The 144,179-nt window shown below is 37.8% G+C and overlaps 3 protein-coding genes across 3 annotated transcripts; 1 reads left to right on the plus strand and 2 right to left on the minus strand.

The window, feature by feature from the left end:
- Positions 1–38,967: 38,967 nt before the first annotated feature.
- tmeff1b (transmembrane protein with EGF-like and two follistatin-like domains 1b) lies at positions 38,968–105,132 on the minus strand. The gene is made up of 10 exons (XM_026947170.3): positions 104,453–105,132; positions 79,642–79,751; positions 79,249–79,378; positions 70,783–70,809; positions 51,926–52,025; positions 41,012–41,160; positions 40,368–40,418; positions 40,048–40,162; positions 39,767–39,928; positions 38,968–39,606 (listed from the first exon to the last, which is right to left on the minus strand). The coding sequence occupies exons 1-10, from the start codon at positions 104,610–104,612 to the stop codon at positions 39,522–39,524; spliced, it is 1,089 nt and encodes a 362-aa protein (XP_026802971.1). The 5' UTR covers positions 104,613–105,132; the 3' UTR covers positions 38,968–39,521.
- Positions 105,133–111,504: 6,372 nt separating this feature from the next.
- Positions 111,505–113,311, minus strand: LOC117595920 (uncharacterized). Its single transcript, XM_034299096.2, has 2 exons — positions 111,952–113,311; positions 111,505–111,702 (listed from the first exon to the last, which is right to left on the minus strand). The coding sequence occupies exon 1, from the start codon at positions 113,301–113,303 to the stop codon at positions 112,356–112,358; it is 948 nt and encodes a 315-aa protein (XP_034154987.1). The 5' UTR covers positions 113,304–113,311; the 3' UTR covers positions 111,505–111,702; positions 111,952–112,355.
- Positions 113,312–130,432: 17,121 nt separating this feature from the next.
- On the plus strand, positions 130,433–135,028 carry cavin4b (caveolae associated protein 4b). The gene is made up of 2 exons (XM_026947153.3): positions 130,433–131,094; positions 133,994–135,028. Exons 1-2 carry the CDS (start codon positions 130,729–130,731, stop codon positions 134,579–134,581), a joined length of 954 nt encoding a protein of 317 aa, XP_026802954.1. The 5' UTR covers positions 130,433–130,728; the 3' UTR covers positions 134,582–135,028.
- The last annotated feature ends 9,151 nt before the right edge of the window (positions 135,029–144,179 follow it).

Below are 144,179 nucleotides of genomic sequence, written 5' to 3' on the forward strand. Positions count from 1 at the left end.
CTATAATACCTACTGCATATAGATACGTGAGCATGAAATAAGGCTTTCCTGAAGCCCTATCGCTTTGAAATTCGCTCAAACGCAATTTTCAGCGCCTAAGCCATTCACTTGTCTAAGCTCTTAGTCTCTTGTTAATAATACAGAGTGGTCAAGCACATATGAAATAAAATAAATTTCTACATATGTACATTTCACCTTTTTCTTTTATTATCAATTCTTTATCAAAATATGATTTTAGTATAAACCACAATGTTTAATATCATTTTAAGACATTCACGTGTTTAAAAAACTATGATACCTACTGCATATAGATACGTGAGCAGGAAAAACGGCTTTCCTGATGCCCTATCGACATGAAACTCTCTCAAACGCATTTTCAGCGCCTAAGCCATTCACTTGTCTAGGCTCTTAGTCAATTGTTAATAATGCTATGTGTTCATGCACATATGACAAATATACATTTCTACACATGTACATTTCACCTTTTTCATTTATTATCAATTCTTTATCAAAATATGATTTTAGTATAAACAACAATGTTTAATATCATTTTATGTCATTGACATATTTAAAAACTATGATACCTACCTCATATAGATACGTGAGCAGGAAAAACGGCTTTCCTGATGCCCTATCGCCTTGAAACTCTCAAACGCATTTTTAGCGCCTAAGCCATTCACTTGTCTAGGCTCTTAGTCAATTGTTAATAATGCTGTTTGTTCATCCATATTTGACATAAAATACATTTCTACACATCTACATTTCACCTTTATATTTTTTATCAATTCATTATCAAAATAAACTCTTAGTATAAACAACAATGTTTCATATCATTTTATGTCATTGTCATGTTTAAAAAACTATAATACCTACTGCATATAGATACGTGAGCATGAAATAAGGCTTTCCTGAAGCCCTATCGCTTTGAAATTCGCTCAAACGCAATTTTCAGCGCCTAAGCCATTCACTTGTCTAAGCTCTTAGTCTCTTGTTAATAATACAGAGTGGTCAAGCACATATGAAATAAAATAAATTTCTACATATGTACATTTCACCTTTTTCTTTTATTATCAATTCTTTATCAAAATATGATTTTAGTATAAACCACAATGTTTAATATCATTTTAAGACATTCACGTGTTTAAAAAACTATGATACCTACTGCATATAGATACGTGAGCAGGAAAAACGGCTTTCCTGATGCCCTATCGACATGAAACTCTCTCAAACGCATTTTCAGCGCCTAAGCCATTCACTTGTCTAGGCTCTTAGTCAATTGTTAATAATGCTGTGTGTTCATGCACATATGACAAATATACATTTCTACACATGTACATTTCACCTTTTTCATTTATTATCAATTCTTTATCAAATTAATATTTTAGTATAAACAACAATGATTCAAATCATTTTATGTCATTATCATGCTTTAAATCTATGATACTGCATATAGATTCGGTAGCACGAATAACGGCTTTCCTGAAGCCCTATCGCCTTGAAACTCTCTCAAACGCATTTTCAGCGCCTAAGCCATTCACTTGTCTAGGCTCTTAGTCAATTGTTAATAATGCTGTGTGTTCATGCACATATGAAATAAAATACTTTTCTACACATGTACATTTCACCTTTTTCATTTATTATCAATTCTTTATCAAATTAATATTTTAGTATAAACAAAAATGATTCAAATCATTTTATGTCATTATCATGTTTTAAATCTATGATACTGCATATAGATACGGGAGCATGAAAAACGGCTTTCCTGAAACCCTATCGCTTTGAAATTCGCTCAAACGCATTTTCAGCGCCTAAGGCATTCGCTTGTCTAAGTTCTTAGTCTCTTGTTAATAATACAGAGTGATTAAGCACATATGAAATAACATAAATTTCTACATATGTACATTTCACCTTTTTCTTTTTCATATCAATTCTTTATCAAAATATGATTTTAGTATAAACAACAATGTTTAATATCATTTTAAGAAATTGACATATTTAAAAACTATTATACCTACTGCATATAGATACGGGAGCATGAAAAACGGCTTTCCTGAAGCCCTATCGCCTTGAAACTCTCTCAAACGCATTTTCAGCGCCTAAGCCATTCACTTGTCTAGGCTCTTAGTCAATTGTTAATAATGCTGTGGGTTGATGCATGTTTGACATAAAATACATTTCTACACATCTACATTTCACCTTTGTCATTTATTATCAATTCTTAATCAAAATAATATTTTAGTATAAACAACAATGATTCAAATCATTTTATGTCATTATCATATTTTAAATCTGATACTGCATATAGATTCGGTAGCACGAATAACGGCTTTCCTAAAGCCCTATCGCCGTGAAACTCTCTCAAACGCATTTTCAGCGCCTAAGCCATTCTTATTCTAGGCTCTTATTCAATTGTTAATAATGCTGTGTGTTCTTGCACATATGACATAAAATACATTTCTACACATGTACATTTCACCTTTTTCATTTATTATCAATTCTTTATCAAAATAAACTCTTAGTATAAACAACAATGATTCAAATCATTTTTTGTGATTATCATGTTTTAAATCTTTGGTTCTGCATTTAGATTCGGGAGCAGGAATAACGGCTTCCCTGAAGCCCTATCGCCTTGAAACTCTCTCAAACGCATTTTCAGCGCCTAAGCCATTCACTTGTCTAGGCTCTTAGTCAGTTGTTAATAATGCTGTGGGTTCATGCATATATGACATAAAATACATTTCTACACATCTACATTTCACCTTTATATTTATTATCAATTCATTATCAAAATAAACTATTAGTCATAAACAACAATGTTTCATATCATTTTATGTCATTGTCATGTTTAAAAAACTATAATACCTACTGCATATAGATACGGGAGCATGAAAATCGGCTTTCCTGATGCCCTATCGACTTGAAACTCTCTCAAACGCATTTTCAGCGCCTAAGCCATTCACTTGTCTAGGCTCTTAGTCAATTGTTAATAATGCTGTGTGTTGATGCACATATGACATAAAATACATTTCTACATATGTACATTTCACCTTTTTCTTTTATTATCAATTCTTTATCAAAATATGATTTTAGTATAAACAACAATGTTTAATATCATTTTATGTCATTGACATATTTAAAAACTATGATACCTACCTCATATAGATACGTGAGCAGGAAAAACGGCTTTCCTGATGCCCTATCGCCTTGAAACTCTCAAACGCATTTTTAGCGCCTAAGCCATTCACTTGTCTAGGCTCTTAGTCAATTGTTAATAATGCTGTTTGTTCATCCATATTTGACATAAAATACATTTCTACAGCTGTATATTTCACCTTTATATTTTTGATCATTTCATTATCAAAATAAACTCTTAGTATAAACAACAATGTTTCATATCATTTTATGTCATTGTCATGTTTAAAAAACTATAATACCTACTGCATATAGATACGGGAGCATGAAATAAGGCTTTCCTGAAGCCCTATCGCTTTGAAATTCGCTCAAACGCATTTTCAGCGCCTAAGGCATTCGCTTGTCTAAGCTCTTAGTCTCTTGTTAATAATACAGAGTGGTCAAGCAAATATGACATAGAATACATTTCTACATATGTACATTTCGCCTTTTTCTTTTATTATCAATTCTTTATCAAAATATGATTTTAGTATAAACAACAATGTTTAATATCATTTTAAGTCATTGACATATTTAAAAACTATGATACCTACTGCATATACATACGTGAGCAGGAAAAACGGCTTTCCTGATGCCCTATCGACTTGAAACTCTCTCAAACGCATTTTCAGCGCCTAAGCCATTCACTTGTCTAGGCTCTTAGTCAATTGTTAATAATGCTGTGTGTTGATGCACATATGACATAAAATACATTTCTACACATCTACATTTGACCCTTTTTTCATTTATTATCAATTCTTTATCAAAATAAACTCTTAGTATAAACAACAATGATTCAAATCATTTCATGTCATTATCATGTTTTAAATGTATGATACTGCATATAGATTCGGTAGCACGAATAACGGCTTTCCTGAAGCCCTATCGCTTTGAAATTCGCTCAAACGCATTTTCAGCGCCTAAGGCATTCACTTGTCTAAGCTCTTAGTCAATTGTTAATAATACAGAGTGGTCAAGCACATATGAAATAAAATACATTTCTACATATGTACATTTCACCTTTTTCTTTTATTATCAATTCTTTATCAAAAGATGATTTTAGTATAAACAACAATGTTTAATATCATTTTAAGTCATTGACATATTTAAAAACTATGATACCTACTGCATATACATACGTGAGCAGGAAAAACGGCTTTCCTGATGCCCTATCGACATGAAACTCTCTCAAACGCATTTTCAGCGCCTAAGCCATTCACTTGTCTAGGCTCTTAGTCAATTGTTAATAATGCTGTGGGTTCATGCATATATGACATAAAATACATTTCTACACATCTACATTTCACCTTTATATTTATTATCAATTCATTATCAAAATAAAATACTAGTTATAAACAACAATGTTTCATATCATTTTATGTCATTGTCATGTATAAAAAACTATAATACGTACTGCATATAGATACGGGAGCATGAAAAACGGCTTTCCTGAAGCCCTATCGCTTTGAAATTCGCTCAAACGCATTTTCAGCGCCTAAGCCATTCACTTGTCTAAGCTCTTAGTCTCTTGTTTATAATACACAATGGTCAAGCAAATATGAAATAAAATACATTTCTACATATGTAGATTTCACCTTTTTCTATTATTATCAATTCTTTATCAAAATATGATTTTAGTATAAACCACAATGTTTAATATCATTTTAAGTCATTGACATATTTAAAAACTATGATACCTACTGCATATAGATACGTGAGCAGGAAAAACGGCTTTCCTGATGCCCTATCGCCTTGAAACTCTCTCAAACGCATTTTCAGCGCCTAGGCCATTCACTTTTCTAGGCTCTTAGTCAATTGTTAATAATGCTGTGTGTTCATGCACATATGACATAAAATACATTTCTACACATGTACATTTCACCTTTTTCATTTATTATCAATTCTTTATCAAATTAATATTTTAGTATAAACAACAATGATTCAAATCATTTTATGTCATTATCATGTTTTAAATCTATGATACTGCATATAGATACGGGAGCATGAAAAACGGCTTTCCTGAAACCCTATCGCTTTGAAATTCGCTCAAACGCAATTTTCAGCGCCTAAGCCATTCACTTGTCTAAGCTCTTAGTCTCTTGTTAATAATACAGAGTGGTCAAGCACATATGAAATAAAATAAATTTCTACATATGTACATTTCGCCTTTTTCTTTTATTATCAATTCTTTATCAAATTAATATTTTAGTATAAACAACAATGATTCAAATCATTTTATGTCATTATCATGCTTTAAATCTATGATACTGCATATAGATTCGGTAGCACGAATAACGGCTTTCCTGAAGCCCTATCGCCTTGAAACTCTCTCAAACGCATTTTCAGCGCCTAAGCCATTCACTTGTCTAGGCTCTTAGTCAATTGTTAATAATGCTGTGTGTTCATGCACATATGAAATAAAATACTTTTCTACACATGTACATTTCATCTTTTTCATTTATTATCAATTCTTTATCAAATTAATATTTTAGTATAAACAAAAATGATTCAAATCATTTTATGTCATTATCATGTTTTAAATCTATGATACTGCATATAGATACGGGAGCATGAAAAACGGCTTTCCTGAAACCCTATCGCTTTGAAATTCGCTCAAACGCATTTTCAGCGCCTAAGGCATTCGCTTGTCTAAGTTCTTAGTCTCTTGTTAATAATACAGAGTGATTAAGCACATATGAAATAACATAAATTTCTACATATGTACATTTCACCTTTTTCTTTTTCATATCAATTCTTTATCAAAATATGATTTTAGTATAAACAACAATGTTTAATATCATTTTAAGAAATTGACATATTTAAAAACTATTATACCTACTGCATATAGATACGGGAGCATGAAAAACGGCTTTCCTGAAGCCCTATCGCCTTGAAACTCTCTCAAACGCATTTTCAGCGCCTAAGCCATTCACTTGTCTAGGCTCTTAGTCAATTGTTAATAATGCTGTGGGTTGATGCATGTTTGACATAAAATACATTTCTACACATCTACATTTCACCTTTGTCATTTATTATCAATTCTTAATCAAAATAATATTTTAGTATAAACAACAATGATTCAAATCATTTTATGTCATTATCATATTTTAAATCTGATACTGCATATAGATTCGGTAGCACGAATAACGGCTTTCCTAAAGCCCTATCGCCGTGAAACTCTCTCAAACGCATTTTCAGCGCCTAAGCCATTCTTATTCTAGGCTCTTATTCAATTGTTAATAATGCTGTGTGTTCTTGCACATATGACATAAAATACATTTCTACACATGTACATTTCACCTTTTTCATTTATTATCAATTCTTTATCAAAATAAACTCTTAGTATAAACAACAATGATTCAAATCATTTTTTGTGATTATCATGTTTTAAATCTTTGGTTCTGCATTTAGATTCGGGAGCAGGAATAACGGCTTCCCTGAAGCCCTATCGCCTTGAAACTCTCTCAAACGCATTTTCAGCGCCTAAGCCATTCACTTGTCTAGGCTCTTAGTCAGTTGTTAATAATGCTGTGGGTTCATGCATATATGACATAAAATACATTTCTACACATCTACATTTCACCTTTATATTTATTATCAATTCATTATCAAAATAAACTATTAGTCATAAACAACAATGTTTCATATCATTTTATGTCATTGTCATGTTTAAAAAACTATAATACGTACTGCATATAGATACGGGAGCATGAAAAACGGCTTTCCTGATGCCCTATCGACTTGAAACTCTCTCAAACGCATTTTCAGCGCCTAAGCCATTCACTTGTCTAGGCTCTTAGTCAATTGTTAATAATGCTGTGTGTTGATGCACATATGACATAAAATACATTTCTACATATGTACATTTCACCTTTTTCTTTTATTATCAATTCTTTATCAAAATATGGTTTTAGTATAAACAACAATGTTTAATATCATTTTAAGACATTCACATGTTTAAAAAACTATGATACCTACTGCATATAGATACGTGAGCAGGAATAACGGCTTTCCTGAAGCCCTATCGCCTTGAAACTCTCTTAAACGCATTTTCAGCTCCTAAGCCATTCACTTGTCTAGGCTCTTAGTCAATTGTTAATAATACAGAGTGGTCAAGCAAATATGACATAAAATACATTTCTACAGCTGTATATTTCACCTTTTTCTTTTATTATCAATTCTTTATCAAAATATGATTTTAGTATAAACAACAATGTTTAATATCATTTTATGTCATTGACATATTTAAAAACTATGATACCTACCTCATATAGATACGTGAGCAGGAAAAACGGCTTTCCTGATGCCCTATCGCCTTGAAACTCTCAAACGCATTTTTAGCGCCTAAGCCATTCACTTGTCTAGGCTCTTAGTCAATTGTTAATAATGCTGTTTGTTCATCCATATTTGACATAAAATACATTTCTACACATCTACATTTCACCTTTATATTTTTTATCATTTCATTATCAAAATAAACTCTTAGTATAAACAACAATGTTTCATATCATTTTATGTCATTGTCATGTTTAAAAAACTATAATACCTACTGCATATAGATACGGGAGCATGAAATAAGGCTTTCCTGAAGCCCTATCGCTTTGAAATTCGCTCAAACGCATTTTCAGCGCCTAAGGCATTCGCTTGTCTAAGCTCTTAGTCTCTTGTTAATAATACAGAGTGGTCAAGCAAATATGACATAAAATACATTTCTACATATGTACATTTCGCCTTTTTCTTTTATTATCAATTCTTTATCAAAATATGATTTTAGTATAAACAACAATGTTTAATATCATTTTAAGTCATTGACATATTTAAAAACTATGATACCTACTGCATATACATACGTGAGCAGGAAAAACGGCTTTCCTGATGCCCTATCGACTTGAAACTCTCTCAAACGCATTTTCAGCGCCTAAGCCATTCACTTGTCTAGGCTCTTAGTCAATTGTTAATAATGCTGTGTGTTGATGCACATATGACATAAAATACATTTCTACACATCTACATTTGACCCTTTTTTCATTTATTATCAATTCTTTATCAAAATAAACTCTTAGTATAAACAACAATGATTCAAATCATTTCATGTCATTATCATGTTTTAAATGTATGATACTGCATATAGATTCGGTAGCACGAATAACGGCTTTCCTGAAGCCCTATCGCTTTGAAATTCGCTCAAACGCATTTTCAGCGCCTAAGGCATTCACTTGTCTAAGCTCTTAGTCAATTGTTAATAATACAGAGTTGTCAAGCACATATGAAATAAAATACATTTCTACATATGTACATTTCACCTTTTTCTTTTATTATCAATTCTTTTTCAAAATATGATTTTAGTATAAACAACAATGTTTAATATCATTTTAAGTCATTGACATATTTAAAAACTATGATACCTACTGCATATACATACGTGAGCAGGAAAAACGGCTTTCCTGATGCCCTATCGACATGAAACTCTCTCAAACGCATTTTCAGCGCCTAAGCCATTCACTTGTCTAGGCTCTTAGTCAATTGTTCATAATGCTGTGGGTTCATGCATATATGACATAAAATACATTTCTACACATCTACATTTCACCTTTATATTTATTATCAATTCATTATCAAAATAAACTATTAGTTATAAACAACAATGTTTCATATCATTTTATGTCATTGTCATGTTTAAAAACTATAATACCTACTGCATATAGATTCGGTAGCACGAAAAACGGCTTTCCTGAAGCCTTATCGCCTTGAAACTCTCTCAAACGCATTTTCAGCTTCTAAGCGTCTGTGTTGATGCATATATGACATAAAATACATTTCTACACATGTACATTTCACAACTTGTCTAGGCTCTTAGTCTATTGTTAATAATACTGTCAGTTAATGAACATATGACATAAAATACATTTCTACACATCTACATTTCACCTTTTTCTTTTATTATCAATTCTTTATCAAAATATGATTTAAGTCTAAACAACAATGTTTCATAACATTTTATGTCATTTTCATGTTTAAAAACTGTGATACCTACTGCATATAGATACGTGAGCAAGAAAAACAGCTTTCCTGACGCCCTATTGCCTTGAACCTCGCTAAAACGCACTTTCATCGCCTAAGGCATTCGCTTGTCTAAGCTCTTCCCCCTCTCTTTCCTTTGTACTTCTCTGATTGTCTATCATCATTTTTCAATCCATAGCAGTCCATATTTCAAGTCACTACAGTCTTACTAAATGTCACTCCTTCTACTGCTCATTAAATTAAACAAATATGTATACAGTGCTCTGAACTATGCCCACATTGCATATATAAACTGCGAACTAAACAATTTTGCTATGTCTAAGAAGCATATAAAAAAACACCAAGGAATATTTGATTTAACGTTAACACTTATCCAGTAAGCTAACACATTTAACCATAAAATATATCCAAGTCAAAAATGCAATTGTATGTACTGCCCAGCCCTTTCAGTGCTTCCTCACAGCGTGCCCAGTCTCACACTTACTCTCTTTCGCTCCTCCACAACTAATTCATATCATAGAACCAAGCTCATAAGAAAACATTGTTTTCTCTCTCATTTTTTTTCTTTTCTTTTTTTAACTGTCACAAACTCACAGACACAGCTCGTTGGCCTGTCTAATTTACACACACACACACACACACACACACACACACACACACACACACACACACACACACACACACACACACGCTGGCATACCCTCCTTTTTCTGATTGGTTCCTACATTCACACAGTCTCCAACTTAACTTTGGAGCTCATCATTCATAACCTGTCTCCTTATCTATGGAGCTCATCATTCACTCCCTCTAGTCAGCGTCATATAGTCACGTCTGTCTCCACCTAGTCACACTTAAGTGACGGTCCAGGAGAGGTACATGTCTAATAATCCAGCCAAACACAGAGTTTATTTTTTCATGCACACACAAACTTGTATACACACGTAGGGTCACGTAGAAAAATAACAGGATGTGTCTTCTGACACACACACACACACACACAGACACACACACACACCCTAGTCACTTGCTGCAGCGAGCAATATACAAACAAAAAACACTCAAAAGGAAGACAGACAGACAATCACCCACAGAAACCCAAAAAAGGGGATAGCATATACAATGCCAACGAGAGACAGAGAGAAACCAGAGCAAGAAGAGCTTTTTGACAACCCAAACCTTATTTTCAGTATTATACAGCTATATACCTCTCTCGAGAGACTTGCAGACCACCCCTTCTGCTTCTCACCCCAGAAGCGGTACCTGCAAGATTTAAACAGAAACCCTCGGCTATTCACTTCCCCAACACGACCGAGATTTTTACACTTACAGAGCTATTTACCTGGCCACACTCATCGATTCACTTATTTACATGTTTTACTGCTATCTATCAAAGCCCACTTAACAGAAAAAAAACAATACTTATTTACATGCTTTACTGCTATCTATCAAAGCCCACTTAACAGAAAAGACAAGCACATGGCATCTGCATGACGCCAAAACCCCTCTCTCCATGTGGATAGCCGGGTTCATGTGCATCACCAGAATGCACTATGGGAAGAAAGCATGCTGGCGGAGGCAGTTTGATGCTCTGGGCAATGTTCTGCTGGGAAACTTTGGGTCTTGGCATGCATGTAGATGTTACTTTGACACACACCACTGACCTAAACATTTTTGCAGACCAAGTACACCCCTTCATGGCAACGGGATTCCCTAATGGCAGTGGCCTCTTTCAGCAGGCTAATGTGAAAAAATGCTTTCGAAATGGTTTGAGGAACTTAAAGGATCTGAAGCTAATGTCTTCACAAGAAGCTAATGTCATACCACAGTACACCTTCAGAGGTCTTGTGGAGTCCAGGCCACGATGGGTCCGAGCTGTTTTGGTGGGACAAGAGAGACCTACACAATATTAGGCAGGCTGTTTTATTGTTATGGATGATTGTTATTGGTGTATGACGAAATACCTTCTCTTTCTGCTCTGATGGGCAATGTGCCCCTGGAGTTCTACATGGCTGGAAACAGTGAGGATTACCTCGACTTGAACAACTCTTGTTTTGCATCTAGCCTGTAAAATTGTGAAACCTGATGGTTCTAACATAGGTAAAGACACAAAGGTGGGGGTTGTTAACGATCCTACAGTTTTTCACAAGTGGATGTCAGGCTCGAGGATATCCTTATTTCTCAGTCTAGCAGTACATACCCATAATGTGCTACCTTTGAATGCCTTCTCAACTTTGGAAAAGATACTCTGGAAACACCATTTTGCACTGGGCTGTTCTACAGTGACACGGCAGGGTATATGGATGCCACTGATCCAGAAGGCCGAAATGAAGGTCTTAAACAAAGGGCTAGATTCAGTGCTGAAAGTAACACCATTGACCTGATTGGACACACTCATTCAGATATCGTTTTCAGGATAAACTTTTAGCGAATGGCATCGATTTGAGGATTAGAATGGTTCACAATAAAGAAGAATTTTGCTTGATGAAGGAAGGAAATGCAAGTTTCGTTCTGAAAATACTCAACACTTCCCTTTTTTTTTAAAAAAAAGTAACCGGTCATGCACAAGCACTCCTTACGCTAAGTACCCTATCGAAAGAGTCTGCATGAAGACCTTCAGTCTAGCTGCAGGGAGCTGCAATGGTTCACAGGAGAATCTTTTCCTCAGAGCTTTGCCTAAAACCATTATCTTTGGGATTGTAGACAACCATGCCTTCATACAACAAAAACCCTATTAATTTTAAACATTACAATACACTCTACATAGATGAGACTCAATATCCTGCAAAACCATTTCAACCTGTTTTTCAGTCTGATAATGTCTGTCTGTGAATTCCATTCTTTAATTTTAGCACCAGGAAAGCACTTCAGAGAACAGAGAATAATTTCGACATTATTCACGAAATAAACAATCAAAGAAATATGCTCACCAGTAACCAGTAACACATTGATGTATTAAATTAATTCACTATTATTATTTCATGAAGCAACTTCACCAGATTTAAATTTTTTTTTTCATAATGTGCTAAGCATTTTTTTTTGTTCTTCAGAAATTTTAGCAAGCATCTCTTGTATGTAAATCATCTTTGGGAGGTTATGGACCTTCGATCACTGTTCCTTCTGTTTTGCTATATGGTATTTTAGGTAGAGAAAGGGTCAGATGAGCAGGTTGTTCATCTCCTAATTTAATCAAGTTTTAAAAAAAGAGTTTTGCCTGCTCATAATCATTCAGGGGTGCGGGTTTGGGTGTGTATGTCCATACAGAAAAAAACAACAGCTAACTAACTTTGGTAGTATAGTAGTCCAAGGTTCTTTCTTTTTCTTTCTATTTCTTTCATTTTTTTTTCTTTAGCTATTACCATCCTTGAATTCTTTCAGCAAAATTAAAAACTTCTCAGAGTCTTGGGGTCTTGATATCAAAAAAGATCAACTTTATTGCAGAAAACAGCAAAGCCGAGTCAGTCTGCAGAGTAACTGATGAATATGATCTCAACACAGCCTTTAATACATTTTCAAATGCAATATCTGTCTAGGTGGGAGTTTTCTCTTTACACAAACAACAGCATCTGTTGGCTGTCTGCCACCATTATTTCTCAGTCTAAGATCTAGAATTTCACGCAGAGCAGTTGGCAGCAAAGTCTTGTAGCTCCTCAAAATTTTTTCTTCTTTTGACATATTTTTGACAACTACTGTTATATTTGCTTACTGACCTATGGATATTGCTATGGGAAGAAGAATCTACACAAGGAATGACCTCCTTTTACTACAACGGAGTAAATCTGGAGTGCATCACCCTATTTCAGCTGAGGTGAAGAGGTCTCACCGTGGATGTCGAGCTGGTGCTAAAGTAAAGGCTAGGATAGAGATACAAACCTTTCCTACCATCCATGGGGAATGTCAACTCTATAGTGAACAAAAGCAAGGAGCTGGAAGCACTGGTTAGGACCCAGAGAGAATTTCGTGAGAGTAGTCTGATGTGTTTTACTGAGACCTGGTTGGATCAAAACATTGAAGACTCCTGTGTGAATGTGTCTAACTTCACCCTGGTACGTGCAGACAGATGCTCAGGCAAATGGCAAGACAAAGGGTGGAGGACTTGCTTTATTTGTAAACAAGAGATGATGTAACCCTGGTCAAGGAGAGGATATGCTGTCAGGACATTGAGCTTTTGGTAGTTGGTCTCAGACCATATTATATTCCCAGGGTCAGTCATATCATCACAATACTTGTTTACATTCAACCAAGAGCAAATGCTAATGCCTCTTGGGAAGTCATCCATGAGACTGTTGCCAGGATACAAATTCAACATTCCGAGGCCCTCATTATAATATCAGGAGATTTTAACTATGTGACTCTCACCTCACACCTGACTGGATTTTACCAGTTTGTCATCTGTCCTACCAGAGAAGGTAAAACACTGGATTTACTATATGCAAGTGTCAAGGAGGCCTATACCTCTACTGCCTTACCACCACTTGGCAGGTCAGATCACAGCCTGGGTCTTACCGCAGACCTGTTATAAACCCTGTGTACTGAAGCAACCTGCAACAGCCATCTCATTCAGGAAACGGACACCGGAGGCTGTTGAGTCTCTAAGGGACTGCTTTGAATGTGCAGACTGGAACGTATTGCTGGGAGTAGAAGGGAACAGCATGGACACTGACAGACAGGTTGACTGCTTCACTGATTACATCAACTTCTGTAGAGACACTATTTTATCTACAAAGTCTGTGCAATGTTTCCCAAATAACTAACCCTGAATCACTGGTGACATCAAGGCTATCCTTAACCAGAAAAAGGAGACATTTAAAGATGGGGACAAAGAAAGGCTCAAACATGTCCAATATGAGCTGAAGAGGAAATTGAAGCAGGCTAAGGAGGACTACAAAAACAAAATAGAGAAAGACCTACAGCAGAATAACATCAGAGAAGTGTGGAGGGGAATTAACAATTTCACTGGCTACAAAAAAAAGAACAACCAGGCACCAGTGGGTGATGTGGACAGAGCCAGTGAACTCAACAAGTTCTTCAACAGGTTTGACACTGTTACAAATGCAGCCTGTACATGCACAACCCCTCATTCTTCTATTCTTCTATGGCTCCTCTTCCATCTACTCCACCTCCTTTGCGTACACCTGTGTGCGTCTCCACCCCTGCAGCTTTGCCCCCTCCTTCACATGAGCATGCTCCACCATCTGTCACAGTAACAGGGGTGAGGCTGCAGTTACAAAGACTGTGCCGTGGGAAGGCAGCTGGCCCAGATGGTGTTTGTCCTAGACTGCTTATGGACTGTGCTGCTCAACTGTGTGAGCCTCTGCAGAGGATCTTCAACCTGAGTCTAAAATTGGGGAGGGTCCCGGCACTGTGGAAAACATCTTGTATAGTTCCAGTACCTAAAGTAAAGTGTCCAGCCCAAAAACCGCCGGTGGCTCTCACATCCCACATTATAAAGGTTCTGGAGAGGATGATTCTGCGCCTACTAACACTCGAGGTTAAATATGCAATGGATCCCCTGCAGTTTGCTTACAGAGAACACATTGGTGTGGATGATGCTGTCCTCTACATGTGTCACCGTGTTTTGTCTCATCTAGAAGAACCCGCAAGTTACGTGAGGATTATGTTCTTTTATTTTTCGAGTGCATTTAATACCATCCAACCATTCATCCTTAGAGACAAACTGAAAGGGTTGGGGGTTGACCTCTCATTTGTTTCCTGAATCACTGATTACCTGACAGAAAGGCCACAGTTTGTCAGGCTGGGGAACTGCATTTCTAGTACAGTTCTAAGCAGCCCAGGGGCTCCACGGGGGACTGGTTTGGCTCCATTCCTGTTCATACTGTACACAGCAGACTTCACCTACAATTCTCACCTACATTCAGAAGGATTCTGATGATTCTGTGATTGTTGCATGTATCAGGAATGGTCAGGAAGAGGAGTACAGAGCCCTGATAAAATCCTTCAGTGACTGGAGTCCCAAAAACTGCCTCCTAGTAAACACCTCTAAAACCAATTTACTGTTATTTTCAGCATCTGCATCCATCACAGAACACCACTGTTGCAACATTCTTGTATCCAGCTGCAAAGCTGACATTTTGTTAGGCATCAGCTGGTAGAATGCAACTGTAATATATCTACGATGGTAATGTCACAACTGTATCTTTGTCACATGGAACTGTTAACAGTACAGCCAATACTACATAGCTATAGCTTGTCATTCCTCTGGTACATGTACAAGGCACAAATGACATGAATACACAGCTTTTAATCACACTAAGGGTGTGTGTGTCAGTGACTGACAGTCATTTATGTTCATGTTTTTTAACATCTGAGATTCAATCCACATTTAGATTTTTTAACACATTTAGTATTTCAGTAGGATCCTAGCATCATTAACCTCTCATTTAAACATAAAATTCTTGATGACCTTTGACTTACACCTTTCAAAAGACTTTTTTTTAATGGTTTTTACAGTTTTTTCTGTTTTATTTATTCATTGATTCATTCGTTCATTTATTTATTTATTATTACAAATAAGCACCTACACGTTTTTTTTTTACCATTTTAATTTTTTTTTTTTTACCACTTTAACATCCAATTATAAAATTTAATGTAAAGAATCATGTTGAATTTCAATTCAATTCATTTTTATTTGTATAGCGCTTTTTACAAAGGTCATTGTCTCAAAGCAGCTTTACACAAACAAAAGTAAAGTGAAGTGTGTGTGTGTGCCGTCTCTGATGAGCAAGCAGGGCGACGGTGGCAAGGAAAAACTCCCTGAGATGGTGATAGGAAGAAACCTTGAGAGGAACCAGGCTCAACAGAGAACCCATCCTCATATGGGTTTACACTGTAGTGTGCGTGTGTGTGAGTACAATGTGTGTTGGTGTAGTCCACGGAAAACAGCTGAAGCGTTTTCGTGGCAGTATGAAGCATTGCCGGTGGACAGGTCCAGAGTGAAGGGGGGGGGGGGGGGGGGGGGGGGGTCTGGATCACCGGCAGCTCAGGAGTGTAGCTCGGCAGAAGGAGAAGGAAAGTGGTTAGGTACACTCACAGTCACCGTGTGGAGATAAAACTCAACATCCACGAGTCCCCCAGATCTACTCCTTTGATAAAAACACTAGTCGCTAAATCTTACTGGGGGCCAGTGTAATGTAGATAAGAGTGGCGTGATATGCTCATACTTCCTAGTCCTAGTAAGGACCCTCGCTGCTGCGTTCTGAACTATCTGAAGCTTATTTATGCATCTAGACGAACATCCAGATAGTAAAGCATTACAGTAATCTAATCTGGACGTGATAAATGCATGGACTAGTTTTTCAGCATCACTTAGCGAAAGTATATTTCTAATCTTAGCGATATTTCTGAGGTGGAAAAATGCTAACCTGCTTACATTATCTACATGCGCCTCAAATGAGAGATTAGAGTCTATAATCACACCGAGATCTTTTACTGTTAGACTACTTGAAACAGAGAGACCATCTAAAGTAACAGTGTGATCTTTAAACTTACTTCTAGCGGCTTGTGGTCCCAGTACCAGAACCTCTGTTTTTTCTGGTTGCTTAGCATCCAGTCTCTTATGTCTATCGCACATGCCTCAACTTTCTTTAACTGGCTATTCTCATCTGGCCTAGCTGAGACGTATAACTGTGTGTCATCAGCATAACAATGGAAGCTAATGTTATGTTTACGGATTATGTTACCTAAAGGGAGCATGTATAACGTGAAAAGCAGTGGGCCTAAGACTGAACCCTGCGGAACGCCATATTCTACTCGATAACGTGCTGAGTGGTCACCGTTTACATCTACAAACTGATAACGATCAGTTAAATAAGATCTAAACCAGTCGAGGGCTGAGCCCTTAATTCCTACGACCTTTTCCAGTCTGTGAAGGAGGATATTATGGTCGATAGTGTCGAATGCTGCGCTAAGGTCGAGTAAAATTAATAGACTAATGCAACCCCGATCAGAGGCTAATAGCAAGTCATTGACTACTTTAACTAATGCTGTCTCTGTGCTGTGGTGGGGCCTGAAACCTGACTGATAAAGTTCATAGATATTATTACTTTGTAGATATGAAATTATTTTGAATCATTTTTGATTATAACAATAAATCTCTGTTAAAAGTATGACTTCCACTTGAATGTATGAGTTTGCACAAAAAACGGCTTTCCTGATGCTGCATCGCCTTAAAACTCACTAAAACGCATTTTCAGCACCTAATGCACGCACTTCTAAATCACACAGGCATTTGTTGAGAAAACAGTGGTTTAGTGCATGTTTGATCAAAAGTGCCTTTCCACACATCATTTCATGTCTTTTTTTTATTTTAATACTTTTTAGCACGTTATTATCAAATATTAATTTTAATACAAACAATCATATTTCCATCATAATAATGCGAAAAACCTCAACTGAAAGTATGAAACCTACGTGCATGTATGAGTTTGCACAAAAATGGCTTTCCTGAAGCCCTAATACATTGAAACTCGCTAAAATGCATTTTCTGCGCCTATAATACAAGTAATTGGATAATCACTTAAACATTTGTTGGCAAAACAGTGTGCTCGTGCATATTTGGTAAAGAATAAATTTTTTCCATGCTTTTCCCCGTTCTTGAATTTTAGCACTTAAAAAAAAATATGGCTTTTACTATCAATTATCATATGTAATTTTATTTTCTATTGTATTAATATGAAAAACTACTGTTAAAAGTATGAAGCAAAATGGCTTTCTGGGCGTTGTAGAAGTTTCCAACTCGCTAAAAAGGCATTTTTCAGCGTCTAATCCATGCACTTGGTTAAGCACAAAAGCATTTGTTGAGAAAACTGTGTTTTAGTTCATATTTGATTAGAAATGTTATTTCATGAATGTTATTTCATGTCTTTTTTTTTTTTTTTTTACGTTCCAGAGTTCTTGGAGCAGTGGCACATTGAAATTCTATTAAACGCATTTTCAGCGCTTTTTTTTTTTTTTTTTTTTTAATAAAAACTACATTTAAATTCTTTTTTATGTTTTTAACTTATTATTTTATAATAAAAATATTAATTTTAATATAAACAATCATATTTCTTACCATTTTAAATCGTAATTAAATGAAAAATATCTCTTGACAGAATGTGTGTGTTTTCATTTTCTTAATGGTTTTTCACATTATTAGCATGCAAAATGATCTGAACCAAAATAATATTTATTAAAATTAGATTTTGATAAAGTGTAATTAAAAAGTCAAAAAATATGAAAAAGATAGGAGTAATAATAGAATAGTAGTAATATAGAATGATATATGATAGATAATAGATAGGAGTAATAATAGAAATAATTTTATAGAATGCGCGAACACACGTTTTTCTCAACAAGTGGCTAAGTACTAGCCATCTTTTATATTATCATGAGTTGAAAAACTCAATAAAAACCATGAATCCTAGTGCTTATTTGTTTTCATTTGAAATGAAAAACGCTTTCATTGAACACGCAGGGCCTTAAAATTCGCTAAAACGCATTTTCAGCGCCTACTGCACGCACTAGCACATAGCCATTTGTTGAGACCACGATGTGTTCATGCATATTTGATAAAACGATATCTAATATGATTGCTTATATTAAAATTTATTTTTTTCTCTTTATATCCTAATAATCTGAAAAATCTTTTCTCCTACGTTCCTGTCTGTTTGCAGAACGTTGAAACTCGCTAAAATGCATTTTCACCGCCTAAGGCACTCACTTAGCTAGGCACTATGTTTATTGTTAATAATACTGTGTGTTCATGCATACTTGACAAAAAATACATTTCTACAAATGTAAATTGCACCGTTTTTATTTTTTAATAAAAACGGTGGGTTAGATACTGAAAATGCGTTTTAGCGAGTTTCAACGTTCTGCAAACAGACAGGAACGTAGGAGAAAAGATTTTTCAGATTATTAGGATATAAAGAGAAAAAAATTAATTTTAATATAAGCAATCATATTACAAATCATTTTATCAAATATGCATGAACACAGCTTTTACACATTATTATGATGTAAAATGGTATGAAACAGGATTGCATACATTAAAATCATATTTAGATTTTGTTTCAAGGCGATAGGGATTCAGGAAAGCAATTTTTCGTGCACACTTATAAATGCAGTAGGTGTCCAAGTTAGTAAATATACAGGAACGCACTGTGAACAAGTGAGTGCCTTAGGCGCTGAAAACGCGTTTTAGCGAGTTTCAAGTTGTTGCGATAGGGGTTCAGGAAAACCGTTTTTCGTGCACACCCTTATATGTCATGGTTTCAATGAAGGTTTTTCAAGTTATAATAATATAAAATGGTATAAAACATGATTGTTTATATTAAAATCATATTTTGGTAATGAATGGTTAAAAAATGTAAAAGTATACATTTGTAGAAATGTATTTTTTGTCAAACATGCATGAACATGTTTGTTATTAACAATAACATTATTAATAATAAACAAAGTGCCTACCTAAGTGAGTGCCTTTTTTCGTGCACATTCATTAATGCAGTAGTTAGTAAATATACAGGAACGCACTGTAGTATTAACAATAGACTAAGTGCGTAAACTGGTGAGTGCCTTAGGCGCTGAAAATGCGTTTTAGCGAGTTTCAAGGCTTCAGGAAAGCCATTTGTCGGGCACACTCTTATATGCACTAGGCGTCATGGTTTTTAAAAAGTTTTTTTTTTTTTTTTTAACTCATACTGATATAAAATTATATAAAACGTGATTGTTTATATTAAAATCATATTTTGATAATGAATTGTTAAAAAATAAAAACGGTGCAATTTAACGGTGAAATGTATTTTTTGTCAAGTATGCATGAACACACAGTATTATTAACAATAAACAAAGTGCCTAGCTAAGTGAGTGCCTTAGGCGCTGAAAATGCATTTTAGCAAGTTTCAAGGCGATAGGGCTTCAGGAAAACCGTTTTTTTCGTGCACACACAAATAAGCACTAGGATTCATGGTTTTTATTGAGTTTATCAAATCATGATAATATAAAACATGTTCATATTAAAATCTTATTTTATTTAAAGTGCATACACAAGCCGTAGGGGGCAAAAATGCGCAAAAATGCCCAAAGTGTCATGGTTTTTAAACATGATAATGATATAAAATAATATAAAACATTATGTGCTTGACCACTCTGTATTATTAACAATAGACTAAGAGCTTAGACAAGTGAAGGCGCTGAAAATGCGTTTGAGCGAGTTTCAAGGCGATAGGGCATCAGGAAAGCCGTTTTTCGTGCTTACGTAGGTATCAGTGCAGTAGGTATCATAGTTTTTAAACATGATAATGACATAAAATATGAAAAATTATTGCTTATACTAAGATCATGTATATTGTATTGTATGTTATGTATATTCCACCTTTTTGACTTTTGAACAATTCATCATCAAAATATGATTTTAGTATAAACAACCATGTTTCATATCATAAAAATACATAAAAGTATATTTCACCTTTTTGAGGTTTAAACAATTCATAAAAATATATAGGTATGTTTCACCTTTTTTGACTTTGGAACATTTCATTATCAAAATATGATTTTAGCATAAATAATCATGTTTTATATCATAAAAATGTGAAAAACAGTTATTAAACTTGGACACCTAGTGCACATATGAGTGTGCACGAAAAAGGCTTTCCTGAACACCTATCGCCTTGAAACTCTTAGTTTTTTCTTAAGATAACAGTGTGTTCGTGCATATTTGACAAAAACTACATTTCTGCACATGTATATTTCACCTTTTTGCCTATTTGACACCGTATTTTCAGATAGGATTATCAGCCAAACAATCATGTTTCATATCATTATAACGTTTACAAACTTAATGAAAACTATGACACCTACTGCATATACAAGTGTGCAGAAAACTTAACAAAACTTAAAAAAAAAACAAAAACAAAAAAAAAACCATGAAACCTAGTGCCTATTTGTGTGCGCACGAAAGACGGTTTTCCTGAACCCCTATAGCATTGAAACTCGCTAAAACGCATTTTCAGCGCCTAAGGCACTCACTTAGGTAGGCACTTTGTTTATTATTAATAATGTTATTGTTAATAACACACATGCATGTGTGTTCATGCATGTTTGACAAAAAATACATTTCTACAAACGTATACTTTTACATTTTTTAACCATTCATTACCAAAATATGATTTTAAATAATAAACAATCATGTTTTTATACCATTTTATATCATTAAAACTTGAAAAACCTTCACTGAAACCATGACACACAAGGGGTGTGCACGAAAAAACGGTTTTCCTGAACCCCTATCGCAACAACTTGAAACTCGCTAAAACGCGTTTTCAGCGCCTAAGGCACTCACTTGTTCACAGTGCGTTCCTGTACATTTACTAACTTGGACACCTACTGCATTTATAAGTGTGCACGAAAAATTGCTTTCCTGAACCCCTATCGCCATGAAACAAAATCTAAATATGATTTTATATATATATATATTCATGTATCATACCATTTTACATCATAATAATGTGTAAAACCTTGATTAAAACTAGGACACCTATTGCATGAATTTGTCTGAAATGAAAAACGCTTTCATGAACACGCAGGGTCTTTAAAATTCGCTAAAACGCATTTTCAGCGCCTACTGCACGCACTAGCACATAGCCATTTGTTGAGACCACGCTGTGTTCATGCATATTTGATAAAATGATTTGTAATATGATTGCTTATATTAAAATTAACTTTTTTCTCTTTATATCCTAATAATCTGGAAAATCTTTTTCTCCTACGTTCCTGTCTGCTTGCAGAACGCTGAAACTCGCTAAAACGCATTTCAGCGCCTAATACACCCACTAGAGTAAGTACTTAGCCACTTGTCGAGAAAAACGTGTGTTCGCGCATATTCTATAAAATGTACCTTATTACTCCTATCTTTTTATTTTTATTTATTTTTATATTTTTATTATAAAATAATAAGTTAAAAACTGAAAAAAGCATTTAAATGTAGTTTTTAATAATAATAAAAGCGCTGAAACACACTTTTTTGCCAACAAATGTTTAAGTGATTATCCAATTACTTGTATTATAGGCGCAGGAAAATGCATTTTAGCGAGTTTCAATGTATTAGGGCTTCAGGAAAGCCGTTTTTTGCGCAAACTCATACATGCATGTAGGTTTCATACTTTTCAGTTTACGTTTTTCGCATTATTATGATGGAAAACCATATGAAATATGATTGTTTATATTAAAATTAATATTTGATAATAACGTGCTAAAAAGTATTAAAATATAAAAAAGACATGAAATGACGTGTGGAAAGGCACTTTTGATCAAATATGCACTGTTTTCTCAGCAAATGTGTCCGCAAATGTGCATTAGGTGCTGAAAATGCGTTTTAAGGCGATGCAGCTTCAGGAAAGCCGTTTTTTGTGCAAACTCATACAATTCAAGTGGGAGTCATACATTTAAGAGAGATTTATTGTTATACTCAAAAATGATTCAACCTGATTCTTTACATTAAATTTTATAATTGGATGTTAAAGTGGTAAAAAAAATCAAAAACGTAAAAAAACGTGTTGGTGCTTATTTGTAATAATAAATAAATAAATGAATAAATGAATAAAACAGAAAAACTGTAAAAACCATAAAAAAGTCCTGTTGAAAGGTCATCAAGAATTTTATGTTTATGTGAGAGGTTAATGATGCTAGAATCCTACTGAAATACTAAATTGTGTTAAAAATCTAAACGTGATTTGAAACTCAAATGTTAAAAAACATGAACATATAAAGGAATGACAAGCTATAGCTATGTAGTATTGGCTGTAATTTTAACAGTTCCATGTGACAAAGATACAGTTGTGACATTACCATCGTAGATATATTACAGTTGCATTCTACCAGCTGATGCCTAACAAAATGTCAGCTTTGCAGCTGGATACAAGAATGTCGCAACAGTGGTGTTCTGTGTTGGATGCAGATGCTGAAAATAACAGTAAATAATATGGAACATAGTATTAGATTTGTAATTATAAGTATACAATATTATATTCATAGATAAGGTCATCTAAAGTTCAATAACTAACTGTGCAAAGTACAGGAGGGTATCAAAGTGTAGAGGTTCTCAGTGTCAGAAAAACATGGGGTGAAAGGATGTACCAAAGCTATGGAGATTATGAAAGAATATGCGGATATATACAAAAAAAAAAAAAAAAAAAAAAAAAAAAAAAAAAACGGAAACTTTATTGAAACCAATAAAATCAACTGAGGGGAATGAAACAAGATAGATATTAGACGGAGAAATAATGGTGACGGACAGCCAACAGATGCTGCTGTTTGTGTAAAGAGAAAACTCCTGCCTAGACAGACATTTGATTAAAGGCTGTGTTGAGACTATATTCATCAGTTACTCTGCAGACTGACTTGGCTTTGCTGGTTTTTTAGGAAGAAAGAAAGAACCAAGTACTACTATACTACCAAAGTAAGTTGGCTGTTGTTTTTTTTCTGTATGGACACACACACCCAAACACCCACAGAACCAAACACCAACAGACCCACACACACACTCTTCAAAACAGTCTAAAAACACCACATAGATTCTTGACACACACACACACACAATCATATATGTTTTATTGTGTCAAGAATCTATGTGGTGTTTTTAGACTGTTTTGAAGAGTGTGCATGCGGGCTCGAGTGCAATGGCAAACTAGTGACGTACAGTAAAAATCCCAGTAAACTAAACAGGCCAGCAGCTATGGGATATCTGTAAATAAAGCAATTCCATGGAAAAAAATCATAGGCTCTATTATGTTGTTACATTCCTGTTGAGACAGTTGCTTACTGAGCAATCATGTACATGGGGTAAGCACTACCACTCACACAGTACATCTAAGCAGGTATTTTGTGTATTCAGCAATGGCTTTCCAGTGTCAATTTGGTGATTTTGATATTCAATGTAAGTGGAAGTTACACTCCACCCCTTGTTGTTCGTCATTAGGAAAGCTCTACGTTCTTCAACCAGCGTGGTTCAAAAGAAGGATCTGCGACTCAGATATCACTATTTCAGGAAACAGTTGTGACTAGTTAGTTGGTTTCTCCAACCATGCATCGTACTATGGTGGTTAAGCAGCAAACTATGTTGTTGTATGGGAACGTATGTTGTATGTTGTATGTTGTACCGCTGAATGATTATGAGCAGGCAAAACTCTATGCATCATCCCTGAAAATTTTTTAAACTTGATTAAATTAGGAGATGAAGAACCCGCTCATCTGACCCTTTATCTACCTAAAATACCATATAGCAAAACAGAAGGAACAGTGATCGAAGGTCCATAACGTCCCAAAGACGAAATACATACAAGAGTTGCTTGCTAAAATTTCTGTGAGGAAAAAAAAAATCGCTTTGCACATTATGAAAAAAAAAAATTTTAAATCTGGTGACGTTGCTTCATGAAATGATAATGGTGAATTAATTTTTAAAGGAAAAACTATCAAAGGAACTCACAAGGTGGATTTGTTTAAGAATCTCACAGCCCCTCATAAAGCGGTAGCGTGTGTGTACTGCTAGACTGAGAAATAAGGATATCAAGAGCCTGACATCCACTTGTGAAAAAAACGATACTATAGGATCGTTAACAACCCCCACCTTTGTGTCGTTACCTATGTTAGAACCATCAGGGTTCACAATTTTTCAGGCTAGATGCAAAACAAGAGCTGTTCAAGTCGAGGTAATCCACACTGTTTCCAGCCATGTAGAACTTCAGGGGCACATTGCCCATCAGAGCAGAAAGAGAAGGTATTTCGACATACACCAATCAGCCATAACAATAAAACAGCCTGCCTAATATTGTGTAGGTCTCCCTTGTGCCACAAAAACAGCTCGGACCCATGGTCCACATTCCTGGACTCCACAGCACTTTGAAGGTGTGCTGTGGCATCCGGCACCAAGACGTTAGCTTCAGATCCTTTAAGTACTGTTAGATGCGAAGTGGGCTCTCCATGAATCAGACTTGTTTGTCCAGCACATCCCACAGATGCTCAACTGGATTGAGATTTCGGGAATTTGGAGGCCAACTCAACACCTTGAACTCTTTGTCATGTTCCTCAAACCATTCCTAAAACATTTTTGCAGTGCGGCAGGGCACATTATCCTGCTGAAGGAGGCCACTGCCATTAGGGAATCCCGTTGCTATGAACGGGTGTACTTGGTCTGCAAAAATGTTTAGGTAGGTGGTGTGTGTCAAAGTAACATCTACATGAATGCCAAGACCCAAAGTTTCCCAGGAGAACATTACCCAGGGCATCAAACTGCCTCCGCCAGCATGCCTTCTTCCCATAGTGCATTATTGTACCATCTCTTCCCCAGGTAAGTGATGCACATGAACCCAGCCATCCACATGATGTAGAAGAAAATGTAATTCATCAGACCAGGGTACCTTCTTTGCTCCATTGTGCCATGGTCCAGTTCTGATGCTCACATACCCATTGTAGGCATTTTGGTGAATATAAATGGCAAGCATGCATGCATTTTCTTCTGACATTACTTTTTCATTCTAGTCAATTAGTGTATCCAGTACAAAATGTAGTGGTAAAATACACAAAATGACTGTAAGGACATTTTTAACTTTTAAAAATTAATTTTTATTTTAAGTTTTCACAGAGGACAATTTAAACAATTTAAACGTGTACTCAAACCGTTTTATGGCATGTAGCTTTCCTGCCAAAAGATTTAAATTTGTTCATTCTTGTTCAAAACAGTTCATTCTTTGATATGGGTATGCAGCTCTACATTTTTTGTATTCGGGGAAAGCTAAGTAGTGACACCAGAATTGGCAAAATAGGGCCTCATTCCCGGTACATCAACAGCTTTCAGTCCCTTGTGGAAATGTAGTAGTCCTGATGTAGTAAATATTTTTGCTTCCTATATATTTTGTAAATTTGCATTTTAACTTCTTTGGAATTTCTGTGACCTTTTCAGATTATGGATGCTGCATTTCACCTCTCCAGCATGGTAATAGATTGCCATCTACCAATTTCTATCAATTGTATTTACTTTATAGATCCCTTAATTTGTAATTTACAAACTATCATTTGTAATTTAGAGGAGACCAGGTGTATTAGCAATCAATAGCCACACTTTAAAGCATATTCTCGATGGGAGAGTGAGGACATCAGTACATAGTTTTGTCAAGGTAAGTATAACCTGACCAAATTATCTTTATGTGTTGAGTTTAATTCGGTGTAGTACTTCTTGGTGAAAAAAATAAGAAATACAGAGCAAATAAATGCATGGGGTTTATCACTGTACATAATAAATGGAAGTTTACATTTATGTTATCCATTTTCACGTAGCTTTTGCTTCCCCTTGCAGAGAAACATTCTTGAAAATACAACTGAAGTTTGTTATTTACTTAGAGGGCGGAAATCACTGGACTAGTTACTCTAGTTCTAGTTGAAGATCTTGTTGATGTTTAATGTTGTCAAAAAGAAGTACTGCTGTGATAAGTAGAAATGTGCAATGCATAATATACTAACTTATTGACTAATTGTGAAACCCAAAAATTATCTTGCAAAGTTTGATACAACTTATCTTTTTCCTGCTGTTCCCATTTCCTATTTATCACTGCAACATTGCGGGAAGAACATTAACATACCTAAATTCACTGGTGAGCACAAGGAGCACTGTCAAAAAACAGCTGAGAATTGGGACTATGTGCAATATTTTTCTATTTCACATATAAACTGTCTATCTTTACATGTAGTAATGTTACATGTATAAGATGTAATGATATTTGCCACTGCAAAGGGTTGCCAAGGACCATTAGAAATGTGCACAAGAGAGCATGCCATTCATGCCATTTCTTGTGGTATCTTTACAGCTGTGGTAAAACACTAAATTCCATTTTATTTTTAAAAGTTGAAATGTAATTCATTCAGATCATGCAAAAATGTTGTGCCTTTTTGTGTGCAAACGCTGGCCAGCTAATATAACCTGATCTACCAGCCTTTACTAGGCTTTCTCAACAGTTGAATTATCACTGTACATTAAGACAATATATAGTAAATGCACTTACCTTCGCATAAATGTGTTTTCAACAATTTCTTAATGAAGTGTCCCAAGTACTTGCTCCAATTTTTGGACGTCTATGATCCCGCCTCCTCTGTGATTGATATCGCCCCCTCTGTGATTGATCCTGCTTCCTCTGTGATTTCATTGGTCGTCTCCCTAAACCAATCATTTTCCTTTCTGCCCTCAGAACAATTTTGAGTAAGTGAAACTCCCACCTGTTCAGGAAACGTATTTTATTTTTCATAGGCTTATATCCATTTCGATATCCAGTTTTTTTTCATTGCTTTGTTGATTTCACTAGTTTTTCAATACTTTTATAATATCTTGAGTGGTTTGACAGAGTCTGTTCTGTTTACTCCATCCATCACTTGATATAGACATTCATGCTGTGTTAATGAGTACCAACAATGCAAATATTGTACCTCTGAAAGGAAAATTTCCCATTCTCCTTTCAAATCAATTGGTTTGGCAAATTTCCTAGTATAGTGCACGATCTAAAATGCTGTGAATGTAAACAATATGACAGCATTCGGCAGATAAGCCTATATATCGAGCAGTTGTTGGGGTAGCAGCCAGGTAGAGAGTATAGTCATGACATAATGACAAGAAATTATATACAATATTTTTCTGAATACAGTAGGAGCAAAAAAAAATGTAGGTAGTAAATACAGAAATGTGAAAAATTGCAAAGGGAGTGGGATGGTGTTCAGTGTGTGTGTGTATGTGTGTGTGTGTATGTGTGTGTGTGTGATGTCAGTCCTCTATTAAGAAAAGCATTAAGAAGCATTAAGATGCAGCGTGTGATCTCAGATGATGAGAAGAGAGACCCCAATGATCTTCTCAGCTGTCCTCACAGGGTCTTGTGACCTGAGAAGGTGCAATTTCCAAACCAGGCAGTGATGCAGCTGCTCAGGATGCTCTCGGTAGTCCCTCTGTAGAATATGGTGAGGATGGGGGTTGGGAGATGAGATTTCCTCAGCCTTCGCAGAAAGTAGTGATGCTGCTGGGCTTTCTTGGTAATGTAGCTGGTGCTGAGGGCCTAGGTGAGGTTCTCCGCCGGGTGAACCCCATGGAATTTGGTGCTCTTGATGATCTCCACAGAGAAGCCTTCATGGTTCAGCAAAGAATAGCCACTCTGTGCTCTCCTGAACTCAACAACCAACTCTTTAGTTTTGTCGACATTCACAGCCAGGTTGTTGGCTCTGCACCAGTCCGTTAGCCGCTCCATCTCCTCTGTGTATACTGACTCATCGTTTTTACTGATGAGACCCACCACGTTCGTGTCATCTGCGAACTTGAAGTGGTTCGAGATGTGTATTGCTACACAGTCGTGAGTCAGCAGAGAGAACAGCAGTGGACTGAGCACACAGCCCTGGGTGGCCATTGTGCTCAGTGTGGTGGTGTTGGAGATGCTGCTCCTGAACTGGACTGACTGAGATTCAGCTTTCAAATCAGGTGCAGAGGAATGTATTGTGTGTTAATGTGTTAATGTATTGAATGCTGAACTGAATTCTAAGAATAGCATTCGAATGTATGTGTCCTTTTGTCCAGGTGGGTGAGAGCCAGATGGAGGCTGGTGGTGATAACGTTATTTGTTGCACAGCTGGGGCAGCAGAGTCTTGATGTGCTTCTCGAAGCACTGTGTTCAAGAAATGTTGCAACATTGGTCCTCTGTGATGGATGTAGATGCTGCAAATAACAGCAAATAACAGTTAAAAAATGAAAGAAAGAAAAAGAAAGAAAGGACCAGGGTTAGCTAGCTAACAAGTTAGCTGTTGTAGCTGTTGTTTTTTTCTGTGTTCCTTAAATGTTTAAGAGTTACCGGTACAGGGCAAAAAGAATCGTTGTGTGAAAGGTTCAACAGAACGCTAAAGACCAGGCATGCGTTTCCCAAAAGCATTGTAATGATTTGGTGTTTCAAGAAACCACAGTTCCAATGAACATTTACAAACTGCATCGCAAACTTGAGTGGTTGGAAATACAGCTCTCCACCTGTGGTTAACAGCATAGTTCCTTGTTAGTTTGTGGTGTTGATGGCATTGATTACCTGGCATCTGGGGTGTGAAGACTTCCACCATACATTTTGAGAGATTTTTTGGGCTTTAAAATGATGCTGAGATTTTACGTAATTCACTTTTAAAGTTATTTTTAATACAAATTCAGTTTGAAATGATCTTCCAGCATGACTACCACAATTGTCCTCCCTTCCAAGTGCCCTCCGAAAGTATTGTTTGTACCATTTGGAGCACAGCCAGTTTGTGAGAAGAAAGGTGAGTTATTTAAAAATTTACAAGTGAAAATCTTTGTTACAACATTTCCAAAGAGAAATTTCTCATGTAGCAGTGTATTTCAATCACATGTTAATGGTTTCCTCTTATATGAAAAGTTCTTTATGAGATTACATGATTACAAACATATTTTAAATAAATCCAAACTTGTTAAAAGCTCTGAAATATCTTCACATCCTGGGGTGCGTTTACCATACAAAGATGTAGCTTGCTGCTTAACCACGCATAGTAAGATGCATTGTTGGAGAAACCAGTCATGACTATCTATCTATCTATCTATCTATATATATATATATATATATATATATATATATATATATATATATATATATATATATATATATATATATATATACACGCTTTATAGTGGAGAGGTCTGTAGGAGTGTGGTAACTATGTTTTCACTGCATCAGCAAGTCCTTTGGTGGCCTGAAGCTGAACCTGTCCAAAAGTTATTTTGTTATTGTGGTTACTGCAATTCTCCACAACATTGCAGTCAGGGAAAATGTCCAGCTTCTTGAGGAGGAAGAGGGGAGTCATGCTGGTGCTGCTGATGATGAAGATGCTATTTCTAATGAAGATTAGAATGAAGATTTTTAAAAAAAATACTGTTTGGATATTGTATTTTCTATTATTTGCTCCATTTAATCAGTCATAACTTCTGTTAATAAGCTACCAAGTATTTGACTACCTTGGTCTATTTTTTCCTCTGCATACATTAATTGAAACACTTTTGTAAAAAAGAAGCATATATTTGTTTTCTATTACAAAGCCTATTGAGAATATTCCATGTTCTATTCAACTTCTGTGAATATGACATGAAACCACTTACACGAAACAGTGTTAGATATTCTCTCTTATAATTATTATTTGTAAATTTTATTATTATGTGTCTTGCCATCTTATTGGTATGTGTGTTCTGGAAGCTTCATACCAACTCAAATTCCTTGTGTGTGTGTGAGCATACTTGGCAATAAAAGCTTATTCTGATTCTATATGTATGACATGTATGCGTTTCACTTGGTTCTGTAAATATTTATAGAAATAACCTTCTTTTTATTCCACAGTTACCTGGGCAACCTGGCAGAAACTGGAAGCATCAAAGGGTCCAGCACTGAAGAATCCTCTAATGCTACACAGTCAATGACTGAGAAAGGACTTGAGAAATGTTGCACTTTTTAGTGAACACTTTAGAAGCAGCATTACTACATGACATTTTTAATACAACTTTATTTTTTGTTTTACTTGCATAAACAAGTTTGTAGAATTTGTACAAGTACATGTAATTAATGCACTGTACATGTACTTGTATTACAGTTATTGTATTGTCTTGTGCTGTTTGCACATTCTGTAGGTATCATCTGGTAGATACAACTGTAATATATCCATGATGGTAATGTTACAATTCTATCTTTGTCACATGGATTGGAAAAAAAGTGGAGTGAATACTTGGGACACTTCATTAAGAATTTGCTGAAAACACATTTATGCATTTACTATATATTGCCTTAATGTACTGTGATAATTCAACTGTTGAGAAAGTAAGTGGTAGATCAGGTTATATTAGCAGGTAATATTTAGCTAACTACGAAAATACACAGCACTTAGATTCTCCGTCCAAATATTCCATCGTGTGCATTTATGAAACGTTTATCCATGCACAGTACTAAAACTGAAACTGTTTTATCAGTAGACAGCACTACGGTTGCTCATAGGGGTAATAGAGTCAAACAGGCTTTCTGTCATTTAAAAGTTAATGGCTCCTGTATGCTGCTCTCAGGGCAGAAGTATTTAATTATTATTAAATATAATTTACACTATATAAAAATATAGTGTACTGTATGCTGCTCTCAGGGCAGAAGTGTACTATATAGGTGTACTGTATGCTGCTCTCAGGGCAGAAGTGTACTATATAGGTTCATATTAATGTATTACTATTAGTGCACTGTATGCTATTCTCAGGGCAGAATTGTACTCTATAGGTTCATATTAGTGTATTATTATTAGTGTAGTGTATGCGGCTCTCAGGGCAGAAGTGTACTGTATAGGTTCATATTATTATTATTATTATTATTATTATTATTACTATTATTACTATTGTTGTTGTTGTTGTTGTTGTTGTACTACATGACATTTTTAATACAACTTTATTTTTAAATAAACTCTCAGGGCAGAAGTGTACTGTGTAGGTTCATATTAGTCTATTTTTATTAGTGTACTGTATAGGTTCATTTTACACAGAGTGCACTGTAAGCTGCTCTCAGGGCAGAAGTGTACTGTATAGGTTCATATTAGTGTTGTATTAGTGTACGCTATAGGTTCATATTAGCATATTATTATTATCATTATTATTATTATTATTTTTATATGTGGCAGAAGTGTACTGGGCAGAAGTGTACTGTGTATTCATATTACATAGAGTGTACTGTAAGCTGCTCTCAGGACAGAAGTGTACTGTATAGGTATTAGTAATAATACTACTACTAATATTATTATTATTATTATTATTATTATTATTATTATTATTATTATTATTATTGTTATTATTATTATTATTATTATTAGTATACTGTAAGCTGCTCTCAGGGCAGAAGTGTACTTGATAGGTCCATATTCGTGTTGTATTATTAGTGCACATCCCCTGAGCTGTCCAAAGTTTAGTAGGCCTGCTCTAGGTATAGTATAGTTCTAGGTATACTTGGTTAGTACACCTAACTATGTGCTGTATACATTATTGAGGATATACCTGTATATATTTGTATATGTGTTTCATTTGGTTCTTTAAATATTTATAGAAATAAACTTATTTTTAATCCACAGTTACCTGGGCAACCTGGCAGAAACTGGAAGCATCAAAGGATCCAGCATTGAAGAATCCTCTAATGCTACACAGTCAATGATTGAGAAAGGACTGGATGAATAAAAAACAAATGTACTCTTTAGTGAACATTTTTACTGAACAACTTTTTATTGAACAATGTTCTAATAAAATGTAATTCAAATATAATTCAGACTTTTCTCCTTTTGTATTTATGAATAATATAAAATAAATCATACAGATTTTGAATCAACAGGTAGTTAATATACCCCTGGCCCCCACTCAGGAAGGTCTCGGCAAACTTATAAAAAGGTGATAAAAGTTTTTTAGAAGCAGCATTACTACATGACATTTTTAATACAACTTAATTTTTTTGTTTTACTTGCATAAACAAGTTTTTAGAATTTGTACAAGTACATGTAATTAATGCGCTGTATATGTATAAAAAGAATGAATTCACTAAAATTTTGCATGATCTGGACAAAGATTAATTACATTTCAAATTTTAAAAATAAAATGGAATTTAGTGTTTTACCACAGCTGTAAAGATACCACAAGAAAGGCATGAATGGCATGCTCTCTTGTGCACATTTCTCATGGTCCCTGGCAACCTTTTGCAGTGGCAAACATCCTGACAGTTTAATAAACATTACTACATACTACATTACTACATACTACATACATGTAAAGATAGATTAAATTAAATACAGTTCATATGTGAAATAGAAAAATGTTGTACGTAGTCCCAATTCTCAGCTGTTTTTTGACAGTGCTCCTTGTGCTCACCAGTGAATATTGTTCTATTGTACAGGGAATATTGTACTTTCCACAATGTTGCAGTGATAAACAGGAAATGGGAACTGCAGAAAAAAGATAAGTTGTGTCAAACTTTGCAAGATAATTTTTGGGTTTCACAATTAGTCGGTAAGCTAGTATATTATGTTTTGCTCATTTCTGCTTATCACAGCACTACTTCTTTTTGACAACATTAAACATCAACAAGATCTTCAACTAGAACTAGAGTAACTTACAAAAAAAGTCCAGTGATTTCCGCCCTCTAAGTAAATAACAAACTTCAGTTGTATTTTCAAGAATGTTTCTCTGCAAGGGGAAGCAAAAGCTACGTGAAAATGGATAACATAAATGTAAACTTCCATTTATTATGTACAGTGATAAACCCCATGCATTTATTTGCTCTGTATTTCTTATTTTTTTCACCAAGAAGTACTACACCGAATTAAACTGAACACATAAAGATAATTTGGTCAGGTTATTCTTGATGGGAGGGTGAGGACATCAATACATAGTTTTGTCAAGGTAAGTACCTTGACAAAACTATGTATTGATGTCCTCACCCTCCCATCGAGAATATGCTTTAAAGTGTGGCTATTGATTGCTAATACACCTGGGGCCCGTTTCAGAAAGGAGGTTAAGTGAAAACTCTGAGTATGTTAACCCTGAAATGTGGGAAACTCTGGGTTTTCCATTTCAGAAACGGAGGTATCGTCTCCTCTAAATTACAAATCTTTATAGATCCCTTAATTTGTAAATTACAAATTAAGGGATCTATAAAGTATATACAATTGGTAGAAATTGGTGGATGGCAATCTATTTCTATGCTGGAGAGGTGAAATAGAGCATCCATAATCTGAAAAGGTCACAGAAATTCCAAAGAAGTTAAAATGCAAATACAAATATTCACAATGTGGCAAATTTACAAAATATATAGGAAGCAAAAATATTTACTACATCAGGAACTTCCTTGTTTTCCACAAGGGACTGAAAGCTGTTGATGTACAGGGAATGTGGCCCTATTTTGCCAATTCTGATGTCATTACTTAGCTTTCCCAAACACAAAAAATGTAGAGCTGCATAGGTAAAGAACATTAATGAACTGTTCAAATTTAAATCTTTTGACAGGAAAGCTACATGCCATAAAATGGTTTGAGTACACGTTTAAATTTAGTTATGCCCTCTGTGAAAACTTAAAATAAAAATTTATTTTTAAAAGTTAAAAATGCCCTTACAGTCTTTTTGTATATTTTACCACTACATTTTGTACTGGATACACTAATTGACTAGAATGAAAAAGTAATGTGAGAAGAAAATGCATGCATGCTTATATTCATGTTGCCTGCCACTGAATGATTCCTTGTTAAAGAAAAAAAAAAAAAGATTTTCAAATTATTCTATGTCAAAAGTGATTTTTACTTACTTATTTTAATGGTGAGTCTTTATGGTGCCAGCAGCTGTAGCAAGCTGATAATATGAATATTATAATTGTAAAATTATATTGTGATACTGATACTGTAGCAAGCTGATAATATGAATATTATAATTGTAAAATTATACTGTGATATTCTTCTAACTCACTGATACGAACCTTTTTTTTTTTTTTTTAACAATGAATCATTCAGTGGCAGGCAACAGGAACATGCTTCTGCCCTGAGAGCAGCATACAGTAAACTAATAATAATACACTAATACGAACCTTTACAGCACAATTCTGCCCTGAGAGCAGCATACAGGAGCCGCTGACTTTTAAATGACAGAAAGCCTGTTTGACTCTATTACCCCTATGACCGACTGTAGTGCTGTCCACTGATAAGACCGTGTCAGGAATAAATGTTTCATAAATGCACACACGATGGAATATTTGGACGGAGAATCTAAGTGCTGTGCATTTATGTAGTTAGCCAATTGTCTCGTTAGCTAAACGCTGTCCAGCTAATACAGCCTGATCTACCACTCACTAGGCTTTCTCAACAGTTGAATTATGTAAGTCAATATATAGTAGATGCACTTAACTTCCCATAAATGTGTTTTCAACAAATTCTTAATGAAGTGTCCAAAGTATTCCCTTCAATTTTTTAAAGTCTCTGATCCCGCCTCCTCTGTGATTTCACTGGTCTTCTCCGTAAACCAATCATTTTCCTTTCTGCTCTCAGAACAATTTTGAGTAAGTAAAATGCACCCCCGTATGTCTCTTATTATGTAGGGCCGGCCCTGCTGTTATGTTTCGGTCCACCACTCACTGGCTGTCAGCGCAACTTATCGGGAAGCCGAAACACTCCCACTCATCAGATCTCAAAGTCTTTGGGGACTCTTCCCACTAACGGTTGCTGCCGAACCTAAGATCTATTATGCTGGTATGCTAATGTATTTACTCGTGGATAAACACCGTGTTTAGGAGAAACATGTTTGTTTTTTTTAAATCCCTTGTATCCCCATTAAGAGGAAGGCACTTTTTCGGCGAAGTGAATGTGGGCTTGATTAAGGTTAAAGGTTTCTCACATCTCACGCAATATAAACAGTATTTTATGACGAATATATTAGGAAATGCGTTGTTGTTATTGTGCAGCGTTTAATGCATTGTTTGATGTGAACACAGAGTTGCAGACTGTGGAAATTTATGATTTGATGAAGAACAGAGGTAGCCTACTCTTTACTACTATTACTACTTTTGCGTAGGAACTCAGCGCGTTAAAGGAGAAATAGTAAAATAAAAAACTTCCAAATAATGGGGAGAATGGCTGAAAAAAAAACTTTTGCATAACTACAAATGTTCTTCACTCTGGACTTCAGGAACAAACAAAAATAAAGACATTAATGCAGTAACACCAGGATAAACAGCTGGCAGAGCTTTTCCAAGATGGAGTATTTTAATTACTGATGGAGGAATCTTGGCATGTCAAGAAGTGTTGCTGTTGTATGTATGTCTCCCCTATGGATGGAGACTTTTGGGACAGCCTGAACTGTGTGCTTGGTAATATGTGAAGCATGGCTAAAGTTGCTTGTATAGAGAAAGTTCCACTATTCTGCAGTGCCTACTGATTAAAGGTAAAGTTTGAACACGTCTGATCTACACCGGTAAATAAACGCTACGGTATCCAGACCTTTATTTAGTGATTTTGCTGTTTTATGAAACACATACTACTGTGAACTTTTATTAAACCCATATTTTTACGTTGCTGCTATATAATTAACATCTAGATAAATATACACACAGGCTCAACAGTTTACAGTGTCACAGATGCGTTTAAATCTTGTTCATCTGAGCAAAAGAGAAATTCTTAGTGTCTGCTCACACCGGTAGTAACTTCTTATCTCATGTCACTCTGCTCTGGCCACTTGTACTAATCCTTATGATAGTTGAACCTGGTAACTCTTGCTGAACTTTACAGGGTGTCCTCAAAGTCCACCTTAGGTCCTGGGGATGGAGCTATGTGAACACGGGTGGGCTCATGGAGTAAAAAAAAAATCATTCAAATGTTGAACCCTCCCACTCAACGTCAGAGACTTAATCTTGAAAAAAAGAACAAGCTTACCTAATGCCCCTTTTAACATCGGAATATGCTATTAATGCTATTTATTTATTTATTTATGATCAATGAATGAATGAATAAATAAATAAATAAATAAATAAGAAATGATCCACCTCCTTCCCCCATCTCACTCAACATTAACTCAACATTATTCCTCTTGGGGTTGACAGGCCTGCTGTATTGTAATATTGTCATCCAATATTGTCACAATGATCACAATGCTGTTTTACGAAACACATAGGCCTACTACTGTACATTTTTATTAAACCCATATTTTTACGTTGTCGCTATATAATTAATGTTTAGATAAATATAGATAAATATATACACACAGTAGGCTCAACAGTTTACAGTGTCACAGATGCTTTTAAATCTTATTCATCTGAGCAAAAGAAAAATTCTTAGTGTCTGCTTACACCAGTAGTAATTTCTCGTCACTCCAGTTGCTTTTTAAATATCTGGTCACTGTCTTTAGTTTACTGGCACTTGCCATGGTTTCAGTGGTAGTGTCAGGCTAGTGCATTATCACAAATAACAACACAAGCTAGCTACAGAACTTACATAAACCAACTGATTACAAAGCAAACTAAAATCAGTATAATGGAGGGAAACGCTTGCATGTAATCCATGCATCCATGCAGTGCCTCAGTACCTCAGTGTATGTGGTAATTTACAAGTCGTCATTTCCTGGCACGGTCATGTTGATCTGATGTCTCTCTATCAATGGGAAAGGTAATGGTAATAACTTGGGGTAGAGAAGACTTCAAGTTGGCAAGTCGAAATTTCAAGTTGAGGGAGCATTTTTTGTGGCTTTTACTGGTTGGAGGTTGGGAATTACAAGTTGCAACCTCGCCTCGAACGCAGCAATAGCACACTATCCCTTCATCTCTTGTGACTAACTTTGTCACTTTACTCATCTTGCCCACTTCATGTCCACGTTGCATGTTGCAGCCATTGTGAGAGCAGGGTTACAGGTAGATCATTAGAAGAGACATATACAATATGTTAATTTAAACACACACGCACTCAACACTTTACGCATGAATAGTTTTTTTTTTAACCAAGTATTTCTGATAAAATCACTGTAAGCTAGGGTTGTTATTTTAAACAAAACACACACACTCACTCACTCTATGCATAAATAGTTTACTAAAATTACCAAATTTTTCTGAATAAAAATCCTTTAAAATTCGGAATCGGATTATTACTTTAAATTTAGTATTATTTACTCTATAATTTTACACTGCACTAAACAGACTGAATATTAGTAGTGCAAGCAACATTGCGGTTGGTGTTGTGCAGTGGGAATCAATCTAAACTACCCACAGTGTAATTATTATTGCCACTTCTGTTTACATTATTTTGCTATGTGAAGCATCTTCGTAACACTTCTGTTACTCATAAAGCAAGCCATGCTCTAGAATACTATTTAGACTGGCATACTGAGCAGTCAAAGGAATCAAAGAACCACCAACTGGTTTCGCAAACAGGGGTGAACCCCTAGGGGTGTGTAGTGGCATTGCAGGGGGTTCCTGCAACTGTGATGGAAATGAAATTAATTAAAACTACTAAAACTGTAACATTTTACTGTAACATCAGAAGTAAAAAGAGATAGAATTTGATTAACTTATTCATGGTTCATGTCATAAGATCATGTTCTTAGCATGTGAGAGTACAAACATAAATTACTGTAAGCAAGCCAATCATTTTCTGTGGCAAAATCCCTTTCATTAAAATCACTTAAAATGGACAGACATGTCAGTAAAAGAAAATCACAAGAGTAGGAACATCTAAGCACAAATTAGACAGCAAAAGCTCCAAAGTGGAATGCGTTCTGTAAGTACAGCGAGGAATACATGCATGGACAGTCATAGGCCAAACCCTCTGCCAAGTGTGTCGTATGTTTGAAGCAGCTTTCTAATGAATGTATGAAGCCGGCTTTCTTAAAAAGACATACAGAAGCAAAATATGAAAACCTGGCCGTATAACCAACAAGACAAGGTTGTGCAGATTAAACAGAAGCTGTAAATTATTAAAACAAACTTCTTCAACATGCAAAAGATTTACTTAACGTTAAACTGTTTAACATCTCCAGGGGAGCTTGAAGCAAATAATTTAGGTAGAAAGGGTTCAGCTGAGTTTCGTGTTAACATAATCAGTTTATCACACAGTTGACCTTTTTTTTTAAACAGTTTCTTCTGTATATTACTTAACCAGGTTGGGAACACCTGGTTTAGAGTAATGGTCAGGTAAAATATTGCCCTTCATGCAGATGAGCTGATACAGTTGACACTAGACAAGTCAGAAGACAATTCATTTAATTCTGTGAAATCTACATCACTGGACACAGTTTCATGCGATATGCAGTGTCTAGGATTAAATTAATGATAATTTTATCAAGGACACCACCAATAACATTGCAAATTAAAATCTACACACATTTCAACATTGCAACACTAACTAGCCATCCATCCACACTGCGTTCCATTGTCTGCAATTACCTTTAAAAAAATTGCTGTTGTTTTGTCATACATAACCAACTCCATTTGGTGTTCAGCTGCACTCGCTAAAGTAAACACATTCAGTGAACAAAGTGTACAGCAACTGTACCAAGAACATTTCACAAACATTTACCAAAAATAAGTAACAGAGAAAAGCTGGCTTTCATCATTCAGTTGGCAGTGCTTACACTGTCAACAAGCTCCTTGAAATGTCCAAAAGAAAATGAACAATAAGGCACCATAAATAAACTAAAAATAAACCTATTGTTCACAGATAAACACAGAATAAAACAAAAGGTACTCTTAAATGCAATCCACATGGTACAAAAGGTATAAAAGCAAAAATAAAACAAGCTACATCATCCTGGATGAGGTGTCTGAAGAGAAATGACCCAAGTTTTGCTTTTGTCGACGTCCTCGGTTATTCTTAGGGCATTTCCTGTTAAGAGAAATATTGCAGTGGGAATTGTTTACCATGGAATATTTACAAATGGAATGGAATGTGTTATTATTTTATTTAACATTGAATTTTGCCTTGATTGTTTATAAACCAGCCACATTTTCAACAATGACTTTTGCATATTTCAGAGGTCACTAACCTGGTGATGCACATGACAACAGCCACAATAATGGCTATCTGCACAGCTCCAATAATAGCAGCTATGAGTACATAGTGCAGTTTTTGACCACTGGGCACCACATACAGTATGTTAAAGTCAGCAACTTCCTCACACTGTGGCCCTGTGTATCCAGAATCACACCTGAAATGAAAGAAAGAAATACACAGCATTTACTTCACACATGAGCACTATATATTTTGATGTCACTAGATCACGACATCTAGACAAAGCAAAATCCAAACCCTGAACTCAATACTTACCGACACGAGGAATGTCCATATTTGAATTCACAGTGGCCATGAACACAAAAGTTGTCATCTGTGCAGGGAACTGGCATCCAGCCATATCCTTTCCCTTCTCCTGGATCTGCTGTGTCTAACATTTGAAGAAAGAGTACAGTTTCTTATCCAAAACTGTTAATTTAAATTATGCTGTTCAGTTCATATTTAATTTCAGGCTGTAGAATATAATTAAGAAAATGATTTATTTACTATTTTCTACCAGTTTTTATTTTTATTAAAAGCAATTGTGCATTTAATATCTGACAAAACCTGGAAAAAAAATTATTTAATGTGTTTACCAAAAAGATCAGGCTTGTAGGACAGTCCATCATCATTTTTTTTCCCCTTGTCTAAAACAAGACAAACCAGTGTTTAAGAAATGATAAAAGTATTTCTCATTATTAAAGACAGGAAGCAAATTATAATGTAGTATAAAAATATTCATCGAAAAGGGAATGATATGGGGATGCTGTCTAAAAATACCTGTTTAGGGTATTTGTGCTATGTGTCATGTTCGCACAATCAGTTTATCACACAGTTGACATTTTCGAAACAGTTTTTTCCATATATTACTTAAGTATAATAGTGGTATTAAAGATGGTGCCTGGATTATAAGAGACTTTTCTTCGATTGTTCTAGAAAGATGATCTTCCGCTCTCTTTGTTTTGGACATTTCTTTCATTTCTCTGGGCTCCTTCGAAAATCTACCATCATCATGTCAGTCTTTATGGTATTGGGCATACTGGTAATGACTACACCAGGACACCAGTTGCTCAACTTCCTCTCAGTAGATGGACCTGTTATGAGGCTTAGATTTGAGGTTTGAATCAGACCTAGGATAAAGGCTGCTTCTATGGTTTTAAATGGTTGCTAGACAATATTATACACAATAGACTAAAAAGTGTAGAAAAATAATTATGAAAAAAAAAAATTATGATCCTACCTGGGCATCTCCCTAGATGTTTAACGTCAATTTGCTCCTGTTTCAGACATGAAGCCTCCCGTACAAGGCAGGGGTTGTTGTAGGAGTTTCCATCTGTACCACACACTGGATTCTCATTATGCCCGCTACAGTCAATTTTACACGAACACCTGGCAGACAATAAAAAGTGCAATAATTTGCTTGAAAAAAACAAGAATGAGTATTTCCCTCTAATGTGGAATAAAATCTTGCCAAACATTGAGATGATGTTTGAGATAGCTGACTTAACAGCTCTTGAAATCATCCAATTGTTCTTTATATATAAATATATATATATATAACAACACTTTTATACTCTTATATTTCAAAATAAGCAACATACTGGAAAAGCTCCACCTTGGGTTCCTTTCATTTACATAGGCTACATCTGTGATAATCACATTATGGGTTGCTAATTTTAATTTTAATGTGAGAAGTGTAGTGCAAATAAATTGACAGAGAAAAGGACCAGAAAATGTCAACAAAAGGACACAATTCACCAGTTCACATTTCCAAGAAATTCCAAAATATAGCCTCAGAGAGACCTGACAAAAAGGTACTGGTATTAAGAGTTATCACTAAATGTGATAATATTTATTTATTATCACTAAATGTGATAATAGACACCAATAGCCATAGTATAAAGGTGGCAAGGTAAACAACAGAGAAGAGTGTTGGCTTAAGCTAAGCATAGATTTTCTTAAATTTTCACATTACCACTAATGATTATTTACAGAAACTGGCAATCACCAAATGCAAGTTTGTCCCCGTGTGTGAATTTTGCACAAATTATGCCTTTTACCCCAAATCTCATCTATTGAAGAAAAACATCTTTTTTTGGACAAGTTTTTCTCTTCATTCAACAGAAGAGATCCTGCAGATTATCTTGTCCAGCAATCCCACCACCTGCCTGCTGGATTCCATTCCTTCCACAATGCTCCAGACCATATCACAAGACCTCCTCCCCTTCATCTCTTCTATTATTAATGACTCCATAAAATCTGGTCATATTCCCATTCAAGACACCAAGTGCCATTCCGATCCTGAAGAAACACCCTCAGACACCAGCAACTACTGACCAGTATCACTTCTCTCTTTTCTTTGGAGAATTCTATATATCTATGTGCTATCTACAATTAACTGTTTAACTATCTTACCCAGAATAAATTTCATGCCACTAGATCAGACAAAACATCAGCAGCAGCCTTCGAAACAATCACAAGACTCTCCTGTCCATACTCAGGAGTCTTGGAATTCATTACACAGCATGGCAATGGTTTACATCTTACCTGGAGGTATGGTCATATCAAGTGACATAGAAGGGAGCCACATTTGCTCCATGCAGGTTCTCAACTGGTGTCCCACAAGCCTCAGTGCTGGGTCCTCTTCTGTTCTCAGTCCATACCTGCTCTCTTGGTGAGGTCATACCTGATCTCTTCTCAGTCCCTTCTGTTCTCAGTCCATACCTGCTCTCTTGATGAACCTATACCATGGGTTTTCATACCACTGTTATGCATACCCATGCTCTCCTTTCTTTCCTCTTTCCTCAGGCACTCACGTTTCTCACTGCACATATCTCACCATATGAGGCAGACATTTCATCATGGATGGCAGCTTATTAGCTGAAATTAAATACCAGCAAGACTGAGCAGATGTACATACAAGGTCTAAGGTCAAGGTATTGTGATCTCTCTGGACAACTCTCAGATCTCATCATCTGTCACTGCATGCAAACTTGGGGTAGTCTGCACAATCAACTGTGGCTTGCTTATGCAGGTTTCTCCTTTAGAACATCAGGAATATCTGGTCATTTCTAACCAAAGGCCATCCAGGTGGTTGTTCAGTCCCTTGTCATGATGAGACTGGACTACTGCAACTCACTCCTGACCTCTGCAACTAATCCATAATGCAGCTACAAGACTTATTTTCAACCTCCCCAACTTCTACAAAACACCTTCTTGCTATGCTCTGTCCATTTGGCTCCTGTAGCTGCCCACATCAGATTTAAAACACTGATGCTTGACTACAACGCCAAAAAGCGACAAGTGCCCAAATATTTTAAAGCACATCACATCGGTTCTGCTTTTTTCTCCCTCCAAGTTGCTAGCATTGCTCGATTGGACCCACCATCTCTCAGGGTACAAGGAAGACGTGCATCAAGACTGTTCTATGTCCTGGCACAAAGGTGGTGGAATGAACTTCCCCTGGCTGTTCAAACAGCTGAGTCACTGACTGTCTTCAAACAACCTACATATTCACCAGGCACTTAAAGTAGCACTTTGCTTAAAAAGTCCTTGTCTTTTTTTTTCCTCCATTCTGTAGTCCTAACAGGGTTTTTAGCATGAGGATGTGTTTCTGATAAAGAATACAAAGCACATATGTAAGTCACTCCAGATAAGGGCATCTGCTAAATGCCATAAATGTAAATGTCTCCATTCCTCTTGGGGAGGGGGCACACTGCTTTACAGAAACCTCTCTAATAGTCTTAGTGTTGTTAGACCTTGACTCGCCAACAGGCAGACACGATAACTAAACCATCTACCTGCTAGCTGCCTTGAGACATCACAAATGTTAGAGATAGGATTAGGGACAGGAGCATTGAGAAACATGGAAAAATGTAAACATGAACAATAAACAAAGTGAGTCATCACTGCCTTCTTAACAAGCTTCATTTGAAACTTAGTTCTGTATTGTATCTAAAGGGACCACTGCAAATTTACTTAACTCAAAATAGTTTTAAAGTACTTTGTCTGATGAAATCATGAATTGAACTTATTCCAACACTACAATGCCCCTGTGTACAAAGAAAGGTTCATAAATACATGGTGTACCAAGGATTGTGTGGAAGAACTCCAGCTTCCACAGAATCCTGACCTCAACCCTACCTCAGCTGAACACTTTTGGGATCAATTGGAATGCCCAGTGCCTGACCTCACTAATGCTCGTTTGGCTGAAAGGGCACAAATCTCCACAGACATGCAGCAGTGATGACCCTTTCAGCAAAGGGTGATCTTCAATAAGCATATATTGGTGTCACTGGTCAGGTGCCTACATGCTTTTTAGTATAAATTCTGTTATGGATGTTTATTTTATGATTTTGTATTACTGAGTCAGTACAAAAACATTTTATATTTCTTAATATTACTTATCCAAAAAGATTTTATATTTTACAGAAAAAAGCAACACATTATGTAACAAACTACTTTTCAGACAACAAACATGATGAAGGCTTCTGGGTTTCCTATGCCCAAAAAAAAAAAAAAAAAAAAATAATAATAATAATAACAACAACAATCAAAGTCTCCAGAAGAACTAAGAACTGTAGCAGATTCTCCAAGATGCTCAGTAAAACCTACCACCCAATTTCCTTATGAAACTGCACAAATTGTACATGAGGATTTTACTGAAGTTTTTTAAAGAGTTGTCACACTAAATACTTTGTTTACTGTAATAATGTTTGCAGCTTTTTATAGTGTTGTATATATTTTTATTTAGAAATATTTACTTCCATTATTTTTGACGGCATCTTTGCTTTACAGCATTTCTTTGCCATGTGCCTAAGCTCACTTTGTGGATCATGGCATGGTGTTCTGAGTGGTGTTGCCTGATGTCATTGTGGCTGTACAGGCTATGTGCGACATACCTGTGTAAGACTTCAGTGGGACTATCAGCAGCTATGCCACTGAAATTTTTGTAACTGTAATTTTGTAATTGTTCTGACACCTTTCTATCATAGCCAGCATTAACTTTTTCAGCAATTTGTGCTACAATAGCTCTTCTGTGGGATCAGATCAGTCGGGCTAGCCTTTGCTCCCCATGCGCATCAGTGAGCCTTGGGTGCCCATCACCCTGATGCTGGTTCACTGGTTGTCCTTCCTTGGACCACTTTTGGTAGGTACTAACCACTGCATACCAGGAACACCCCACAAGACCTGCCAGTTTGGAAATGCTCTGACCCTAGCTGTCTGATTATATATATATATATATATATATAGCAGGGCTGAAATTTTATGAACTGACTTGTGGCAAAAGTCCTAGGACAGTGGCATATTTAAAGTCACTTAGCTCTTCAGTACGATCCATTATATGTTTGTCTATGGAGATTGCATGGCTATGTGCTTAATTTTATACACCTTTTAGCAATGGGTGTGGCTGAAACACCTGAATTCAATAATTAGGAGGAGTACGCCACATAGTTTTAGCCACATAGTGGGTATGTGTGTGTGTGTGTGTGTGTGTGTGTGTGTGTATGTGTGTGTGTATACGGTCAGGTCCATAAGTATTTGGACAGGGACACAATTTTCGTAATTTTACCACAATGGATTTGAAATGAAGCAATCAAAACATGATTGAAGTGTAGATTTTGAGTTTTAATTCAAGGGCGGCATGACAAAAAAAAAAATTGCAAGCCATTTTTTGCATAGTCTCTCCATTTTCACAGGCTTAAAAGTAATTGGACAATTGAGTGATCAGCAGTTTCATGGCCAGGTGTGGCCTGTTTCCTTGTTATTTCATGAGGTACGGGTATCATTGTCAAAGTCTATAATCAAGAAAAAAAAAAAAAAAGGCTGACCATTTCTGATGCAAGGTTTACTTGTGCCAGAATGATGGGAAGAGAAGAGTACTGAGAAGGAAAGGAACGGCTCATGATGATTCAAAGCATACCACTTCACCTGTCGAACATGTGGCATGGGCATGTATGTGGCATGGGCATGTATGCATGTGTATATATATATATATATATATATATATATACACTGTTCAAAAATAATTATCATACAAATCATCAATCAAGCTGAATTGATTCAAATTACAAATAAGAACCAACTGTTTTTTTTTTTTGTTTTTTTTTTTACATATTTCTTGACAACATATTCTTTGTTTTATTTGACTGCCGAAGCCATGGTTTGCTAAGAGCTTACAAAGCATGTACGGGATCTCATTGTTGAATGGTAACGATCAGGAGAGGGGTACAAAAGAATTGAACTTTAGATGTACCACAGAACACTGAAGTCAATCATCAACAAGTGGAGAAAATGGGGCACCACAGTGACATTACCAGGAACAGGACGTCCCTCCAAAATTGACCAGAATAAGAAAGAAAAGAAGAAAACTTATCAAGAAGGCTGCCAAAAGACCTAATTAAAGCTAAAAACGTGATTAAACGAGCTGCAAGTAAGTACTGGTGGGACAACAATCTATTGTTTCTTTGCATATGTCTGGGCTGTGGGGTAGATGAAAATCTATTCTCACGAAGACAAAACATCAAACTGCACCTAAATCACCCCAGACCATGTGGCAAAATGTGTTACGGTTTGATGAATTTGTTGTGGTCTGAGATCAAGGTAGAACTTTTTGGGCATAACTCTAAAAGATATGTTTGGTACAAAAACAGGACAGCTTATCACCCAAAGAGCACTATACCAAACACTTTACTCTGCAGTGGCAGCATCATGTGATGGGGCTGCTTTTCTTCAGATGGAACTGGGGCTATAATCAGGGAAGAGTGGATACCTCTAAATACCAGTCTATTTTGGCACAAAACCTGCAGGCCTTTGTTAAACAGCTGAAGAAGAAAAATTTCACCTTCCATCACAATAATGAACCAAAGCACAGATCCAAGTAAAAGGAAAAGCTTTAGAAGATCAGCATTTTGGACTGGCCCAGTCAGAGCCCAGATCAAAATCCTGTTGAGTACAGGAGCTCACCAATTTGATATATCTGGAGCATTTTTGCAAGGAATATTGGAAAAATTGCCAGATCAAAAAACTCCAAAAAAAAAAAAGAGAAGAGTGCTATATTATAACCAGAAAGTGTTTTAGCAAAGAATTAGTTAAATGCTGTGCACACTTGTCTAATTACAGCTTTGATTTGATGGTATTTACATCCAAAACAGGTGAGCTGTCTAGGAATTACAGTACTTTTTATATGTGCCCCCTCCTTTTTTTAAGTGACCAAAAGTAATGAGACAACTGGCTGTAAGTAAGCAGATAAAATATCTAAATCATGACACCACCTCAACCGTGTTTGACCGATGAGCTTGTATGTTTTGGATCAGTTGGCGGTTGTTGTTGGTTTTTGGGTTTTTCTACTGTCTGTATACTATCTCTATACTATCTCTCTACTGTCTCTGGTCTGTATACTGGAATTAGTATGGCAGAGATGAGATCTGAGTATATGTTGTCTTGTCTGCACTGTGTAAAATCCACATACTGGTGGAATTTAGGCAGCACTGACTTTATATTCATGTAGTTGAAGTCCCTGAATAGGATGAAAAAATACGTCAGGGTGCGTAGTTACCAATGGCCCCATAGAGTTCATTTAGCGCTTACCTCACAAAGACTTAAAGTCCCAAAGCACAGTAATGTAAATGGGAATAAAGTTACGAAGTTTGGAGCTTATTCTTCTGTGGTACAACAGAGATGACAGGCTGGGTGACCATATTAATGGTCACAGAGACGCACAGAAACGAGGGGATATTTGCGGTGATGTGTGGGAATCCCTTTGCGTAACAGAATGCTGATTTTAACAAAACAGTTTGCCCAAATGTACAGTCTTACTTTGAGTTGCTCAGTTTGTAGTGTGACAGAAATACGGCTTGAAAGCTTGCTTGTGCACTCTGAACACTCTGAATGAATGCAGATGCAGCCTTTGAAAGAGTTGTGTGTACAGTTTTTTAGATTGATTGGTTGTGATTTTGCTCTAGGCAAATGGCAATGTATCACATTTGAGACTGCCTTAATGTACATGTACAGTTTAAGACAATTATGGATGGTACCACTTAAAAACCATTCGCTCTGGACTGCAATTGATATGAACAATCTTGCTACGATGGCTTAGGACTACATTTGCTATGATAAGGTTTAGGACTGCAATTGCCAGAACAGTTTTGCACTCAAGTCTCCATAAGTGAACAGCTGATAACTTCAACAAAATAGACTTTATGTGAAAACTATAATGAATTTCCTGTTTACACATTTGCACTTTTTGACCACATAGTACACAGTTATAGGAGGGAATTATAGTTAAAATAGTTATAATTCCACTATTTGTCGTCACCCAGATGAGGACTTTCCTGAGTTTATATATTTCCGTAAAGCTGCTTTGTGACCATGGCCATTGTTAAAAGCACTATGTAAATAATATTGAACTGAATTGAACTGAATTGAATTGTATAAATACTCTGACCACTCTGAGAGCACCTGATCTTGGAAGCTAAGCAGGGTTGGGCCTGGTTAGTGCTTGGATGGGAGACCACCTGGGAAGTTCAGGTGCTGCAAGTTGTTTTCAGTTAGGCCTTCGTGTCCTTTAGTTTTTTCTTAATTCTCTCAGGACAGCATCTTATTTGGTGAGGAAAAACTGGCTTCAAGTTTGAAAGGGAACAATAAAAAAAAAAACAAATCTTAATTTTAGTTTAAAGATCAGATAAGACTTTATTCATCGCAGTGGGAAATTTATTGCCAACAGTTGCTCTATATAGGTACATAAACTAAAGAAACAGAAATAATAAACAAAACAGCAGCATGTGAAGAAAATATATTTTTTTTAAATCTGTAAAAGAAAAAAAGCACTATAAATAAAGCAGTATATAAAAGGTAAATAAAAATAAGATAAAGTAAATGAAAAGAAAAAACACTGTGAGAAATAGTGTTATTATCCTAGTCCAAAAGTGACAAGTGCATTCTTTCTCAGCATGTAATGGTAAGGTGTCTGAGTGACTAAATGGATATAAAGATAAAGTAAAAAAATACATCAAAACGATAAATTGTTATAGTGTTATTATCCAAGCCCACTATAAGAAATATAGTGTTATTATCCATGTCCAAAGTCACCAGAGTAACGTGTCTGAGTGACTGAATGTTAACACTTCGGTTCAAGGTTGACAGGTGACAGAGTGTTGTGAGAATAACAACGACCAAGTTACAGTTTACTGGATTATAAGTTTACCTGTTAATGTTTTCTCAGAATGACAGTGGTGAAGAGTGCAGAACAGTGCAGAAGTGTTTGTAGTGCAGCAACACCTTTGCCCAGCCTCAGTACAACAGCTTACTGTGACTGAAGGGGGGCATTGTAGAGTTTGATAGCAAGTGGGAGGAATAACTTTCCGTGGGGCTCTATGGAGTAACTTGGTGAGTATAAGCTCGATGAAGTAAGTAGATAATGGCATCATTCACTCCAACCCTTTTCTGGTAAGCAAACTGCAAGGGGTCCACTGAGGGCATCACCAGGGGTCACAGATGTGCCAGAACAGAACGGCCTCTCCAGGGTCTTCATGACGTGCGAGGTTAACGCCACTGGTCTGTAATCATTAAATGTACTAGGACATCCATTTTTGAGTACAGAAACCAGACAACGCCATGTTCCACAACACCGTTACTCTTTCTAAGTTCAGGCTCAGATTGAATATGTGCTCCAGCTCTGAGGAGCATGTACTCCACAGAGCTGGGAGTACATGCTTTGAGTACTCTAGGCCTGAAACCATCTGGCCCTGACCCCTTACCTGGCATGAGCCTGCTCAGTTCCCTCCTTACCTGCCCTGCATTCACTTGTCTAATATCCAGGCTAGTGAAGTTGTGCTGGAGTCCAATGGATAGCTTGGCCTCACACATCACCTTTGTGGAGTCAGAGGAAGCCCCATGTTACTGTTGTGGGATGCTGTTTTGTTGGGGTTGTCTGAAGGTCCCATGTTTTGAGGAGGGGCCTCTTCATCAGTCTGAATGTCGAATCTATTTAAGGACAAGTTCAACTCATTGGCCCTTTCCAGATTGCACTCTGTCTCAGCATGCCCATCCAATAACACATATTTTGTGTTATTATTCTGCAGGTTCCTTTCCAGTCTCCTCTTGTAGCTGTCTTTCCTTTGCCTGATCTTGATATTCGGTTGTTTCTGGACCCAATTTACCCCCTGAGGAAAGACTTTGTTTTTTGTATTCAAAAGGGCCATAATATCTCTGCTGCCCAGTTTGCAGGTTCATCCATCCATGGATACACTTCTTGATGGAGTTGAGTCGGCTTTATAACTCACGGAGTTCAGGAGTTCATTCGGCTTTATAACCTCACGGAGGCCACACTACATGGCGATCAGCCTTAGAGAGAGGTGAAAGTTCCTCTCTTTCATGGTTCATACAGCGTGAGAGTCAGACCAGAGCAAGTATGAACAAAGGCTGGTGGATCCTTTTTGAGGGGTTTTACCTTAGTGATATATCAAGTTGCATCCTTCTGGTAATAGAATATTAATGAAAGGACACCCCCTATCTGTGGATGCAGGTTACCTACACTATATACAGCCCCATTTGTCAAACCACTAATCAATGCACCACGGTACAGTGACCACATCTACTCTCTCAAGAGACGTACCTAAAATAGAAATATTTAATAGAAAATTCATAAATGGAGATTCAAATCTCATTTTTGGTGAGATTTCTATATCTCTACACACTTTAGCAGGCTTAGAGATGATGACCATAATATCCTAGATTTCAGTTTAGCACAGAGGCTAGACCAGGGGTTATCAAACTAGGGGTCACAACCTCACGTGGGATTGCTTGATTTACAAACAGGGGCCGTAAGAGAAATTAAATTTCCTCTTTTGTTTTATTAATTTATTTTACAAATTATGAGGAGTAACCATCACCTTCATTCTATATTTTTGGCCCTTGTATTAAATTTTGAGGAGCACTAGAGGATAAGTGTATGCCATTGAATACATAAGACCTTCCTGAATTAAGTTTTGGTGAATCAGGGTCTGCATGACTAAGATTGGAATCTATGGTCCTTCAACTGCCTGCTTAGAATTTTGGGATTGTATTCAGACTTGTTTATAGTTCAAATGCTAGCATTTTGTGGTAAGACAAGCAAAATTTTACTGCACATTTGCCATTCACAGTTGCAGTCCCATCCATGGGTTTCCTCAAGCCTGATTTGTGTGACCAATGTGTGCAAAGAACAGAGCAGCTTGCAATAACACTGTTCAATTGTCAATCTCTTTATCACACCGATTTAATTGCTATAAACACTTCAGGGAGTGTTTATATCAATGTCCAACATTCTAGCAATGTCTAAAGGCCTGTCCAACCAAGTTCTTCTGGTGCCAGGGCTGCCAAAAAGAATGAGCAAAATTATCAGGGTCCAGATGCGCAAAGCCCATTCCAAAGTTTCCAACATCTGTAGGCAAATCTCCTCCACCATGCTGTCTTGCTACTATGACTATTTCTTACCAGTAACCTCAGCCATAGAGATGGACTCCAAAACACCTGAGACTTCTGACACTGCCCCTGAAATGAGGGCCACTAGGGAAATGAGTTCCTCAAAGTTTTCTTTCTATGGCTCAACAAAATCCCCATTTGAGGTCAACACTACCCCATGCACTTGATTAGCAGAGCTTGGGTCTCATCTCTCCCTTACGAGGTGCTAGCACGATTTGCCAGAACATCTTTGGGGCCATCCAAATGTACCTTCCATGGCCTCTTCAAACTCCTCAATGCCTGAGCTTTTGCTTCTGCAACTGTTTTTGCTGCAGCCATCATGGTTATCCTATATGTCACATCTGAATCAGGAAAGCACTCTATGAGCATTACTTGGAAGGACAGCTTCCCTCAACACTAGTTAAATCTGCCTTTCACTGAAGCTTCTTCCAGATACTATCAAGTAACCTAGAAGACCTGAAGCTTCTGCCAGATACTATCATGTAACCTAGAAGACCCTACCAGGCTAGTGACAAATCCTACTCACCAACTTATCAAGACATCTTTGCACCTCTTTTACCCATGTGGTATACTGATGAGGATGAGCAACATGGTGTTCAAAGTTTTGGGTAATTTTATATATGGACTTATAAAGGCAAATATTTCACTGAAAAAAGCTACAAAATCCATTATGAATAAATCAGATACTTACGAGTCCTCATCTTCTGAATCCTCATCACATTCAGCACCATATTTGCAGTTGCTACATTTAGTGAGTTTCTTGCTTGTATCTGTACCTGATCCTTCATCATCTACAAGACATTAGGAACCACACATTACATTAAATAGGGTTATCATATAATCAAGCACCTGGTCAGTACAGAGAAAACAATATTAGCTGTTGTAGTAGTGGGTGGTGTGACTTTTGAGTTGAAATAACTTTTTCAAATTCATTTGCCAGGAGATTTCTCTGCTTTGTCTACACAACTTAGAACATGGCAGACCACCCAAATTTTAGGTGAACAAAAGTGTTGGAACAGATGGTCTTTAAAGCAAATTAAAGTAAATAACACATAATATTTGGTTGTACATCTCTTGCTTGCAATAACTGCATTAAGCCGGGGACCCACTGACGTCACCAAACTGCTGCATTCTTATTTTTGTGATGCTTCTGCAACTGCTTCTCATGGCCTTCTGGTTGAAAGGGCACGCTGGCTCGTTTGGCTGCCGCTCCTTTCTCCCATTATCTTATTATTGTTTATTTGTTCTTTAAATGGCTTTAAATCTGCGTGGACTGTCTATGCGGTTTTATTCCAATGTGATGTGGAATCACGTTACACTTGCTGGATTACTTCTTCTATTTCTGCACGTATTCTGTTGGGATTTACTCCCCTGCTACCTGGTCCAGGACTTACACCGCTGTGAGGCTGCTGTTGGTGTGGATTCCCCCTGCATGGCTCTCAGGTACTCCGCTCGCCAGTTGTTGAACCTAAAGGAAAACTTCGTCTTGGCGAATGACATACGTGCTCTTTGCAGTCATGTTGGAATTTTGCGACCTAAGCGTTATATACTTCGCTCGTCAAGGCGTAGTTTTGTATGCTCACCATCTAAACCTGTCGCTTATCCGACATTTCTGCGAAAACCTCAGAGACTGCTGTGTAGACCTGCGGGGATTAATTTTAACAATTTGTCAGCATTCAAGCGCGCGGAGGTTGTTTCGGATTCACCTGCTCCCTCGCGTCTGCTGAAATCGGCACTGTTTAATGCACGCTCTGTCAACAACAAAGCTGCGATTTATCGGACATTATTACAGAACAAAAACTGGATATCGTGTGCTTGACAGAAACATGGCACAAAGACTCTGATGGTCTTCTTTTTAATGAACTGACTCCCGACGGCTATGGATTATTTGATTACCCGCGATCCTCGGGTAGAGGTGGGGGTATCATTGTGTTGCATAATCAACAATACAACATGAGTCCCGTGGCTGTTCCTCAGTTTAATTCATTTGAATGCCTGGTTTTGAGTGTTTCTGCGCCCCCTCTACTGCCATAGCGACAGTTTACAGGCCTCCTAAGACAAATAAAGATTTCTTATCAGAATTTGCAGATATGTTGTCTTTGCTGTGCTTTAAATTTGACAGAATCCTTATTTTGGGGGATTTTAGCATCCACACAAAAGACTCAACAACAACAAGAGACTTTCTGTCTTTACTGGAGTGCTTTGAGTTAAACCAACTCGTGGACTGTCCTACACATGACAAAGGCCACACTTTAGACCTTGTGATTCTCAATGGTTCATTTGTGTCTCAGCTGTCAACCACCGATTTAGGGCTGTCTGATCACCGGGCTATTTTTTTTAATATGGAACTTCCGGACAAAATCTCTTCTTCTTCTCGCATCAGTACATATCGTAAATGGAGATCTATTGTACCCACAGATTTATCTGATTTTATTGCCACTTCCTTAAGCTGTGTGTCTCCATCTGACGCACTGGATGATAGAATTTCTATGCTGAATTCTATCCTCATGTCTGGCCTGGACACGCTCGCTCCTTTGAAATCACGATCTGTGTCTTTTGTACGCTCAGCTCATTGGTATAATGAGGATCTGCGTGTGATGAAGGCAGTGTGTCATAAAATGGAACGTAGATGACGTATGTCAGGTTTAACTGTTCATCACCAGGCTTGGAAAGACAGCTTACTTGAATATAAGGCTGAAATTGTGTCAGCTAGGTCTGTCTATTTTTCACAGTTAATTGTCAGCAATCAGAGTAACCCTAAACAATTGTTTAACTCAATTAACAAACTGCTTAAAAGTCACAGCCCCTCTAAGCACCAAGATTGATAATATACGTAAGCACATTATCACTACTCATACTTCGTCTGCTTCTCCCTTAAACCTTTCTGAATTTTCTGGTACCCGCTTTCTCACATTTTTCAACTCTGGACTCCCAGCCTCTCTGTAATGTAGTTTCAAAAATGAAGGCTACCACTTCCATTGTTGATCCTCTACCAACTTGTCTTTTCCAATCATGTTTTGATTCCTTATCCAATTCCTTATTATTTCCAATCGTCCCTTCTTTGCCAAAATTTTAGAACAAATTGTTGCTTCTCAACTGTTGTCACATCTTACTGACAATGACCTTTTTGAGCCTCTCCAATCTGGTTTCCGTAAACTCCACAGCACTGAAACTGCTTTAGTTAAGGTCACTAATGACCTGTTAATTGCCTCTGACTCTGGCTGTCTATCATTACTAATTCTTCTTGATCTCAGTGCTGCTTTTGACACTATAGATCACTCTATTTTAATCAATCGTTTAGAGACTGTTTTTGGTGTCTCTGATTGTGCATTAAACTGGTTTAAGTCCTATCTTTTAAATCGCAAGCAGTTTGTTTTTATGGATGGTTGCAGGTCTGAGGTTGGTGTGGTCCGGTCTGGTGTTCCCCAGGGAACAGTTTTGGGCCCTTTACTTTTTAGCAGATACATTTTTCCACTTGGTCAACTTCTAAGAACACTTGGTCTTAACTTTCACTTTTATGCAGACGACACTCAGATTTATATACATTCAAAACCTGATGTTAATGCAGCTGTGCCTTTTCTCTCTCAATGTATCTCTGAGATTAAAAAATGGATGTCGGAAAATTTCCTTTGTCTAAACAGTGACAAGACTGAAGTGATTCTTATTGGTTCACCTCACCACTTACGCAAAGCCGAGCCTTTAACCTTAAGTGTGGATGGCTCTGTTTTACAATTTCAAACTAAATTAAAAAACTTGGGGGTGATATTTGATCCTAATTTAACATTTGATCCTCATGTTCGAAACACTGTCAAACTGTCTTTTTTTCATCTCAGAAACATAGCTAGATTACGCCCTATGCTGACATTCTCGGTGGCTGAAAAGTTAATCAATACTTTTGTTTTTACCCGCATTGACTATTGTAATGCTTTGCTGGCTGGAGTGTCAAAAGCTACCGTAAGTAAGTTACAGTTGGTACAAAACTCTGCTGCTAGAATCCTGACTAGGACCAGTGCAAGGGATCACATCACACCTATTCTGGAAGCCTTGCACTGGCTTCCTGTTAGGTTTCGTATTGATTTTAAAATTCTGATGCTTACTTATAAGGCCCTGAATGGTTTGGCTCCTCAATATTCGTCTGAGCTGTAGGGGGTTACCCCTACATACCAGCACGTGATCTCCGCTCTTCCGAAGCTGGTCTTTTAACTGTACCATCAACTCGTCTTAGAACTATGGGTGATAGGGCTTTCTCTTCAACGGCTCCAAAACTGTGGAATTCCCTGCCCTCTGAGATTAGAAGTGCACCATCTCTTAGTGTTTTTAAATCTTCTCTTAAAACATACTTTTTTGGGGTAGCTTTTCCATGTGATTACTTTGCTGTTATTTTATACTGGCTCTGTTAAGAATGATTCTTATTTCTATCTTTGTATTTTATCTCTGTTTGTATTTTATTTTATTGTATCGTTTTAATTTGTATTTCATTGTATTTTAATTTATGTAAAGCACTTTGAGATGTTAATTTAAAAGCGCTATATAAAATAAAGTTTATTATTATTATTATTTTCCAGGCTTGGTCCACAGCGTTTTTTTTTTTTTTTTTTTTGGTCTCCCTTCAGTATTCCCTTCAGGATGTGAAATGCATACTCAATTGGGTGGCTTTTGTTTGAACTCACCCATTTTCAAGTGATCAGAAATATCGGGACATGTGACTGACAGGTGTTTCTTGTTGCCCAGGTGTGCCTTGCCCTTCCAATACTTTTGGAAGGGACTGTGTATAAACACTTAAAAGTTGCAGTGGTGTTCTTATATTGCTTGAGTTCATACAGGAATAAATAAGTAGATTGTGCTTTTTATTACATTTGAATATTTAGCTAGTAGAAAAATCATAGTACATGCCAACGTATGTTCATAACGATAAAATCCAAACATGATGTTAAAAAGTTAATAAAACTCAGTAAATATTTTCTGTGACTGCAGTACCAGGATGAAGATGAGAAGTTTATATGTTAATGTCTATGACATTTTATTTAAGTGGATAAGTCCTAATCTACAATGGATTAATTGGGTTTCTGTGATGTAAAAAAATGAAACCAAGATAAATCATGTCAGAACTTTTTCCACCTTCAATGTGAAATTACAATGTATAAAAACTAAGTGGAAAAACAATCAAACATTTTAGAGAAAAAAAAAAAAAACTGGGGCTTTTACCAAGGTGGATGGAATCATGAATAGGCGCAAATACCAGTTGATTTTACTGCAAAACCTTCAGGTGGCTGCTAGTAAGCTGAAGATGAAAAGGAATTTCATTGTCTCCGGGAGTTTTTCCTTGCCACCGTTGCCTCTGGCTTGCTCATTAGGGATAAATTCACATATTTACAATATATTTTTTGAATCCATTTATTTCTGTGATGACAATGTTGTGACAATGTTAAAAGCGGTATACAAATATAATTGAATTGAATTGAATTTCACCTTTCAGCATGACAATGGCCCAAAGAATACATCCAGATCAGAATATCAATGTTTTTGAATTTGCTAGCCAGACCCCAGACCTGAATCCAAATAAAAATCTTTGGGGTGACCTGAAGTGTGCTGTGCACAGGAGATGCTCTTACTATTTGATGGCTCTAGAATGTTTTTGCAAGAAAGAGTGGGAAAATATTGTCAAGCCAATATGTGCCATGCTGACAGACTCTTACCCAAAAAGACTGAGTGGTATAATAAAATCAAAAGGTGCTTCAACAAAGTATTAGTTTAGGGGTATGCACACTTATGCAACCAAGTTATTGTAACTTTTTATTCATTTCACATGAGGATGAAAAAAAAGTTCTGACATAATTTATCTTGGTTGTTTTTTTTACATTTTAACAGGGTTGTGTAGACTTTCGATATCCATTGTATACAATATGCATCACACTTAGTTAGACGTTAGTCTGTCATACTGCTAGCCATGCTACCCCCTGAGATTTTACCACCATGCTCATTGTTGCAGTGTTCATTCCATCTGGTGCTAATGCACGGTAAGTGCTTAATGAAGTATATGGTGCAATCAGTAATGTACAGACTGCACATCTCAATGGATTTTTCATTGTGCTGGGGACATTATCCACATACATGGGAAGTCAGTGAAGCACATTTATTTTGCAATCCGTGGAGCAAACACCTTAGACCTTGTTTACATCCACATACATGGTGCCTGCAAGGCTGCACCCTCAGTTGCATCACTGTTATTGAAATTCCAGCATACAGACTATAAGGGCCACTTTAAAGAGTACCTTCCTTATGTACTTATAGATTCTTATGTTATGTATTACATGTTTTTGTATACTTGCCATAGTGTAATGTAAAGCGTTGGTAGCTAGTTGGTAGTCAGAAGAGGGCAGTAGCGAGGAAAATTGTATTGGGGCGGCAGGAAGTATGGGTTGTAGAGCAGGGAGCGACACCTTTTCTGACCTCAGTCACAATCCGTTGCAATCAGTCTAAGTTTTATTTTTATATTCTTATTCAAGTTATATTTTTGATGCCTTTTGTTGTTATGGAAGAAGCTGAATGGAAATAATCATTTTTGTTACTTCAAGTGTGGCACGAGTCGGAAAGTATCCAAAATGCTTACAATGTAGTCAGAAAAGTGCTCTACATGGTATTTGACAGGAGTTTCGCTGAAAAGGAAGACAAAACTGTATAGTAAGTTAGAATTCCATCAGGATTGTTAATTGAATTAATCCGCGAAGACGGAGCATTATGACTCAGCTATATCGCATAAGGATATGTGCTTAGCTTAGCAACCCAAGCTAATGGTAGTTTGCGGCATTTTCAAGCTATTTGGATGAACCATAAGAAAGGCATTTGTGTAAAGCATCAGTGCAAGTGTTTTGGCGTTGAATGAGAGCTTTGCAGTAATTCTGCTTAGAAGTTAAAACAGATAAAGAGAATGCACGTGTTCGCCCTAAGAGGACATCTAAGCCAACTGTTAAGGCTCAAGAGGCAAAGCTTAACCAGCTAATAGCAGCTATGAAAGCTAAATATGGAGTCCTTAGCCAAAAGATGAAGGAGTTTGACATTTTGCTGGATGATACTGATAATGCAGATGTAGTGTCTCAGAAATTATCTTCTGAATTCATACAAATTTCTGTTCATTGAATGATGCAGTAAAGGCACATAGGTCTGATAAGGATATGATTCAAGACCAAGCGCATTGGTATGAGTCTAGGTCTAAGGATCTTAAGTGTTTTGTGGACAATGTTGAAACTTGGTTACAAAGTGTTGCAGATCAAGCTAAAGAATCAAGGGCGTGTGATGATGAAGTAAGTCCTGAAGACAGTGCTTCAATGGTTACACTAGCACATATGTCTGGCAATGTTCCTCACAGTAGATCAGCTTCTGTAGTATCCTCTACAACATCATCAGTAAAGTATGAGGCTGAAAGAGCTGCTTTGGTAGCACATGCCAGTGCATTGAAACAGAAGCAAGACACTGACAGAGAAGTGGCAGCGCTGCAAGCAAAGAAGACTCGAACTGAAGACTACTGTTGCTGCTGCAGAGGCTAAGATTCAGTTGCTTAGTTTACATGAGCCCGATGGGCATGACTCCAGAGTTGCTAGGGACACCATGCATTGGTATGCAGAGGCAGCACTTTCTAATGTTGGTGTGGATGATGTGGACATTTCTGCACAACCGAAGGTACAGGAATCTGTTCTGTCTCAATCAGGTGTCTCCATCCAAAGCAATAGAAGACCAGGTGTGTGCAGAGATCTACCACCTCAACATTTGCATGCAGTTAGCAGCCAAGCTGGAGCAGGTCAGCAGGGTGCCATGGATGTCAGAAACTTGCTTAGTATTATGCAGCACCAGAATGACATTACTGAATTGCTTGCAAAACAACACAGGCTGTCTTCTTTGCCGTCAGTGACTATACCTGTGTTCATTGGTGACCCAACTGAGTTCAGGTTTTTCATGAAAGCCTTTGAACATAGAATAGAGGATAGGACTACAAGCAATAAAGATCAGGCAGGCAAGGATAGCTTCTGACCTGCTCTTTGGAAACATTCAAGAGCCAGTGCTTTCAAAGGATAAAGCCCAGGCTAAAAGCATCCAGCAGAGGTCAAAAGGGAAGAAAAATGCCTTTGCAATGTGTGCATCACCTGTGACAGAAACCAAAGAGCCTATAGCAAAGGTAGCCCAAAGTCACTACAGTGATAAGTGTCATTTCTGCCATAAAGAACACTCTCTGGTGACGTGCAAGGCCATTGAGCAGAAATCTCACAAAGAGAGACTTGAGTTTTTGAAGTTTAAAGGTTAATGTTTTGGTTGTCTGACACCTGGACATTTGAGCAAAGGATGTTAGCAAAAACTGATCTGTCAAAAGTGCTCACTGAAGCATCCCATTATCCTGTACATGACAGGCAAGCCTAGTGGTCAAATGGAGAGCAGCAAGATTCAGACCGATATCACGCTGCCTACAATGGAGAAGGAAACGTGTGGTTGCACTGGGGCCGGTGAAGCGGAATGTGCACTTGCAGCTGTTCCAGTGAAGATTAAGTCTGTAAAAGGCAATCATGCATTACAGACATATGCCTTTCTAGATCCAGGCAGTTCAGCCAATTTCTGTTCTGAAGAACTGACGCGTCAATTGAAAGTGAATGGATGAAAAACCACCATCTTGCTTCGCACAATGGGTCAGGAAAAACCTGTAAGCACACGTGGTCAGTGAGTTGGAGATCAGTGGTTTAGACGATGACGTCTATGTGGAACTTCCTCAGGTGTTTTTGCAAAAGGAAATTCCTGTCAAGAAAGATAGTATCCCCAGGAAGATGTGAATAGGTGGCCATACCTGAAGGAGATTAACCTCCGGTAGATTGATGAAGGTATAGGTTTTTAATAGGAACAAATGTACCTAGAGCCATGGAAGGTTATTAATAGTGAAGGTAATGGACTGTATGCTATTAAAACAGTACTTGGATGGGTTATTAATGGCCCTCTCCAGAAAGAAGCCACCATAAAGAAGGCCAATGCATGGCCAGAAGTGGAAGTTGTGTGGAAGTCAGTGCCTGAAGACGAAAGGGCCAAAGAGACGTTGGATTTGGAGAAGGACTCACTTCCACTTGAAAGAGCTTTAGGAGTGGAATGGTGTGTGGAGTCTGATGTTCTAAAGTTCAGAGTAACCATCAAAAGGCAGGTTCTCACAAAATGTGGTATACTGTCTATGGTCAGCTCGATTTATGACCCGCTAGGTTTTCTTTCTCCCATCATTCTTCCTGTGAAAGGAATAATGCAGGAATTGTGTGCAATAAAGCTTGGTTAGGATGAAGATATACCAGAGGCTTTGGTGAAGCAGTGGGAACAATGGGTTGCAGGCTTGCAACAGTTGTCAGGGTTTGAAGTCAATCACTGTATTAAGCCATATAACTTTGGAAGAGTTCCATCAGCCAAACTACACCATTTTGCTGATGCTAGAGAGAAAGGTTATGGCACTTGTAGCTACTTGGTCCTGAAAAATGAGCTACAGCAAGTACATTGTGTTTCATTATGGGAAAGGCAAGAATTGCGACTCTGAATGCAGTCACAATACCGCGACTTGAACTCATGGCTGCTACTGTAGCTGCAAAGATGGACAAGATGTTGAAATCTGGGCTAGATTTGGAGCTTGAAGATTCATTGTTTTGGTCTGATAGCACTACAGTTCTTAAATTTATTAAGAATGAATCAGCGCAGTTTCGTACATTTGTTGCAAACCGAGTTAGTGTGATCAGACAGCGATCAAAAGCAAGTCAATGGAGATACGCTGATAGCAACAACAACCCAGCAGACCATGCCTCTAGGGGTTGTATAGTGGAGGCCTTTCTAAAGCCAAACATTTGAATAACAGGACCGGATTTCTTGCTTAAGCCTGAAAGGGCATGACCTAACATGCCGGACAGTATTTCTGAACCTCTAAGGAAAGATCCTGAAGTTAGAGAAGCTACAGTCTTCACAGTGATTAATCAGAACATAGAGGATGCAGTCTTCAAACTGATACATCACTACTCAAATTGGTATCACCTGAGGAGAGCAGTTGCATGGATGCTCAATCTGAAGCACATGCTCAAGCTTCTAAGTCAGAATCGAAAAAGAATTGGCATTGACTTTAAATGACAAAAGGAAAAAGTCTGAGCTGGAGAAGAAAATGGCTGATTTCAAAGCTTCTCTGCAAGTCAGTTCTCTTTCACTGGATGAGATTTTGGAGGCAGAGTTGGAGGTTGTGCGTATTCTCCAATGAAGTTGCAATGTTAGAACAAGGAAAGTTGGTATCAAAGAACAGCCCCCTCTACAAGTTGTTGCCTTTAACTCTGAATTACTTGCTTTTGATGAAGACCAAGCCATTGATTCCACTGGGCGTTTTCGAGGAAAAGGATATCTACTCCAAACGCAGATGGCGACAAGTCCAATACATGGCGGATTTATTTTGGAAATTTTGGGCAAAGGAATATCTGCCTGACCTTCAGCAAAGACAAAAGTGGTTGCACCCAAGACGTAACATTGCTGTTGGCGACATTGTGCTTGTGATCGACGATTCAGCTCCCAGAAATTCTTGGATTCTGGGGCGAGTCATTGAGACACTCGAGGATAATAAAGGAAGAGTTCGTCAAGCTTGGCTGAAGACTAGCAGTAATATTTTTCTGAGACCTATCACCAAGCTTTGTTTACTGCTTGAAGTTGATGGACAGTGTTATGAGACAGTGGTAAAGACTGATCTCCGATGGGAGTCATGTGCTTGAACCTCTGTCTCCGAAGATTATTCAGGCTTGTTTCATATTGAATAGCAATAAGAAGTAAACTTGAACAGAGACTTTGTTTATCAAAAAAGGAAGAAATTATGGACAATCAAAAGAGTTCCAGTTCCAAATAAGGGGGGCTTGTAAAAACTTGTTGTTAGTTATAATGTTTTTGTATAATATAGCCCACTAGTAAGGTAAATTTTGAAGTACTGAATGTAAGTATGTTTATTATGATAATTGTTTGTTATACAAGACAATTACGGGCCGGAATGTAAGCGCCACTTTAAAGAGTACCTTCCTTATGTACTTATAGATGCTTATGTTATGTATTACATGTTTTTGTATACTTGCCATAGTGTAATGTAAAGCATTGGTAGCTTACAGTCAGAAGAGGGCAGTAGCAAGGAAAATTGTATTAGGGGCGGCGGTCCAGAAAAAACAGGAAGTATGGGTTGTAGAGCAGGGAGCGACATCTTTTCTGACCGCAGTCACAATCAGTGTAAGTTTTATTTTAATATTCTTATTCAAGTTATATTTTTGATGCCTTTTGTTGTTATGGAAGAAGCTGAATGAAAATAATCATTTTTGTTACTTCAAATGCGGCACAAGTCGGAAAGTATCCAAAAGAACCCATGCTTACACAGACCATTTCTCACATGTGCCAAACACTGAACCTTTTCTAAGAATATCTCAAATTAAACCTAACAAACTGAATGGACTACAGGTACTTTTACTGGCCATTTTCACTGACATTGCCACCAACCATCCACAGACTTTTCCTAAAGGCTGTTGGTAAACCAGGTTCAGAAGTTTGTTTACCTGTTGAAAGCCAATGTATGCAAGTGTATATACAGTACATGGAAGAACATATAGACAATGCAATATATGGTGTTGGTGGTTGAACTTATATTGTCACTGAACTAATTAACATAAAATTAGATACTGCTAAACTCACTGCCAGCACCTTTGATCTGACACTAACTAAAGTTGTTATTGTAAATGAAACCATCACTGATCAGGGACTTTTGTCTAAGATACTTGGATTAGACAAAATGAGTATGGACCTTTAAATAAGGCTAGCCCTCCCAGATACAGCTACATACACTGCCATTGTCTATATGCCATCAATACATTAGGAATGGGCAAACCCAGAAATCTGTATACAAATGTTAAAAGATTTCAAATCCTTTACATCAGTTTTAGCACAACCTACATGGCCACAAAACAAAGTTAACTACATTCTTCTAATTAGTAATAAGAATTAGACCATTAGGACAGTACAGGACAGTATTTTGAATTTCTACAGGAATTTGCAGACTTTCTCTCAAATCTAATTTCAAAGCAAAAAAATAACTGCATACATTAAAATTCATTTTGATAATTCACAAAACCTTTGAAATAGCATCTGTGTCTATATTAAGAGTCAGCTGGAGTCATTCAGAATGCTATGACAGACACAAATAAGTAGTTTGTTTTTACTATAAATGACCATTATACTGTAGCCATTCAGCCTATCAGGATGAATACTATGAACTGTGCTGATCAACTTGAACTGTATTAGAGTTGTGCTATGCACACATAGTGAGAAGATAATACTAAAATTTCTCACATTGGTATTCAGACATATCAACAGACTAGAGCGCATTTGTGTGAGATTTGCGTGCGTGGGGTGGAGTTTCCTAAACAAATGTGTGTCTCACCCTGGACTATGCTTGGTCTATTCCTTTACAGGATAGCACAACCAGTTAACAAAAACACTGGCATTATTTTATTCATTCATTCAAAATAGCCCATTAAAATCATAATAAATTAGCCCATGCTCACATGTAATGTATCCCATGCACACATTATGATTTCCTAACCACAATTTAGTATCTCATGGCATACTGGTGTACTCATGGCATAAGCTGTGCACACTGCCACACAATTTCAAAAACAAAAACAAAAAAAAAGTAAATGCAAAAAATAGAATTAAAAAAATAGAACACGCTGCACCAAATGCTGGATCAGATGCTGGATCAGCTGCCAAATAATGAGGGTGGAAGACTTACTTTTAAACCAAATTTACAGTGATTAATGTGATAATTACAGCTAGGACTATTCATGCAACAATACATTTGCAATAAACTAGACTCCTAGATTTATTTCAATGCTTGCCAACTTCTCTTATATATTATTGTATTAGTCTTTTTTATTTTTAATTTTTAAATTGTCTTTTGTTGTCACTTGCACTCGGCTCAAAAATTTTGTGCAGCATACTGTACCTGTCCTCAGTTTAGAGCAGTTCACTCTAAAATTACAACTGCAAAGAGTCCTTAAATTAAAAAAGTCCTTAAGTACTTATATTTATAAGTAATTATTTATAAGTATTTATAAGTCCTTCGGTGTCATTAAAGTATTAAACCTCCTTCATACTCTACCTCACCTTTTTGTATTTATCTGCCAAATTGTTTCAATAGTTCATCATATTACACTGTACACAGCATATCAGATTTTATCCAGCCTATAATTACAAAATCAACAAAACTGCTCTAAACCTGTTTAATAGCAGTGATTTTTGTGTCTTCAAAATATTCAAGATCATGTCCGGAGATTATTTATATGTTGTTTGCTTCTTCACCACGTGAATGGTTGACTGATTGAACATACCATAGGCTTAGTTAATTTGTCCATTCAACAATTGAAAATTAAATAATAATAATAATAATCAATAAACACTAAAAAATTAACAATACTATACAATGGCTGAATATACTACTACGTCCAGCAACTTGCAACCGTTGTTACCATTTTGCGTGATTAATGATGAGAGACTAAGGACATGTATGTTCTTAGTATGCAAGATACTATTATGTGAAAGTTCTTCTTAAATCTCTTTCATACCATTATATATTTTTGGAAATATTTGGAAAAAACATAAAGCATATATAAGCCTATACAGGTATAGCCTATATAAGAGGTTGCAAGACCTTGTTGTCCCAAGTGGTGGAGGGGGAGGAGTGCCCCATGCCTCACAAGATCAAAAGTTTACATATGCTTGATTTATAATACTGTGTTTTTTTACCTGGATGATCAACGACTGTTTTTGTTTTATGATAGTTGTTCATGAGTCCCTTGTTTGTCCTGAGCAGTTAAACAGCCCACTGTTCTTCAGAAAAATCCTCCAGGTCCTGCACATTCTTTGCTTTTCCACCATCTTCTGCATATTTGACCCAACAGTGGCTATATGATTTTGAGATCCATCTTTTTACACTTAGGACACTGAGGGACTTGTACACAACTATTATCAAAGGTGCAAACATTCACTGATGCTCAAGGCAACACACTACATTAAGATCCAGGGGGATAGCAGCTCAAAGAGGCTGATTCAGACTTGTTCAGACGCTACTGAAGTTATAGCTGAACATGGTTTTAAAGCCTCCCAGATGTTGTAGTAGACATTGCATCCTCCATCCATCATTAAGCCAGGATTTTATCCTCACTAAGCTACAATGTGGGCTTGTGAGATATTATTATTGTGTCTTGTGGACTACATGTAAACATCTGTCATGTGAACAGGACAGTACTAAATGCAATACTAAAAAAAGGGTAGTATTAAGGGCAGTACTAAAAAAAAAAAAAAAAAACAAAAGGCAATTTTATGATCCCTCATTTTTTTTTTTTATTATTAACATTTTGCAGATTCTGCAAGGCGTATGTAAACTTATGTCCCCAACTGTACATTCACGTCAGCTACTGCACATAGTTTTATCAATAATCTCCCAGAGTTATCAACTTTGATTGGATCACTGTCTGACCTCAAAGAACTTGATCAGGCAACTGAATGCTTAGAGTCAATATTCCGCTACAATAGATAATGTAGCTCCACTTAAAAGAAAAATAATTAGAGAGAAAAAACTAGCACCCTGGTATAACGATCACACATGCAGCTTAAAAGAGACCACTTGAAAATTAGAATGTAAATGGCATCAAACTAAATTTGCTGTATTCCAAACAGCATGGAAGGAAAGCCTCCAAAGCTATAGAAAAGCTCTTAGAGATCAACATATCTCTTCTCCCTAATAGAAGATAAAAATAATCCTAGATTCTTATTTAATACTGTAGCAAATTTAACTAGGAATAAGACCACCACAGAAGCATGCCCACCATCAATATGTAGTAGCGATGGCTTCATGAATTTTTTTCAATGACATAATAGAAAATAATAGTTTAAATTTTTTGCCTGATAAGTTAAAGCCAGACAATTTGATAACTAACCATGTAGGTGACAATATAACCATATCAGATCAGCGATTAGAATGTTTTACTCCCCTTCGAGACACTGAACTAATTTCCTCATCAAGTATAGTATATTATATAGTATAGTAACTTGTTTACTAGATCCCTTACCTACCTGTTTCAGATACTACCAAACAGATACTACCAGAAGCAATCAAACCTCTTCTAAAAATAATAAATTTGTCCCTTATTACTGGCTATGTACCTAAATCCTTCAAACCCCTGATTAAAAAAACCTGACCTCAACCCCTTTCAGCTGTCCAACTATAGGGCAATAACAAACCTCCCCCTTATCTCCAAGATCCTAGAAAAGGTTTTAGCACAGCAGTTATGCTCATACCTACAAAGGAATAACATTCATGAACTCTGTCAATCAGGATGTAAGCCTCATCATAGCACTGATAAAGCACTTTTTATATAGTAAATGTAAAAGTAGTAAATGACCTATTACTGGCCTCAGGGTTGTGTCTCCTTGCTTGTGTTAATTGACCTTAGTGCAGACCTTTTGACACCATTGATCATATTGGTTAGTTATTCTCCTTGATAGACTAGAAAATGGTGTTGGAGTTAAGGGAACAGCCCTCTCCTGGCTCAGGTCTTATTTGACTGATCGTTATCATTTTGTAGATGCAAATGGGGACTACTCTATGCATACTAAAGTAAAGTTTGGTGTTCCACGAGGTTCTGTCTTAGGCCCATTGCTTTTTTCTCTATATATGCTACCTCTTGGTAAAATTATTCGTAAACATGGTATTAGCTTCCACTGTGTGATGCCACACAAATGTTATGCTCTTATGCTGTTCCACTGTTATGCTGATGCTTTGTTTCCGCAAAGCCAGATGAGAGACACCAGCTTAATAAAGTTAAGATACATGTAAAGGATATTAGACACTGGATGCTTAGTAACTTTTTTCATCTCAGAAATATCGCTAAGATAACCAGTTCACACTTTTGTTACCTCTAGGCTGGATTATTGTAATGCCTTGCCATCTAGATGTTCCAGTAGGTGCATAAAGCAGCAGTCCAGAAGCAGCAAAAGTCCGCAGCAAAAATCCTTACTAGAACCAGAAGATATGACCACATCACGCCTATCTTATCCACACTGCATTGGCTCCCAGTCAAATTTCATATTGATTATAAAATACTACTATAAAGAACTGAATGGTCTCACACCGCAGTAGTTGACCAAACTTCTGGTCTTTTATGATCCGTCACACCTACTTCAATCAAAAGGTGCAGGCTATTTTGTTGGTACCTCGAATAGTGATGGCTAGAGCTGGGGGCAGAGCCCCACAAAGCCCCACAGTTATGGAACAGCCTTCCAATTAGTGTTGTGACTCAAACACAGTCTCAGTTTAAGTCTAGGCTGAAAACTAAACAATTCAAGCCTTTTGTGAAGTTTTTCTTAGGTAAAGGAGCATATCTAGAGGGTTCATGGGCATAGAGTGTTGTGGTGAACTGGGATGTTTGGATGTAATGTTTCTTAACCATTACATGGCAATAAGCATACCTAATAATCTGCGTTTCTCTCTCTCTCTCTGTCTCAAGCTACACATTCTACTCCTGAGATACCAGTGATCCTGACCCCTTCTGAGACTACTATTGATGGTACCACTTAGAAACCATGAAGCTGGCTTTGGACTCCAATTGACACAAACAGCTTTGCTACAAATGCTTAGGACTACAATTTGCCATGACCAGTCAGCCTCCATCAGTTAACAGTTTAATAACTTCAACAAAATACACTTCACGTGAAAACTATGATGAATTTCCTGGTTACACAATTGCACTTTTTGACCATGTAGTACACAGTTATAGAAGATAATTATTTATAGTTGCACTATCTGTTGTCACCCAGATAAGGATGGATTCCCTTTTGAGTCTGGTTCCTCTCAAGGTTTCATATCATCTCAGGGAGTTTTTCCTTGCCACTCTTGCCTCTGGCTTACTCATTAGGGATAAATTTATAAACTTAAAATTTAAATTTAAATTTAATATAAACTTAAGCTTCTTTGTGTCAATGTCCATTGTTAAAAGTGCTATGTGAATAAAATTGAATTGAATTTGGCAGCATATCCGGGGCAGGCAGCCCCCCTCAAGTGAGCCCCAATGTCTCACTTGACAGATTGGGTCAATTAATGCAGGAAAATTTAGTATGTGCACAAGAACATCAATCCTGGCTTTAGGAGTTTGCACCAGGAGATCAAGTGCTTTTATTATTACCCACTTTTTTTGAGTAAAATAAATTACTCACAAAGTGGCAAGAACCATTTGAGGTCACATGTCGAGTTGGAGATGTCACCTATGAGGCTTGGTCTGGTTCTGTGTGGACTTAAGAAAAGTCCACGCATTGCCATGCATTGATGAACTGCTCGATCAGTTAGACGTGGCTTGCTTTTATTCAACACTAGATTTGACAAAGATATATTGTGCGGATCCCCTAGACTCCAATGTTTCATTGGGAAAACAGCCTTTTTCACTCCATTTGGTTTACACCAATTTGTCACCATTTCTTTGTGGTAATTCGTAGCCCCAGCCACTTTCCAACGACTCATGAACAGATTCCTCTGCCCACATGCTGCCTATGCCACTGCTTACCTAGATGAGATTATTATAAAGAGAAATGAGTGCCTGTGGCACATTTAACATGTTAGGGCTGTCCTGAGATCCTCGAGATGGGCGGGACTCATGGCAAGCCCAAAGAATTGGGCAATTGGACAGTTGAAGTACAATATCATGTGGGCTTTCTCACTTGGGTCAAGGCCAGGTGTGTCCCCAAATTATAAAACCACAGCGATTGCGACCTGCCTGAGACCCAAGACCAGAAAGGAGACAGTTTCTGGGGTTGGCAGGCTAATATCATAGGTTTGTGCCTATTCAGATATCACCAGCCCTCTGATTGATCTCACTAAAAAGGAATGCCAGAACTGGTCCAGTGGACAGTGCTGTGCCAATGGGCTTTTATTCAGATAAAAGCTGAATAACCAGTCTTACATTCTTCTGACTTCTTTCTCCCCTTTGTTTTGCAGACTGATGCATCAGACAGGGGGCAGGGAGCCATGTTGTACCCCTGCCCCTTGTCCCATGTTCAGTGATCAGTGGTGAGGAGATAAAGGGGAGACATGAGAGCACGCCAGGGAGAGAGATGAGAGCCACACAGCGAGAGCTGACCTGAACTGTGTGTGTGTGTTCGTGTCTCTGTGTGAGACCACAAGATATGAAGTGCTGAAAAGCACCTGAAAAATAAAAAAAACTGATTGTTAACCCCAAGCCTGCCTCCTGATTCCTCATTTTTGTTCTTGCTACCCATAAACATTCCACAGACACCATAACTTATGATTCATTACAAGCATTTAAAATAAGTCAAATATTTGTCAAATGTTCAGATGTAATGTTTCATTTCAAATGTTTTTAAATATTTAACATGCCAGATACAGAATATAATCTTAAAATACTAAATTTAGCCTGAACCCAGACCATATTATTTAAATTAAAATTAAAATTTAAATTATTGTTGTATTAAATATATTCCTATCTTTTTTTTTTTTAATTTATATGTAAGTGTTATATTTAGTGCCACGGTGCTTACTTAGGGTCATCATTGTAAATACATAAATCCCTATTCATTTAGAGAGATTTAATTATAAATTCATGCAAATGCTATATGTTTAATGTGAATGACAAATGCATGATTATGAACAAATATATAATGTAAAATTAAATAACATATTTGTAAATAATGTATGATGTAGACTTCAGGCTAAATTAAACATTTAGTTTATATCTGAATATTTTCTGAACTGACTGTATAGTAGTGATATTTTTTTCCATGTGAAAATTGAAAACATGAGACAGGAAATTGTGAATTACAACAAGATTAGAGCAACTGGGATTCTTTACCCTAGTCCAACTAGCTGAATTCATTATCAAACCCACCATCAAATTGTTTACTAGAGCCGACATATACTTTGTTCCTCAAGGAAATACTACCAGAGGCAAACGGAAGGAAAAGGGGAAAAAAATTAAATATAGGCCAATATCAAACCTCTGTTTTATCTCCTGAGATCTTGTGTTCAGTCCTGAGCTTAAGTTACCTTCTGTATGGAGTTTTTCCATGTTCTCCCATGTCCATGTGGGATTCCTCCAGGTTGAATGTGTGTGTAATGCACTGCTATGGACTGGCATTCCATCTATGTTTTATCTCTGCTTTCATTTCAGTTTGATGTTATTTGTCCAGTAGGGAACAGCATTTTATCTATTTATTTTTTGGTACAATAAGAAAATATCTTACTGTCTCTAATAATAGGTCCTTGTGAAATTGAATGCACATGATATATATATACTGATACTGTGAGAATTTTAAACTGTACCATAATATAAATTTCTGGCCATACCACCCACTACTATTGCATATTATTCTGGGTATGCCTCTGACAGTTGCTTTGTTCTGAAGTATAAACAAGGAAGCCTTAGCAATGAGACTGGATGTTCCTTGAAAAATTATTTTAATTTTTCTTACCTCCATCCCCAGACCCTGAGCTGCTATCTGCAAACAAAAGAAAACAAATAATCATTAGCACTTTTCTTAATCTGTCAGATGCACAATACAAATGCATAAATAAATAAATATAGATTATGTATTTTAGAGAGACAGAATTATTATGGAGTCCAACAAACAGGAACTCTACTGATCTTTTTTCGGGTTTTATTACATGTAACCAGGAATTTAATTATTTTTTCCATTTCGATAAATATAGTTTATTAATGGTGTACAAAAGAGAGTTTTGCACACATATCAAACACTCCTGTGTATTTTTACAAGCAGAAAACATAGCCTCCCAAACACCCCCCAGTCACCTAACGGGAAGGGTTTTGGTGTTAAGCTTACATTTAACACATTTATGAGCACCTCAAAGATGTCCACCAAGAAATCCTACAGCTCATGGCAAAGAGCAAAATACGAGTGAGAAATGCTTCGTGTTGCCTATATGACATATTGGAGAAATGTTTGAAAAAAAAATTTATGTAGTCTTGTAACCTGTTTGATTTTAATTTGTTTATAAGCAGGGAAATAGTTGCTTTAAAATAGTAACAAAGGTTGTTTGTTAACTACAATCCCAAGACAGTTTCATAGTGTTATCTTAAATGGAACAGCTAACGCCCGAGAACGTTACTAGAAGTGCTGGGCTATTTTCAAGATTAGCTAATTGGTTAAGTCGAATTAACGCCTTAACGTGATTTTCAGAATGCTCTAATCGAGATTGTACATGTTTACATATACATATTTTTTATTAAAAAAAAAAACTATAAATACTACTCGAAATTTTCAACCAAAATGAAGCAAACAAATACACAGCTTTCTTAACTTGATAAACGCATCCTACAACATGCGCTACTCCGAAACTCTGCGCGCACGCAGATAAAAACAAAACAAAACAAAAAATAAAAAACGCCAAGATAAAAAGGCAGCACATTCCTCCATGTTGATCTTTTATTAACAAAATAGCCAGCTAACTGTGATTAGTGATGTATATTTTCCTCCTCAAACAGTGAACTATATAGTCAATGTTTTAGATTTAACAAGCGAATACATTGTCTGTACATTGACGGGATTCACTTTTTTCCAGGGGTTTCAGAACAGCATAATCGAAACTGCGTCATCAGGCAGGCGTGGCCTATTTGAGAATCTGCATAGGTCACCAATCATGCGCGGTTTGGGAAAAGCCATTTACTTCAAATACCTCTTCTGATCGCAGGGGTTTCGTGTCAAATACCTTTTATATACACAGTAACTTCAGATACCTGTCCTGATCGCAGGGGTTTCGTGTCAGATTACATTCATACTGTTATAACTTCAGATACCTGTACTGATCACAGGTGTTTCATGTCAAATACCTTTTATATTGTGATGTATTCTTTTGATGATGTACATATTTTGAAATTTGATGGGAGCCAGTCTGATACAAACAAAGTATATTAATTTGAAGAGGTTTATACTTTTGTCCACACGATCTTTTTATTCTTTATATTCACTCAGTATAATTGTGGAAAGATATTTATTAGAATATACTAATTAATTAATTAATTAAGATTGGGTCAGTACTAAAATTAACCATGGTTTATTATAGTAAAAGTGTGGTAACCATGTGTTTTTTTTTTATTTTTATTTTTTAACCGGATTGATTACCATTTGTATAACCAGTTTTACTACAAATAACACTTTTAAACTATGGTTAGTTTACCAAAACCATTATTATTTTGTGGTTACCATGGAAGTACAAAAACCCTGTTTTTTTTTTTTTGTTGTTGTTGAAAAACCATGGTTAATTTTCGTAAAGAGACTGGCTACAACTTACAGAAAAACGTAATCACGCTATTGACGGTTACTGCACATTTCTTCTGGTTATTTGTTTTCGAAAATCATTTAAATGTAAGATTATAAAACATACATAACATGTATGACTGTTTTGTCCTTCATTACCCATCGCAGATATGCTTTTCTCTGAGCTGATCCTGGGAGTGGAAATGCCCGCACAAAAAAAACACTATTCTGTGCATGATCGGTGACCTCTTATTATTTTTTTTTGGCAAAAAAAATCATTTTCCCAACACCTCCAGAAATGCCCATTTTACGTCGTGGTAATTGAAACCCCTGGAATTTAGAGAATGCCGTACAATTGACTGATCTAAAGCGAACACTTTTAATGCCTGGAGGCTGGGAATTACAAGTTGCCACCTCGAGTTGAATGAAGCATTTTCTAGTGCTGTTCCATACGACCGGAAGAGCCCCGAGGGGAAAGAAATTATTGATGGAGTGGTATTTCATATCGCCAAAGACATGGTGGCTCAAATAGTAAAAGCAACATCTACAGCCGATAGTGCAAACAATAGTTCTTTTAAATAACCTGTATTTAAATATCCTACATTTAAATATCCTTAATTGAAAAGAACCATTTTTGCACTAGTTGCTATAGATGGTGCGGTTACTATTTTTGCACATCTACATTTTAAGTCCAATTTTAATTTAAAAAAATGAAATAAATTTTTATTTTTCAATTGAATTATGTAAGAACTAAAAAAAATTATTTATTTATTTATTTATATATTATAAATAAGATGTTTACTTATTTACTTATTTTTTGCAATATCGCCGAGCCCTGGTTACTACCTATAATAGGCATTAATTCACTTTTTGACCAATTAATTCTGCAACCTTGGAGGCACAGTGGCGCAGTGGGTAGCACTACATTTCTAAGTTTAAGTATGCATATTCTTTATCAGGTGAATTTCTTGAAGAAGATAATAATGCTTTTAAGTGAGTCAAGACTTTGCCTCAGTTAACTGGATTATTTAGACTCTTGGGATGCCAAGACATTAGTGTATGTAACTTGGACTGGAATTCCTCACATCGGAATTCCTGAGAATTTTCCAGATACACAAGTGAACCAAATTGAAATGATGTGCTGATTTTGTTGGCTGGAAAAGTCAAAACATAAACCAATACTACAGTTTAATACTAAGCCCAAAAAACGAACCGACTGAGCAAAAGTTCATTCTCACTTATTACACACTGTTTAGCAACAACAAAATTGCTAGTTTTAAAATGGAATACCTATAACCTATAATCACTGTAGTGTTACTCATCACTGTGGACGCAAACCCAACCATCAACTTGGATAGGGTCTAGCGAATGTAAGTCTCATGGTGTGTGTCACTGGCAGCAACAGTTATTGAATTTTGCAAAATACTCCACCACTCCTGGACATTATGCACATTGTGCACTCTCAACTTGGATAGATTAGGCTGAATTTCACTCATTTTGCTGCGAAGACCTCTTGCCTTGTTGAACATTTCCCTCCATTTTGCCCCATCAGGGGGTTCAGTGTCCACAAGGTGGTTCAGTGTTCACATTTATGCAGAGACCCAGGTTCAGGGTCAACTAAGGGCTTTTCCTCAGTCGAGTTATACTCTAATGCTTGATGACTTGAAAATTATGAGAACTATCATTTTTATAGATTATTTAGGAAAGAGAGAGAAAAATTACATTTGCATAATAATGTGGAACGCAGTGTAAATATAAGTGCTACAAGTCACATTCTAAATATTAAATCTCAAAGTGCTTTACATGCAAAAGTAAACTACATATATTATTATAAAGCAAGTTATTGAAACAAAGAAATGTTTCCAGAAACAAAGTGCTTTCCCAGTGAGGTGAGGATCCATTCCTAACCAAAACATACCAGATTTTTAAATTTTCTGTCCTACGTAAGTGTATTATGTATGTATTATATACATTAATTTCTTTTGGCTGCTCTCAGGCTTCAGGCTGAGATATAATTGTTTTTAACATGAGCATACACCATATAAGAATATTATATTTGATACTGTTTCTAGCTAGACATGTGGCATATGGCCAAAATGGAATTTAAGCAAAAAAATTATTTGCACACTGCATGCATCTGGTGTAAAATGCCATGTTGAATCACATCGGAGACAGCAAAGAAACCAGTATCAGCACCTTTCTGCACTGTCACCAAGCATATTCACCTAAAAAAGAGCATACCAACACATTATGAAAAATGGGCTCATCATCCAATAGAACAGGCTAGGAAACTCAGTGAGTATAGCAAAGAGTACTATGAGTTGGAGAACTGGAAGACAGCATCTGCACATTTGATCACATCAGAAAGTCATCAGGAATAATAATATAACACCAGCACTTTCAAATCCAGCCTCAGTCTGCTGCCAGTGATCCAACTGACAAAGTAGGTTAGCTACAAGTGGTTTATCCACTGGCCTAAAGTTGCAGACTGAAAAGCACTTCTGTAGGTCCTTCTGGATAAGGGCATTTGTCAAATGCTGTAAATGTAAACTCAAATATAGTGGCTAAACTGATATTTAACTGCAGAAATGATGCATAAGCTCACTCTACATAATTGTTACAAATTAAGTGAAGTGAAGTAGCAGTGGGCAGCCTTTTTTGCTGCGGCGCCCGGGGAGCAGTTGGGGGTTCGTGCCTTGCTCAAGGGTCTCACCTCAGTCGTGGTATTGAGGGTGAGAGAGAGCACTGGTCATTCACCCCCCCAAGTCCCTGCTGGACCCGAGACTCGAACTCACAACCTTCAGGTTCACCTTCGGGTTACAAGTCCGACTCTCTATCCATTAGGCCATGACTGCCCCCATTAATGAGTACATGCCCAGTTTGCAGTCCAATCTATGTCATACAGTGGTCCTAAAGTGCAAAACTCTTTAACAAACCAAAAACCCAATAGCAAATAAAAAAACACAACAGCAAAAACAAAAATACAACAAAATAAAACACAACAGCAAATCCAAAAACGCAACAACATTAACTCAAAATGGAAACGATAGTTCTGTATTGAACATCACATGCTCGTTTCTGATTGGACATGACTATCAAAGTGAATAGGAACTTTGCTGTTTCAGTCTGCTGTTATCTTAGCCTAGTGAAAATGGTTGAATGATAAAAAATGTTAAAAAAAAAAAACAAATAATAATAATAACAATAATAATAATAAAGCTGAAAGCAGTGGCTGGCAGGTCCAAGCACTAAGGGTACAGCAATGATGGTTGCATGACAACATCATGTGATAGAAAGGAACAATACACTAATACACATCTGAAATAACCCTCACTTCCTGTTTGGTGGCTTCGCCATCAATCGTGCTAGAGGGCTTAGCGTACACCAAAATTGCTGGGAAGGTAGCGGACACTGTCTTCTATCCCTGTGTGAAATTCCATGAGAAGAAGAAGAAAAAGAAGAAGAAGAATCCTAACAAAACAACAAGGTTCCAGCACTGGTGCTTGAAATGAGATGGTCTGGTGGTGCTCCAGGGTCCCAAGTACAATCCTAAGCTGTTCTGTGCATGTTCTTCCTGTGTCCCTGTTTTTCCCCTCCAGGTTCTCTGGTTTCCTCCCATCGCTCAGAAAACATGCCAGTAAGGTGACTGGCCAAGATAAATTGCCCCGTGGGTCCATTGTTTTATGGTTTTCTTGCTGCCTGTTCACTTAAAATCCTACACAGGTGAGGAGAGAAGTTTGGTTGGCTCAAATGCCATTGAAGAGCCTGTTAAAAGTATGCAGTGGTACCTGGACAGGTCTATTGCCCAGAATGTATTATGTGATGCAACAGATTACCCTTTAGTCTCTCACCTGCACCAGCACATTATTCATTCTGAATGGGGTTGTGAAGAGCTCAACAGCAAATGTAAGGAGCTATGCTTGATGCAGAGGGGACCACATTGTTGTCACCACAGCAGCCCATAACACAAAGGCAGTTTTGTGCCAGAACAGAATGAGATCAATTCTTGACACTGCAAAAAATATCTTAGCAAGTGCATATATACTGAATAAAGGAAGTTACCTAATATTTCATATTATAAGAACATTATATAACAAATATAAAGCCATTAAACCTATTTCTACACATATTTACTAATTTCATACTTAATGAATTTCATGCTTCATGGGGGCAGTCGTGGCCTAATGGCTAGAGAGTCGGATTGTAGGTGGGGGGAGTGATTGACCTCCTCCACCCTCAATACCACGACTGAGGTGAGACCCTTGAGCAAGGCACCAAACCCCCAACTGCTCCCCGGGCGCCACAGCAAAAAAAAAGGCTGCCCACTGTGTTCGCGGTGTGTGCGTGTGTGTGTTCACTACTGTGTGTGTGCGCACTTGGATGGGTTAAATGCAGAGCAGAAATTCTGAGTATGGGTCACCGTACTTGGCCACACGTCACTTCACTTTCACTTAAAATGGTCTTGTTCTTTTGGCAGATAAATTTGAAATAAATAAAATTATCTGCCAATAGAACAAGACAATTTCAAGCTTGAAATGAGTGAAAATATCTAAAAATAGGCTAGGGCATTCAAGACATTTTTACTACTATCATTTTTTTTTTTTTTTTTTTTTTTTTTTGCAGTGAGCACAATTTACTGAAACTGCCAGGTCATGCCAGCATCAGTTCAAAGTCACATGGCTGATAGTAGCATGGCTCTCCAATCTGCCACTAGAGCACTAGAGCTTGATAACAACAGACCAGTGGTTACTCAGCACAATCTCCACAGGGGATCATTTACCATTTCAATGACGGCTATCATGAAACACCGAGGTCCACCCCACAGAGGTGCAAGACCCAAGTCATGGTTATACGGACTGTGAAAGTGCAGTTATTACTAGAAAAACAAGCAACAGAAATAACATACAGGCCAGAACCCCTAACCTCTTTTGTTTTTTAGGTATTATCTGATTCCAAAAAAATTAATATGTAAGGGACTTAAATGTCTTCTTAAAACAACTTCCATTTCATACGCTACATATACCAGATATGATGCGAGCAGTGAACAAACACTATTGGTTTGACTGACAATCATCCACTTCCACATAAGTAGAGTAACGTATCAGTTCAAGGTCTTTCTCTTTGGTTTATATTTCACAACCAGGGTGTTAACAAAATGTGTGAGAGTTTCCCTAGAGCCCCAGCAACACCAGGGGCTATACATACATCTGGATGACTGGCTGCTGTGTGGACAGTCCCAACAGCAATTGACAAGCCAGACAGAGCTCCTGATTTCACCCATGGAATCTCTAGAACTGAAAGTCGATTATGAGAAGAGCCAATTGACACCTGTGCAGTTCATAGATTAAAGCTTGACTCACAGGCTATGCTATCCTTTCTCATGGAAGACAAAGTTGTCTTGATCATGAAGACAGTGAGAAAATTGTGAGTGACCACACACTGCCTAGGGGACCATGTATGCCACTACCACATCGCTTGTGCCTTCGTCCGTGGATGCTCGTGGACGTCCACTTCTTTTTGAATTACTTCAAAAACATGGCCACCTTCAGCCAATCAGCTTTCAGCAGGCATTTCACACAACTAGAATTGAGCTATTGTCATAAAACTTTACAAGTAAGTTGATGTATGGTCTCATTATTGTTTTATGTATATTGGTAAGGACTGTCCACTGGGGGCATTGTTTGGACCCTGCAGATCAATGCTTGCTTTATTTAGGGGTCCAAGAATGAAGTGCTTGTAACCCTTTTGGAATTGTTAGGATTCTTCTTCTTCTTCTTCTTATTATTATTAGAGAGCCAAGCATGTAGTGCTTGGAGCCCTACCGTTTTTGTTTTCAGTACCTAATACTCCCTCCCGCTACTCAGGCAAGAGAGATGAGACAGTGGCGCTATAGCAAAGCACTTTACGTTTTGGCTCATATTTCAAATGCCGTAAGTCCTATAGTGAAAATTTTTGCTCTTTATTCCTTAGGTTCTCACTAGCAAAATAGTCTCAAGAACCATTTAGCTTAGATTTTTTGCTAATTTGCAAATAGGCAAAACCTACATTTGATAATTTGTCTTTGGATTTTTGTCCTATCTCCACAATTTTGGTGTCAGCAGAGTGTGACCCTCAAAAAATGAATTACTTTAAAAACATGGCTTTCAGCAGGCATTTCACACAACTAGCATGGAGCCATCACAAAACTTCGTATGTATGTTCATGTATGGTCTCTATTTTTAGTGTATATTGGCAAGGACTGGCCACTCGGGGCAATGTCTGCTAAGACTGCTGGACCCCACATATTGTCACTTGCAGCTATATTTTTTACATAGAACTGGATGCATGCCTTTTATGAAATTTGACACACTAATTCAAAATGGTCCCAAAAATCTTCCATAACACCTCTAGTGCCACAAATAGGCCAAAGTTTCTGTCAATAGCTTTGGAATTACTCATTAAAGAGTCATCATTCAAATTTTATATGATTCCTTTGAATTTTGCTCTCTAGAATCCTGGACTACCCTGGCCACGGATGGCTGTGGCATAGTTGGGATTTGAACTCGGAACTCCCCAATTATAGTGCGCTTTTCTGTTGACCACCCCCACATCATTATTATGATGCATAAGTTAATGAGAATGATAATTTAATGGTACTAATTCAATTTTTGTGTTAGGACTCACCTGGATCGCAGGGTCCAGGAGAGGCTAGAGATACAAGACGCTGCTGTGTGCAGGCTGCTTGCCTCAGGTAGCACTCATTCTGATAGGTGTCCCCATTGGATCCACACACAGGGATGTATTTTTCATGACACTGTCGCAAAAGTCAGACACCAGGTTTTAAGTGCATTCTCAAAGGAGTGCTTTAAGTTACACTCAGTCACTTTATGCAGTCTGGGGCATTGCTCAGTGAAACTCTATTTGGGAAGTATTTGAGTGTGAATGTGCAGTTTCATTATTAAGGTAGCTGTTTATCCTAAATGCCTTATTTGTATATATTATTTTATTTTAAATAAAGTTAAATCACCAATAATGGTAAATGTGATATAAAATGTGAAATGCATGAAAAAAATTTACCTGAAACTGGCATACACATTTAAGGTCGGCACCATTGTCCCTGCAGATTCCACCATAGCGACATGTGGATTTGTCACACACTCGCAAATCACTCTTCTTCTCAGACAAATCTGGGATTAAAAAAACAGCCAAGCATGCAAACACACATAATGCATGTCAGTAACCTAATGTGATTTGTGATCATGTATTCTTGATCAGGGGTCCCAAGCTCAGGCCCTGGAGGGCAAAAATTTTTTCTCACTCTTCTAGAATACAATTCTAATAGAATTCTAGAATATTTTATCTGCCTGTAAAGGCCTTCATGTGTGCTCACATGGACTCCAACACTAATATTTTGGCCCTGAAAACTGAAACCCCTGTTAATCAGCACAGTAACAATACACTATATGGCCAAAAGTTTGGGACACCTGACCATCACACTAATATGTGCTTTTTGAACATATCATTGCAGATTTAGTCTTGCCTGTATGGTTCTAATAACCTCCAGTCTTCTGGAAAGTCTTTTGGAGCATGACTGGGGATTTGCCCATTCAGCCACAAGAATATTAGTAAGGTCAGGCACTGATGTCGGATGTGGAGTCCCGGGGCGCAGTTGCCAAAGGTGTTCAGTGGGGTTGCGGTCAAGGCCCCACTTGAGTTCTTTCACTCTAATCTTAGCAAACCAGGGCTTCACCTTGCTTTATGCTTTATTTATATATCATTATATAATTTTTGCTTTATTTATATATCAAGCCACATTAGCTAATCTTTACTATCAAGTTCTCAGAGAAATATCCAACAGTAGGAATGCAAATTTATTAGAAAATATTTCTATTACGTACAGAAAGAGAGGTGATATTTCACATTTAAACTTTTGCACCTAACAATAACATTTGTAAAAACCTTAACATACATACTAATTTCACTTAGTTTTTACTTTTAAATATTGGAGTATCTTGGACACTTTTTTGAACTTATAAGTATAATTTAGCTTCCAAGCGTAATTTTTTTCTAGGCAAGTGTTAATTTTGTTGACAAAAACTAAGATGAAACATGTTAATCAAAAATCCTTCTTTAATGAGGAAAACAAACTAAAAAATAACTAAAAAAACCCTCTAATCATATGGAAACATTTTCCTTAACAATAAAAATGAGATGAAAATGTCAGTGACTTTTGTTTGAATAAACATAAAACTGTTTTCCCTTGTCTCTGTATATGCATGTATTGTAATTGCTTGAATTCTGACCACAGTATGCACCCATTTAAGGCACTAATAACTAATAATTGGTTCGCTCTTTGTCAAGCTGTACATGTACTATTGCTGCCTGATGTGATTCCTGTGCTAAATTGCAACACACTCCTGCTGTGGGCTCTTTTGCTTACTGGACCAAATCAATCATACTCCTGGAGTTTGTTACAGGAAAAGGGCTTGAAAAAGCCTAAAGTCAAACTTGAATTCTGACGTGAATTAACCAAATCTCATGGTTGTGGATTTCTTGGGTCCAGACAGTTACAGTTAACTAACCCTCCAATAGTCTGAATCAGTATTGTACATGTTCACAGAGAACTTTAAAGGCCATTACCTGAAAATTTGTAAGTTGCAGCACAGCCAAATCAAGTGAAACATTTTTTTCTGCACTGTTCTGTGTAAACTCTAGAGACTGTTGGGTGTGAAATTCCCAAGAGATCAGCAGTTTCTGAAATACTCAAACCAGCCCATCTGGCACCAACAACCATACAATGGTTAAAGGCAAAGAGATCACACTTTGTCTTTATTCTGATGTTTGATGTGAACATTAAACATTAAAAGAAGCTCTTGACTATCTGCATGATTTTATGCATTGCGCTGCTGCCACATGATTTGCTGATTGGATAACTGCAGAAAATGAGCAGGTGTACAGGTATTCCTATTAAAGTGGACAGTGAGTGTATTATATATTTATATACAGTTAGGTCCAGAAGTATTTGGACAATGACAGAGTTTTTGTGATTTTGCCTTTATACACCACCACAATGGATTTGAAATAAAACAATCAAGATCGAAGTGTAGACTTTCAGCTTTATTTTAAGAGGTTCCACAAAAATATGGCATTCACCATTTAGGAATTACAGCTATTTTCAACAAAGTGCCTCCATTTTCAGGGGCTCAGAGGTATTTCGACAAAGCGACATAACTGTAAATATAACCATAATTTTAATACTTGAAAATCCTTTGCAGTCAATGGCTGCCTGAAGTCTGGAGCCCAGACTCCCTCCCTGGAGATGCTTTGCCAGGCCTTCACTGCAGCCACCTTCAGTTGCTGCTTGTTTGTGGGTCTTTCTGCATTCAGTCTTGTCTTCAGTAAGTGAAAAGCATGCTCTACTGGGTTGAGATCAGGCGACTGACTTGGTCATTGAAGAATATTCCATTTCTTTGCCTTCGAAGAGTCTTGAGTTGCTTTCGCAGTCTGTTTAGGGTCATAATCCACCTGCATTGTGAAGTGACTATCAGTTTTGTAGCATTTGTCTGAATGTGAGCAGAGAGTATAGCCCTATACACCTCAGAATTCATCTTGCTACTTCTGTCAGCAGTCATATCATCAATAAACACCAGTGAGCCCGTTCCATTGGCAGCCATACATGCCCATGCCATAACACTGCCTCCACCATGTTTGACACATGATGTGGTATACTTTGGATCATGACCTGTTCCTTTCTTTTGCCATACTTTTCTCTTCCCATGATTCTCGTACAAGTTAAGCTTGGTTTCATCAGTCCAAAGAATCTTATTCCAGAACATGGGAGGCTGGCTTTTTTAGATGTTTTCTGGCAAAATCTTATCTGGCTTTCCTGTTCTTGAATGTTACCAGTGGTTTGCACCTTGTTGTAAACCTTCTGTATTTACATTCATGAAGGTGTCTCTTGATTGTAAATTTTGACAATGATAGGCCTACCTTCTCCAGAGTATTCTTGACTTCTTTTGATGTTGTGAAGCGGTTTTTCTTCACCAAGGAAAGGATTCTGCGATCATCCACTTTAGATGTCTTCCACGGTCTTCCAGGCCTTTCGATGTTGTTGAGCTCACCAGTGCTTTCTTTCTTTTTTAAGAATGTACCCAACTGTTGATTTGGCCACACCTGAGGTTTTTGCTATCTCTTATAGATTTGTGTTGTTTTTTTAGCCTAATCATTGGCCTCCTTCACTCGCATTGAGATCTCCTTGGACTTCATATTGGTAGCTCCAGCCGACCAGCTGCCAAATGCCAACTCAATACCTGATATCAACTCCAGACCTTTTATCTGCTTCATTTGTCTTGAAGTAATGAGGGAATGGACCGCACCTGGTCAATTACCTTCTTGTCAGTCAATTGTCCAAATACCTTTGAGCCCCTGAAAATGGAAGTACTTTGCTTAAAATGGCTGTAATTCCTAAATGGTAAATGCCATATTTTTGTGGAACCTCTTAAAATAAAGCTGAAAGTCTACACTTCGATCACAACTTGATTGTTTTATTTCAAATCCATTGTGGTGGTGTATAAAGGCAAAATCACAAAAACTCTGTCACTGTCCAAATACTTCTGGACCTAACTCTCTAAATATATAAATAACATTTATAAATGTAAATAAGAGAGAGAGAGAGAGAGAGAGAGAGATAGGATCATTAAAATGTCATTATGAAAAATGTGCTCAAAATCTGTTTTCATATTTAAACCAGAAGAGGGCGTGGTCTGTATGTTTTTTGGTGGTGGTTGTTTTTTGGATTAGTTATAACCATACATTCATACCCTAGAAATACCCTGGAAAACATTGAAAAATAGGGCTGCTGGAATAGGGCTGTTACACTGATTGTTTAAACAATTAATCGCTCTCAACACTCGTGATTTGAGCCCTGGGTTTCACCTGTGAAGACTGTGTTTGTTGTTAAAAAGTATAAACGTACATGAAGACAAGAGAGCTGTCTACGGGAGAACAGCAAGCCATTTTGAAGCTGAGAAAAGAGGGAAAATCATAAGCATTGGGAATAGCTAATACAACCATTTGGAATGTCCTGAAAAAGAAAAGAAAAACACTCGTGTACTAACAACCAGACATCCAACTGGTCGGGCAAGGAAAACAACAGCAGTTGATGGCAGAAACATTGTGAGACCTCTGAAGAAAAACCCACAAAAAAGAGTCAGTGACATCACCAACAACCTCCATGGGTGAAAGTATCACAAGGTAGTGTCATGGCTTGGGCTTGCATGGGTTCTTCTGGAATGGACTCACTAATCTTTATTGATGTAACTCATGATGGTAGCCGCAGAATGAATTCAGAAGTCTACAGAAACATTCTGTTTACAAAGAAATGCATCCAATCTAATTGGACGGAACTTCATCATGCAGCAACACAATGACCAAAAACACACTGCCAACACAACAAAAGTGGAAAGTTTTAGACTGGCCAAATCAATCACCAGACCTTAACCCAACTGAGCATGCATTTCACTTCCTGCAGACTGAACGGAGAAACTCCCAAAACAACAACTGAAAGAAGCTGCAGTACAAGCCTGGAAAATCATCACATAAGAAGAATGCAACAGTTTGGTGAGGTCAGTGGATTGCTGGCTGGATGCAGTTAATGCAAGCAAGGGTTATGCAACCAAATATTAAGTGTTATTTACTTCAAGACTAGGGTTAGGGTTTGTCTGTTTCAATACGTTTGTCTGTTTCAATACTTTTGCTCATCTAGAATTTGGATGTTCTTTCACCAAAAGTGCTATGTTCCAAGTTGTTTAACACATCTAGATGTAAATATCAGGAAATGAAAATTCTCATCTCATTCATCTTTTAATCTCAAATCTAAATGTCTTCAGCATATACAAGGCCCTAAATGGTTTAGCTCCCACGTATCTAGCCAGTCTTCTAACACATCACAATCCACCACGCTCCTTAAGATCTCAAAACTCTGGACTTCTGGTAGTTCCCAGAATATCAAAGTCTACAAAAGGAGGTAGAGCGTTTTCGTATTTAGCTCCTAAACTTTGGAATAACCTTCCTGACAGTGTTCGGGGCTCAGACACAGTGTCCCAGTTCAAACGTAGATTAAAGACATATATCTTTAGCCAGGCATACACTTAATACATACCATAACCTTGTACTTCAGTATATCTGATTAATTGCAAATTATGCTTTAGGGCTTACTAATATTATGAACAGCAGCTACGCTAATTCCTTTCCACTTGTTTCCCTTCTTCTACCCATCCCGAGGCACACAGAGATTGTGCCAGCTCCAGTAGACGACGCCAACCCTATGAGGATCCTGAGGCATCCAGAGATGGACCTGCTCCAGCTGGTTTCTGCCTCATGAGGATTTGGGTATTCAAAGCAACGCTGCCAACCCTATGTGGACTTTGAGGAAGACAACAACCTACATGACTATAAATAAATACAGAAAGGACATTGTTCATATCACATTCTCCAGTGTCACCCAAATGAGGATGGGTTCCCTTTTGAGTCCGGCTCCTCTCAAGGTTTCTTCCTCATATCATCTAAGGGAGTTTTTCCTTGCCACAGTCGCCTCAGTCGCCTCAGGCTTGCTCACTAGGGATAATTCTGTCTAACATCTAGGACTGTTTGCATGTTTTTGTTTCTGTTTGCATGCTTTTTGTTTCTTATGTTCTGTAAAGCTGCTTTGAGACAATGTTCATTGTTAAAAGCGATATACAAATAAAATTGAATTGAATTGAATTGAATATAGCAAAAACAAACTAATTGGCCTTTTCCGTTCCGATACATTCAGAGGGGACTGTATGATTCAAAGTGTTATTCTGGTGTAAAAGATAATTGTACCAACTGAAAATATACTGATGAACAGCAGATTACCCACTTGTATGGAGAATTGTGCTTTTATGTTTCACTCATTTTGTCGGTGGAGTTCATTATAAAGGTGTGACTGACTAACCTTACCAAGCTACTTGGAGTGTTTGCTAAGGTCAGTCAGTCAATCATAAATAAAAAAAAGTGTCAATCATAAATTATTAACAAATTTAGCTGATGTTATTTGCCTTGGTTTATGCCATCACTTCATTTATTCATGCTGGTTTGCTAGTTATAAGTTCTGTACAACCAGCTAGCTTAGACATCAAAATGAGTAACAGTCCCCGCTAAGGATCTGCTAGAACAGTTTACAGCGGAAGAAGACATGATTTTGCTACAGAATTGTAAAGATCTTTAGGTCAGTGTTGGAAAATGCATGCACGTTCATGCTGTCATACTGTCACGTTCAAAACTGTCAGTCAATTCCAACTCCTATAATATGCATTTATCATCAGAAAAAATATTGGGGGAGATGGCAAAGTCAAGTGAACTTGAAAAGAAAATGACAGAGCACTATTCCCGAAAATAATTTGTGAAAGTGTAACTTAACATGTAAGTTTGTGTGTATCTCCTTTCACTAAAATGAGAATGGATTGGGTTAAAAATTGTACTGCAGCCAGCCATTAGAGGGCTTCAGAGATATTTTGGCTTCACATTTGACTCCCTGTTATGACATCCACCCATATACACAGTTATTGGTTAACATACAGTACATATAAAGTAGTAAGAGTGTCAAAAACTTTTTCTGTAGTGATAAGGAGATTTTGTTATTTTTAAATGCTTAAATGAATTATCTGCCAATAGAAAAAGACTATTTCAAGCTTGAACTGAGTATTAAACCTATTTCAAGCCATTTGTAATCTTATATATGGTTTATTGTTATCTTATAAAAGAAATATTAGATCAATATGACCATATTCAAGGTATTTCCACTTGATGTCATTTTTGCAGTGTATAAATTGGTTCCATTTGCCACGGCATCTTATTGTAACGCAGTGAAACAATTCCAGCACGTCAGCCAAGACATTTGAAAAAGACAATAATTTAAAAATAGCAGTTTCCCTATGTGACCTGCTCAGTGTCCATGAGCACCGGGGTACAGTGTAGACCCCCCCCCCCTTTTTTTTATCCAACATTTCTTGTCATCTCACTTAAATCAAAGTTAATTCACCTTTTCTGTAATTTGTCTCTAGGTTTTTTGGCCTTTTCAGGTATGGCTATATTTTTATAGGCATAGAAAAGAGTCAAAATAACTTCCACTTCTGCCTTATTGCCTCTTCATTCATGATTTCATGCTCCCAGCCCTCTGTGTGCTTGACCTTTTATGGAATTTTGTGTGTCGAGAACATGCTTGGCACTTTACAGGTGATCATATGCATACAAGTACAAAGAAAATCAATATTTCTGAAACTTTTGTAAATCTGGCAGACATTTTTAGCTAGGTTTGGCTTGTGCAAACATTTACACATGACTTCACTATAAGACTGATAAATGGGGCTGTTGTACACTATTGTTTTAGCTGTTTTAGCTGTGAAACATTACTTATCTTGAAGTGACATTTCTGAAGAAACAGAGAGAAATGGAGGGCTGCATAAGTTATACAGAGAGAAAAATGTGGCTGAGACTGTTAGACTTTACACCTCAGTCGATGTAAAGTACAAAGCTTTTGTCATGCATTGCACTTTTTATAAAATATTTTTTTAAAGTTAGATGTTAAATGTTTTATCAAATATTTGTCTATGAGATTTCAGACGTGGTTAATGTGTATTGATCTTTTTTTAACCATGCATAGTGTTCTTATCATTTAGTGTGACCACCTTTCATGTGGCATAACCAATAATGGTAATGACTATACTCAAATTCAAACATTTAGGTTCTGTGGCTGACATACTGATCACTGATATAGTATGCTCAAATGGACACTAATCTTGTATTTTTACCAGTTTTATGGGTTCCTCTTCCTGTGGGATCCCCAAACGTTCCCAAGCCAGCAGTGAGATAATATCTCCAGCAAGTATCTCCATCCAGTGGAAAGAGCCTAATACAGCTCTACTGGGAGCCGACCAGGGGGCATCCTTGTAAGGTGCCCAAACCACCTCAGCGGGCTCCTCTCAATTCAAAGGAGCAGTGGCTCTACTTTGAGGCTCTCTCAGATTGTCACACTCTTCAGATTATGCCAGAGAGTAAGTCCAGCTACCCTGTAGAGGAACCTCATTACCTCTGCCTGTACCTGCAAACTTATTCTTTCAGTCACAATGGGGGCATAGACTGACCGGAGATCAATAATTACAAAACTAACACACATTGGGCTGAACACATCTTTCTGCAGATTTTCAGCTTTCTGACAGGCTGACCAGAAGTTGTGAGAGCTGGAAAGCACATCTCAACACCTTTCATTACCAACATCCAGGGTGCAAGCTCCCTGCTCTATTCTGTCTAAAAACAGAATTGTGTTGTACAAAGACACACACAGCTCCAACACCACTCACAATTTTGCTGATAACACTGCTGTGGTAGGACTGATCACCAATAACGATGAAGGGGTCTACCTAGAGGAAGTGAAAACACTGATAATGTGTTGCCAGGTCAACAAGCTCATCTTGAATGTCAGCAAGACAAAACAGCTGCTGGTGGACTTTAGGAAAAAGCACAATTGGACCTATAACCCTCTAACAATCAACAGGGCCCATTTCGAGAGGGTATGCCACATTAAGCACCTGGGCACTCACATCTTGGAGGAATTGAGCTGGTCAACACACTGAGTGAGACACTGGTTAAGAAAGCACAACAATGCACATACTACCTATGGTCCACCAATAAACCTTAGCATCCTAACAGACAAGATCTCTGCCTTAAAGACTCCTATCACTGACACCACAGTTTGTTCTCCTTCCTGCGGTCTGGCAAAGCATGAGAGCAAACACAGTGTACTTCAGAAGAAGCTACTTTCCACAGAGTATCTGACTCCTCAATGTGGACCCAAGTTAGGTACACGCACAATATTTGTCACACACACATTACAGCACATATTACAGCATATCCCTGCTTGTTAGGAAGCTGGGGTCAGAGCAAAGGCTCGGCCATGATACGGCACCCCTGTTCAAGGGCCCAACAGTGGCAGCTTGGTGGTGATGGGGCTTGAAATCATGACTGTTTGATCAGTAACAGAGCATTAACCTTCGAGCTACCACTGCCCATGTACTTTTAAGTATTATAGTTATGTACTTTATAACCATTTATCTCTTACTCTGAACATGCCAGACAAACCTACTTGCACACAGCTGTGTCAGTTTACATATCACTGAGTTGCCGCACTGTGCCTACCATTGTCTTTTGTGATTTTTGCTGCACTGTCCACTGTTGCCTCCTATGTCTCATATCTTACATCTCCTGGTACATGACTGGTACACCATTACCACTACTCACTCTGGACACTCTCACTCTTGCACTCCAATGCCCATTTGCACATACTGGACATAACTTGCATATACTTATGTACTGTATGTTGTATGGGCTGTTGATACCGCTTTGTATATGGATATTGTTTTAACAAATAAAACTTGAAACTAACACTGCTGCCAGTGAACTGATCCATTTGTCAATCTCACACTTTCTTTTTTCATCACTTGTGAATAAGATTCCAAGATACTTAAACTCTGCCAGAGTCAAGGCCTCTCCCCTAACCTGAAGAGAGCATCCCACTCTATTCCAGAGGAGACCCATGGGCATCAGAATTGGAGGTGCTGATTTTCATCCCACCCTCACACTCAGGAGAGTGCATGTCTGAGGTCCAGTTTGGGTGGTGGAAAAAGAAAATCATCTGAAAATAACAGGGATCTTACTTATACCACCCCCTTATGGCAGCACTCAATTGGTGAATTGAGGGTGCCATATGGCTGGTTAATTTGGGCTGTGCTGTTCTCTATTTTCTGAACCTTGTGTTTATCTCTCCAGGGCTTCTTTGATCACATGCACCCCTGGCACATAGGGTAGGTTTCACAGGGATTGATTTACACATGCCTGGCAACACAGACAGTTCCAAACACACTTGACACTGTCCAATATCCAGATTGGCAGAGAGCCACTAAATTGCTGTGTAAAAGTGTGGGCTTGGTGCCCTGCAATGGTGTCCCATTCAGGGTGTGTTCCCCACCTCATGTCCAGTGTTACTTAGACAGTTCATTACAATGCGGAAAAATGCTGTTGTTATTCTATGCTTTGACAAGCTGTTGGAATTAATTTAGTTAATTACGCAGTTATGTACCACAAGGTACTGCCACACCATGTGTCGTTCACATCTTGTGCACAGTTGTACTGCCCACCTTCCCTTGTGCAACTTCACTGTTGCCACTGTTCACACTGAGCACGTTCAGAGGAGAGTTTAAAGCTGTGCAAAGTAATAAGAATACTAAGATTACTCTGTGCATTAGTTTATTGTTAGAATTAACCTTAGGTAATTACACTGTATACCACAGTGTCTTGCTATACCCTGTGGGCTGTTTGTGTGTAAGTGTGAAGTCATACTGCCCAACTTCTATTTTACTGTGTTGCCCAAGCGCACAAATAGGCCCAAAAATGAGGTCACCTACCATGGAGGAACAAGCCCAGAGACAAGAATGTCTCTCCCTGACTGACTTCGTAAGCCAGCTAATTTGTCTTCCTGATGAAGAAGAAGCTGAAAATAGGTTTTAGCAAGTTTCAATGTGCTACGGCTTCAGAAAAGCAGTTTTACATGCAAACACTTACATGCACATTCATGTCATACTTTCAGATGAGGTTTGTGACATTGTTACGATGGAAAATGATATGCACTATGATTGTTTATATTTTGATAATAAAGTGTTAAAAGTTAAAAACTTGAAAAACTGCTGAAATGTAGTTTTTATCAAATATTCACAAATACAGTGCTTTTTCAACAAATGCCTGTGCTTACAGAATCGTGTGCATTAGGTGCTGAAAATGCATTTTAGTGAGTTACACATGCATGTAGGTTTCATACTTTGAGTTTTTCACATTATTATGATGGAAAATCATATGAAATATTATATTTTTACATTAAAATTCATTATCTGATAATAAAGTGCTAAAAAGTAAAAAAAAAAATGACATTACTTGTAGAAAGGTACTTTTAATCCAATATGCACTAAAACACTCAACAAATGACTGTGTGCTTACACAAGTGCATGCATTAGGCGCTGAAAATTTGTTTTAGCAAGTTTGAAGGCACTACGGCTTCAGGAAAGGCGTTTTTTGTGTAAACACATACAATCAAGTGGGTGTCATACTTTTAATACTGGGTTTTCACATTATTATGCTGCAAAATAAAATGAAACATGAATGTTTATTTTAAAATTCTTATTTTTCAATTAAAGTGCTAAAAATTCAAAAACCAGAAAAGAAAACGTATAGAAAGGTACTTTTTATGAAATATGCAAGAACACAATGTTTTCTCAACAAATGCCTATTTGCTTAAAGCACTGTGCATTAGATGCAGAAAATACTTTTGAATCTCCCTAAATTGTTTTTGACTTTTAACACTTTAATATCAAAATATGAGTTTTAATATAAACAATCATGTTTCATAACATTTTCCATCATAATAATGTGAAAAACCTCCATTAAAAGTATCATACCCTCGTGCATGTATGGGTATGCACGAAAAAAGGCTTTCCTGAAGCCTAACGCTTTTAAACTCACTAAAATACATTTTCAGCGCCTAACGCGTGCACTTGTGCAAGCACAAACGCAGCTGTTGAGAAAACAGCATGATCATGCCTTTGTACACTTTTTTCCATTTTTGACTTTTTAATACTTTATTATCTAAATATCAATTTTAATATAAACAATCATGTTTCAAATCAGTTCCCACCATAACTATGTTAAAAACCTCTATTAAAAGTGTGACTCAAACATGCATGTATGTGCTTGCCTGAAAAACAGATTTCCTGAAGCCGTAGCGCCTTGAAGCTTGCTAAAACGCATTTTCAAATGTTTCACGCATTTCAGAATGACACACACTTGCATGTCTGAGTTTACATGAAAAATGGCTTTCCTGAATCCCTTGCACCTTGAAACTCATTTAAACCTGTTATTAAATGACCTAATGCAGACAGTTTGTGTGTCAACATAGGCATTCGTTGAGAAAACATTGTGTTCGGGCATATTTAATGAATAGTACCTTTCTACAAACAATTTTTCATATTTTTGACACGTTTTATCAAATTATAAATTTTAATATAAACAATTGTTTTTTTTCCTATCATTTTCCAATAATTTACCATGTCAAAACCTCTATTAAATGCATGTACAGTCATGTGAAAAAATTAGGACACCCTATTAAATATTCAGTTCTTTATTAAGAAATGTCAACATGTCAATTTCTGATCTTGTTTTAATTTGTAGCTGTAGATGAAAGTGATGTAATTGCATGTAAACAACAAAAGAAAATCACTTTGTTTTCACTTATTAAACAAAAGAAATCAACAAAAATGAGTATTTCAACTGAGGAAAAAGTTAGGACACCCTATGCCCTAATAGCTAGTGTTTCCCCCTTTGGCTGAAATAACCTCAATGAGACGTTTTTTGTAGCCATCTACCAGTTTCTGAAATCGGCTGGACGAAAGTTTCCCCCACTCATCAATGCAGAATTATTTCAGCTGTGCGATGTTTGAAGAGTTTTTTGCATGCACAGTCTGTTTCAAATCACTCCACAGGATCTCAATAGGTTTAGATCTGGGCTTTGACTTTTCCATTTTTTACTTTTCAGCCAGTCCTTGGTGGATTTACCAGTATGTTTTGGGTCATTGTCTTGTGGCAAGGTCCAGTTCCGCTTCAGCTTCAATTTTTTGACAGATGGTCTCACATGTTCCACAAGCACCTTCTGATACAATGTAGAATTCATAGTGGATTCTATGATGGTGAGCTGGCCAGGTCCTGCTGCAGCAAAGCATCCCCAAACCATAATACTTCCACCTCCATGTTTCACAGTTGGTATGAGGTTCTTTTGCTGAAATGCTGTATTTGGTTTACGCCAAACATGCCCTTTGTTATGATGTCCAAATAATTCAATTTTAGACTCATCTGTCCAAAGCACATTATTCCAGAAATCTTGGCCTTTGTCTCGGTGTTCTTTGGCAAACTTCAGTCTTGCTCTCATGTTTTTCTTAGACAGCAAAGGTTTCCTCCTTGCACACCTCCCATGATAATTAAAGTTGTGCAGTCTCTTTCTGATGGTAGATTCATTGTAGGATCTGAAGTGAACAGACAAGGAAAGCAAAGAAGCCATAAAGCTAGGAATCCTGCTCCCAGAATTTGCAGACAGAAATTTGTTTACTCATTGCTGGATTTCAACTGTCCTGTGAACAATCAGCAACTTACAGGACATCCCTGACCAGAGGACGAACCTTCTCAGCCAAGAGGAACCTCTGTCAATCTTATTGATCTAGGCCGTTGGCCAAGACCAGATGGCTCACCCAACACAATGGTAAAACTGATAACTACAGAAAAGGGCTCACCCAAGGACCACCTTTGTTCTCCCCAGGAACACAAAGTTCACCACCCTTCACACATTCCACAGAACCCAGCTTTAACAGACTACATAAGGCTACTTTACATCTCCTGTAAGGACAATGACTTTCAAGATGATGCACCATAGGTTGGAAACTTCAGTGTTGGAAAGCCTCTTTTAATGTCATTCCATATATGTATCATACTTATAGCCACCAGGTCATTATGATGCTTTTTGATCGTTTAACAGGGATCATAGTGTTCACAGCAGGTATGTCATGTTTGGTATGTGTGTGATCACTATGGAATTTCCTAAGGGGTGGTATAATGAATTTGAGTACAAGGTATTACATGCATGTTACCAAGTTCGTTACCAAAGTTCTAACCTAACCTAAAGCAAAGTTTGCAAAGCTCATAACTCAGAGACCAGAATGTTAATTAGTGTCAGAGGAGGAGAATACAGTTTACACCCGGCCCCAAGATCCTGCTGATTGGAGCAAACACTTTGGGGTCAGCCCAACTGGAAAGGGTTAAAACCCCCTGACACAAAGGAAACTCTGAGTCTCATCCACAACATCTTTCAAGGAGTCTCATCCAGTCCATCTTTGAGAGAGTCCAACACATCTTTGCAAGAGTCTCCATCCACATCTGAAGGAAGTCTCATCAACCAAGAGCTTTAGAAGTTCATCACAAGGAGATCACGCTTGCTCCGAGTCTCCGCATCCAGACCGGTTCTTGCAAAGCCTCCAACTCTCGCCTTCGCACCGCTGTGAACCATTCATGAAAGTTTTGCAAACTGCCTACGAGACTCCGCCGGGTTCGAGCCTCACTCTGTTTATCTTCCTCATTGGTCTTTCGAGACGCTACATAAGGCCAACCAGACCACTGACCAATCAACATTGCCGGAAAATCCTTCCAAACAACAACGCAACAAGGGAATCCCTGGCAACACAAATGCTAGTACCTCCAGATTTTTGCTGAACTGGTGCATTTAATACAAGTTTAAAGCCCTTCTAAACGAAGCGAATGTTGAATTAAACTGATAAGTTGATGGTTCGTTCAGGTCATGGTCTGAGAAACTGCTAGAAACTTGGAATTTCATTCACTCTCTTTTCAAAGCCATTTTCACCCCTGTTTATGTGTGTGTATTTGTGTTAGATTAGTTTCTGTGTTTTAGAATAGTAATAGTAAGTCTCGTCTGATTTTTAAAGGCCAGTGTCTTGTGTCTCTGTGCTTCAAATTTATTGCCTTAAACTGCCGATCTTGTTAGTGTGCTCTTAATATAGTGTTTCACTATATTTAGGATATTATTGCTGGTGGCCACGGAGGTAATATCCCATATACAATTAATAAATACACTCGTTTCAACTTATCGCTGGACGAATAGTTGATCAGCTATTAAAATATTAAGTTTACAAATTTCCCCTTCTGAGCTGATCTGCTAATCTCCTACATACTTTGGTGGAGAATACATCAGCTTAATCTAAATGAGCTAAATTCCTTACATCATGCACTTTGACATCAACTGTAGCAAGAGCTTGCTGTAGGTCCCGTGATGATATTTTAGGGTTTTTGGAGACTTCTTTAAACATCTTGCAGTCTGCTCTTGAGGTGAATTTGCTTGGATGGCCTGACCTGTCCATGTTGGCAGTTGTTTTAAATGTTTTTCACTTGTAAATGATTTTCCGGAGTGGAATGGCTGATTACAAATTCTTCTGAGATCTTTTTATATCCCTTACCAGACTCATAAGCATCAACAATCTTCTTTCTGAAGGCCTCAGAGAGCTCTTTGGATCTCACCACTTCAACAATTAAGAGCAAACCAAACTAAATGTCTGAGGTTTAAATAAGGCAAGCCTCCTTCAAAATGCTCTGTAACAATGTTCTAATAATTTGCACCTGATGTGATACAGGAACTTACTGTAACTTACTGTAGGTAGGTTTAGCCATTTTAAGTACAAATAAATGAGGGAGTGTCCTTACTTTTCCTCACAATAAATTGGATTTTTTTTTTAAATTACATTTTACAGATCATTTTAAAAAGACTTTTCTTTGGTTTTATTTGTTTATTTATATTACTTGAATCTCCCAATATTGTTAAAATGAAGATCAAATGTCCATACGTTTAACTATGTTAAAAAAAAACCCACAGGCTTTCATGGGATGTCCTAATTTTTTCACATGACTGTAGGTGTTTGAATGAAAGATGGCTTTCCTGAAGCCCTTGGTTCAGTAAACACCTAGCACACTGTTTTCCCAAGCAGTGCCTCTGTGCTCAGACAAGTTTGTGCATTAGCCACTGAAAATGCATTTTAGCATTTAAAAGTATTTTTGCACATTGTTTTCATGGAAAATGATATTAAACATGATTGTTTATATTAAAATTCAATAATATCAATAATCAATAATAGTAGCGTTATAGTAAAATATATTATAATATAATATAATACAATAATAATATGAGAGTGCCGTTTGGCCTTGCAGGTCCTTACGGGGAAAGCTGCGGTTTGTGTGTTATTGCGATTAGTACATAGGTGGTTTTCCTCCACCACGTCAAACTCCTTGCCTTGTGTAGCAATAGCTAAATCATCTGCATAAATGAACCTTGCTGTATCATCGCTCCTTGGTTGGTCATTTGTGTATATGTTAAATAGGAGGGGTGCCAGAACATTCCCTTGAAGTAAGCTGTTCTTGAGTCTTCACCATCTGCTCTTCTTGCCATCCAAATGGACAAATAGTGGAACGAAATGTCGTGTCTCGCAGGACCACAATTAAGTTGACTATACATATATACATACTATAAATGAAATTGTGCAGAAGAAATATTCTGTACATGAAATTGTGCAAAAGAGATATTTTGGGGGAAGCAGGGCATAGTGCAATATGATCTGTAGTGCAATGCACAAGTAAACATAAATTGTCAAATTGAATCTTTGTGTGAGGGAGTGTCTATGAAAGGTGTTCGGTGTACATTCAGAGAAAAGAGTGTGTTACTACAGGTGGTTTGTATATCCCACTCACCTATGTGTAGCACACTCAGAATTGCACTTAAACAGATTGTCAGTTTTTCATGAGCTGGGGGAGGGGGTGAGGTGTTCATGGTTTCAGGAGGTAGGGTTGCGGATGAGGTTTCAGAGGGGGGCAGGGAGATTGGAGTTGAGGGCCCTCACAGCCCAGGGGAAAAAGCTGTTGAGCAATCTGACAGAGTGAGCTTTGATACTCCGGTACCTTCTACCTGATGGCAGGAGCTGGAAGAGATTGTGGGAGGGATGGGTAGGGTCCTTCACGATGCTGGTAGCCTTGCTGGAGCATCGTGCAAGGAAAATGTCCAGGATGGAGGGGAGAGGGGCACCGATGATCTTTGCAGCTGTGTTCACTGTCCGCTGTAGGGTCTTGCGGTCAGCAGCACTCCAATTTCCATACCAGATAGTGATGCAGCTGGTCAGCACACTCTCAATGGTGCCCCTGTAGAAAGTGGTGAGGATGGGTGGAGGGAGACTTGCTCTTTTCAGCCGGCGGAGAAAGTGGAGGCGATGTTAGGCCTTCTTGTTGAGTGACGTGATGGTGGTGGTCCAGGTGAGATCCTCCATAATGTGCACTCCCAGGAATTTAGTGCTGCTGACTCTCTCCACGGCCAAGCCGTCGATGGTCAGTGGGGGGTGGTCAACAGAGTTTCTCCTGAAGTCCATCACAACCTCCTTTGTCTTACTCACATTGAGGGACAGGTTGTTGACACCGCACCATTCAGCCAGCTGTGGCACTTCCTCTCTGTAGTTTGTTTCATCGTTGTTTCTGATGAGGCCTACCACAGCTGTGTCATCAGCAAACTTGATGATGTGGTTGGAGCTGAACTTGGGAGTGCAGTCGTGAGTCAACAGCGTGAAGAGCAGCGGCCTGAGCACACAGCCCTGTGGGGCACTTGTGCTCAGTGTGGTAGTGCTGGAGGTGTTGCGGCCGACATGGACTGACTGAGGTCTTTCAGTTAAAAAGTCCAGGATCCAATTACAGAGGGGTAAGTTGAGGCCCAGCAAGTTTAGTTTGTTGATAAGCTCCTGAGAGATTATTGTGTTGAATGCTGAGCTGAAATCGATTCTAACATAAGAGTCTTTCTGTTCCAGGTGAGTAAGAGCTAGGTGGAGAGTGAAGGATATTGCATCGTTCGTGGAACGGTTTGGACGGTATGCAAACTGGAATGGGTCCAGCGTGTTTAGGAGACAGGACTTGATGTGATGCATGACTAACCTCTCAAAGCATTTCGTCATGATTGGGGTCAGTGCTATGGGACAATAGTCATTCAGGCAGGACATAGGTGACTTCTTTGGTACTGGAATTATGGTGGTGGATTTGAGACACTTGGGGACGACTGCCTGGCTCAGCAAGGTGTTGAAGATATCTGTTAGGACATCCGTCAGCTGTGCAGCACAATCTCTTAGTACACGGCCAGGTATGTTGTCAGGGCCCGCAGCCTTACGTGGGTTGATCCTGGACAAGGTCTTACTTACGTCGGCTGGAGAGAGACAGAGCACCTGGTCGTTTGGAGATGTGTGTAATGTACTGTGTGAGGTTAAGGGTTTGGCTGGTGGTTGACTTTCTGGGTTGAAAACCTGCCTGTTCTGGGATAAGGCATTCATCAATCACTGGCGCAAGGCAGTTCAAGAGTGTTCGAAAAGCTTATAGGTGCGACATAGCAGTAATATAGGTCTATAGCTCGTGGGGTTATGTGGGTTCTTACCCAGCTTCAGTAAGGCAATAACTTTAGCTTTCTTCCAGATTTTAGGGAAGTTCCTCATTGTCAGGCAGTAGTTGAACAATTCTAGAAGCCATTTCTTTATCTCTGGGCCAGTATGTTTGATTTCCTCAATTGCAATCTTATCTAGGCCCATGGCTTTCCCTAGTCTTAAGACGGCTATACAATCTACCAGCTCCCCCATGGTAAAGGGCTTTGAAAAACCAGGGTCGTCAAGGTGTTTCTTTCTGTCCAGCTCGGTCTTTCCCTTCTGTCCTTTTTCCTTCTTTCCACATTTGCCATTCTGGAGCAGTTGGTTGGCAACCTTGTTGGCATTCACTTTGGGTTGCTGTGGCACTACTATAGGGTCACCAGAGTTGACCTCCAGAGTTGACCTCCATGCCCTCTTCCTGTTTCTAGACATGTCTATCGTCTCAACCAGATTTACCCAGGTTTTCCTTCGCTCTTGGGAGATGTTCTTCATAATAGTCTAATCCACCTTGACAGTTTCTTCAGAGAAAGGGTTAGCTTCAAACATGGCGATATACTTGTCGAAGAGTTCAGCTGTCTTGCCAGATAAGCCTGGGATATACTGCACTTTGCATCCTCTAGGGATGTGGTGGTCTTCGTGCTTTCTTCTTAGTCTCACAAAACTTATCATTGCATGAAGAGGTTGGCTCAATGTGCACAATCTTCTCTTTCATTTCATCGCAGAATCTGTCCCAATCTGCCTTCTTGTAGTTGAAGTGCCGCCTACATAGTACCGTGTTGGGAACAATGACACTGAGAACTTCAGTTACAATAGGGCGATGTTGAGAGTTGGGTATCGGATCATGAATCTTCTGACACTGGCCTGCAATATTGTCTGACACAGCAATAAGGTCAGGATTATAACCTTGCATCCATAGCGCACTAAGGAAAGATGCTGGTAGCTTGGGATAAGAGACTCAACTTGTGTTATGATCCATGGATTACGATCTATCCATTCTTCTACTGCCTTTCCATCTTTATTGGAGCTAAACCAAAAACAGCAGTTGTCTGAAATGCAGGTTAAGGTCTGTGTGCTGTGCGCTTAATGTAAGTCAACTCGCCCACGTTGTCTGTTGTGCTGGCAGTGGAGTTTGAATTAATTTGGCTGGGATGAGAAAATATATAAAATAAAATCACAACAGTTTTCCTGCTCTGTGCAGTTCAATTTGTATCTCATAAAGCACTTGTGCATTTTAAGTGGATGTCAGACCATGATCCACAGTAATTAACACATTTACAAAATACTATATTTTCTATCAAAACCGCAGACAGAAAGAAGCCATGTCAGTGAGTAGTCGTGAAAGGTGAGTAGTAAGGAAACGGTTACTCACGTTTATTAGCTACTATCTCCAAGAAGAGGTGCAATAGTGGGACAAAGAGTGGTGGTCAGTGATTGGTCATTGGGAAACAGTTGTAACTGGTCGCAAGTGCAACACAATCAGACATTACGCACTGATGGTGAGTCAAATGAACCTGCTCTCTCAACTCATATATCAGCATGAGCCATCGAGTTCAAGACAGTCACTAACGTGTGCTCAAAAAGTCGCTTTGTCACAAGGGTCTTTTGTTTAATGTCACCAAATCTAGAAACAAAGCCTCAACACGGATTGCGTGTTGCAGGTGTCTACAGTGCTGTGCATGTACTGGCCTACAGGCAAAACCTGACTGGTTGGATTGTGCACTTTACTTTTTTTTTTCCTTCTAACATCCTCCTAATAAAGACACAGTAAGTGATGTAAACCAAGCATCAATCCTTCCATGATTGATAGAGTTGTGGATTTAAATGTTAATTAAATTGAAATGCTTCGATAAGTGATCGACTTGAAACTGCTAAATATAGATAAATGAAAAAGTTTTCTGTGAAAATTAACTTCATTTACACTTGATCATGCAAAGTTTATTTTTTTCCCCCCAGCACTTTTCAAAACAAAGGTACGCCCGTTTTATATTCTTTGTTTTGTGGCTTCCGAGACTTTGTCGCCGTCTTGTTCAGCACATTCTCATTTGGGTCGTGCAACACTGCCCCCTAGTGGACACGCTCACATTATGTGCAAGTCTGAAGACTTCACCCTGTGCAAGCATGCGCAAACGACGCCCTGACATGCTCACATCACCATGCTCACAGAAGTATAAATCAGCCCTGAATCATTTTTACACTCAAATCGCATTATACACAACAGATAAACATCAATTTTATTCAGAGTTTCAGCCGTGTGAGATGCAAGTTCATGCACGATGTACAGTGTATTGCGAGTGGTCATTATGGATAACTTGTTCATTCGCACAAAGAAACTTCAAAGGCTCGATCTGCATTCCTCTTGTGCTTGCTACAAAGCGAAAAAACTCAAGTAAGACAGTACATTAGGGCAGGAAAATATAGTATTGCTTACTGTAGATTTTAGGCACTTAATACAAGAGTTGGCCATCTATATGTTATTTTGTAATCAAGTAGGCTATTATTGATTTGTCTTTGTATTCTTTTTGTTTAGCTATTTTAGACAGGAAACTGTTGTACTGTTTCAACATTAACATAGGAAATATTTTAGCAATGGGCTAAAATATACGAAACCATTAGCAATGGGCCTTATTAACTTGATACGAACGGGTTTATTTGTAAATCGGTTACACACAAAATTTGGTATTCATGAAAATCCAATAATTATACAAAAACCTTTTTTACTGCACCCGAGTGTGTAAATTTACACATAAGAAGACTAAGTATTATATGAACCTTGACTTAATCGACTTCAAATCATATAGTTTGCATGGATTACTGCACTTTTGTATGTAGAATATACAGCATTTAACAGAAGCCGATATCCAGAGTGACTTACAGAAGCGCTTTGGAGTCTCTGTTTAAAAAAAAATAATGATAGTTCACTAGGTCAGAGACTAAGAATACAATTGAGAAAATTTTGTGAGAATCAGTAGTTTTATATTATTGGCATAAAAAAAGGAAAGAAAGCGAGCCAACGCAAAACAATAAATTAAGACAAATAAAAACTAATCATTCGATTATGACGAAAGAAATGCTGCGGAGGATGGGTCGGGCTGTGCATAGCCATAAGCTGTAAACAAATACCTCAGCTGATTGAAGATTTAGCATTCACTTATTCTTATTAATATTATAAATGATTAAATATTTTAGTGGCATAGAAGTGAGTCAAATAACTTCCACTTCTACCTTTTAGGATTTACGCTGACCGTTCAATTTCGTGCTCCCAGCTGTCTGTGCACTTTAAGTTTTATGGAGTTTTGTGGGCATCACTACATGCAAATGAGATTAATGTGAAAAATGAATTAACGTGATAAATTTACACTGTCGTTCTTAAACTTCAGTTAATCCTGATATTCACTCATAACTGTTAAACCATGAAGACACCTATGTAAAAATATTTTAGGAAAACGCTCATACAGGGCATCCCAAGCTGTTTTATAAACCAGCCTTTATTAGCTAGTCCAGCGCTCGTGCTCTCTCTCTCTCTCTCTCTCTCTCTCTCACTCACTCACTCACTCACACACACACACACACAAATTATAGCCAAGACTAGACGGTTCCTAAGCTTACGCTTCCTCAATTTGTTTAGCAGCACAGTAGCATGCCTGACAAAACAGAGGAGTTGGTGTATTAAAAATTAAACATTGATTATATGGAAGTACTGGATTTTACACAACGGACACGGTCCAAGCTTGAGGCAAATACGCAAAGGCAAGACTGGCAGATCGAGGAAGCACTTGCTATGTTTAATTCCGTTTAAGGTCTATATTTGGTTTGTAGCCATATTCCGAATATGTTGTTTATATGCGTACAGGCATCAGAATATTCCTGTATACATGGTTGCTGTAAGTATGCCTGAGTTGCCATTCCTAAATATCTAGCCAACAGCTAAGCATCTTTAAGCATCCACAATTCCTTGTGAACTGAGCATGCGCATATATTTCCTTTCAGTGGATTTTCTGAGTAAGGTGTTTACACGAAACAAATTTCCGATTAAAACAGGCAAATTCCAGAGGTGGAAATCGGAATTTGGGAAATCAGAATATGGGCAATGTTTACTTGCACACCAGTATTCCAATATTAATCAGAATTTGGCAATATCCTAATTAATATTGAGTAAACGCCGCAATCCGATTGCCCAATTCAGATTAAGACAATATTCTGATTCCCCAAATTCAGATTCCCACCCTTGGAATATGCCTGAATATTAAATTTGTTGCATGTAAACACCTTATTCAGAAAATCTACTGAGAGGAGATATATGCGCAAGGAATTGTGGGCTGTGAGCAACTCAGCTTGGTCTAGTTTCAGCCTCAGACATTTAGCTGTCTACATCTTTATCTATACAGGTCTATTAATATGGGTTTATCCTGTTATTTTATGAAACAAGTGTGTGACAGTTTTGTCATTCAGTTTGGACAATACTGACCAGGTGCATACCTGGGTTGCAAACCCTTACTTCTTCCTTTGTAGTTCTAGTATAAAATTTAAAGTTGCTGAATGTAAGGTTTTGTAGTTTCTGCCGCTTTGTTAGAAAAATGCTATTTTAAGGTAGTAGACGAAAAACCTTTTCTAACCCCAGTTGTGCTGCTCCCTTCTCCACCACACAAATTAAACTGATGGCTGAGAGAGGCAAATCAATACACATTCAAGGAAAATTACAAACTGCATACTGCACATGAAAACCCCTCTCAACTCACTTTCATAATTAGCTTCTTTCTGTTATCTACAGATACTGCATTGAATTTTCCACCAACTGCAAAAGAAAGAACAATTATAATTAGCCATCTGCTTACTGCATTTCCCCCTTTAGCCAACCACAGATATGAAAGTGACATTTCCTGCTCCTTCAGCCTCTTTACACCTGAGCAATCATGGTAGGCAAATCTGTATTTTTATCTAATTAATTATAATCATTATTCATTACTTACAAGTGGGGAAAAATAACACAAAAAATATCACAAAGTTCAGTGGTGGCTTGTCCATAAAGGTACATATATCAGCCATTCTACAAATGTTAATCTTCATAAATTCTTCAATCACAACTCCAAACATTTTAAATTCCACTGAAATATTAATGACCTCTTTTGAGTGGCCAATGATTTTTTTTTTAATTGTTCTTTGACAGATATAAGCCAATGTTCCATTGATTTGGTTGCTTTTCTCAATGTTGCACAATCATGAGGTAGTGTACTTACTCACTTAGACTTATTACTGCACCTAGTGGTCAAAAATGGTCAAAAGCACTAATAAGGGCAGCACTGAGGCAGGAATCACACTGCTCCATGCTTGGGGAAAGAGCAGCAGAAAGGACAATTAATGGCAGGGTTGGCAGAGTTGCCAGGGTTGTCAGGGTCGTGTTCCAGATTGGGTTAATTTAAAAATATTCCATGGCTGTCAAGGTCTTATTTATCCTCTTGCACTTGCCCAATCTTATCACGTTTAAAATGCAAAACACAAACAAATCCAGTTAGCAATTAGCTTAGCCACTTTAGCTAGTTCTCTAGCTAAAGCAATTTCACAACATGAAAAAAATGATAAAAAGCTAAACTCTAATACTCCTAAATCCTTTCTCTTCATGTTAGAGTACTGTATTAAACTCTTTCAATCCCTTATTGGTTGTTGGCTCTTGTCTGTTACCATGTAGGTGGACTTCTTTAATGCCTAAACTTAATGCGTGATGCTGTGTGACGTGTCTATGACCTATACATAAAAAACTCCTGCCAAATCCAATCCAGCAGCTCTGAATTTAAACTACTGTGAATTATTATTATAGGCTTTATAGGGTGGCTCTCAGCAGCATTGGAACATTGTTTTACAGTGTTCTTTCAGGTATTTGTATGCATATTTGCAGGTAGGTCAGTAATCTTGACTAAAATATTTAATTTTTTTTAAGGGCAGATTGTTAGTCACTAAATTATTACATTATTATTATTATTTTTAGTATTTTGAACACTTCTTTTGTGGTGGTTATGCTGCTGGCTAAGCACCAAGATGCTGAATACAATGTAGATGAACCAGAGACTTACCCTATCATCTTTTTATGAAAGTCCCTCACTCGTCCAAAATCATGGCCAATTAAAATTATTTCCTTGGTGTTTACAGCTTTTAATTTCGTGCACAATCTCTACTATTGTCACTGATTTATTTATATTATTTATAAATGAGAAAGACAGGATCAAACAAAATAGTCATCTAGTACAGAATACGGTTAAAGTAAACATAATGGAATAAGGCCCGTTTTTCTGTAATCCTGGAATAATGTTTTACTGTTGTGATTAGCCAAAATGCTATACTATTGCAGCGAATATTGAAAAATGCATATGTATATGAATCCACGCCTAAATTACTGGGTACAGAGCACAATATGATGTTGTAAAAAAAAAAAAAAAGAAAAGAAGAAGAGGGCCGACCAGTCTACCTTTCTTTGGTGTGGCCCAGGAGCCTTGAGTAGCCATGTAATATTTCCTTGCCCATTAATTCGTATATTTTAACTCATACTTGTATTTTGTCTGTAACTAGAGGAAAGACGTCTGTTTTAAACGGAAACGTTTCACCGTTTAATTGCATGTTTATAAATACGGGACGTAGATACACTAGATCCTTATAGCTGCGTGAAGGGTGGGGTTCACGATGTCTTTTAAATCGTGCCTCACCTAACCCGACACAAAGACAGCAAACATACAAAAGTAGGTTAGGTTAACGGTGTAATATTGTAGTCGAAACACAAGGCGTACCTGGGCATTCTTTTCCTTTGTCAGTCACACAGTCACTGCCTTGAGGATACGACGACTGAACACCGAGCACAGCAGCGATGGTCAAGAGGCAAAAGAGAATGCAGTGGAGATGGCGGCATCGTAGTGTTCTGATCCTAATGAGCTGATAGCCTAATACCATGATGACAGTGGGGTGCCCGAAGTGCAATTCAGTTCGTTTTATTATTATTTTTTTTTAATTACGAGGCAAACACACAGAAAAAAATATAACGCTAATGCATATAGCTACCACAATTCAATGTTTCTTGTTAAAACCGTGGTCCGGGTGTGGGATATTTTCGGAAAATTCAGAAGCATAAACGTATAATAGTATCACGCCAAATCACAAAAATCGTGCATTTAAATACACATTTCACTCTGTTGCTGTAAGTAGCCCACTACACTTCCTTTGGTCCTAGTCGTGGCTGTGCCAAGCTCCTTTAATCGCTCCTTCCCTTCTGTTCTCTCTCTGTGTGCATCTCGATTGTGAATCCTCTCTTGCCTCCAATTACGAACCGTGTGTTTTTATTCCACTGGATGTGGCGTGTATTGACACTCTAAAATAACGTATGACAAAGACAAAGCGTTACACTCGGTTACGAGAACCTTGCCAAAAAGCCAACAACAAAGGGTTCACAAGGATGGTTTGAAGTCATGTGACCTAAGACCACCTCCCCCCAATTCACATCGAGAATATGTCGAGGACGCTGTTACCACATGTTTCTTGATGAACAGGAGTATTCTTAATCTGAAAGTACCCATGAAAATTCATTCTCTGAGGTGCTTAATAGTAAAGAAGAACTGTAAGTTTTTTTTAAAGCTATTAAATAAAACAAGAAAGCTAACGCATAATGGCAAATTCCTTTAGGAAAACGTCATATTTATCAAAAAAAACCAACAGAATTTAAGATACTTTTTAGTTTTGTAAATTGCATTTTTACCTTGAATATGATTCATTTTGTTTATGAAGATTTCAATTATTAATTTAAAAAATCTATAAATCACTTCATTCATATTCAGTTTTGAAAATTCAGCTGTCTAACAATTTGGTTGTTAGGTGAAGGTCTTGGCTGTAATCAAATACGACACTTTCAGAAATACAGGTGCATGCAGGTACAAATTACATACTTTAAAGTACAAAACTGCACCCCACCAGTAACTATACTTCTAAAGGTACAAGTTTGACCTTGCATGGTATGGTATTTGTACCTATAGAGGTACAAAGTATTGAGCGTGGAAGAACAAAAGCCATCTCAATAAAAGGCTAGTGTTAATGTTAACTCCCATCTTCCATGTTTAGTGCATCCATCCATATACTTTATAAAAATTAATTCCTTCTTTTTTTTTTCTTTTTTTTTTTTTGCAGCCATGTGCTACCAAGTACATTAACAGAACTGTTTCCTAAAGATTTACAGAAAAAGTTGGAGAACAAAGAGCCATGCCATAAGAACAACACTGATTGGCATACAATTATGCAAGTTCTATAAGATAACATGGCACAATATACACTGTAGTGATTAGTACTTAGATACTGAACTGTAACATATGCAGTAAATGTTTTGCTATGCAACTTGCTATGCAACACTTGCAACTTTACTATGTACTGACATTTTGTAACAGGTATCCGTCAAACTGTGACTATGTTAATGTGGCCAAAGGTCTCATTATAAAATACTCCATCTTGAGAGATGTGGAGAGCACTGGATATGTAAGTGTTTAGTATTCAGACCTATTAATTTTTTTCCCATTGTAAAATAAATTATTTAGATATCTTTTCAAAGAGCTTCTAATCAGCATTGGAATATTTGTGCTCCCTGTACAAATGATTCACTCCTTTTTTGTAGTTCCTTCTGGAAAATTTGTTAACAGGTTCATTACTGAGTCTCCTCAGTATTTTTTTTTTCTTTAAAAAGTCTTTAAAGAAAAAGTTTAAAACTGAGCGTGCACCTCTTGTCAGTGGTGAGGAGATAAAGAAGTTCAAAGAATTATTTGGCCATGGTCTCACAAAACCCAAACAACCAGATGCAAAAAATTGTAAAAGAATGGATAGGTCACTGGTGAGTTTTACAATATCATGAACACAATAAGGAAGAAGTTGTGTAAATCTCAAATTTTGAAAAAAGAAAAGCCAGTTGTAATTACATAAATGTCTACACATAGTAGTAATAGATATGGACACCAAGCATGTGTATAACTGCTCATTTCTTAAAGAAATTGATCACCAAAATCTCAAATTTGCATGATTCCCCCCCCTTACCCCAAAAATACCCAATCAAGCCAGACTTGTTTGGTGTTCAAAGTTTGCTTTTACACTGGAGCTACAAGGTTAATATAATTGAAGTCTGTTGGCCAAAAGGATTTTAGACTTTCATTGATTGTTAGCTACATTAGCCTCATGGCTACAGTGAAAATCTTAAGAAGCAAATTTAAGACACAAAACATTTATCAGCCAAACGATTACACTCAGATTAAGAGGTAAAAATGTCCAATTCATATATCAATGAACTATTCCTTAATTGGGGTGATTGTTAGATTATTATGTACATACATCTATATCTAGTCTATTTATTTATGTAATGTTTAAAACTCTGGATTTAATGTGTAAAGGAAATTTAGTTATGTAGTCTATAAATGCAATATAATGGATATAAAAAGTCGACATACCCCTGTTAAAATGGCAGGTTTTTGTGATGTAAAAAAGTGAAACCAAGATAAATCATGTCAGGCCTTTTTCCACCCTCAATGTGAAATTACAACATACACAAATTGAAAGAAAAACAATCAGAAACTTTTTAGGGAAAAATAGGAATAATAAAAATGGTACAATAACCTGGTTGCATAAGTGTGCACACCCTTTTATAGAATGAACGAATCATATTCAATCTCATGTTCAAAAGTAATTATCATACAGCTGTTATCAATAAAATTATTCTGATTAACCCCAAATAAAGATCAGCTGATGTCTGGGCTATGGGGTAGGGTGGCTAGATGGAAGGCCTTTCTCACAAAGAACATTGTTTCTCCAAACTCAACTAAATCACCCCAGACCATGTGGCAAAATGTGTTAAGGTCTGATGAGACCAATTCCAAAAGGTATAATTCCAAAAGCACATCACCAAAAGAACACCATAGCCATGGTGCAGCATGGTGGTGGCAGCATCATGCTTTAGGGCTGCTTTTTTTCAGACAGAACTGGGGCTTTTATCAAGGTGAAGGGAATCATGAATAGCTACAAATACCAGTTGATTTTAGTGCAAAACCTTCAGGTGTCTGCTAGTAAGCTGAAGATGAAAAGGAGTTTCACCTTTCAGCATGATAATGACCCAAAGCACACATCCAAATCAACAAAGGAATGGCTTAACCAAAAGAAGATAAATGTTTTTCAATGGCCTAGCCAGAGCCCATACCTGAATCCAACTAAAAATCTGTGGGGAGACCTGAAGCAAGCTATGCATAGGAGATGCCCTTACAATTTGACAGCTCTAGAATGTTTTTGGAAGAAAGAGTGGGAAAATATCGCTAAGTCAAGATGTGCCATACTCAAAAAGACTGAGTGGTACAATAAAATCAAAAGGTGCTTCATCAAACTCACGCAACTAGGTTGTTGTAAGTTTTTTTTATTTTTCTTTTTTTCCCCAAAAAATTCGGATAATTTCACTTTATTTTTATACTTTGCAACTTCTTATTAAAGGTGGGAAAAGTTCTGATGTGATTTATCTTAGTTTCATTTTTTTACTTCACAAAAACCTGCCATTTTAACAGGGGTGTGTAAAATTTTTATATCCACTGTACATGTTACATTGACTAACGGTGCAAAACGGGGTAATACTATTCTATCTCAGTGGCAGAGTATAAAAAATTAAGCAAAATTCTGTTAATGTTCATGAGTGTGGACATAGCATTTACATCTTTCCCATGAGAGCTTCAGCATGCTCCTACACTCTAAAAAATAATACACTGGCTCAACTTAAAAAATTAAGGTAACAATTTGCATGGATCTTTTTAAGTTATTTCAACTCAAGCCACTTTTCTAGTTAGCCCAACTCAATTTGTTTAGCACAACCAACATGATTTGAATTGTCCTCTAAAAGCTTAATTAAGTTGAGCCAACTTAATAAAATTATGTGGTCAAATTAGTTGTTCTGTCTTATTTATTTTGCTTTCAGTCTACTCAGAAATGTCCATGCAAATTGTTACCTTAATTTTTTGAGTAATAGTAACTAAATTTCAATTCTGTCAGAATAAAAAAAAACAATTTCAATTTTATGATCATTGTTTATTGAATCATGCTCTGCTGGAAACATGAAGGCAAACTATTTGTAGACTCAATGAAATTGGTCTAACTGTGTCTAGTGTCTAAATGTGTCTAAACGTGACTATCAAACATTGTATGTAAAAACATTTTTTATTTAACAATCACGTTACAAGATCGTTCGAGCACTGACGTAAGAATGAACAAAATGGCGCTTCTACAACAGAATCAAACTCCTCCACAGAAAAAAAAAAAGTTTGGTAACCTACATTTGTTACAGGTTTAGTTGAAAATGTCAAATGAACCACAAACTTTCATCAATAGTGCCAAATTTAAATTAGGACAACGCGAGACTTATTCTCAAACGTGCAGTGTTTGAACTAATGCTACAAACATTCAGTGCTGATTACGGTCATTCGGCTGCCACTGTAAAACAAAACATAAGAAAACTGAAGACAAACGATAGCTAGAGGTCAACTTCACTAACTCCAAATTAGCAAAGGGCATGCTGTAGCTAACTTAGAAGACACTAACTAGCTAGCTGAAGTCAACTTTCCAACAGTTGAATTAGCAAGGGGCAAGCTGTAATGTTACTTTAAAATTTAGTGTCCTGTGACAACAATTTTTTTGCACTGTGTGCCGATATAGTTTGATAGTTGTTGCTAGTAAAACAAATAAAAATAGTTAGGCTCCTCTGCGTGTACCTTTGCTGTGTGCACTTGCGCTCGTTCCTTCGTTGTTCGTTTTTGCTGTTGCTTCTCCTCCTGTAGGCGTGGTCTGACTCTGGCATGTTTAGACAAGGTCCAGCCCTGTTCTCAGCTTTTTAAGTTTGCTCACTACATTTTCAAGTTTCCCTAACATAAAGGTTTTTTGTTATTAGGTGAAAGCAAGACTGTTCAAAATCCATATATTAATAAGCTGAGACAGATTTCTTTCTTTCCAGTTCTTTTCAAATAAGTTGTCTACATGTACATGTAACAAATTTAATTTTTTTATGTCGAAATTGTTCTTTATTTTAAGCTTTTCTCACTAGCCACATGGATAATTTTTTAGAGTGTAGAGTCCACAAGAAATTAAACGATATAGCTTTTGCTGGGAAGACACTTCAGTGTGTAACTGAAGTAACACTTGATAATGTAAGGTATGTGATAAGGGATGTGTTTGTAATTGATGCTGTACATACAGACTGACCGTGGACACATTTGTGGCTCTTGTGTGGGAAGTTATTACTTCCTTTATCATTTGATGCACATTTTCATGCATATTGTGTCACATATGACAATTGGTACTTCAGCTACCAATTCTCCTGGTACTTTGTGTACTTCTAGGAGAGGAGCTTGACTCACAAGCACTTGACACATACGAGGTTGATGGCCATTTGTTTGTGGGATGTAAATACACATGTCCATAAAGCTATTCAGGAAATTAAGTTGAAAAGGATTTTTATATACTCTTTTCAACTTAAGTGTTCCATATTGTGTTGCAGTATATTTTCGTATAATTTTACAATTGTTACTTTGCTACATATATTGTGACTTTAAATCTAATAAACAAATAAAAAATTTTTTTCCCTCCATTCATTCCTTTCACTCCATTTTTTCCCTTTTTTATAGTTTAAAAAGTATAAATTTGTTCACCTTAAAGAACAGTAAAACTAACATATTTGTCACATTTATGGTACAGATGCTATTCTCACTGTGGTACCCTTTAGTAACATATCTGTACCATTAAAAAAGGTACATTATTTGTACCCCTGAATATGTTATGGGAAAGATTGTATCCCATGGTACAAATACAATCCCCATAGGTACAAACTGTAAGGGTACAACTTTTATCCTACAAAAAAGTATATTTCCATACCCTTAAAGGTTACTGCCACAATGACAAGTGATTGTAACTTTTTTGGTATTGAATGGTACCTTTTTTTCCAGAGAATGTAAATGATCTCAAAACAGCAGTATAGCCAGCATGTAATTCAGAGGGTTAACTCAATTTCTGTGTTTCTGCATGGCCACATTGGCATTTTAAGTACTCTTAAAGGACCATGAACTAATTTTTTAAAAATTGTATGACTTAACAGAGGTTCTCATCCAGAGATGATGTGGATGAAATGCATACTTTGATAAAAAAGTCAAAAATATCAAATATGATGTGTATGAAGCTAGTATTCATCAAATATGCTCTAACGCACTGCTTTCTCAACAAAGCTCTATGTGACACTCTTACAGATTTCACCAGAAGGCAGGCTTTGGAAAAGGGGCTTTTAATTTTCCTTTTTTTTAAATTTTTTTATTTTCACTAGACACGCGCACGCACGCACACACGCACATACACATACACGTGGTTCTGCGCTGCTCAGCTCTCTCCCCTGTTGCTCTTGTCTCTCCCCCTTTTATTCTTGCCACCGATCACTGAAACACAGAACACTCCTTAGCAAAATGCCCCATAGGTGGGGTCCTTACCACTTACTATTCCCAGCTCGACCCTCCATTCACAAACTGGTGTTTGACCACACCCCTGCCTCCACACCCTACATGCTTACAAACGTTTGTGGCTTAACCACTGAAAATGCTGTTTAGAGAGTTTCAAAGCTTTGGGGTGTCAGGAAAGGCACTTTTCAAGCAAGAGGATACATGTCTTATTGGGAAAATTACTTTTTTTCATGTTATGATGAAAAACATGAGTTTCAAGGCTGTAGGGTGTCAGGTAAGGCAATTTTCAAGCAAAAGGACTGTAGAACCCAGGTGTGTATGTGTGAAGAGGAAGACTTGGGAGGCAGGAGGAATTTTTAGCAGAGCTCCGGGCTCACATTTATTTAAATGATAAAGATAAATATAAGATACTATATACTTGTAGTGTTCTCGTGCAGTGTGTTGCAACTCTGACTAAACACCAAGTTAAACCGTAGCCAATGAAAACAGAGTCGTAGTAAGGTTGCTCATTTACTGTCACTCTTCCTCATTAACATTTGCGGTGAAAACTGTAATAAAACAATACAGCAATATTCAGTGTCCATGTTTTGACTAACATTGCATTATAAATGACTGCAACATAAACATAAACTACTGTTGTCCCTGTAGTAGAGATTACAATGGCTATTAGCATCACTGAAAGCTTGTACACAATGGTAAACAACCGTTTTTAGCAACTTATCAAACATCATATTTTTAACAAAATCATTACTAATATATGATCTTTAACATGTCTAATGTCATAGAAATGAACTTACGGCATTGCCTCTACGATGCTTTTTAGTGGATGCAATGGATTATCAGAGAGAGCACACTATGTCTGTCTCATTGTTTTCATGCAGAACCTGGAGCACTAACAGGAAGTGACCTCATCACATGAAATAAATAATATAAATTTTTACAAACGAGGTAGATAAAGGAAAAGTAATTATGAACTTCACATTTTTACTTGAGAATATTTACCAAAAAATATTTAAAGCAGATATTTGAAAGTTAAATTCCTTAAAGGGCAATACAGTATGCAATTTCAGACACTGCCTATACCTCCTAGTGGACACACCAATTACTGCAGTTAAATTCAGCTTAAAGGGCAATACACTCCCCGCCTGACCTACGTGAGGTCACTATGAACTTGTGAGCATGCTAAACCTTAGTCTCTAGATCAGTCTTTGGGTAGAAGTAGAACAACTTCTGCAATTGGCCTTAGAAAGGTTTTTATATTGCCTTGGTCAGTTGTTGTGACCTCAACCTTTCTTACATGGCCATCCTTTCCAGGGAATACAGCAGAGATTCTGGCCATGGGCCAACAGTTGCGGGCTATGTGCTTGTCCCTGAGCAGAACTAGATCTTCCACTTGAAGGTTTCTGCAAGGTACTGTCCACTTCTGTCTGTGTTGCAAGCAAGGTAAGTATTCGCAGCTCCAGCGGGTCCAGAACTGGTTTGCAAGAGCTTGAACCTGTCTCCATTGCTTTGTGTACAGGTCCTTGTCCGAGAAGTCTCCAGGAGGAGGCGGAACTCCTGTCTTCTGTGTAAGGAGCACTGATGGTGAAAGTATGAATGGTTGTTCCGGGTCTGCAGACACAGGTATGAGTGGTCGTGCATTAATGATAGCAGTAACTTCTGCCATTAGTGTGCAAAGAACTTCGTGGGTTAAGCGAGTTTTCAGCTGCAGAAACATTGAATCTAGGATTCTCCTGGCAATGCCGATCAGGCGCTCCCACGAGCCTCCCATGTGAGAACTGTGTGGTGGGTTGAATTCCCAGCTGCATCCTTGCTCACTGAGGTACTTCTGCACTATTTTGTCCATTCCAAGCTCCTTGCACGCTCTGATGAAATTGGTACCGCAATCGGAACGGAGCTGTTTCACAGGGCCTCTGAGTGCAAAGAAGCGCCTGAGAGCATTTATGCAACTTGACGCGTCCATAGACTCAACGACCTCGACGTGCACAGCTCTCGAACTCATACAGCAGAACATGATGGCCCACCGCTTGCTCTCCGCCTGTCCTCCTCTGGTGCGTCTGCTTGTGACAGACCAGGATCCAAATACATCGAGACCCACATACGTAAAGGGAGGGCAGATTTTGAGACGTTCAGATGGCAGGTCCGCCATGCGTTGTTCTTCAAGCTTTCCACGCAGCTTGCGACAGGTTATGCATTTGTGGAGTACTGAGTTGATTAGCGACTTGCCTCCCAAGATCCACAGTCCTGCTGCCCTGATTGCTCCTTACGTCAAGTGACGGCCTTGATGTTTCACTTGCTCATGGTGACGTCGAATGAGTAGCAGGGATATGTGGCTATCTTTGGGAAGAATTATTGGGTTCTTTTCTGCAGTTGCAACCTCAGAGTACTTTAGTCGTCCTCCAACACAAATGAAATTGTCCTCCATAATTGGACTGAGTTTCCACAAGCGGCTACTTTTGGATACAGCTTGGTTAGCTTGGAGGGCTGACAGTTCTTTTGCAAATGCAGCCTTTTGTGTTGCTTTAAGGATAACATTCCTTGCTTGATCAATTTCATCTGGAGTACGAGGTAAGTCACATCTGTACCAACCTTTGCATTTGCTGTTTTGGTTCGTGTGCTTGAAGGATTTTGCCATGTGAACTAGAAATGCTACTCCTCTTACTAGGGAGGTGAAGGTGGAGAACCGCTGGAATCGGTTAGAGGTAAGCTCTGGTTCTTCCAGGTTAGTAGCACATGTTTGTACTTGTGGTCGGATTTCTGAGTCGTTTTCAGGTTCAATTAGCTCATACTTCTCAGTCATTTGTGTTTTTTCTGCAGGTGGCTGATGCAGGAAGGGTACGACCGCTGAACCAAGAAGTCTGCGCTAGGCAGGATGCAGGTAAAGATCGCGACGCATGATCTGCAGGGTTTTCTTCCGTACGTACGTAGTGCCACTGCTCAGGTCTCGAGGACTGACGAATGCGTTGGACTCTATTGTGAACATACACATAGAATCGTTTTGACACATTATAAATGTAGCCAAGCACCACTTTGCTGTCTGTAAAGAACTTTATGTCATTCAACTCTAAATCTAGCTCATCCTCAATGAGATCTGCCATCTCTACTGCTAAGACAGCAGCACACAGCTCAAGCCTTGGGATTGTAGGTTCAGACAGGGGTGCTAGTTTCGCCTTGCCCATAACAAATCCTACTTCGACTTGCCCATCTTTCTGAAGTGCTTTCAGATATGCCACAGCACCTATAGCCTTAGTCGATGCATCCGAGAATACACACAATTCTGTGTGCACTGCTTCAGTTAGTGAAGTTTTTGTGTACGTACGTGGAACATGAAGTTGTTCGAGGTCTTGGAGAGAATCTCTCCAGGCTTCCCATTTGCTTAGTTTGTCCTCCGGGAGGAATGTGTCCCAGTCTGACAGTCGAAGGTAAGTTCTCTGAGAAGGGCTCTTCCCTGGATCGTGACAGGTGCCAATAAACCTAGAGGATCGAAAACACTGTTGACAGTGGAGAGGACTCCACGACGGGTGAATGGTTTGGTAATGGTCGATGCGGAGTAGGTGAATGTGTCGGTTGTGATCTCCCATAGCAGACCTAAACTCCGTTGCGTGGGAGAAGTTTCTCCACTCAGATCTAGGTCCTTGATTACTGGAGCACAATCTTCAGGCGGAAAAGCTTCCATGACTGTCTGAGAGTTCGAAGCAAACTTGTGCAAATGGATGTTTGACTCAGCTAGTGAGGCCTGTGTTCGTTGGAGCAAATCGATTGCCTCAGCTTCAGATGGTACAGATACCAAACCATCATCAACATAGAAATGTCTTTCCACAAACTTGATGGTATCAGCACCATGCTCCTGTGCACCTTCTCTGATGGCTCTTCGCAGCCCGTAAATGGCCACGGCAGGAGATGGCCGATTGCCGAAGACGTGGACCTTCATTCGATACTCAATAATTTCCTTGTTGACGTCATTGTCCTTGTGCCATAGAAAACGGAGGAAGTTACGATGGTCATCGTGCACCAAGAAACAATGGAACATCTGCTGAATGTCCGCTAGGATTGCAACCTTCTCTTTCCGAAAGCGTAGCAGGACACCGACAAGGGAGTTATTGAGGTCGGGGCCTGTAAGGAGCACATCATTGAGAGAGACGCCGGAGTATCGAGCACTGGAATCAAAGACCACCCTGATCTGATTGGGTTTTTGGGGATGGTAGACCCCAAATGTAAGAAGATACCAGCATTCATCCCCTTCTCTCAGTGGCGGTGCTACCTCAGCATGTCCGTTGGTGAAGATCTTTTCCATGAATGCCACATACTGTTGCTGCATCTCAGGTTTTCTCTTCAAGGTTCGTTGCAGACATGTGAGTCGATTAACAACTTGCTCCTTATTGTTTGGCAAGGGTTGGCGTGGTTCTCTGAACGGTAGAGGAGCTACCCAGCTGTTAGCATCATTTCTGTAGACGTTCGTGTCCATTACTTTTAGGAAAGCTGTGTCTTCCATGGATGGAGCAGGTTTGTTGTCATGCTCAGTTCTGCTGAACACTGTCTGTCCAAGCGTCTTCTCAGTTGTTTTGTTAGACATGCTACAGCTTTGCTGCGTCTCCTTGACCTGCATAAAGCTCGTACAGGGTTGAAAAATTGAGTGGCGGACCGCTTTCCAGCACATTGGTCTTGAAAGTGTTGACTGTTGGCCTATGTACATTACCCAGGCACACCTCTCCTATTACTACCCAGCCCAGGTCCAGTCATTGGGCAAAGGGGGCGTTGTTTGGTCCATTGACCTGCTGCCTGACCTTGTGTGCCCTAATCACATCTCTTCCGAGTAGCAAAAGTATTTCTGCTTCCGGTTCTAGTTCTGGAATGTGCTTGGCAATGTGTCGGAGATGAGGCTGGTAAAGAACTGCACTTGGTGTTGGAATCTCAGAGTGATTCTTCATGATCTCATGACACTCAATGAGTGGTGGAAGAGATATGAGAACTTTTCCGTCCAGGGACTCAATCTGGAATCCTACTGCTTTCTTGCCAGATGTTTCTATGATGCCAGAGCAAGTTCTGAGATGATATGAGAATTGTTTGCTCTCCACATTGAACAGCTCGAAGAATTCAGGTCTGGCTAATGAACGATTGCTCTGGTCATCCAGAATTACATAGGCTTTGATGGCCATGTCTTTGGAACCCTTTGGGTACAGCTTTATGAGGCAGATTTTTGAGCATGAGCGGCTCCACTGACCTGGACCGCAAACTTCTGTACAGCTCGCACTGACAACAGCCGTGTTCGAATGATCTTCTCCCTCCCCGCCATCCTTTTGTGACGGTGAAGGAGCCTTGACTACTTCAGGTGATGGGCCAGGGTGCATGGCCGCATCATGATTGGTGCTGCCGCATTCAGAACATTTCACGGAAGACTTGCATTCCTTGGCGAGGTGAGAAACCGAAGAACAGCATTTAAAACATATTCCTTTCTCCTTGAGGAAGGCCTTTCTGTCTTCGAGGAGTTTGTTTCTGAATGTTCTGCATTTTTTCAAGGGGTGTGGTTTGTTTGGGTCATCATTAGATGCACGCACATCTGTTTTGTGAACTGAGATGGGTTTGTTGCTATGGAAACTTTTCACAATGGATCTGTCTGGTTTTGCAGTTGTTGTAGCACTGCTTTGATGTATAAAGCTGGGGTCGTTTCGCTTCTTTGCTTCATAGCACACAAAGTTACAGAAATACTCAAAGGGAGGAAAGTGGCCGTGATTTTTTTCTTTGTAAAATGACCCAGAAGTCACCCACTTGTCCTGAAGCCCATATGGAAGCTTATCTACAATTGGTGCGATTCCACGTGAAGTGTCAAGGTATGACAGACCTGTGAGATAACCATCTTCTTTAGCACCTTGGATTTCCATAAGCAGATCCCCAAGTTCACGTAATTTGGTGTAGTCTTTAGCTGAAATCCTAGGAAAACTGTCCAATCGCTGAAACAGTGACCTTTCAATGATTTCCGGTGTGGCATAACACTCACGTAGTCTTTCCCATGCTTTGTGTTAAGCAAGGTTGGGGTTGCTGACATGCACTGAGCGGATGAGCTTCACCATTTTGCCAGATTCCTTTCCCAGCCATTTAGTCATGAGAACCAATTCTTGGGTTGCTGTGAGGTGAACTTCACGAGCTGCACTGGTGAATGAGGAATACCAGGACCGATAATTCTCAGGCTTATCATCAAATTGGTACAGTCCTGAACTAATGAGGTCTCGCCGTGCTAAATACTGTGCCAAAGGCTCTGCCTGAGGTGGCGTGCTAGCTGGAGGAATGTATCGAGCAACATAAGGTTTAGCATGTGCGTTCATGATGGGGCTGGTCCTCCCAACTTCAGACTTCATCACACCTGTAGACAGATCAGATAGGTTTGTTGCAGGTAAGTGCATACTATCAGCTTTCTCAGACTTCGGCTTGTTGTTGATAGACTGTGTATGTGAAGTGTCTTTCGCAGGTGCACTCCATGTTATGAAGCTGTTATGTGAGTCAGCATGAAATGGAGGAGCAACAGGTAAGGCTGATAAGAGTGGAGAGGGAGAATGCCTCTGTAGGTTGATTTGAGAATTGACATATTCACTGGTACGGTCAATTTTAACTTTCTCTGATTCAGATCCTCCTCTTTCAACTGCAGCATGCATTGCTAATTCAGCATCTTCCAGCACTTGTGCCTCCACAGCGGCTGCATCAGCTTCTCGTTGAAGTGTTAACACTTCCAACTCAGTGTCTATTCTTACTGTTTCCAGCTGATTTTGAGCTTCTCTTGTGGCCTTTTCCATTTTCAGTTTAGCCTCTTGGCTGGCATAGGATGCTCTCACTTTGGCGGCTTCAGCTCTGGCCCGGGCATGGGCTGCACTCGCCGATGATGCGGATGACTTGCCGCTTCTTGCGCTGCACACTTAAGACTTACTGCTTGTGGCCATCTTAACCACTTTAACATCAAATGGTGCCTTCTCACTGTAGTGTTCTCATGCAGTGTGTTGCAACTCTGACTAAACACCAAGTTAAACCGTAGCCAATGAAAACAGAGTCGTAGTAAGGTTGCTCATTTACTGTCACTCTTCCTCATTAACATTTGCGTTGAAAACTGTAATAAAACAATACAGCAATATTCAGTGTCCATGTTTTGACTAACATTGCATTATAAATGACTGCAACATAAACATAAACTACTGTTGTCCCTGTAGTAGAGATTACAATGGCTATTAGCATCACTGAAAGCTTGTACACAATGGTAAACAACCGTTTTTAGCAACTTATCAAACATCATATTTTTAACAAAATCATTACTAATATATGATCTTTAACATGTCTAATGTCATAGAAATGAACTTACGGCATTGCCTCTACGATGCTTTTTAGTGGATGCAATGGATTATCAGAGAGAGCACACTATGTCTGTCTCATTGTTTTCATGCAGAACCTGGAGCACTAACAGGAAGTGACCTCATCACATGAAATAAATAATATAAATTTTTACAAACGAGGTAGATAAAGGAAAAGTAATTATGAACTTCACATTTTTACTTGAGAATATTTACCAAAAAATATTTAAAGCAGATATTTGAAAGTTAAATTCCTTAAAGGGCAATACAGTATGCAATTTCAGACACTGCCTATACCTATCCTAGTGGACACACCAATTACTGCAGTTAAATTCAGCTTAAAGGGCAATACAATACTGCCGAGGGTTAGGGTTAGTACAGTGATAATTCAACTGTTAAGAAAGCCTAGTGAGTGGTAGATCAGGTTATATTAGCTGGACAGTGTTTGCTGTTTATTTAACTAACGAGATAATTGGCTAACTACAAAAACGCACAGCACTTAGATTCTCCGTCCAAATATTCCATCGTGTGTGCATTTAGGAAACATTTTCACACATCAGTGGACGGCGCTACAGTTGCTCATAGGGGTAATAGAGTCAAACAGGCTTTCTGTCATTTAAAAGTCAGTGGCTCCTATATGCTGCTCTCAGGGCAGAAGTGTACTGAATAGGTTCATATTAGTTTATTATTATTATTATTAGTGTACCATATAGGTTCATATTAGTGTGTTATTATTAGTGTACCGGATAGGTTCATATTCAGATTTTAAATAATTTAAAAAGAGACAAAATTCATATTGACCCATTTGAATGACTTGGAACACCAGAAATTTGGCAGAGAATGGGTAGGCCAACTTTATTATTCATCCTATTCAACTAAAAAGCGTGGGGTAATAATCCTGTTGCATATAAAATTACCATTTCAACTACAGACAAGATAGACAAGATATTGCTATCACAACCTCTCCACCATACAGCAAACCCTTTATTATAACCACTCTATCAAAGTAACTTGTCTGTAGTTGAAATGCTAAATTTCTAATATATATGCTCCATATGTAATGTACATTATAATGATTACTTTGTGCAGATTTTCAACCAAATAACACACTTAGATTGTAACAATTTACTTTAATTGCTACCTTAATCCAGTTATGGATAAATTACCAGCAGTTGATATAGCTCCAAAAATTGTTAACATTATCAACACCTCGCTCTTACCCACATCAGAATAGATTACATATTCTTCTCAAATCACATGATTAGTCTGGCTGAAAAATCTGAAATAGACGCTGTAACTTTAACACATCACGCACCTGCCAACCTGACCCATTTACCCATTCTTGATATGGAAGTTTAATACCATCCATCTCTTAGATGAGAAGTTACTTTTAAATACTTTTAAATAAAATTAAATACTTATATGAACAGTCAGACATATACTTCCAATGCAATGATATAAGCATATGGGAAGAATGGTATGGTAATGGTAAGCTTATAAGGCCTACCTTAGAGGAATGATAATAGCATACACTAGCAAAAAGAAAAAGGATTTATTATACTAGAAAAGAAGATTTCCCAGCTAGAAAAACAATTTTATTCCTTAAAATCAGACCAGTTCGTGTTGAAATTAAATCTCTAAGGACACAGTGAAACAAATTATTAAGGATAGCTTTTGCTATCCTTTAACCATTTGCAAGACAAAGATTCCAGAATCTTAGAAAATCGAAGAATAAATGAGAGATTTCGAGAATTTTATGAAGAATTATATAGTTCAAATGACGACACACAAAGTATTCTGGAAAATACATTCTTTAGATCCTTTAAAATACATTCTCTTCCCATTCCTAGAATAAGTACTAAACATCAGGAAACTTTGGACACCCCCATTTCTCTGCTGGAGTTGAAAGGCACTATAAGCTCCCTACAGTCAGGAAAATTCCCTGGGCCTAGTAGAATTTCAAGTGTTGAAACAAGTGTCAAAACTTCCTAATCAAATCAACATAGCTAACATTACTGTAACACACAAAAAAAGAAAAGATCCTGAGGAATGCGTTTCATACAGGCCAATTAGATTGGTAAATGTCGATCTAAAGGTCCTGGCCAAAATTCTAGCTAGACCCCTTGAGAGTGTAATACACTCGAGAGTGTAATATTATACACCTGTACCAGACAGGATTTATAAAAATGGATGCTGAAAAAGCATTCAATAGGGAGGAGTGGAGCTGTATGTTTGATATCATGACCAGATTTGGGATTGGTGAAAATTTCATAAAATGGGTCAGATTACTTTATACCTCACCTACAACCACCATATTAACTAATGGCATTCTCTCTGAGGTGTTCATGCTGCACAGAGAAACATATCAGGGGTGTGTTCATCAGGGCACATTAGGGCTGTCGCCCTTATTATTCACCCTTAGCAATTTATATCAGGCATAACCCAAAAATTTGTGGTGTTTGCATTAGTAAACAGCATAAAAATAATGCTTTATGCTGATAACATTCTATTACCTATAACAGATGCAAAAGCTTCTTTACCTGCGCTAACTGACTGTATTAAGCAATTTGGAGCTATGTCTAGTTATAAACTTAAATTTCCATAAATCAGAAATGATGCCATTGGGAACAGAAAACAGGTCTGAACCTAATTTATAAAGACATTTAAGTGGTTGCCCAAAGGACGCATTTGCGTTACACCTAAACTACTATATGATGCTGATATTTAACCATCAATATCTCGCACTTCCAAATATTAAATATTATGTTATATTGAATATAAATGTTATTATATTATTAAATATTATAGCAGGCCAGGATCCTTCTAAACTGGGTTTATAAACCGAAAGATACTCTATGGATACCTGTACTATTGAACAACAATTTTGTAAACCGATTTCCATTATACACATACTAGATAATTCTCTAAGTAATGTGAAAGGCAAAGTATCATATTCCTAAAAAAGACTTATTTAAATACTTGCACATAAGACACTTTGTTCAGGTGAGACATGGTAGTCACAGTTTGAAGAGTTCTGACTTCTTCTTAGACAAATTCTTTCTTAAGTACTCTGAAGTTAAACATTACATATCCAGAATTTACTCCATGATAAACCAAATATTTGTCTGTAACATATTCAAAGAACTGCAGTTTATATATCACCAAATAAATAAACAAATAAACAAACAAATAAATAAATAAGATAAACAGCTCTGTATCCCCACAGTATCCCAAATGCCATAAAAGTCCTGGCACATTTTTTCACTACCTTTGGGAATTTAATTCAATTTAATTTATTTGTATAGCGCTTTTAACAATGGACATTGTCACAAAGCAGCTTTACAGAAATAAATGGATTCACAAAAATATATTGTAAATATGTGAATTTATCCCTGTGAATTTATCCCTAATGAGCAAGCCAGTGGCGACAGTGGCAATGAAAAACTCCCTGAGATGATATGAGGACGAAACCTTGAGAGGAACCAGGCTCAAAAGGGAACCCATCCTCATCTGGGTGCAACGGATAGTGCAATTATAAATAAATCCCTTCTATTATTGTGTACTATATGGACAAAGAGTGCAATTGTGCAACCAATAAATTCATCACAGTTTTTGCAAGAAGTCCAGCTGGTTAAAATCTATCCGCTGTCCACTGATGGAGTCCGGGGTACGAAGGTGCTCGTGGCAACCGCAGCCCCAAAGCCACTACAGCAATCGCAGTCCCAAGCCATTACAGTACAGCTCCCCATATGTGATCCCCAAACCATCTCCACAGCCCCTAGATGGCACTATCCCCAGCAAACCAATTGGTTCTTCAGGCCATCCATATGGGGCCACCCCCAGCAGCAGAGAGCGAACTCAACCGATGAGAACTCTAACCAGAAGTAGGGCATCAGGATGGGTCAGTCAGACTCCGGCAAGACTAGCTATGACAGCATAACTAAAAGGGAGAGCCAGAAGCTAACACAGACATGAGGGCACCCTGGGACATAAAGCAGCCAGTCATTCCACCGTCGACAAACCTGAGTGAACGCGTGAGAGTGAGATTATATTTAATCCGAATGTTAGTATTAAATCAAGAGAGTGACCACCACTATGAGTGGGTCCTAATACATTCTGATTAACCCCTACTGAATCAAGAATGGACACAACTGCTGTTCTTAGAGGGTCATCTGGATTATCAAAATGAATAATAAAGTCTCCAACAATTAATGCTTTGTTTAAAGAAACAATCAGGTTAGAGATGAAATCCGCAAATTCACATAGGAATTACGAATATGGCCCTGGGGGTCTGTAAATAATAATTAGTGGAATCACCTGGGTAGACTTATTTTTAGTGGCTATGTACTGTATGTTATGTTAGTATAAAGAACTTCAAATGCGTTGAATTTATGACTACGTTTTTGTGTGATGCCTAGATTATCATTATAGATGACTGCGACGCCTCCTCCTTTGCCAGTTAGACGGGGCTGATGTATGTAACTGTACTCGGGAGAACTAGCTTCATTTAATGCTACAAACTCGTTTGGTTTAATCCACTTTTCTGTTAAACACAGTACATCAAACTCCTGATCAGTAATGGTTTCATTAACAATAACAGTTTTAGACGTAAGAGATCTAATATTCAACAGTCCTAGCTTCAGATCAAAGGTGCTGACTATGCATTCGGTTTGATTTAATTTTATGATAATTAGGTTACTAAAACAAACTGTCTGAGTATGTCTATAATTTTGTTTAGCTCGGGGAACAGACACAGTCTCAATACGGTGGAACCTAAGTGACGACGGTCGGTTTAGCCTGCTTGTCTGCTCCCTGGCCTTGGCCCTGGATTGTCACCGATTAACTAGGCCTGTTCTGAGACTACGTGCTATGCTACAAGAAATGAGAGCAGCACCTTCCCGAGTGGGCCAGCCTTGCCCTCAAAGATAGTCCAATTATCTATAAAGCCCACATTGTTTTCGGAGCACCACCTGGACATCCAGCAGTTCAGCGACCATAACCTGCTGTAAGCTACATCGCCACGCCGCATTGGGATGGGGCCAGAGCAAACTACTGCATCGGACATCGCCTTCGCTAATTTGCACACCTCTACCATGTTACTCTTAGTAACCTCAGACTGACGAAGGCGTATATCATTAGCTCCTACATGAATAACTATCTTTGAGAACCTGTGCTTGCCTAAGACCCTAAGATTACCTGCTATGTCCGGCGCCCTGGCTCCCGGTATACACCTAACTAAAGCTGCTGGTGCCCCTAAAGGCCTAGCTAATTTCACATGCCTTAAGATAGAGTCTCCTATAACCAGAGCTCTTTCAGGTTTCTCAGTGGGTGCTTCACTGAGGAGAGCAAACCTGTTGGACATGTGAAGCGGAGAGGAGTGGTGCTCCCGTCGGCGAGCCTTAGCGTTAGCTTTGGCTTTGCGATTATGCCGCCGAGTCGTCACCCATTCGCCCCGCTGTGAAGGCTCTAATGCCGGAGTTGGGGGGTTACTAACTCCACCTAAGGCATCCAGACTTTCCCCTACAGAAACTACGCTGCTCTCACTCTCACTAACCCTCTCTAGTGTCTGGATGCGCACCTCAAATGCTGCAATCTTCTCCGTCAGAAAGCTAATTAACATGCATTTATCACAAATAAAACTATTACTAACAACGGAGGAAGAGTGACTAAACATACTGCACTCAACACACTGAACAAGCTACATGTTAGACATGCTGTTTAACGCACCTTAGTCGAAGATTCGTTGATATTATTTTAGACGGCGTGGATCCGGTGTGGATGGCCTCCGCTCGCTGTCTTGACAAAATACAATAGCGCTCTTCGAGAGAAAAAAAAAGAAAAATACAGCAGAAGAGAACGTAAAAAATACAACAGATGAAAACGATAGCGCAAAATTATTGATTTAAAAAAGAAAGAAACAGTATAGTTAAGACGCCGACTCAGGCAAGAAACTCCCGGCAAAACAATTGGAAAACAGGAAGTGACGCTACAGAAAGCTTATTCATTGCAGATTTTTGGAACAACATTTGTGAAAATTATCTATTATATGCAAGCAGAAGGTCATTGCCTCCCCCTTCGCTGTTGGAATTTTCAGATGTCATTAAAACCTTACTTGTTTGGGTAGAAAGGCTGAACCAACTGAACCAGACTTTAATTGAGGATTGGCTGATTTTGATTAAAGAAGTGATACCTCTGGAAAGGCTGGGATATCAGGAACACCAAAGGGTCCAGAAGACCACATAAAACAACAATGGTGGATGAAAATATCTCTTTCCCTGGTGAAGAAAAACCCCTTCACAGCAGTTGGAACTCCAGAAGGATCTGTGTCAAAGTCATTGCTCAAGAGAAGACTGTACCAGAGTAAATACAGAGGGTTTACCACAAGATGTAAATCACTGGTAAGCTTCAAAGACAGGAAGACCAGAGTTTCCCCAAAAAAAGGCCTGTTTAATTCTGGAACAACATCTTATAGACACATGAGACAAAGATCAACTTCTACCAGAATGATGGAAAGAGAAGAGTATGAAGAAAGGAAGGAACTGCTCATGATCTGAAGCGTACTACCTCAACTTATGGTGTGGATACGTATGGATGCCAGTGGAACTAGTTCCTTTGTATTTATTGAAGATGTGACTGCTGACAAAAGCAGCAGCACAGAATGAATAATGAAGTGTATAGGGCTATTTATCTGCTCAGATTTAGCCACATGCTTCAAAATCCATTGGACGGCACTTCACAGTCCAGATGGACAATGGACCCGAAGCATACTTTGAAAGCAACTTCAGGCTGTTTAGGCCTGCAATGGCCATGTTAGTCACCAGACTGCATTTCAATTGCTGAAGGCAAAACACCCCAAGAACTGAATGGCAGAGAATCACCAGGGTGAAGGAAGGATGATGAATTGGTGTAACCCAAACGGAGTGGAAAAGGCTGTTTTTTGGAGTCAAGGGAATCTGCCAGTACCCCGTGGTTAAATCCAGTGTCTAATAAAAGCGGGCCTTGCCTAACCGATCGAGCAGTTCATCAATGCATGGCATTGCATGGTATGCATTAAATTTAGACACGCGTTGACTTTTCTAAATTCCATACAAAAACAGACTGACTCATCTGTCCTTGGGCACTTTGAAGTGGTATAATTGATGTGCATCACCTCTATCTGTACGCCTGACCTCATAGTCAACTTCTCCGACTTGTCTTGTGACCTTAAAGGGTCCTTGTCACTTTGCAAGTGATTTAGAGCTCTATATGGGTAGAAAAACAATCTTATTTCCCAGCACAAACACCCCTATCATACAGTTGGATACCCCTATCATACAGTTGGGACTGTCATTCTTGGGCCTGATGCAAATTCTCCTGTGTTAGGTGACTTAAGGTGTAGAGTTTTGCTTTCTGGTCCAGAATGTACTGAATTTCATTTTTGCTGTTAGAAGGTCCCTCCTCAAATGCCTGGCCAATAGAAACTGGCCATGAGGCTGTTTAGTGTTTTATCCTTCCCCAAATACCCAGCCATGGGATTAGGAAGACCCGCATGGAAGAGTAGATCCCTATGACTCTTAGGCACCAACAATTGGGTCGTCTCCTCCTTGGTTTGTGTGTCCTGCGTGACTCGATACCAGTTTCCTTAATAATTGAAAAGTAGAGGTGGGATTAGGCTGGATTCGCTGACTATCAATTACTCTCACTTGGTCGGAGCCATGGCTCAGGGTCTCGTTGCACGACTGCTCCAAGGGGAAATCGCTGAGGGGAATCCTGAGGGGAAGGAGCAAAGGGAGAAAGGGTGGAGCCCTCCCCACCCTCTGTGTCCCCCTGACGCGGAGCTGACGTCTATATATTTATAAATGTAGCAATTACTGAGGCACCATGCCACGTTTCAGAGGAAATTATCGCATTATAGAATAAGCTCTGCATGTTATGCTTAGCATGTAGTATGCTTAGCATGTGCTAACAACCCACATTATCACGGTTTCATGTTATTTTTCAGGTGATTGTAATACTGAAGTATACTTCAATATTAGACTCAATACACTATACACTTTGGCACTCAATACACTATAGCATGGCTAACAACCCACATTATCACAGTTTCATGTCATGCAAAACACTGACACAATGACTTTAATCTGGAGCGGACTAAATGTAGATACCAGCTCACACTTAGCACACAATTCATTTGTTGCCACTCTACAACTATAGCTATTTAAGGCCATCTAATACTGTCTAGAAAGTCTCACATTTCAATAGATGTTTTCTCACTTTTTTTGTTATTTCAGTGTCAGCTTAGGGTTACTTCTAGGCAACTGCCCAGAGGTTTCTAGTTGCAACCTTCCCATATATGTTTATAGCCCATCATGAAGTGTTCGCATGCTGTCAAGTTTGAATGGACCTGTAGGACGACAATCTATCAGGAATTTAAGGAGGAATTGTGGACTGATGGACTGTGGACAAACATTAAACACCCTGGACTCCTGCTCAATCTTGTGCCCACTATGGCTTGCATTTCAAGATGGTGCTCTGAGCAAACAGGATTATTTATAATAATTCTGTATTTACCAAGATTTCATCACCTCCTTTTTTTTTGCTTTAAATGAGTGCTGTCAAATTTTAAAATCATATATTTTTTAATCACATTAACTCACAAATATTGATAATGTATATGTTACTAAAGTAGACACAGATACTAGGAAAATGTGTTTTAAAAAATCGTGTTTTAAAATCATCACTACTCAGAACTAAAGGTACTCGCTATGAAGGTTTTCTGTTTGAATACCAGATGGCTGGTGATGAAGTCAACCTGTATAGTTGTAGATGGGTAGTCCAGCAGTGGAAATGTGTCTAATGTTATTTATTGCATTTATTGTTATTTACTGAACAGTATTAGCATATTATGTCAGAACAATGAACAATGCTTTGCCAGTGTTTTGTACCATTGGAAATACCTCTGTGAAGCACTGTTTAAAAATCAGTTACGTTATTGTGCTGAAAAGTTGCAGTATTTATGTATGTATTTATTGGCCAATATCATTTGGCCTATAATACCTCAAAATAACATTCTTTTATTTAAAAAAATTTTAACAACTGAAAGGGGAATAAATCTGCATAGTCTCCAGTTGACAAGGAACCAGTTGTTTTCCCACAATTTGACAAGTGTACTGTGTGTAATAGAGGTTTAGAATAGGTCCTCTTAAGGTTAAGAATAGTCTGCAGTTGGTAATGTAATTATAGACATTTGGACAGTCCCTTTGCATGAGACAAGGTTACAATTCCTTCCCATGGGCAAGAATATCTTCACTTAGTTGCTATGAGATCATAATCCACAGTAACCATTGAGTTTGTTTCTAAACCTTTTTTGGCCTTTTTGTATGGAGTAGAAATTCTAAAATTAATCATTTCAAATGCTTGAGATTTCAGTAGGATTAATGCTATGCTTTATTAGTAATGATATTTTCATACTGCAGTGTTTCCAAAGTCAACTTTCATATTTGACAGAACTAAAGTTCATGCAAACATACAACTTGTTTTAGTGTTAAGTCACATTAACACTTTAACACTGTAGCACATTAAATGTTAACCCTTGGTTGATGGATGGTTGATGGACATTTGGTCTATCAAAACACAGAATTCTGAATGACAAAAACCAAAGAGGAAAATCCAACTAACAAATTGTGTGAGAAGATGAGAAAACCTAAATTGCTTTGTGAGAGAACAATTGTAACATCATGAAAATATGCTAATAAAACAATCAAAGTCTTTGTACTTGACTGAGTATAAAAGGAACTAGCTGAGATTTTTGGCCAAGACCTGTTAGTCAAAGCTGAAGACAGCCATTCACAAATAGACATCCAAGACATACAGTATGGTGAATGCCGGATAGCACCTTATAATACTACAGTCATGCAGTGTCAACCTGTCTTAGGCACGCTAATTTTTTTATTACAAATTTTTGACTCAATGACTTCCGCATTATTGAGTCAGTAAAAAAAAAAACTTTTCCAAACATCACTTTTCCAAAAAAAATTAAATGTTACAGAAAAATGTTTGAATGTTTGAAACATGAAAGCAACATAACTTACACAACTTAATAAGTAATATACAACTTTTCAGACAAAAAAAAAAAAACACATAATGAAGGCTTTTACCCACAAAAACAGAGGCAAATGTGACAGTCAGATTTTCTAGAAGAACTGTGGCAGATTCTCCAGGATGCTTAGAAAAACTTACCAGCCAATTTCTTTAAAAAACTGCACAAAGTACAGCTGAGTGGTCACAATTTTATAACAGTTGTCACACTGTTTATGAAAACACCAGAGGCACTAACTCAAAAAGGTAATAGCTATTTTGTGTGACTTCATGTTCTCCAGCAGGAATCACGCACCAGAACTGCTTTTATGGCTGGTCTAAAACAAGCCCCTGATTAAGATAAGCATACTGGCTGGGTGCACCATCTCCCCACTGGCGTTCACCATGGCAATGGAATTAATAAGCCATGTGGTTTAACAACATACCCTGGTATATAAATTGATATAAGGTTAGAGGCTCGGACTTGTAACCCAAAGGTGAACCTGAAGGTTGTGGGTTCAAGTCTCAGGTCCGGCAGGATTGTAGGTGGGGGGAGTGAATGACCAGCGCTCTCTCTCACCCTCAATACCACGACTGAGGTGAGACCCTTGAGCAAGGCACCGAACCCCCAACTGCTCCCCGGGCACCGCAGCAAAAAAAAAAACGGCTGCCCACTGCTCTGTGTGTGTGTTCACTACTGTGTGTGTGCACTTGGATGGGTTAAATGCAGAGCACAAATTCCCAGTATGGGTCACCATACTTGGCCACAAGTCACTTCACTTCATATAGGTAAAAAGATATTAAATGTCATTCACCATACTGTGTATATATATATATATATATATATATATATATATATATATATATATATATATATATATATATACACACACACACACACATATATATATATATGGCATGCCTCCACCCTGCGTGTGCAAAGTTTGCTAAGTGCTCCCTTTGCTGGAAGGAAGTCTTCTGGGAAGTCTTCTGGGAAGGCCTTCCACTAGATTTTGGAATGTGGCTATGGGGATTTGCCCATTTAGCCACAAGAGCATTAGTCAGGTCAGACACTGATGTTGGTCAAGGAGGCCTGGGGCACGTTCAGCTGGGTTCATCCCAAAGGGGGCTTGAGTTGACCTCACTTTGTGCACAGGGGCACTATCATACTGGAAAAAATTTTTTTTAGTTCTAGTGAAGGGAAGTTTTAATAGGCATACGAAGTCATCCTATATAATTGTGTGCTTCCAAATTTGTGGGAACAGTTTGGGGAAGGCCTACACATGGGTGTAATGTTCAGGGGTCTACAAATATTTGGCCATATAATGTATGTTATACATAGTATATTATTAATCTGAGATTATATATTTACTAAGCATACAGTATGTGTACATATGTGTTTCTACTTAAACACTAGATTCACACTATATTGTGTGAGGCAATCCACCTTCCCCCACAAACAAACACATTCAAGGCCACCCACCACTTTCAAATCTGGCTCCATTTGATTAAGTTGTATTTGGTTTTGAATATGAAAAAAAAAACAATATTTTCTTATGTGTTGAAAAATCCTGTGTGACTCTGAAATCCAGTGTGACTTACCCACTGATGGGGCAAATTGTCTCAAGTACATATCCTCTACTTAACTGTCTATAACTCTGTACTGAAATAACATATGAAGAAATAATAAATAGAAAACTATGTGCCTGAGACTTTCTTTCATTTGGTGTCACATTTATTCCATTGTACTGTATCAGGCCCAAGAAACACTGAAAAGAGTGCCAACATGTCGCACTCTCCCCTACACATCTTTAAATGTCAGAGTGTCACCTTACCAGTTATATATAACTGAATTCTTGTGGCATTGGTTTTAATGCCCTCCCTGCCTGTCACAGTTCAGGCTCAGTTGCTGTCTGTCTCTCTTTCGGGCTTAGAGTGGCCTGCTATCTGGCCTTTGAGCCCCTTGGATTTCTGTGGGGTGGGGCTTTCATGATTTTCTTCCCAATAGCCCAGTGAAGCTGTTGTTGGAGGAGAGTGTCTCACCCTAGAGTGTCTTCTAGGTTAGTTAAAGCTAATGATACACTGTCTTACCTTGAGCCCAGCATCAACCTTTCTACCTGAAGACCCTTAATTTTGGTCTCTACTCTTCAAGGTAGGAACTCAGACTAGAATTTGGTAAAGGTAGGCATGGCAGAAAAACTGGGACTTGTGGCTGCTACAGATGAGCCCAGTGCCTTGAATATACTCTCTCTCCTGGAACGTGTGGCTGGGATCATTGACAATGTGCAGGCATGCCAGCAGCGCATGGAAGAGAGACAGCTGGAGTTGGAGAACAATGTGAAGACCATCCAGGAAGATGTAGTAAAGCTGACCAAGGAGCACACCACTACCAGTGGTACTGTGGAAAAGCTACTGGAGAAAACACGAAAAGTTAGCTGCCACATTAAGGATGTGCGGGTCCGTGTAGAAAAGCAAAATATACGTGTCAAGAAGGTAGAGGAAACACAGGCTGAGCTGCTAAACAAAAACAAATTCCGAGTGGTAATATACCAGGTAAGGCTTGTGAATTCTGGCTAAGGGCCATCTTTAACTTATTTATACAACAGGGATTCCCAAAAAGAGACATTGCAACTGAGCAAGAACTTTAACTAGAAAAGTAACATGGTGTATAAGGTTCTTTCTTACATTGCAGCTGAAAAAATTTAACAAATGGCAGATAGATTTAAGGGTAATTGCTATTGGCAATGGTTATTCTGTGCCATAACTTGGATATGTATCAATTGATTATGAACCAGAAGTTTGCTGACCAATAGTGATATAACTAATATTTAAGTGGGTGCAGTTAATTGGGCACCCACTTTAATTCATTACATTTTAGTTCATTTAGATGATTATAGACATTAAATAATATAAAAAATAATATATACTCAAAAATAAAATGTGACTCATTTAATGATCTTTTATTATAAAGACAGTATTTAAGTTGCTGAATTATTTGATAGTAAATTTTCCTTTTGTTGTCTGTGCAGCAATATACCATAAAAATTAAGGGATTATTTAAATACATACATTTCTGAATACAACATATGAGGTAACATATCAGGCTTACCTTCCTCACCCTAGTAACAAAGTGCAGTTTTTTTTCCTGTTAGTGTCATAATAATTACAGAATACTAGGCTTTAAGATTAATGACTGAATAAGAAACTGGTTAAGATGTTAAGTATTATTTAATTATTAATAAGTATTATTTAATTAATCCTGCCAAAATTAGCACCACTGCCCTATAATAATTTTGATATTTCTTTATTCAGAGGGCTACACCATAGTCATACTAGGTGTTATCTATGAGTAAGATAAAATCATATTTTAAGCTGAAGAAATACAAAGATATGAAATAATTTTACTTATACTGAATGAAATGAAGATAAGTTTTACTATAACAAGAGAGAAAAATACTAGATAATTATTTATGTAATAAAAAATAATACCCATAATAAAACATTAACATGTTTTAGTAAAACCTGCAAATTTTATGCAACTTGTTTTGTTGTGTGTATCTTAGTAAAGGCTGGCATTTAGCTGACATTTTAGCAAAACCCATAAACAAAATAATAAGGAGTACATATGTTCATAGCTGTTTCTGTATTATCTGTGTTTTTAGGCAGTGCTGCATGCAGGCAACAGCTGACATACTTGTACAGGGTTATTCTGAGAGGTCTGTGAAGACACATGTCCTAATATAGTGCTGTCAGCTGTGAGTCATTCTTGGTTGCTGCACTGAACCCATCTGCAATTACTGATCAGTGGTAGGCTAGCAATAGCCTAATATCAAGCACAATTCACAAGCTGACATTTTCAAATTTCAAACAACTTTGTTTAATGGCAAAGGACAGATGTTTGTCAATGATTCGAGCCTCTAAAAACTTCAAAAATTGGAATGTATTGGATGTATACTGGAGCACTACAGAAAATTCATCAGTTGGCTTATGGACTAAGACAAAATAACTGCTGCAGCAAGAAAAAAAATTACTTAGGCCATCACAAAAGGAGCTTTAATACACTGAAAACTATAAAGTAGTATAAAATAGTAAAATAGTAATATATGAACTATGACATGGCTCTATGATCAAATTAATTAATTAATTTTATTCAGCTTATATTTGGAAATAAGTTTTCTATTACTAGAATCTTTTTTTAATACTGGTGTGACAGTTCTTTCATTGAGTTCAGACCACCAAACTGTGTTAAATGTAATGTAAAGTTTGGCTTGGGTCACAAATCGCAAAGACATTCATAGGTCATTTTTATTCTGGTATTTTTTCTAATGCCTCTTTTGAGTGCCTCTCTTCCTTTTTTGAAACTTGTATCACTTTATAAAGGGAAGTACTTCGGGATCTTTTGCATGGGAGTTTTTCCATGGTCCCTTGTGTTTGTGTGGGTTTTCCTCTGTATTCTCCATTTTCTTCTCACTATCAAAAAAGAGGCAGGTGGATTGGCTAAGCTAAATTGCCTCTAGGTGTGAATGAGTCTGTGAATGGTGCCCTGCAATAGACTGGGCGTCCCATCCAGGGTGAATTCTCCTGTCTCATGACCAGTGTTGTCAGGATACGCTCCGGATTCACTGTGACCCTGACCAGAATAAAGCAGTTGCTAAAGATGTAATGTATGAATGAATGAATGAATGTGTCCTCCAACTCTAAGTTTAAACTATTACTTCATTTCATTAAAATAATAACAGAATGGAAGAAAAACAATTTCATTGCTTTTATTATTAATATTTATTACTCATATTTGTCTAATGGAACCCTGGTGGAACAGTGGGTAGGCGCTCTCACCACCGTGGCCTGGGTTTAATGATGGCCAGGGAACCAAAGCCAGCCACTGGGGTTTCACACAATAGTGCATTCCCAGTGCCGGTCCCAAGCCCGGATAAAATTGGGGAGGGGTGTGTCAGGAAGGGCATCGGGCATAAAAACTCTGCCAAATCAAATATGCGGCCCAATGATCTGCTGTAGTGCCCCTAATGGGAGCAGCTGAAAGAAGAAGAAGAACTCAAATGTGTCTAGTATGGTAAACAACAATAGAAATGGATTCAAAATGTAGTTGTCTAAAGTTTTTTTATATTTGGAAAAGGTAGATGGTAGATTAGTTATATAAAAACATTTACCTGACAAATTTTGCTTTGATTCACCTTATTTTCAGTATTTGTAGTATTATTTATTTTATTTTCAATATTATTTGTTTTCATCGTATTTGGAGATCAAGGTCTAAAACAACCATTTCAATAATAATAATAATAATAATAATAATAATAATAATAGTAATAATAATAATAATAATAATAATAATAATAATAGAAAATATAAATATTCATTTTTATTGAAATATGACTTTTTTTTTAATTAATGTGACATTAAGTTACACTAAAATAAATACACTATCTTTTCACAGGGTGATATTGAGGTCCCTGCTGTAGCAGGCCCAAAGGACACCCCAAAAGAAGCATCAGGTGGTGAGGCATCTGTGGATCCAGCTGTACCCGAGACCTTAATTCCTGACTCAGATGAGGAATACATGGTTGTTGAAGAGGCTGACTCCACAGCAGCCAAAATGAAGAAGACTGGCCTGAAGCGAATTGAGAGTCTGAAGAATACCTTTTCCCGTGAGAACATGACCAAGACCAAGGAGAATCTAGGAACCAAGGTTAATAAGTTGGGTGAGCGCATTGTGACAGCTGAGCGTCGTGAGAAGATTCGCCTGTCAGGTGAACGCCTGAAACAATCTGGAGAGCGCCTGAAGGAAACCATAACCAAGAATGTCCCAGCAAAGCTGAACCTGAAGAAGGAGAGAACTGTGGCTGAGGGTCAGGAGGGGGCCGAGGGTACCACAGAGGGTGTAGTGCCCATTCCACCACCCAAGGGGCGTAAACCCACTCCAGATGTGGCTTACACAGAGCCCACGCCAAAACAGGAAAAAGCAGAAGAGGGCAAAGCAGATGAGCCGGATGTGCCAATGTTTGATATGAAGGAGCTTTCATAAGCAGCAAGTCAGTGGACTCAAAGGAATATTTGCAGTTTTGGGTCTTGTTTGAGAAATTTACAGTTCCTGATGAGAAGGCTGATAATAGATACTTTTATCTGGTGGTAAAAACTCGGGCCAGTCACAGATCTAGCAGCCCTTGTGCCAAAATATGGCTGGATTGTAACGTAAAGGAATGAATAAGGGAAGTCACTTAGCATAAACATGGAAATTAGCTATTTTTACACATAGTATGGACTTGGACATATTACTTGGATTAATAAGAGTCACAGGAAATGAGCACAATGGGGGCGTTGGATTATCCCTAACCTACTCTAGTGTTAAAATATTCTAGATTTTGCATGCAACATTATGTATGTGTTATTTCCTGTGCTACTGCATTGTACTTATCTTTTACTAACCTTCATAATCTCGCCTAGCCATTTGAAATAAACAAAGTCAACTCAATCACGTGGTTTCTAAGAAGTCTTCTAAAAAATGACAACTGTACAGTGAGGTGTAATATTTTATTTTTGTAGTGTAATCCAGAGTATATGAATTTTAAACATGATATAAGTTAAGGGTTTTCAAAAAGATATATTGATAAAATAAAAATAATTGACAAAGTTTTGGTCAACAGCAGTTATAATAAGAGTAAATATACATAAATAAACCTACATTTCAGTGGGAAAAACATATATAACACGTTATACTGGGAAAACAGTTAGGCAACCATATACAGCACAGTCTATTGGATGTTACTTCAGAACATGTTTTTATGCATGTTAAAACTTTTCTACATTTCTACAAAAGTATCTGTTGGTAGCTGGGTGTAAAGTAAATAATAGAGTCAATTATAATACTTGGATCATTTTACAAATATCACCACAGAATCAATCCCATCACCACAGAATATCCAATATATGATTAACATAAATTAACAATAAAAATAATTTGAAACAAATAATATGCAGAAAACATTCAGGTCTTGCTGCTCCAATGCTAAAAGAAAAGAAAAGAAAACTTCATTACTTGCAGTCACAAAGTAAGGGCACACCCCTTAATGTCCAGTGATCTGGGTTCTGTATAGTCTGGAGAAACACCTTGAATATAAAGTTGAGTGTCAGTGTACCTGGTCTTCCTGTATACTGGACAGGATTATAGGCTGATGTCCTGATGTCACTTGATATCTGCTATATTGACACTGCTGACAGCATAGACATGCACCACTGGCATAGGGGTAAAGAGAACCTGCCATCCAATGGAAAAAAAAAGACAGTCTCATTCAAGAAAGAAACTAAAAGCTTTTACAAATACCTAAAACAATCACTATTTAACACAAATTTATCACTGCTTGCACAATATTTCAGCAGAAGATATACAGCTGCCATACATAAATTTGGTTCACCACTTTTAGAAGCAACTTACTGCTATATTTTTGGGCATTTGCACCATACATTTCTCTCTATATTTTATGAGGCATACCTTTGGAGAAGATTCTGTTACCTTGCTGCTCCGTTTGTCCCACCCTGCACAATCTAGAAAGAGTCCATAAATGTATACCCCTCCTACTTCTCCTGGAGGTGGTCCTGTCACATTCTCCCTCACCATTCTTGTTACATTATTGAGTAGCGCAACAGTGTCCAGGGCCCAACCTTTAGCCAGGTTTGTACATGTTGTCTCTTGACACATAGCTGTTAAGAAACCCTTATATAAAGTAAAGGAACTGAATCACTCAGTGATATGATAACTTGAAATTGATGATACAACCAACATGAAACCTAATATGTTCCATCAACTATGTTCATGGAAAAGCGTAGCTGAGGAAAAGCATGAAATCTTAATATAGTTTATGAAAATTCTTTTCCCTACTAAATGTCAGTATCCAGTTAAAATGATCAATAATCAATATCATTGATCTGGGGGATGATCAATAATTTTACTAAGCTCCAATTAAAGCAGAGCTAATTCTGTCCTCACCCAATGGAGGACAGCAAAACTATTCATTAACCTATTGGGACCTATAACGTCCCATATTCTGCAAATGTCTCCTCAGCTACATGTCAAAATACAAAACCACCTATTGGTCCTTTACTTCAGGGAAACTAATCCTTGGATATTGTACTGCTTGGAACATATTTATTAACTCAGTGCTAATTGCCAGGGTGGGGTGTTAGGCATGGTTTTTGGGAGGATTCAACTTAACCACCACCCAACCCCCCCAGACCCAGACACACACACTACTGTATTTACTATATTTAGCTCTTTTTAGGGGCAGGAACAGACCAGATATACCCCTGATTATTGAAAAAAAAAATCTTGAAAACAGATTGTGGGTTGTTATGGGTTAGGGTGGGTTAGGATTAGGTTTAGTATGCTATTTACATGGATAGCCTTGTAAAAGGCTACATAAGTCAGTGATACATCAGTGTGTGTGTGTGTGTGTGTGTGTGTGTGTGTGTGTGTGTGTGAGAGAGAGAAAAATGGCTGTTCTCAGGGCATGTTTGTGTATGTGTGTGGTCTGCACCTTGGTAATCTTAATCTTTCTGATACTCATGGGGACCAAATGAATACAAGGACTGCCAATGCATTTACATTATAATGACAGTTCAGTGACAGCGACTTGTGGTTTGAATGACAAGACTAATCAAGTCTAGTTTGTTGCTGTCGCTGTCAACTGTTTTTAATAGCCAGTGAGGCATACTGTAAACATTAACGTTGGCTAAGAGAACCAAGATGAACCAAAGTTCCAGTAACAATTTGAAAGCACAATTCATAATCACAAAGTGTATGGTTGAGTGCCTCTTCTAAAGCATCCATTTTTCATTTCATGATTCAGCAGGTAATTTATCACTGATACACTCTAGAAGACTAAATATGGCAAGTAGCAGTAGTCAAACATCTTTTTTTCCAATGCAAGGCAACATTTGCATATAGAATCACGGACATGCGTATCCAGACGGGACTAAAATTATCGGACCACCGCTGAGTTTGGCTACTGCACTCTTATGCAGGGTTGGGAGGTTTACTTTAAAAATGAATTCTGTTACAGTTACAAATTACTTCATAAAAAATATAATCAGTAACGTAATCCAAGTATCATAATATGAAAGTAATGTAATCTGATTACTTTTGGATTACTTCAAGGTCACATATGTAAATAAAATCAAGAGAAAAGCAATATGAACATCATCAACATCATCACAAAAGCATCTAAAACAACTTTAGAGTTTCAACTGAAGTTATGATGAAAATGAGAAGTAACAGTGGAAATGAGAAGTGACATATCTGCAAGGGCAGTGACCAATCGAAAATTTGAGGATCAAAAATATTATTAATTTTCATAATTTTGCTACATGATTCAAGCTTAATTATACAGTAAAAAATTGATTCAGAAAATCCAGTTCTCTGGACATTCTTTGTACATTTTGTACTTATACATTCAAATTTCATTAACTAATGTTAAGTACAATATATATATATATATATATATATATATATATATATATATATATATATATATGTTTACACACCCCTGTTAAAACGGCAGGTTTTGTGATGTAAAAAAATGAAACCACGATAAATCATGTCAGAACTTTTTCCACCCTCAATGTGAAATTACAATGTATGAAAATTAAGTGCAAAACAATCAGACATATTTTAGGGAAAAATAGGAAAAAATAAAAAAGTTACAATAAGCTGGTTGCATAAATGTGCACATTTTATAATTGGGGATGTAGCTATGTTCAGAATTAACCAATCACATTCAGATAACAATCATTCAGATTTTTCAAGAAAAAGTTTGATCTCTGTGACTTTGATCATGGCATGGATGTTGGTACCAGAAGGGTTGGTTTGAGTATTTCATAAACTGCTGATCTTCAGGGAAATTCACAAACAACAGTCTCTAGTGTTTACACAGAATGGTGCAAAAAACAAACAACATTGAGTTCTGTGGGTGGAAACACCTTTTTAATAAGAGAGGTCTAAGGAAAATGGCCAGACTGGTTGCCAGGAAGGATGTAGTAAATAATTACTTTTTACAACCATGGTGAGCAGAAAAGCATCTCAGCATGCACAAAACTTCGAACCTTGAGGTGGATAGGCTACAACAGCATAAGACCACATTGGGTTCTACTCCTGTCAGCCAAGAACAGGTATCTGAGGCTATCATGGACACAGGCTCACCCAATCTGGACAGTTGAAAATTAGTCCAGTTTTGGTGATTCTGTGCCCATGATAGCCTTGGATTCTTGTTCACGGTTGCAAAGAATGCTTATTTAAGTTACTATAGACCTCCTGTCAGCTCAGAGCAGTCTGGTCATTCTCCTCTGATCTCTCTCAGAGATAGGTGTATCAGCCTGTAGACCCTCCGCAGGATGTTTTTTTTTGTTTTTCTCACCATCCTGTGTAAACTCTAGAGAATGTTGTGTATTAAATTCCCAGGAGGTTTCCACAAAGGTTTCCACTGTGGCATACTGGTTATCTCTAGCTGTTCCTGAGTCATGCTGCTGTAGGTCCTCCTCAAACCAGCTTTCACACCTTCATGACAAAAGAATTAAAGAGCAGTAAAACCTTAAATACAATATATAATAAAATGGTGTATTTTTTCTAACGTACTTCTCTACAAAGTATTTCTTACTGTGTCTTGGGAATGTATTCAGAAATGGGTTATGCACATGAAAGGTGATTTTCTGGGTTGCCAATTCAGATTATGCAAATCATCTGCATTTTGTTTCCTGTCTCCGATGTTGCCAAAATTTTTCTTGAGTAGATAAATTTTGACTTATGATTTTGATAAATGTTGACAATGTAAGAGATTTGATCAAAAAGTTGTTCTCAAAATTATCTTTATAAAGTACTATTCAGAAGGGTAATGTGGGATAATGAGATAATGTAGGAGTATCTCTGAGATTTTAGTCCTTTCTACACAACCTCAGTAATTTTTATGGACTGCATGTGCACATGCATCTAGAAAGATTACACTGTATTTTATCTTAGATAAAATGATCAGAAGAAAGAACTCCAGGTAATATATATCCTATACAAATTGACATGTTGGAAAAGATTCCATTATATCCTGTGGGTTTTGCACTTTTTCTTTGGCATAACTCCAGGGAGCTAAATATTTTTTTGTCTCTCACAGAAACCAAAATAAAACCAAGTATTGGCTGCAGAGCAATAAAATGCAGATGGAATTTAAAAGGACTTGAAGCAACGTTTCCAGGAGATTCAGGTATGGTATTAGTTTTTAGCACAGGTACAGCCTACATATGTTATGGTCATGCGACCTGCTAATTGCGCAGCCATGCACTCTACAAGTGCTTATAATAAAAGTCAAAACAATCAGTTTGTATTAAAATGAGGTTGTACACATTTTTTTTTTAGTGTGACAACCATGCTTGACTCATGAAGACATCCTCACCCTCACGTCCCACTCTCATTATTTATAGCTAAAAAAAAGACTTTCTATTTGCTATTTTGAGTTTGAATAATAAGCAGACAGCACATTCATCTGCTACAATTAAAGCTCACTTGTGTTGGTCATATTTTTATTGATTTTTTATTCATGTCATGTCGACGCCCGAATTGGCGTCTAACTACACTCACCAGAATTCAGCATGGCTTACAAAAAAATGGGCTTAAGTCCAAGGTCATCCCCTAACTATTCCTGATTGATGGCTTTGGAGAGGTGTAGGCCCCAACCAGCATGTGTGAGCAGGGTATTGTTGCAGTGAAATGGACTTGGGGAAATGCATGGTCAAATACATACTCTGTTTAAAAGGATGATGCAGGCTTAATGTTAATTAGTAGTGCCATATTTTTGTATTTAACATTGACCTTAAATGACACTCAATTGTAATGAACAGCAGTTAAGATGGCATTCCAGGGCCCAGGTTATAACAGGGCCCTTTTCTAACTGCCAGGGTGGAGAAAGGTTTGCCTGTGATTGGATTTTAGTGAATGAACATAAACAAATGCCTGAAATCATCAGATAAGCTGCTAAGACAACTGCCAGATACCTCTCACAGGGCAGGGAAGGAGACCCCCATCACCCACATTGACATGAGGAAGGACTCCTCATTGGACCACAGGTTGACCCTAAACACCAAACTAATTTCTAAGGTTTAGGCCAGCACTGCTGTAAAAAAAATCCTTAGGACCTCTGGATGCAGCAGCAGGGGCTGAAATGAAGAAAGGTCACAAAGACCCATCCAAACCCATTCATACATATGTTTGGAATCCTTAAAATTGACATAAACTGTGACATATCCACGTCACATTCATGTAAAGAACAGTTTAGGTTGACAGAAAATGTTTGATGACACAACAGTTTATATTAGCTGACCTATTAACACAAATAAATGCATGGGTGAGAGTTCAACCATTTCTTATCACGTTTGGACTCTATGTGCTCTGCAGAAGGCCTATAATATTTTGAAAGAGGTTTGGAAAAGAAATAATGCAAACTTTAAAGACACTTCTCCAATTGTGTAATTTACACTATGCAAATGAGTTCCACACTAGGGTGGGCTACAGATGTGGCCTTTAAGAATACGCGTTTTTTCACGTGTTTTCACGCGATTCGTCACGCGTGATCAAGCGGCACCCTGCACGCTTCATAGAATTTAAATTCATTTGTTGTGCTTCACAGAAAATCCACCAGGTGGCGCACGGAGCAACATACTGTAGCTCAATACACAGTACACTTAAAAAAATGGAATATGTGGTCGGTTAGATTTAAGAAAAAATATTACGTTAGGTTTTCGTTGGTTATGCTAAACTTAATTTAAACAAATTTCTATTTACAAGACTGAATTAATATAGATAGTACATAGTACAGGTATAGTACTATAACCATAGTATTTAAATGAACATGAATAAAGCCATCTGGTACAATAGTGTAGTGGTAATGTGGCTGTTATACTACACTAGCCCTCTTCAGAGTTCAATCTTCAGCTCATGTGATTTAATTTTTTTTTTTCAGTGCACTGATGGAGACCTGAGTGCAAAATTGCTCACGGCAACCGCAGCTCCAAAGCCACCACAGCAATCGCAGTCCCAAGCCATCACAGTACAACTCCCCATGTGGCATTACCAGTGAGTAGTAAAAACTATTTATTTATTATTTTATTATTTGTTTATTATTCATTAGCAGTGCATATTTATTTATTAGTGTCTTTCAGTAGTTATGATATTTACTCTTGCATATCTAGTGTTAATAAAATTCATTTTATTACAACTGTGTCTTCCTTGTTTTCATGATCAGTGGCTCTACCAGTTATCCAGAATCTCATAAATCCTTCAGGTAAGTCAGTTGGCAAACTCCCTTCAATTTACTTTAATTCCAATTTATTTAACAATCATTTTGGATTGTTCTCATATTGTTAATGTGAAATTCCTTAACTGGTGCCCCGAGGTAAAAGGAGGGCTCATGTAACCGAAACTCACTACGTCATCAGTGCCTTGAGTAAAAATCACTATACCATAGTGTACAATACCCAAAACATTGTGACATATTGTAGTTACATCAAATTATCAGACAATTCTGCTGGACTTAATACTGCTCTTTGCTTGAGCCTGTGTTGAACAAGAAAATTGGGCTTAAGTCCATTAACTGAGACATGACTGTGTTTTGACATAATCTGCCCTGTCTGTGTGCAATTCTCATGTAACTGCCTGTATAATGCTTACATCTGTAGTCGTATCTGAGGTTTGTATAGCAATATGTACAATTTCATTATTACATTCTCACTATGCATATTTATCTCTGAATACAACCCAATGCATACTTAACACAAATATGAATAAGGCTCTAGATTATTATCAAATGAATAGTACTGTGGTCTTACTCATTAATAATTGATTAACTCAGTAATTACTCATTAAAACCTCAACATGATGGTCATTGTGCAAGAACATAAAAACTACTAAGAAAACTGGACAAAGTACATGCAGTTGTCGTGGACAGTGTCTGCAGTAGTGAGCGACTCTATTAGTTCATCCAGAAAGTCCAGACCAAGATGGCAATTCTGCAGCAGTAACCATCCTCCTTGTGACACGCTTTGGGTCAGCAGCCATTTTGCATGAAATTCATGTCCTTGTCTCATGGAAATAGCCCGACAGAGGACACTCTACAAAAACAACAAAGACTCAGTGCTAGGCTGCCTTTGTAAATAAGAAGTTAAGTATAGTCTTTTATTAATAGTGACCCTTATTTAAACCTTAACCAAACAAATAAACATAATATCCAAATGGTCTTGGTGCATTTTAATTATTATCTAAATTTCTTTTTTTGTAATCCCTTTTCTTGTAATTGGTCTGAATGCATTTAGCACAGTAAACTACTGCACAAATCTGTTGAGGTCAATAAAGAAAATCATGTTCTTTTATCCATAAACATAAGTACCTGGTGTTTACTAGATCTTTGACTGGGACTGGTATATATGGTCAGATGTTATAAAAATAGAGCTTTTTTTTTGGCAGAAAACACTCAAGGTGGGTTTTGTGCAAAAATAATTTATGGAAAATACCACTAATCCTCAATGTTAAGTATGGTGGCAGATTTGTGATGCTATGCGGCAGTTTTTAATACTTCTAAGGATACATGCTATCATGGACGTCATAAAGCACCCAGAGATTTTGGCTGACTCTGCCAGGAAGATACTACCTCTTGGTTGGATCTTCCAGCAAGACAATAATCCAAAACACAGCTAAATCCACACAACCAGTTGACCAGAGAATCAAACATTTCACATGTCCAGCCCAGTCCCCTGAACCCAGTGGGATGAGTTAAAGAGGCAAGTCCACAAGGATTTTGTCAGATTCTGTCATTGAGGAGTGGTCTCAGATTGCTCCGTATTCTCCTTTTCAAAAATTATAGGAGAAGACTCAGTGATATATGACAATGAATTCAATGTTCTTCAGTGGCCTTCCCAGTCACAGGATCTGAATCCATCCCCTTTGGGATGTGGTAGAATGGGATATTTGCTGCATGAAAGTGCCATTGAAAAAATGTGCAGGAATTGTGTGATGCAATCATGTCAACAAAGGAATGTTTCCAACATCTTGTGAAATCCATGCCACAAAGAATTGAGGCTGTTTTGAGAGCAAAGGGAGGCCCTACCCAGTATTAGTATAGTGTTCCTAATAAAGTGTTTGGTGAGTGTATGCTAAAATGTACTCTATATGGCCAAAAGCTTGTGGACACCTGACCATCACACCCATATATGCTTTTTGAACATCCCATTCCAGATTTATTCTCCCTTTTGCTGTTATTATAACCTCCACTCATCTGGGAAGGCTTCCACTAGATTTTGGAGCATGGTTGAGGAGATTTGCTCATTAAGCCAAGAGAGCATTAGTGAGGGTCACACACTGACATCAGGCAAAGGTCTGGGGATTCAGGATTCCAATTCATCCCAAAGGTGTTCAGTGGCATCCCCAAGGTGTTCAGCGGGGTTAAGGTCTGGTGCACCCCTTATTACTTCACTAGCATTGCTACTAAATGCAGTAGTACATTTACAGAGCTGTGAATGTGAACAAGAATCACTAAAGAAACATCCAATTTTAGTGAAATTACTCAGAAGGTCAAAATTCATTTAGATGACTGCCTAGC

This window comes from Pangasianodon hypophthalmus, chromosome 1 (genome assembly GCF_027358585.1).
Source record: "Pangasianodon hypophthalmus isolate fPanHyp1 chromosome 1, fPanHyp1.pri, whole genome shotgun sequence".
Lineage (NCBI taxonomy): Eukaryota > Metazoa > Chordata > Actinopteri > Siluriformes > Pangasiidae > Pangasianodon > Pangasianodon hypophthalmus.

Coding starts and splice junctions, on each gene's coding strand:
- cavin4b (XM_026947153.3), top strand. CDS start 130,729: ATGGCAGAAAAACTGGGACTTGTGGCTGCTACAGATGAGCCCAGTGCC. Junction 131,095..133,993: donor TCCGAGTGGTAATATACCAG/GTAAGGCTTGTG, acceptor ATCTTTTCACAG/GGTGATATTGAGGTCCCTGC.
- LOC117595920 (XM_034299096.2), bottom strand. CDS start 113,303: ATGGCGGACCTGCCATCTGAACGTCTCAAAATCTGCCCTCCCTTTACG.
- tmeff1b (XM_026947170.3), bottom strand. CDS start 104,612: ATGGTATTAGGCTATCAGCTCATTAGGATCAGAACACTACGATGCCGC. Junction 79,752..104,452: donor CAAAGGAAAAGAATGCCCAG/GTACGCCTTGTG, acceptor TTTTAATCCCAG/ATTTGTCTGAGAAGAAGAGT. Junction 40,163..40,367: donor CTACAAGCCTGATCTTTTTG/GTAAACACATTA, acceptor TTCAAATGTTAG/ACACAGCAGATCCAGGAGAA.